The sequence below is a fragment of the Lagenorhynchus albirostris genome, chromosome 11 (assembly GCF_949774975.1).
Source record: "Lagenorhynchus albirostris chromosome 11, mLagAlb1.1, whole genome shotgun sequence".
NCBI lineage: Eukaryota > Metazoa > Chordata > Mammalia > Artiodactyla > Delphinidae > Lagenorhynchus > Lagenorhynchus albirostris.
Window position 1 is genome coordinate 59,986,155 of NC_083105.1, and position 137,278 is coordinate 60,123,432.

At 52.5% G+C, this 137,278-nt stretch overlaps 9 protein-coding genes and 2 long non-coding RNA genes across 18 annotated transcripts; 3 read left to right on the forward strand and 8 right to left on the reverse strand.

The window, feature by feature from the left end:
• Positions 1 to 11,553: 11,553 nt before the first annotated feature.
• Positions 11,554 to 13,775, reverse strand: HOXC5 (homeobox C5). The gene is made up of 2 exons (XM_060164819.1): positions 13,271 to 13,775; positions 11,554 to 12,569 (listed from the first exon to the last, which is right to left on the reverse strand). The coding sequence occupies exons 1-2, from the start codon at positions 13,722 to 13,724 to the stop codon at positions 12,355 to 12,357; spliced, it is 669 nt and encodes a 222-aa protein (XP_060020802.1). The 5' UTR covers positions 13,725 to 13,775; the 3' UTR covers positions 11,554 to 12,354.
• Positions 13,776 to 16,117: 2,342 nt separating this feature from the next.
• HOXC6 (homeobox C6) lies at positions 16,118 to 29,736 on the reverse strand. Of its 6 annotated transcripts, XM_060166015.1 has the most exons (4): positions 27,169 to 27,399; positions 24,283 to 24,356; positions 18,004 to 18,349; positions 16,118 to 17,282 (listed from the first exon to the last, which is right to left on the reverse strand). In XM_060166015.1, the coding sequence occupies exons 3-4, from the start codon at positions 18,155 to 18,157 to the stop codon at positions 16,975 to 16,977; spliced, it is 462 nt and encodes a 153-aa protein (XP_060021998.1). In that variant the 5' UTR covers positions 18,158 to 18,349; positions 24,283 to 24,356; positions 27,169 to 27,399; the 3' UTR covers positions 16,118 to 16,974. The 6 variants fall into 6 exon arrangements, with proteins under 6 accessions (XP_060021998.1, XP_060021999.1, XP_060021997.1 ...); XM_060166016.1 differs by lacking the exons at positions 24,283 to 24,356; positions 27,169 to 27,399 and adding an exon at positions 29,257 to 29,736 and having other exon boundaries at positions 18,004 to 18,229; XM_060166014.1 differs by lacking the exons at positions 24,283 to 24,356; positions 27,169 to 27,399 and adding an exon at positions 29,257 to 29,735.
• A 4,008-nt stretch (positions 29,737 to 33,744) lies between these two features.
• On the reverse strand, positions 33,745 to 37,392 carry HOXC8 (homeobox C8). The gene is made up of 2 exons (XM_060166018.1): positions 36,803 to 37,392; positions 33,745 to 35,437 (listed from the first exon to the last, which is right to left on the reverse strand). Exons 1-2 carry the CDS (start codon positions 37,236 to 37,238, stop codon positions 35,145 to 35,147), a joined length of 729 nt encoding a protein of 242 aa, XP_060022001.1. The 5' UTR covers positions 37,239 to 37,392; the 3' UTR covers positions 33,745 to 35,144.
• Positions 37,393 to 37,480: 88 nt separating this feature from the next.
• On the forward strand, positions 37,481 to 43,717 carry LOC132529481 (uncharacterized). Its single transcript, XM_060166019.1, has 6 exons — positions 37,481 to 37,505; positions 37,985 to 38,043; positions 38,760 to 38,860; positions 40,036 to 40,151; positions 40,748 to 40,947; positions 43,089 to 43,717. The coding sequence occupies exons 3-6, from the start codon at positions 38,781 to 38,783 to the stop codon at positions 43,314 to 43,316; spliced, it is 624 nt and encodes a 207-aa protein (XP_060022002.1). The 5' UTR covers positions 37,481 to 37,505; positions 37,985 to 38,043; positions 38,760 to 38,780; the 3' UTR covers positions 43,317 to 43,717.
• On the reverse strand, positions 43,355 to 47,546 carry HOXC9 (homeobox C9). Its single transcript, XM_060166017.1, has 2 exons — positions 46,050 to 47,546; positions 43,355 to 44,272 (listed from the first exon to the last, which is right to left on the reverse strand). Exons 1-2 carry the CDS (start codon positions 46,585 to 46,587, stop codon positions 44,028 to 44,030), a joined length of 783 nt encoding a protein of 260 aa, XP_060022000.1. The 5' UTR covers positions 46,588 to 47,546; the 3' UTR covers positions 43,355 to 44,027.
• An 8,915-nt stretch (positions 47,547 to 56,461) lies between these two features.
• On the reverse strand, positions 56,462 to 61,563 carry HOXC10 (homeobox C10). Of its 2 annotated transcripts, XM_060164832.1 has the most exons (3): positions 60,744 to 61,563; positions 59,920 to 59,996; positions 57,457 to 57,591 (listed from the first exon to the last, which is right to left on the reverse strand). In XM_060164832.1, exons 1-3 carry the CDS (start codon positions 61,492 to 61,494, stop codon positions 57,583 to 57,585), a joined length of 837 nt encoding a protein of 278 aa, XP_060020815.1. In that variant the 5' UTR covers positions 61,495 to 61,563; the 3' UTR covers positions 57,457 to 57,582. The 2 variants fall into 2 exon arrangements, with proteins under 2 accessions (XP_060020814.1, XP_060020815.1); XM_060164831.1 differs by lacking the exon at positions 59,920 to 59,996 and having other exon boundaries at positions 56,462 to 57,591.
• An 8,831-nt stretch (positions 61,564 to 70,394) lies between these two features.
• On the reverse strand, positions 70,395 to 73,770 carry HOXC11 (homeobox C11). The gene is made up of 2 exons (XM_060164834.1): positions 72,827 to 73,770; positions 70,395 to 71,599 (listed from the first exon to the last, which is right to left on the reverse strand). The coding sequence occupies exons 1-2, from the start codon at positions 73,509 to 73,511 to the stop codon at positions 71,367 to 71,369; spliced, it is 918 nt and encodes a 305-aa protein (XP_060020817.1). The 5' UTR covers positions 73,512 to 73,770; the 3' UTR covers positions 70,395 to 71,366.
• Positions 72,474 to 75,212, forward strand: LOC132528775 (uncharacterized). Its single transcript, XR_009543295.1, has 3 exons — positions 72,474 to 73,696; positions 74,079 to 74,228; positions 74,945 to 75,212. It is a non-coding gene; the product is annotated as an uncharacterized LOC132528775 (long non-coding RNA).
• Positions 75,213 to 90,121: 14,909 nt separating this feature from the next.
• Positions 90,122 to 91,721, reverse strand: HOXC12 (homeobox C12). Its single transcript, XM_060166030.1, has 2 exons — positions 91,121 to 91,721; positions 90,122 to 90,360 (listed from the first exon to the last, which is right to left on the reverse strand). Exons 1-2 carry the CDS (start codon positions 91,719 to 91,721, stop codon positions 90,122 to 90,124), a joined length of 840 nt encoding a protein of 279 aa, XP_060022013.1.
• A 9,392-nt stretch (positions 91,722 to 101,113) lies between these two features.
• HOXC13 (homeobox C13) lies at positions 101,114 to 107,774 on the reverse strand. The gene is made up of 2 exons (XM_060166021.1): positions 107,036 to 107,774; positions 101,114 to 101,398 (listed from the first exon to the last, which is right to left on the reverse strand). The coding sequence occupies exons 1-2, from the start codon at positions 107,772 to 107,774 to the stop codon at positions 101,142 to 101,144; spliced, it is 996 nt and encodes a 331-aa protein (XP_060022004.1). The 3' UTR covers positions 101,114 to 101,141.
• LOC132529485 (uncharacterized) lies at positions 106,829 to 111,495 on the forward strand. Of its 2 annotated transcripts, none has more exons than XR_009543479.1 (3): positions 106,829 to 107,330; positions 109,220 to 109,345; positions 110,400 to 111,495. It is a non-coding gene; the product is annotated as an uncharacterized LOC132529485 (long non-coding RNA). The 2 variants fall into 2 exon arrangements; XR_009543480.1 differs by having other exon boundaries at positions 106,831 to 107,207.
• The last annotated feature ends 25,783 nt before the right edge of the window (positions 111,496 to 137,278 follow it).

Below are 137,278 nucleotides of genomic sequence, written 5' to 3' on the forward strand. Positions count from 1 at the left end.
TTGATTTTCGCTTTGGCCGCGTCGGGACGCCTCCGCCTCCGACTGTTTAAATCTTTCGGCTCCCTGTTTTGCATTTCCGAGTCCTCCTGATGGGCTGTAATTTAGAGACTGGCCCTCGGGCGGCTGGGTCCGGGTCCGGGCTGCGGCCTCGCCCTACACTCCAACGAAATGGTCCTCCCGGGTTGTGCGGCGCGGTCCGCTCTGCAGCCGCTTCACCGCGCGGGGATCTCACACCGTGCTCCTGCCCATCCGCCTTGCTGAATTATTTTGTGCTCCGTTATTCTCTGATAGAAAAATGTTCCGCGTTGGAGTTAGCACTCCATGCCTGGGCTCGGAGCCGGGCCGCTCAGCGTTTTTGTTTTCTCTTCACCCGAATGAGGGGTGTATGTCTGGGAAGGTCTGGATCGAGACCCCGGGAAGCGCGACGCCCGGCTCCAGGCTCGGCGGGGAGCTCCAGCCGCTTCCCCCAAAGACCCGGCCCCGCCGGCGGCCCAGAAGCGCCGGGAGAAGCGAATTCGGCCGCAACTTTCCACCACTTCGGCGCGAGTGGGACCGCAGGGCCGGCGGCCCCCAGCCCGCAGTTGGCCGTTGGGTCTCATTTTGCTCCCCAGCCCCAGATAGAGGCCCCATCACCCGGGCAGCCCCAGCGGGCATCGGAGCAGCCTCTGGGAAGTGGCCGCGGTCCCACACCGGAGGGACCGAAGGTGAGGCGAAGTAAGGGAAGGACGGGAGGCATTTCCACGGACGGGAAGACTAGATGCGGGGTGCGGAGAGGACAGGGAAGACGTGAAATTTTAAAAAGGAGCCCCTTCTCCCACCGTGGCTGACCTCCCCTTTCTCTCCTCCGGAAGAAAAAAAACATCCCTCTTTTTCCTCCCTAAACCGCTGGTCTCCTGCTTAATCTCTCATCTATTTACAACTAATAAACACTTCTCTGATTATTTCCCCATGTCCTGTTCGTTCTTTGATCCTTTTCAATGAGGCGAGCTCTGAGTTACTATTAGCACTATTTTATGATCCTGCTTTTCCCTCAGGGAGAGGAGGGAGTTGGGAATGTCTTTCTCACTGGGGAAGAAGTTCAGTGAAACGTGAGTTGGTCACAACCTTCTCCCTGTCCCCCCCCCCACCTGCAACAGCCGAGCCCCAGCTCCCTCAGCCCCTCTCCCCCCACCCCTTCCCGCAGAAATGTTGCCGGGTAAATAAGAGTCCGCCTGTCTGGCTATTAGGATTCTGGAGACGTTGGCATCTGTAGCAATCATTAGTCAAAGCCGCGCAAGCCAAAGGAGCCGAGGAGTTGGACAGAAAAAATCTTGGAAATGATATACAGGAGCCGCGGAGGCATCAATCCCGGCCGATAAGAGCTCGGCTGCCGGGAGTGAGGCGGCCGCTTAATTGGGCCCTGGGCACCAAGAACAATTGGGGAGGAGGCATCTATGGGTCGGGCAGTGACTCTGGCACCATTTGGGCACCCTACAAAAATAGTGGGGGACTTGAATGCTCTTTTCCCCAAATTTCAAAGGCCCAGTTGGCGTGGGGGGACAACGCCTCCGTCAGCCTCTCCACCCTGGGAGCCAAGAGGAGCGGAGCTAGAGGACTCTTCCCTTCTCTCTCCCTTCTTAGTGACTGTCTTGGGAGGTACTGCAGGTTGGGGAGCCTGGGCTGGGATTTCAGGTCACAGGGACAGCCTGGAGAGGACTGTGGTCCCTAGAGCAGGTTTTCAGGGGCAAATAACTCATTTGGACTCAGCCTTGGAGATAGCAACAGAATCACTCCCTTTAATAAGCAAGACAGCCCAGAGATATTTGTTCCCTATCCCCACTCACCTGATGTCTTTATTGACACAGAGATAGAGAGACAGAGAGATGCAGTAAGTGTCAGTCCTTCTAGAGGGAGATCTATGTCCCTACATATAGATACATGCATTATGGAACCATCTCTAAACATACTTTCAAATATTTAAGTTTGCAGCACAATTGCAAAGACTATAAAGATCTCCAAATATGTAGCTTCAATATGTAGCTATTTTATGAGTTGGGACTTCTGCATAAATCTAGATAAAATTTTCAAAATAGAGATTGAGCAACACACGCAGAGTTCTTTCCAACCGAGGGAAAAAACTCACCAATTATTCATCCAGATATTTAGGGAGAGACATCCCAGCTTATACATCCAGCACTATAGAGAGATTGGTAATGTGTACACAGGAGTTTAACAGAGGACTGTTACGTTCACTGTGTATCTATAAATCTAAATATCTATAAATCTGCATTTAAATGTGGAGTAGAGAGGGATGTAAAACACATCCTGTTATACACAGAGCAATCTATAAATACATTTTCACGTATACAACTATGGGATTGCTCAGCTCTCTGTAAAGATACGTGTATTTGCATCGAATCTTAGGAATGAGGGAGATTCTCTGATGCTTGTGGGTTTGGGATGCCCCAGCCCAGACTTCCCTGGGAAATAAATGAGAGTAAACTGAAGCCTGTGCAAGTAAGTGCTAAGAGGGCCCAGGGACTCATATAATCTATGGCCTTATTTCCAGCATATGGGGCATCTCTCTGGCGATGGATAGGAGCCCTGACAACTGGGCCTGAAAGCATCCTGACTTGATGTAGCCCGAACTGAGACAGAGGTAGAGGACTCTTTACTTCTTTTCCCTTTAGCTCCCTAACCCAAAGCTGGGGGACGGATCCATGGGAAGCTGGGGTGTCTTTAGGAGGGGAAGGCTCATTAACATTACAAAATGGAGCCATTTAGGTAAAATTTGTTTTTGGCAACAGCTCGGTTAGAGGGAGATGTGAGAAGACTGTGGGCTTTCACACACTACCCTGCACCCATCTTAATTACATAAAACCCAGTCACTGACTGCAGAGAGTTTCCTCCATTCATACAATGCTAGATGGGGTCATCTATATGCCCCCCTCCCATCCCCTCTCTTCACGAGCTCTCTCTTACAGACCTGAATTCCCACCCTGTCAAGAAGGGGTTTGGGGCTCAAGAAAGACATCACAGGGAGACAGCGGCCCCAGAAGAGAGTAGAGCCCCCAGGAGTCATGGTATCTACCACCAGGCTCAGAAGCTGATTGCTGTCCACGTTAGTTCCTTTTTAACTAAGGGGTTGGGGGAAGCAAGGTCTGTACGGGCAAAAGAAAATAAAAGATGGCATGATTTTTAAATCTGGAGTTTTGAGGGGGAAAAATCGCCAATGAGCCCTTTTCTTATTGGAGGCAGAGGATTTGGGGAGCCCTGGACTTCCTTTGATTTTTCTGCTCTGGTTTACTGGGGAAAGGGAGGTAAGGAGGGCCCCAGGTGGGCTTGGAGAAGTGCAATCCAATCTAGTTGGCCAGCTTGGGGGAGAGTGATTTACAAAGCAAAAGCTCAAATGCTACTTCCTGAGAAGTCACCAGATCAAAACAGGCTCCTCTAGGCTTTATGACCCCATCTCTACTCCCAACAGGAAAAGCACCTTCAATAAAACCTCAGCCCACGCCCCCATCCTCCACCCAGAGGAGGGGGAGAGACACAGTGTAAAATGAGGGACCTGACCCTTACTCGCTTCATACACACACACACAAACACAAACACACACACACACTCACACACACACTGGGTTTTCCAGCCAGAAAGTTGACTTTTTAAAGAAGTATTTACTAGACAAGAATTTTCTCCACTATCTGAGCAGAGAAGCAGCCCTAAGGTATTTGGAATAGAGCCTGAAGAGCAGATTTGATCAGATAAGGATCTGGCCTCCTAGTCCTACATTGCCTTCCAACCCCCTACAACTCAACAGGCCAACAGGCCACTAAAGGTCACCAAGAGCCTGGCTGCCCCCATCTGTAGGGGCTGCTCCAGGGGGTTGGTTTTCCAGGGAGGCAGAAGGGAAGAAACTTAACAGATGCCTAGGGCTCGAGGGCATGAGTGGGGAGGGGAGGACAAATGGTCTTCAGGCTGGGCTGATGGGAAGAATCATGGGCTACTGGGAAGTTAGTTTAAGGCTGGTTTGCTGTGTCCAGCCTGGCCTTCAGACCTCTTTCATACACACTTGGACACATACATATACTTTGTCTGTTCAGGTGTGGTGATCTGGGCTGGGGGCTGAGAGAACTGGGGATCTTTCAAGGGCAGAACCCAGCCTCCTCTACCTCTCTGAGAGCTGTGTCACATGCAGATCTGAAGGGATCCCAGGGAACTGAGCCCACACATTCCACACCCCCCAATATGGGGCTGCAGATCATGGCACTTGTGTCAAGTGTAGAGAAGTAGCCTCCGTCCTGCAAAGGCTCCCTAGCATGCCCAGAGCCTTCTGGTCAACCTCTCATTCTAGCTTCTAAGGCCTGGTCATCAGAGGCTGAACAAGGTCCTGGATAACCTAGCCCAACTTCCCTAAGTCCCAAATTTCATCTCCCTCCCACCCCCACCCACACACAGTGAATCTTCCCAGGAGTGGGAGAAGAAAATGGATCCCAGGGTTCTTCTGTAGGACTCAAGGACAAAGAGATCTCTATCATCTCAGTTCCTCAGTCCAGACTCCTTGGGCTCCTGGGGCCCCATCAAAGCAGTGAAGGGAGGTATCACTAGAGACACACCATTCTGGGTTACAAAGACCCGACAAAACGGACGTGATTTTCTTGGCCCTCTAACAGCTAGCCTCTTCTTTAAATTGAATTTCAAAAAGCCAGAAAGCCCTAGCTTGGGGTCCTGAATCCAGATTCTGTTCCTTCTCCACCTCTAAGGGCTCCAGGGTCTCCAATCCCACTGAGGAGGAAGCTCAGAGCAGTGCCTGTCTCTCCAGGAAAGGAAAGCACAGAATTAAAGCCCAGGACAATGATGTTTCAGCTCAGGAACTCAGCCCAAAGCAATTACACAAAGAGAGGGAGAGTCAAAGACACGGATAAAGTTGACCTGGATATTAAGAGGGGCTGAGGCAATACAATCTCTCTTCCCAGTGCCTGCTTAGAATGAGCCAACACTCCTGCCCTTTCTTTCCTTGCTTTCCTGGAGTCTGGAAACTCCAGCATGAGATATCCACATAGAGGTGAGGATTGGTCTCGGACAAGACTACCACACCATCTACCAGAGAAAAATAAGTTTGTGTGCTCTAATTCTAATTCATGATAGAGGTTAGTGGAGTGCTGGGATTGAAGGTGACTTGGCAAGTGGGGGCTCAGTGGTTTCTGAGAAGAGCTGCCCTCCCTCTGGCTTCTCATTCTAATCCTTCCCACCTGACCTGTGGCATTGGCCCCAAGTCAGCCCCACCCAGACAAAGCCCAGCTCCATCTGGGCTATCCCTTGACACCCCCAGAGGAGGGCTTAGAGGTCTGGGTGGCACAGCCCATCTTGCTCCTCCGTCAGTTCAAGGAGGGCAGGAGTTCAGGAGGAGGAGAAGGGGAGGGGAGGGGAGGGGAACTCAACCAGAAAATTAACCCTGGAACAAAGCCTTGGAGACTGGGGGATGGGGGTGGGGGGGAGAAATGCCTGGGTCTGGACCTGAAAGTCAAGTGTTCAGGAGACATGAGGACAAGTACTCCTGCCACACATGCACGTTCTCTGTGCCATCAGATGGACTTGCTCAGAAGTAGTTTATCAGCCATTGCTTGTTCTGACCTAACCCATGTGTAAACACAAACACAAAATCCACACCTTCAGCGGCTGTGTCCTTTGGTAACCATTGGCCAGGACAAAGGGCCATCATCATCATCATCATCATATCTTGTTAAAAGAATGGAAAGGAAGGGGACTTAAATCCATCACCTGTTTCGTATGGGGGAAGGGAGGGGGAAGGGTCCTGGTTTTCCGTGCTGATTTCCTTTTCCAGAATGCTTCTTTCAACTGACTTGAAGTTATTCAACAAACTAGGTACCAAATACAACTTTCAAAAAGTCTCCACTTTTGCTCCCTTCCCCAACCATGCCAGAGACACTTCGATAAAGCTAATGGCTTCTGGAGCATTTCCAGAAAGATAAATCAAAAGAGGTCTCTTCTAATCACTCCACCTGTCCCCAAGAGGATAAGAGAATGAAAACGAAAAGGTGTGCGAGGTAAGTGTATAGGGAATAATCATAGTCAGAATTTGAATTCAGGGCTGGAGTTCATATCCACATCTACTGTACAGCCTAATCTAGAGTGTATTACCTATAAAGTCCAGGGAATTGGGTAAGATCACACAGGAGAACATGAGAATAATGCAGAGGATACCCCACAACCTCAGATCCCAGTGCAGTTGAGACTGATCTTGAAGCATAACTTTGTTAGAACTGGAGGACAAAAGCCAAAGACTCCCCAGAGCTGGGTCAGGGACAGAGGAAAAGGGCTAGAATATTCTCAGCATCACTTATCCCCTTCACTTCAGAGACATGGAGGACCCAAGAACTAAAGAGGGTGGTGGGGAGGGAAGAAGAGGAGTCCGGGGAAGGCCGAGACTGAGACCCCAGTACTTTTTGGCTGATTGGTTGCTAAAGGCCATGTGACCCTGCTTAGCGCATTTCTGATTGGTTGCTTGACCTCTTCTAGGGTTAAAGACCTAGGAACAAAATTAAAAGCTTTCCGGGTTAGGTGGGGCACCTTGACACCTGATGGACCGCCCATCCCCCTGTACTCCAGAGAAACCTCAAATTCCAGAATGGGGGAGGGGTGGGAAAGCCAAGAATGTCAAGGCCCGTTTGTGTTTGTACTACTTCCGTTTGTATTAGTCCTACAAAACAGCAAAATAAATAAATGCATGTAAAGAAAACCCCACCACAAAAAAAAAAACAAACAACAAACAACAACGCCGTGGCAAATTATCTGAGAGGAAAGACAATCTGCGATTACTGGGGTGGGAAGAAGGGGGTGATATTTACATGGAACTTTTGAGCCTAAGAAACAGGAAAAGGGGGCAAGGAAGTCATAGAAACCCTCCAAGAGACGCTTGTGTAAGTCTGTAAAACAGAAACACACTCACTCACCCTGCTACACAGAGCTGAAGGGATCGGGACTGAGATCTGGCCAGGAGCTGGGGAAGGCAGCGAGTCTTGCCTGGGTGTGGGACTTGGGCCCTGATTAAATTCTTGATTGAAGACCATTAGATTCGCTCCCCAAGACCCAAGGGAGGCTGGAGGGAGGGGGGGCGTCAAGTTATAGACCAAGGGAAACTCCCATCTCCCTGCTGCTTGGATGGAAAGTTTCCAAAAATCCTCAGAATCAGACTGGGAGGGAGGGGTAGAGTCGGGGAGGGCCCCTAATGAGAAAGGGAGAACAGGAGAGTTAATTCTCCAATGGGTTACTGGGAAGAGTCCGCTGGGGTCCTAACGGCCTCTCCAGAAAATAAAGGAGTGGGAGGCTGGAGGGGGAGGCCGGTGTTGAGGGACTGAGGCCCGGGAGGGAAGGCTTTGGAGAGTTCTCCACCTGGGCGCCCCGGCTCTCCAGCTCCTCTAGCATGCGACAGTCCCCTAGAGCAAGGGACGGGGCTCCAGCTCTGACGGCCGGTGTCCTTGGGTCTCTGTTCCCCATCACCCTGCCAGAGTCTGTCTGGGCCCCCTGCCTCTGCCTGATTCCTGTTTCTTTCTCAGTCTTTTGGGCGACAGGGGCACGGTAACAGCGTCCTCCTCCTGTCCCCAACTGCACCTCTCCATCCAGTGGCGCCCAGAGCCCCTCGCCCCCAAAACATTCCCTCCCCCTCTGCTCTGCCTCACCCCCTCGCTCCCCTCCCCCTTTCCCCTGGCTTAGATGCCTTGCCCTCTAAGGACCCGCTTTCCACCCTGCTTTGGAATCCCTGGCCTCTTCAGAGAACCTGCGTTCCTACGTTGTCATTTTCTTGGTTTAGCCCCCAGTGAAGCACGGGGAGGTGAACACTACGCATCCTCCACACGCAGGTGTGGAGGACACGTCCTGCCTCCGTGTCCAACGCCTCTGCTGTTCCTTCCTAGAAACCTGAAGGGAGTCTCAGCCTGAGATTGGCCCCAGGGCACCATGCCCATTGGGTCCTGAGGGCTCCATCGCCCAGAGGCCACTCTCTCCTCGGGGCCAGGGGACTTTCCTGGCCAGCCTAGTAAAGACAGTGCCTCCACTCCCATGCCCATTTATACTCCATTCACAGCAGGGGCCTCTAGGCCTCCTCAGGCCAACGCTAGGGATGCCAGGAAAGACCCCGACAGTTAGAGGGAGGGGGAGGCATGAAACCACACTGGCCCCAGACAGACTAAGACCCCAGACTGTGGAGACCCGGACAGCCGCCCACCCAGGCCTGGTGATGAAGAGAGAGAATGTTTCGGGACTCCCTGGGCTCCACCCGCCAACTTTAAGATGCTTCCGCCATTTCAGTTCACAGCCTGTGGGCTCAATAGTCCCAAAGGCCTCCTTCCCTGTCTCCCTCCCCAGCTGCCTGCCCCGCCTGGACTCTGGGCCACTGGCCAAGGGCTGAACTGGCCCCTCCCCAGAACAAGGGCCCCAGAGGCCCTTTGCACTTGCGCCTAGAGTTTACACACTCCTAACAAACACCAAACATCCCTGTGTCTGCCGCTGTCTTTCTTCTCAACTGAGAAGGGAGAGGGGGTCAGGGGGACCTGGCAAAGCTCTAAAGGACCCAGGTCTCTCTTTACCCCAGTCGACTTGCAGCTGGAGGGACTGAGGGGCTGGGGGTGGGGAGGGCTGGTCTGGGGAGACAAGCTCCCCATCCTCCTACCTCCCAGCGGCTTCTCTTCTTCTCCCACCCCGGCCTGGGGAGGCCTGGGGAGGCCTTCTTCCCCTCCCTTCATGAGTGGGAACTGCCTCCTCTTTGGCGGGGGGGGGGATTAGGTAAATGGGAGAAAGGGTCAGAGAGAGAGAAAATTAACTTACAGCGTTCGTCTGGGATTCATTTGCGAAGATGTAACCTCTCTCACCATCATCCCCAGCGCCGTAATCCCCTCTAACTGCCAGGCCCTCTGTCCTAGCATTAAACCTCACCAGCAGCTGCGTGGCTGGACAGTTAAGATTATATATGATGTAAATATATTGTGGGTTTGTCAGCTCTCCCTACACCATAAAACTTGGTTTAATGACATCACGTGGTCCCCCAAGAGCCACTCATGGGCTTGCCTTCGGGCCATTCACATAAATAACCTCCAAAAGTTTCAAACTCCTAAATTCACATAGAAGCAGTGCGTGTTTCGCTAATGCTCAGTTACACTAAAAAGCCCTCGTGCTGCTCCCTGGCCTCACCCCATACCCCCCTTGCAGGGTGGGGAGAGGGCAGATCTTTATTTATTTACTTACTTCCATAAGGACCTGTCGCCTTGAGGTCGTGTTGATATTTTTTTTTCCTCCTATTTTTTTTCTCCTCTCTCCTCTAATTGCTCAGAGTGGGCCGTGTCCCCCTCTTCCCACTCCCCCGGGAAGGTAAGTCATGCTTCTTCCCCTTCTTCCTCACTGCCAGAGGGGGTGGGTTCCAGGGCAAAGTGGAGAAGCAGGCTCCATGGTCTCTGTTTGGGACCCAGAAGCCCCTCCACTAACTCCCCAAGAGCAATGCCAAACCCTGGTACTTGAAGATTGTTCCAGGAGGCCGGCTGGTGAAGCAGAAGCCTCTGTTCAGGGAGAAAGCAAGAGTCTGGGCCGCACCCACTCGCAGTGCAAGGGAGCGTGTCCGAGGCCTCTGTCTAGGCTGTGGGCGCTGATGCCACCGAAGCCGAAGCAGAGGCTGGGCCCTGAGCACAGGTCTGCGGGCCATGACACAGGGTGGAAAACTGGCAGGCACGGCTGTGTCTACCCAAGTCTGGCCGACGGGAGTCACTACTCCAGCTCCTCCAGGGAAAGAGGAGACCCAAACCCTGCGGGGAGGAGGCGTCAGTGCACAGTGGGGCTGGTGTAACCTGCCCAGCGGGTCTGAGCCACACTGTCCCCACCCCTGGCCAGGGGCGATGCATCCCCTCACCCCACCCCACTTCAACCCCGGGGAAGAAGCGCAGGGCCTCGGCAGTCAGGGAGGCTGGGGTGGGTGATGGTGGGCACCACGACCTCTTTCTTAGTTAACTGTGACCCACTGGAGACACCAATGCTTCTCCACGCTTCACTGCTCGCCCAATAGTTTTACTCAGCATGGAGAAAAAATTAAAATAACTCCCTGAAGAAAATTACACATTTTATTTGAGAGAAAGGAGACAGATGAGCTGGAGTAGGGCTGGGCTGACTGCTGAGCGCTAGTGGAGGAGAGACATTACAGGCTCCCTCACCTGGCCTGAGTGCAGTGAGAAGGGGAAGGGTGTAGCCATGGGTGCAGTTCAAGAAACATGTGTGGAGACCTCCTACGTGCTAAGCATGGGGTGAGGCAAGGCTCTTGGGTCTTTCAGAAAAAAAAAAAAGACAGACTGGCAGCTTAGGCAGTGGGATGCAGAGGAGTCAGTCCTTATAATAAATCCAAGGAACATCAACGTTAATAATCATAAATATTCCCCTTGCCCCTCCCCAAAGCCGCTCTGCTCCCTTTCCCTCTTGGCTGCTGGAATAGACTTCTAGCCCAGAGCCTGAACTGGCCCCCACCCCCAGTGTGGGGGGCCTAGGCTTGGCTCCAGGAAATCACCCCGTCGTGGGAGGCGGGAGAAGAAATGCAGTAAAGTTTTATGAACCCTTCCCGCATTTGTTTCTCCTATAAAGTACTTCCTCCCCCATCCCATCCCAGAAGCCTGAGGCGGAGCAGATCTTTGGCCTAGGCCAGCCTCAGGCACCACCTGAATTATCTCCTTTTCCCCTTCCCTTTAGCTCCCCCTCCCCCTCCACACAAAATCCCAGAGACTGAGATAAATGATGGCAAACAGACCCAACTCAGGCACTGGTCTATGCAGCTCCTTTCCCAGCTAATTGCCCTGCATAGCCCTAGGCCCTAGGAGGTGGGGAAGACAGTCTGAACATTTCCTGCCTGGGAGGTACAAACTGCAGGTTGCCCCACTGCTTCCCCACCGCCTTAGAGAGCTCACACACCTCCTCCCGCGGCGCCCCTCTACTGAGCAGTACCAACTCTTTCTGAGCATCCTTTTGGGACCAAATAGGCCCCTAGGCTGAGGGCTCAGCCCTTCCTCTATGTCCAGCGAGGCCCGGGGGCCACCACGTAGCCCTGAGAGAGCTCTGCACAGGCCCAGAAGGGCCTGAGTCTGAGCACCGTGGAGCCATGGGTCCCTGGTCCCTGCAGATTAGCTCTGGCATGCTGTGGGGCCGCTGCCAGTCTAGAGGCCTCATATCCACCCAGCCAAAGTGGGAGTGGGTGCGGAGGCCTGAATGCCTGGGACAGCCACAGCATGGGAAAAGCCAGTACAGACGGCTTGGGTGCCCTCCCCTTCCCCAAGAGGTCCTTCTTGGAGCCAGGGATTGGGGAAAAGGCTCAGTTCGACCTTCCTCTTCTCAATACTCCTAGAGGCTCCTAAAAATTCTTTTAAAGGAGAGGCTTAAAGGCTGTGGGCCTCCCCCAACACCCCATAGCCCATTTAGACAATTTTCCCCAATACATGCCCCCCAAACAGAGAGGAGCCGCTGCATCTTTAGTCCTGTTCTCTCTTTGTCTTTATTTGATATGACAAAATATAGTTTCAGGAAAGACCTGGAGTCAATAAATAGTTGGACAACAGCGATGAGAGGAAGGACACCGAACGTCGTGGCAGGGACTACTGGGGCAGCCAGGAGCCTCTAGGACCTTTGCTGGGGTCCAGTAGCAGGGAACCCCAATAGCTGAGCTAGCTAGCGGTCTGAGGCTGGGGGCCTGAGAGGGCATGCAGAGAGCGCAGGCTGGACAAGTTCCCGGGCTTTGGAGTGGGGGACGCAGGTTGGGAGAGCATAGGGCAACCAAGGGGGCCCTAAGCAGACAGTCAGTCATCTTCCCCCTTTCATATGCAAATCATTTTAAAAATGAACATCGAGTTTAGTGGCTACAAGGAAGCACCCCGAGTCTGGTGCCGGACTCCGCCAGGCACAACCATCCTCTTACCGAGCCCGCAGCCGGGAACAAAGGAGAGGGCGAGGCCGGAGGGTCCCGGCGCGGGGCCTGAGGCGCCCGCAGGGCCCACCTGAACCCCGGCGGCCACGCTGGGACAGGAATCCTGAGAGGCAGCCCGGGCCGGGTTCGCTCAGCACCGGCCCCTATGCCACAGCCCTCTGGGGATCCTGCGGAGAGCCTGCCCCGGGACCTCGGTGCTGAGCAGAACCGAGGGGAGTCCGGGCAGCGCGGGCAGCCACGCGGGAACCTGGGGTCGGTGGGGATGCGGAATGCCAAGGGAAAGAGCTTCTGTCTGTGAGGCCGGGGAGCTGATGCTCCCAGCCCCCGCCCTATACCGAGAGAGGAAAACCGAAAAGGAAAGGCGCAGGGACCGAAGCGGGCTCGGGTGCTCTCGGCGGGCCTCTCCGCTACCTCTAGAGAGCCTCTTTGCTTTTCATTTTGGAATCTTTCTTCCACTTCATCCTGCGGTTCTGGAACCAGATCTTGATCTGTCTCTCGTTGAGACACAAGTTGTTGGCGATCTCTATGCGCCTGCGACGAGTGAGGTAGCGGTTAAAGTGGAATTCTTTTTCCAGTTCCAGAGTCTGGTAGCGCGTGTAACTGGTTCGGGACCGCTTGCCGTCAGTCTCTGGAATATAAACCCCCCAAGCCAGGAAGGGGTGAATAGCGTGCAGCGCCCCAGCTTCCCCATCCCAGCCCCAGGCCCCCACCAGCGGCCGGAGGGAGAAGACGCGAGCGGGGCAGGACAGGCCCCGCGGGCCGCAGGCGGGCCCGGCCCAGCCCAGCCTGGCCCCGGGAGAGGCGCCTCCGCCCAGGCAGGAAACTTTCCGCCGTAGCCTTCACTTAGCAGCCGGAGGGGCTGAGGGGGTGGGGGGGAGAGGGAGACCCAGGCTCGGACCGAACAATAAGCACCCTCGAGATCCGAGCACCGGGGACCCCCCTCCCGCCCCTCCCAAGTCGCTGGAATCTTCCGGAGCGGCAAGCGGCGGCCGAGCCGGCTCCGCAGGGGAGGGAGGAGGGACCGCGGGGGGATCCCCGCTCTTGGAGCCCCGCGCTCCTCACCCTTCAGATCCCTCTATTTTTTTAACTCCCTCCCTCTCCCCCCAAAATTGAATATTGCCTTTTATACACGTTTTGTTCCTATGATCCAATTATGTCGTCGTAAATTTGGGCGCACACAGCCTCTAAGCCTTTTAGTGGACAGTTTTACGAGCCATTGATGCCTGGATCGTAAAATTTATGGCCGCAGGTTTTTTTTCTTTATTTGCCCCGCATGGCCTATAAAACCCAGGCGGACCCGAGCGCGCAAAATGAAGTCCTAAAGTTTACCGTGGCTCATGTGCAGTTTGGTCATCCACGGGTAAATCTGTGGCGGGGCCGGTGGCTGGCTCAGTCCGGCGGGCTGCCCTGTCTGCGCCTGCTCCTCTTTGATCTCCCCACTGCTCTTAGCTCGCTCCTCCAGCGCTGGGCGAGCCGCCTTCTGACTGTACATCCCGGGGTTCAGAGGAGCCGCTTCATCTCTGCCCAGAGCGTGTCCCGGAGCGGCCGCGGCGCTGCAGGCGGGGCGGTCGGGGTGAGCCCGGGGGTTGGCAGCCATGTCTACCCCGTGGAGAGAGTTGGAAGGCGCAGGCGGTGGGAAAGTGATGCTTAAGTCCAATCCGCCGTAGCAGTACCTGGATGCCTGCACCTCTGAGGCCGATCCATAGTTCCCACAAGTTTGCATGTTATAGGCAGGGATATTGGGGCTCTGCTTATAGAATGAATTGGCTACGTAGGAGCTCATGGCGGGGAGGGCCCAAAAAAAATTTCTGCACCCTTTTTGATTAAGGGTGATTTGTGACTCTTTGAAGTTGAGGGGTTTTTTGTTCTCCAAAGTGCACAATTTATAGGTGGAGATATCTCTTTCTTTATCCTATGCGCTCTTCCCAAATAAGGGAGCCTTAAATAGAGTCACGTGACTCGAGCGGCCACTCATAAATTTGGCTTGATGACCTCCGGGAGGTTAGTGATGGAAGCCGGCGAAACGCATCTTGATATGTTGGCAAAGCCCAACCAAGGGGGAGAGGGAGTGAGGGAGAGAGAGAAAGAGAGAGAAGGGGGAGAAAAAAAAAAAAAGGTTCTTGGAATTGGGGGGTAGGCGGGACAACGAGCCCACAGCGACACCTGGTGCCTCCTTGGAGGAATTGCAGCCTGGCTCGCTGGCTGGCCTTCAGGACTCTGGATTTTCCACGCTGTAGAGGAGAAGCTGGGTGTTGCTGCAACAAACCACTGAAATGGCCTTTTAAATTGTATTTCATTTTAAGGGGAGATGAGGCTTCACTAGGATGCACAGAGGGTTTGTTCTGTTTTTTGGTTTTTTGTTTTCTGTTTTTTCGGGGTTTTCTTGGGTAACGGATGGCCCCATCCTCCCCAACCCCGGGGCCTTTCAATGTTCAAAAATGGCTGAGGGAAGGGGATTGAGGTAGGAGAGCCCCTACCCAGGCCGGAGGGGGCTTATCTCAGGTTCTCTAAAGCAAGGGTCGAGGTCCCTTTCCTTTGAGGCCCCAGAGCCCTGATACTGCTGAGGAGGTGCCTGTCAGCCTGAGAAAGTGAACCCAGCCTCTGCAGAGGTAGGCAGGATGCCCAGGAGTAGGGGTCCCGAGTGGGCAGAACTAGATAGGGGGCTCACGGGACTGAGAGTGCTGGGGACTCTGGGATGAGCCTGGAGGTGAGGAGCCAGGGGAAGATGAGTAGGCCTCCTCACCATGCCAGGGACCCCAGAGTAGCAACAAGGCAATTTTCAATTGTGTGACTGGGTGGATGGCTAGCTGGGTGGGTAAAGAACCAGACACAATGAACTGGAGGACTGCTCTGCATCCCTGGGTATGACCCTGGTGTGGTACCCATGCCAGGTATTTTGGATGGAAAATAGATGTTAATTGAGGGCATGGAGAAGCAAGATTCAAGCTTCCACAAATATTATATGAGCAGGGCAGAGGAAAAGGCCTGTTTTGTGCCCTTTGGAGGAAAGGCCTCTGGACCAGGCTTTCCAGGGACCTGGGTTCAGAAGGTCCACAGGAGAGCAATTTCTGAGCTATCTGGAGGTGTCCAAAAGGATCCAGCTGGGGGTGGGGGGATGGGGGTAGGCAGGGCAGGCGCCTGGGCCACCTTCACAGCCTGTGACCAGGGGCTCCGCAGCCATTCGGCCCCTTTACATCCCCCCCTCCCCTAGCCCCAAGTCTTATTCTTTCCTGCCTGTCTCTCCCCGGGAAATATCCGCCCCGGCCAGGAGAAGCCCCCCTCCCGCCCCCGCTGGCAGAGGCGCTGGAAGGGGCGCTGGCGGGGGATCTGGAAGGTCTGGAAAACTGGCGGACTTTTTCCCTCTGGGAGACCCCCTCACTACCTCACCCCCTAGGTCCACTCAGGTTTCTCTGGCTGGGCTTAGGAGAGAAGGCCTGAGCTGGGGAAGGGCTAGGGTCTGGCTGCGCTCCTCACCGGCCTAGTTTGAGGGGAGAAGAAAGAGTAAGGAACCAGACTGGGGCTGGCGCTGTAAGGAGGAAGGAATTTGGTCCCGGCCACGTCAGGAGTCCCAGAGCAGGGGAGAGCTCAGTTTCCAGGCTTTCTTTTCCGAGATGTCCTTGAATCGCTCAATCTCTGCCGAAGGGCTCGGGTCCCGCGGTCTCCTCTTTCCCTCGGTTCTCCGCCTCCGCCACGTTTCGCAAGAGTCGGCCTGGCGCGGGCCGGGGGCTGCCCTGCTGGCTTCCGGCGGCGCCTCCCTCCTCGCTCCGGGGAGTGGGCGGGGGTGACCTGGGGCCTGGATAATGCGTCCTTTCTGGCCTTTGGGGCCCGGGGTTCAGAAGCCGAGGACCCCAGACTACCAAAGGCAGGAAGAAAGGCCTGTGTGGGGCCGGAGACCACTCCGACCAACCCGGGCTCCCACTCTACCCCCAGCGAAACCCCGTGCGGCCCTTTTTGCGGGGCGAGGGCGTTGCTCTATGTGGGGAACCCGGAGAGGCCTCCCAGCCACCAGCGCGATCCCCGGGAGAACCGGGAGGCAGGGCTGGCGCCGGGCCGGGCGAGGCGCGTGCAGGGGGCCGGGGGCTCGCAGGCGGCGGGCGGACGCGAGAGCGCAGGGAGCCTGCTCCAAGTTTCACCCCGAGGCCGGAGGGCGAGCGAAGTAACAGAAATCCCGATATAAACTTTTAAAAATAATATCAGTTTTATTAAATATTCGAGAACGGATCCAGAGGTCGGATTTATACAGGAGGGTAACACGACGGGATTTTTAAAATTTATTATTTTTCTCCTACCGGCTAAACAAACGTCATTCACTATTTTTTCTCTCTTTTTGTACTTTTCCCTCTTTTTTTTTTCCTTTTTAAGATGGGATTGGAACACGGACGGTGCTAAACATAAATATAAATACAGAGACCACAAATACAGCTAAAAATATTCACACAGAAATGGTCACAGTTTGTAATATGCCATAATGATCCCCAGGCTTCTTTAAATACAATTCGCCTGGGCTGGGCATTTGCTGGGGCAGAGGGGCCGGGCGGGGGCTGCGGGCAGGCCCTGGGGGTTGCTGTGGGATCACCACGCGCCCTACTTGGGCCTCCCGCCCTCCCCGGCTGCCACGCCGGGCCCTGAGGCCTGGGAGCGGAGGCCCCCGGGCCCAGGAGCCGGCTCTCTGCGCGGGGGCGGGGTTGGGGGGCGCCGAGAGGGTGGGAGGCCAAGTCCTCGTTTGGAGGGAGATCTGTGGAGTCTGAAGCGAGGTTCAGGCACGAGCCCCAAGGCCTGGGCGAGGGAAGGGGCCTGCAGACGAGCCGAGAACGAGCTAGCGAGGGAGCAGGAGAGGAGGAGGCGCCTTGTGAGTCTGTGCGGTGAGGGAGGGGGTCCAGAGCTGACTTTTCAGGTCCATATTTGACTCCCTAATTTTGTCTCAGGAAGTCCAAACATCAATTGTGCCAGTGATAAATACAGAGTGTGTGATTAGGAGGGAGTTGCGGGGAGCGAGGGAGCAGGAGAGAGAGGGGTGGCAGGGACAGTCCTGGTCACTCTTTCTGCTTCTCCTCTTCTGTCTCTTCCCGCTTTTCCTCTTTTCCGCCCAGGCTGTCGACCGCGGCCCCTCCGCCGCCCCCTGAGAGCGTGGACGTGAGATTAGACTCTTTTTTCCACTTCATCCGGCGGTTCTGGAACCAGATTTTGATCTGTCGCTCGGTCAGGCAGAGCGCGTTGGCGATCTCGATGCGCCGGCGCCGCGTTAGGTAGCGGTTGAAGTGAAATTCCTTCTCCAGTTCCAGGGTCTGGTACCGCGAGTAGATCTGGCGACCGCGCCTCCGGTCCGCTCCATAGCCGACCCCTAGAGATCCGGGCACAAAACACACTAAAAACAATCAGCAAGGCATCCTCCGCAGACGATTTAGCCTAGCACAGCCCTGACCCTCCCAACTTGGCCAGCAACTCACGGGCCCCCTCCAGCCTTCTCCTCTCTGCCCTGTCTCCACCCCCACTGGGGGTACTACAGCCAGGATCCCAACTTCATTCAGTCCCCCCCCCGCCAGGTTGGTAGGTGGGTCCCAAAGAAAGGTGGGGGTAGGGTGGGGGACAGAACCAGGCAGAAAGCTGCAAGTCTAAAAGCTGATTTTTGAAAAATCCCAAACATGGGGGATGGGGCCCCATTTCTGAACGACTGGGTTCCCCCATCTCCCCAAGCGCCCTAGCTCCTTGGAAACTTCTCCCCACTTCTCTGTCCCCTCCTCTCCCCCTCCCTTCTCCTCAGCCTGACTCGACTTTGGGGAGCTCCCCCACCCCCTCCCCTCATCCCCTGCCCTGTTCCTGCCCCCTCAGCTCGCCTTGGAGCCCTCCAATCCGTCAGGGGCCGAGGGGGCCAGGCCCCTGCGAGCAAGCGGGAGGCGAGCAGAGGGGGCAGAAGAGGGGGCCCTGTCTCGGCGTCGGCGAGGAGACGAGCGTGATTGTTTTTATGGGGCCATAAAAAACTCTCTCCGCCCGTTCTTCTAGGGAAGCCGGTCATAAAGCCAGTTCAGTTTATTTAATTTATATCTCGGAGCTGTAAAACTCACCACTGTGCGAATTCATTCGCTGCATCCAGGGGTAAATCTGGATACTGGCTTTCTGGTCCTGGGGCGCAGTCCTGCCCTGCTCAGAACTAAAATCCTGAGCGATTGAGGTCTGTGTGTTATGTCCTAAGGTGTTTTGTCTGCAGTTTGAGAGCATGTCTTTCTCCTGGTAAAAGGAATTAGATCCATAGTCATACGGCCCTCGGCTGGAACTGAACACGACATTCTCCTGTGGCGAATAAAAGGGAGTCGAGTAGATCCGGTTCTGGGCAACGGCCGCTCCATAGGTCGAGAAATGCCTCACTGGATCATAGGCGGTGGAATTGAGGGCGACGTTGGGGAGGACGTCCTGGCCCCCGGCGAGGTGGCAGGATAAGGAAGGGTTAGTGAAGTAGGAATTCATCCCTTTGCCTTTACCTGGTCGGGCTATGATTTCTTTAATATTTATTTCTGTCTCCAGTTTGTACTCGGAACTAGATGGTTATAGGGACGGCTCCAATCCAGGACAGACAAAATGACAAAGTCAGCTGACCCCCTCCCAGCCAATCGCAAGCCAGATGTCAAGAAGGGGGAAAAAAATCGCTTCTGCTTCTGTTGATTCCCTAGTTGAGACTAAGTGTGTGCTTTGAAAGTAAGACTTGGATTTCTTTTAAAAATATATACGTAAGGGAACTGATTTGAGGGTGAAGGAAGGGTGAATGTCCCCGAGCAGGGCCTTGGGGCCCAGAAAAGGAGAGCTGCACTCCCAGGAACTCTCTCAGCTCCAGCTAACTTTGCTGTGCTGAAGCCACAGCCAGGACTGGAGAAATCCCTGTATTTTCAATCTGATTTCAGCTTTTATATCTGCCCCCTTCTAAAATTACATCTTGATTTCTCCATGGGAGGAACTCCCTCCCAGCTCAGGGAGATCCCCAGAAATCCTACAGGAAATCCTGGTTTGATACTCCATGGAGCGAGTCTGCATCATTAAACCAGTATACTTTTCCGAATAATTTTTTTAAAAAAATCAAAAGTGGAAAGAAATTGCATAAAACATGGTGCTCAGAGGGAGAAGAGTCTGGGGTGGAGGGAGCATGTGGGGAGTCCCTAAGTCTAAAGAGGGAAAGAGTGAGACATCAGGGTGCAGTGGCAGAGCTGAGGTGTGCAAAGTAGCCATGCATCTGCTTCCTCTTCCTCCTAGGCCCCCCCCCCCGTCTACCTCCTCCTCAGGACCCCTTTTGGGGGAAACTCATAAAGCATTTTTGCCTAAAAGGGAAGATTTATTTTAAAAATAAATAGGAAAGGAAGAGAAAAAGTAAAAGGTGGGAGAGAGAGAAAAAAAGGAAGAAGAAAGAACTCTGAGAGTCTTTCTAGACACATCAACTCCTGTTTATGTTGGTGAGAATTTATGATTTAGAGCCAGCCAGGGCCGTTGGGGTAATTCACATAGGATCCAGCCAGAAGGAGAAGGCCGGCGGGGTTCTGATGGATACTGAGTGTCTTGCAGGCTCAAAGCCCCTGCCCAGGTCAGAAGCCCCTGCCCCCTCGGACTCTCTGTCCTGCCAAGGGAGGTGCCCCTGGACCTGAGCCAAGGTTTCCCGGGGTGCTCTCACCCAAGGGCCGGCCACACCTAGTGGGGCCGGGCCTCTCAGCAGCCCCCTACCTCCATTTTCTTCCCACCTGGGGGCTGAGAATAAGGAAGAGAAGGTTAGGAAAAGGCGGCTGTGTCCGAGGCTTCTGAGGGAGCCGCAGTGGGCAAACAGAAACAGCGGAAGGTGTGCAGATGTTCTTTTTTTTTTCCCCCTGATTAATCCAAACTTATGTTGATAACGTAACATAGGCTGAAAATGCTTTGAGTTGAGAAAGAGGGGGTCAGTGGGGCAAGCGAGGGGAGCAGTGGAAGCTCATATTTTCGCCTCACCATTTTTTGGTGGTGGTGGGGGAAACTGGCTATAACAAGAACCCGGATGTCTCCGGATTTTATGATCTTTTCCTTCTGTGTAACAAAGCGGAGTAATCAATGGGTAGCAATAAAGCCATAAACGGGACTACGCTGGGAAAAAAACTCGTTTATTCATCTGCTGTAACGTTAAGGTTTCCCTGGAGTGTCGCTAGGGGGGAAAAATAAAGTTTCGAACCCAAAAGCAGACTGTGTAGGAGCTGATGGAGACAACATGTTAGTTAATACATGAACCTTGTTACGGGATGGAAGAGTCTTCCTGCGAGACAATTTGTGTTGGCTTTTAAAAATACAGCCCCAGTCCTTCAGAAAGGAGGGAAATGTGTTGGTATTTAGAAGGGCAGGGGGAAGGCCCCTATAGTTATTAAGGTTCCCCCTCTTGGACCATACTTTCCTCTCCCCAAGGAGATGAAGGTGAAGCGTAGAGGAGGATTCTTAAATTAAGGAAGAAATTTTTAGATGAGTTGTCTCATTTTGGGGTGCCATGGCAGGTACACAAACAGACACCAGCGTGAGCTGCTTTTCGCTCTAGAATCCAGCTGTCCTCGAATTGAATTCGTGGCATGCCTGGGCAGTGGTTTCCAACAGCTGGCTGGGGCTCCAGGCCCCCTGGAGGGCAAGAGGGAGAGGGAGAGAGAACTAGGGAAGGGGTGGAAGACCGAGGGGGCTGAACTAAGGAGCAAGTCAGTGCACCCCTGGATACAAGTAGCCGCTCTCAGAGTTCCCATCCTCAATTCTGCCCTAAGGGTAGCAGTGTAACACGTAAAAGAGGCCGGAAGAGAGAGTAAATTCCCTCCCCACCCCCACCTCCTTTTCAGAGAGAGATTGCTAGAGGGATAAATCATGTCAGTGATATTTCCTTCAAGATATTAAATTGTTGCAATGTACAACAAATTGAATGATGGAAGATAGGATGTCTTAATGAGGTTTCGCTTTCAATGAGTGTTGATTTTCTACGTATTTTAAAATCTCTTTCATGGGTGGGTGGGGGAAGGAAGGACCTTGAAAGAAAGAAGGGGCTTCTGGGGAAATGTGCTGCAGCTCCCCAGCAAGGATGCCTGGGTTTCCTTGAGCCCCTCCTAAACAAAGTCTGGAGGGGAAAGGGGCCCCAAAGTTGGGGAGAGTCTCCTTTAGGGCCTAAAAGCGGTGGGCGCGGGAGTGGGCGACCTGAGAAACAGAATGTAAGTCTCAGCCCTGGAAAGTTAAGTGTTTTATTACGTCCCTAAACAGAGGGCAGAGACTGAAAGGTCTCACCGATTTATAATGAACAGGAACCAGCTGCTGGGGGAAAGAGGCAGAAATGCTGGACGGGGGGGGGGGGGAGAAGGGGAAGCAGAAATACAAATAAGATCCCCTACTGCTTAAAGACTTTCGGCAAAATTAATTTCCAACACACTCTTCCCCCATCACCTTTCATTCCTGAGGAATGAAGCCTTTTTCTTTCAGTTGGATCTTTAATTATGCAGCTGAAATTTGCTGGAAGGATTCGCTCCAAGGGGGGAGAGCAGGTCAGATGAGCCGGGTCTTCCCTCCATTGGATTATATTTTCCTTTTTTCATTTCATGATAATTTTAATTTTTTGGCGAAAGAACAACTGTCTATGGGGGGAAAGCTGGGACTTGGGTTTTTCTAAATATATTTATATTTTCCTGTTAAATTTGTCTGAAAACAATTATGGAAACTCATCAGCAGAAGCAAGAACAGATGTTTTATTAAAACTGCAGTTGAGCTCTGTAAATACGCACAAGTCCTGGGAAGGAGGGGCGAGAACTTGTTCTTTGTTTCTATAAAACAAGCCTAGAGAAATCAGAGAACACCCCCCATCAGGCCCATAGGTCTCCGACTTGGTCTGCCCCCTTCGGCCTCCGGAATCAGGCATCGGAGGGGGTTTGGCAGAAAGAGCGGTTCGCTTTCAGAGTTGGAATTAGTGGATTCAAAAACAGAATTCCAAAAACACAGAAAAGGAATAAAGGCGGAAAGTTGCCCGCTCCCTGTTTCAGCCACCCCCCCCATCCAAAACACATGCTTTTCATGAGTGCTAGTTATAGGAGAGAACTTACAGTAGGTGCCCTGGGCCTGAGTGGGGGGCAGTCATTGGTCTGGAGTCCCCAGAGTTGCATTGAAGGCTGGGCACTTGAGGGTTTCCCAGGGCAAGTACAGGGCTCCTACTCCAGCCCTACCCCGCTCCAGGCTGGGGGCTGCGGGCCTGTGTAGCTCTGAACTGGGGAGAGGGTGGCTGGGACTGGACGCTGGCCCTGGAGGGGTTCATGGGCAGGCCTTATCTTGCCCGCCTTTGCTTTCCACTCTGCTCTGGGAAATATATTAATTTCTTGGGTAAGGGTATCTGAAGTGAGAGGGATGAGATCTGGAATTTTTATTTGGGGACAATCTTCTCCAGAGGTCCTGCTTAGTTCGTATTCTGCCAGTCTTCTCTCTCTCCCCAGATCCCCCAACTCTGCACCGATGTCTGTGACTCACCCAGCCTCGCACACAGATACACACACTCCATTCCTGGCTGCCGGCGCCACCAACTACAGCTCGGCGCCTCTGGAGGCTGCTCAGGGACGTGGGCACTGGAGCCGCAGGACTCAGCACTCGGCCTGAGCGCCTGTCTGCCTGGAAACCACTATAGCTGCCGACCCACCCCTTCAATCCTCGACTTCCAGGGCGGGAGAGGAGCTGTTGCCCCACTGGTCCCTTTTGTGCCACTGGGCGAAGGCTGAAATCCCTCTTGCCGAGAAAGCCGAGTTTCAAATTGTTCAGCTCACCTCACAATAGCACTGTTTGGTTAAGGCTTTGCTGTTCTAGAGTGACTGCTCAGTTGGCCCGACTGACTTATGATTGGATTTTTTTTAATTTAAAAATTAAAGAAAATAAATCCTACTCCAAATGCCTAGTGTTTTGTGTACGAGCTCCTTTGATCTCCACAGAATCCGGAGTAAAAGGATTGCAGAGAGAGTTTCCTAGTCTGCCAGATAGCCTGAACACGGGGAACTGTGTCTGCTTGGGGAGACCAAAACAGAGCTGACGCAAGGAGCCCCCAGCTTCTCAAAGATCCAGTGGGGAAATCGTCTGAGCTCATACCTCCCCATACACACACTGCATTGCAAAAAAGAATGCTCTTTCGTCTTGCAAAGTTCAGGCATGGAAACACTTGGAGAAAAGTGAAATTTGACACACCCAACCCGGAAATGGATCCCATTTGGGGGTGCTGATATTCTGGGGACAAGGCCCAGGCTGGCTAGCTGAATGGAGTTGGGGGTCAGCAGGGAGGGGGGAAGGAGGAAAAGGCCAGATGGGGGCATGTCAAGTGCCTGAGAACTGCCCCAAACACCTCAGAGGCCTGGGCTTTTGAGCTGAGCCGTTGAGAGGCTGCCCAAGCTGCTTTTGCTTTATTTACGATTAAACAGAGGAGAAAGGTACCTGGAGGGACGCCGCTAACTCGCGTCATAGTTTCTCTTTTCCCTCTCTCTGTCCAGATTTCTGCCTGACCTTTCCTTATCACCACTCCACTCAATGCTGCTACCATTAGCAGACACAAACTCCCACACCGGCATTTGTTCGGCTTCTCAATTCACTTCTCTGGCTGAAGGTTCCAAAGTAAAATATGTCCTCAGCATCTCTGTCCCATAACACTCAGCCCTGAGCCCCTTTCGGCTCCCTCTGGAAGAAATCATTTTTGGCTTTGGGCGCCTGGCCCCCAAGCCTCCCACCTCTATCCCAAGCAGCTGAGCATCAGCTGAGGCGGGGGCATACAGAGAGACTTCGGACATAGTATCTCATCCCCACCGGGAATGGGGAGGGACCTCAGACCCTGAGTGACATTTCAGGGAGGGAAAGCAAGTAGCCGTGCTTGGCCCAGGAGGGAAAAGGAAAATCCACAATATTTTTGGCCCCCAGAATAAGGGCAAAGGATCCCCAACTTCCTGGCTTCTCTTATACCCCTCCACGCCGAGCACTGTTTGGACCCCTTTTGGAGGTTTATGAAAATTGTAAAGTTCAAGAACAAGGCATTTATGACGTCACAGCGAGTTGTCATGAGGAAATTGTAAATGTCATAAAAGTTATGTACGGCTAGGTTCTGTGTGTGGTTCCCAGCCTCCCCTCACTTTGTCTCTCGCTTTCCCCTTCTTCCCCTGGTCTAAGTTTTCCCACTTGAAAATAAAATGTTATTATGTTCTAGAACAATAAGCCAACAATGAAACATCATCCTCATTTCCCTATAAATAATTTTATCCTTTATTGTTTGCAGACCTAAAAGAACCATTTAATCGGCGCTGGCGCAAAGAGGGAGAGAGATGGGGAGGGGGGAGATTGACTTCAGAAACTAGAATATTACTTACTTCAGTGATACTCTTTCAGATTTGATAGCCAGGAGCAAAATTAGAGGCGAACAGCGGCCTCTCCGACTCTACACCTGGTGGGATTGGAGATTTATAGGATCTTTAGTGAAGGGGCAATTTAATTTTGTAGGATTTGCTTAAATTCACTGCTATTTTGGGGGGCTGAGGAGAAGGGAGGGTGAGGGGAGAGCGACATGCTTTATCTAGCTTTATGAATCCACCAACGTTACCCTGGTTTAAAAACCCAACAACCTATGTCTCAGGGAAAACTCCTGCAGAAAGGAGTGAGGTGAGGGGGACTCAGCTTTCTCCATGAGTGTGGCCCCCTCAACCAAGCAGTTGCCAGGGGGAAGGAAGAAAAGCTGGAGGCTGTTCTGTCTCTCCACCACCGGGACACCCGGAGGTTTATGGTGTCCCCATAATTCCCCCCACCCTATAAACAGCTGCCCTATTTTAGGATGATTTCTGCTTCCTCCCCTCGGAAAGGGAGAGTGAGGGAGGTGGTAATGGCGGGAGCGGGGTGCCGCAAAGGGGAGGGAGTTCGGGATAGCGCTGTACTTTGTTCTCCGGGTGAGTTTGCTGGTTTGGCGGGTTTCTGACGCAGGGTGGCAGCAGACAAAACAAGTAAACAGCTCACAGACACAATAAACAGGGGCGGCTGCGGCGCCTGGCAGAGGCCGGGCGAGGAGCACACTTTGGGGGTAATGTCACCCTGGCACCCGGGGGCCGCCAGGCCTAAAAGCTCAAGGCCGCCCTTGGTGCCGGTGGAGAGAAGGTGGGAGAGAGCTGCACGCCTCTGGACCCGCAGTAAGTCTGGACAGGAGATTCTGGGGAGAAACCTGATCACCTAGGGAGTTGGAAGTGATCTCCCGTCCTTACTTTCTTTCCTGGGCATTTTAATGGACATTTATACTCCCCCCACCCCACTCTGTCTTTCCCTGGGCCCAGAAGAGAGAAAGAAAGCTGGTTAATTCCCAGCCCTGGCCCACACTCAGTGCTTTAAGCCTGCAGGCGGTCAGACCCAGCTTCTTCTGCCCCATCAGCCATCTCCCCGGTTTAGGTAGCAGAGAGGATTAAAATAAAGTCCCACCGGTAACCAGATCTGGGTATTTGGGGAACTTAGAGAGCCCCTAATCTGCCCCACAGATGACACAGGCAAAGCTGGGGCCCCGTGAGCGGCCAGGGCGAGCAGGGGCGGGGGAGAGATGCTCACCACACCCCTACCCGTCTGGCTGGCTTTCCCCGCGGCCTCTCCAGGCACCCTAGCTGGCAGCCGCCCCAGACCACCGCCCAGAGGCCACCTTATTAAGCACTCCAATCCCCTCTGCCACCTCAGCAAGGCTTCAAGCACCAGGGCCCAGCGACTGCTCAGAACTGCTCACAGGCCTACCTCACCCATGAAAGTTTCCCACCGAACTCACTTTCAACACAACCGGGTTCCCCTGCTAAAACAGTCCTGAGCTGGGGAAGATTGCAGGGAGGTGTGGAGAGAAAGCAGAAGGGAGTCAGTCTTTCCCCAGCTCAGCTACTTGGACAGCGAAGGCAATAAGGTCTGAGAAAGCCTTTGCGGCATCCCTTGGTTACTGACACCCACATACTCCGATTCCAGCACGAACACATTTTCAGCAGAGCACGCACAGAGGGCACCCAGTGCCTCCTTGAGCCCATGCCCATCTAGTGAGGGCTAACAAAATTTCGCAGGCACATAAAACGGTGTTTGAGTGAATACAGGTATGGCTATATACGATTAACCATTGAGGAAGTATGAGTCTGTACATATTCATGCGTAAGTCTGCGCCTGTACATTTCAGCCTCTATCTAATAAATGTATAAAGCTACCAAGTCTGGTTTCGGAACACAACAGCCAACCCAACAAGGCCGCCTTCTCCAAACAAGGTCTCATTCTTCGTGGGGATCACAACTGTCAGACCAGGGAGAGAAAGGGTTTGCTTTGCCCATTTCTCCTTAGCTAGGAGCTGGTGCATGAAATATAGCCCGTGGCAGGACTGACAAAGCCCCGTAAGGGGCAGGCCTGAAGTGCCCAAAAGAGTGGGCTCAGAGGAGACTGCTGGGGGCCCTGGGCTCCAGGGAGCGTCACCAGACCCTGACCCACAGACTCAGGGCTTCTGTCCAGCCTTAGTTCTGGGTGTGCAGAGTCCTTGAGCCTGATGCTATTCTCAGCTGCCTAGGCTATTATTAGACAATCACAGCAGTGCTCTCCCTCTCTAAGGACCTTGTCTACAGGGAATCTGGCCTGCAAGGAGGCTGAGGGCTGCCAAGGGTGGCCCCTCTTGTGTTTCAGTTTGAGCACCATCGAGGGAAAGAGAGAAGGGAAAGAAAATCGAAAGTAAGGAGGGAAGGAAGGGGCTGGCATCTGGGGCTGGGTTTTTTCCCTGGCCAGACTAGAACACAGAAAACCAGGGCCAGTCACTGTTGCTATGCTGTCTCTGCATCTCTCTGTGTCCTGAGGAGGAGTCTAGGGGTGAAGGGAGTGAGGGCCTGCGGGACCCTAGCCAGGAAGGGACAGAAAATCAACTGATAAAAATATTATATAAGGACATTTCAGGACGGTGCTGTTAACCCGACAACCACGAACCCTAGCACGCTGAAGTCTCACCAGCCACGTTCGGTTAGATCCCTGTAGGCCGAGGGGAATACCCCAGCCTTGCCCAGGCCCACCCCTCCAAAGGAAGGGGGGCCCTCTAGTATTCCAGGTGAACCCCTACTGGCCTGAGAGGCCTTCTCCAGAAACTGTTGTCCTCAGGGGTGAACAAAGGAGACTTGTCCGTATTCCCACCCCCACCCCGCGTCCCCCAGCAAATCAGTGCGGCCATCTGCAGGGGTGGGGGCAGACAAAATACAGCGAAAGAGAAATAGAGGCCTCACCGATCGGCGGTTCCCACAGTACGCCAGGAGAAAGGCTCCCATTTTCAGGCTTCCGGGGCCCCTCCACTGGCCCACTGTACTCCCCTTGCCTTTTGCAGGTCGCACGGACTCGGGGCCTCGGCGGCCGCAGCCTGGCTCTCCGGGGCGTCAGCCCCTGGGCCGCGCCGAGCGGCGGGAGAGCGCGCGGCCGCCGCAGCAGGCGGCGGGCTGGGCCCATTTGGGAAGAGCCAAAGCGCTTTTCTCGATCGTAAACAAGGAACGCGAAATTAGCCCCTCGGCAGACGCCTCTGCCGACACACACAAGTCCTACTGGGGGTGGGGGGTGGAAGGGGGAGAGAAAATGCCATTTCTTCCCCCGGGAGAATACCTCCTAGGCCTTTATGTCGGCTGCGAAAGGGGAATTTTGGGGGGGCAGGAGAGGAAGGGAAGGGGATTGTGGGGGTAGGGGAGGGAAGATTCACCGTCAACTCGGGCCCAAGGGGGTTGATTTGAATGCAGTCGAATTATATTTTTAAGAATTTGATAAAAACAGGTTATCCACCCCCTCCCCCCCCACCAGGCGACCGGTCGGGGTTTAAACAGGAAATCGAGGAGTGATCCCCTCCCCCACTCGGGCTTGGCGGAGAAGCCCAGTCGCGCGGTTGGAAGAGGATGGGGGTGGGTGCTCTTGGCTCGGACTGGAGGGGACTCTGGCCCCCAGACTCTCGGATCTCTCCAGGAATATGCACCCCCCTCCCCCAGCTCTGGGGTGTGTCTGCCTGGGTGTGTAAGCGATTGTGTGTGCATCACCGCCCTTTATAAACAGAAGCTCACACATATAGGTGCCGCCTCGGACCCAGGCCAGGGAGCAGGGCGGGGTCATGTATCAAGCTGCAACACATTCAGGGCTACGTACATTTGGAAGAAATTAAGCCACTGTGTTATGAAACCATGTGTGTTGGGTTAGGACTATACAACACGCCATTAGCACCAATTATTAAGAAGCTCCCGAGCGCCCGGGACCCTCCAGGCCGCCCAATTCTGACGTCCCTATCCCATGAGCCAGCCGTGCCTTGAGTCCGCACTGTCTCCGCTCACCCAGGAGGCCCCGCCAGCGAGGCCTGGTCCTGTGCCCACCCATCCTTGGGCCTCCCCAATTCCCACCTACGCCCCAGACAGGGCAGATTCCAGCCCAGAGCAGCCAGGCGACGCGGATGAAGCAGCCCAGTGGATATCCTGGGTGGGGTGGCGGCGGCTGGGGGTGGGGGACTCCGGGCCGCGGGGAGAGAAGGCAGATTGGCCCCCTTTCTCCAAGCACAAGATGGCTTTTGAGTACCGAGTACCGAGTCCCCCAGCCCCACCCCCACCCGTCCACCCGCAGTGCAGAGCACCTCCCATCTTTCCATCCGTTCGAGTGGGGGTGGGAGCAGGGGTGGGTGCAGGGGTGGGCAGACGCTCTCCCCTCCGCCGACGCGCACCAGCCACCAGCCTCCCCCCTAATTGCCAATTAACAGGCCCAGCCGCCCGCCTAGCTGCGCTCTCTTCCTGCTCATCTGCCCGGCCCTGGGCCCGCACTGCGCATGTGTGAGCTCTAGCGGTCGCGCTCTCCCGGAGACAGGGAGGAGGCTGCGGAGCAGGGAGGGGGCGCTGGAAAGTTTGTTTGGGGGTTGGGGGGGCAAACTCTGCTCAGGGAGCAATGGTTACAGCCTACAGGTTCTCTCTCCTGCCCTGAAGTTTGAGCTCCGGGCCCCCTCTGTCCCAGTCCCATTAGCCAAGAGGCCGCAGATCTATAAAACGTAGGGACATGGTCCGCGCACTAGACCCAGGCCTTGAGCCCCACCGGTGCAGTCCTGTGCCCCCCGACCCCCAATTTCAGCGTACAGTGACATAAGGACAATACACTTCCCCCACTACCATATTCCAATTTAACCCAATTTCTTCCCCTCCCTCCCCTTCCCCCCCCATAATTGCCCACGCGCCCACCCTCTAACCCTCTCGCCAGCCCCCTCTCCTCTCTAACCAAGACAAGCCGCTGCTGTCCTTATCTTGAAACCGCCACCCAGTTACGGACCATTAGTTACATATTTGAACCAATAAGGAAACACTTACCGGGCGCTGCTGTCACTCTCCCTCTCCCTCTCTCTCTCTCTGCCTCTCTCCCACTCTCTCTTTCTCGTCTTCCCTCATTCTGTGCCGCTGCCGAGACTGCTTCAGCTCCACATACATATATATACTTTATATAAATTTAAAAATAAAAGAGTAGTCCCAATAATCAAAAAGCCAAATAAATTTGAAGCAGAGTTGCGAGAAGGAGGCAGGAGTGAGAGCCTGGGAGAGGGGAGGGGCGGAGGCAGCTGCAGCTCCCTATCTCAACTGCTCCCGCATTCCTCCTGCCCCTTGGGGGGCTAGAGGGTCGGGAAGGGAGAGAGGGGTGTCCTCTACTCCTGCCTCTCCCCCCACCCCCCTCCCCAGGTGCTTCCAGCTTCCAGCAACTCCATCTGGGAGGAAAGAAATTAAATGAGGGGAGAAAATAATTATTAATCAGATTAATTAAAAAAAAATACTGGTAATGAAGGGAGCGCCCAGCGCAGGTTTCCCTGGCAATGGTTAGGCTCTTACAGGGAGGACTGTTCTGCGGAGCGCTCCGAACGGACAAACCACAATAAAAAGTTCACGTTCATGGATGGAATCCACATGACTTCTTGTGGCCAATCCAACTTGTGAGTCGATCGTAAACTTTTATTACTCAGCTGTAAATTTTCTGCAAACAACCGGGAATGCGATGCATTTGTGTAGCGTGTGCAAATGGGCGCCACGGTCGCCATGTTTACCCAATTCTCTCTCAGAGGGAGCATCCTCAGACCCCCACCCCACCCCCACCCACCGTCCACTCTCCACGGGCCGGGCTGCTCCTGGCTAGCGCGGAAAGGGCAAGGGGGGAACTTGACAGGAGAGAAGGAAGGATTCTGGCCGCTGAGTCGGCTGCCTCCCTTTGCCATACCGAATTTTACATATTTTCCTTAATAAATGGGGTATTAAGGCTGGCTCTGGCAGAACCAAAGCTTTGCAAAGGTTTGTGGCATTGGGGCAGTGCCGGCGGCGGCGTGAAGGGACTGAGAAGGGATTCACTCCCTACCCCTGCTCCCTCCCCACCCCTGTTTTTTCTAGGAAGAGAACAACATCCTTCCCAATGGGGCGTCCGGGAAGCCCCCCCCCACTCCACCCCAGATGGGAACGGGAGGGGCAGGCGGCTGGAGGCCTCATACCCAAGCCTGACCTGGCCACGGTCTGAAGAGCAGAGAGGGTTGAGACCGGTCCTGGGCAGTCCTGCGGAGGCAGCAGGAGGGATGGGAAGCGGGGGCAGCCTCTAGAACCCCCAAAGCGCCCGTCATCCCCAGGTTCCTTTCTCAGAGAAAACGAATGACATTTTTTCCCCAAGACCATCCCTAGTGTCAGGTCTCCTCAGTTCCTAGGTTCAGACGGCAGCTTCCTCCTAATCTTTCTAGAATTAAAAATAAAATAAAGGCCCACGATCTTGGCTCCCACTTCTTTTTCCTTTGGGCGCATGGTCATGTGAAGCCTTTTCTGTCTTATCAGGTGGCCCACACCCACCTGCCTTTTTCAGAAAAATTCTGGTGTCTGGGCAGCTGGGACACACCTTGGAGGCTCTGAAAAAGAACCAATTCTTCTCTAAATTCCACCTTCCATGCTAAACACCGAGCACCCGAGACTCCAGACCCCTGATTTTGGCGATGAATCCGGCGTGGGGGAGCCCAGAATAAATTCCCCCACAGAGACTATTTGCCAACCATTCGCAGCCCAGCCACTTTCCCACCAGCTGTAGATCTGAAGGCGTAAAGTTCTTCCCTTGGTCCCAAATTAAGCTGGCATGGGAACTTCCGTGGCTGGGTGCCCCCACCCCAACCAACAGGGGGTCCCTCATCCCCTCCCCAAACTTCCTCCACAGTAAGAGAAGCATTTCCCTCAGCCGGATGCAGAGACCTCGTTCCTTTTACAAACCCACCCATAAATTTTATAACAGGTAGTTAAAAATTACGACAAGGAAGCGCTGGCCCAGCTTCTCACAATGGGCCGAGGGGAGAATGGGGCAGCACTGCGGGCAGTTCACCGGAAATTTTACTTCTAGTCTGTGGCATAACCTGTCCTGAGTTCGCTTTAACTGGGGCGGGGTGACTCTCTCTAGCCAACACGCGGCCACTGGGGCATCTCATTTAGGGAAGCTGAGGCTGGGGAGGGCAATCCATGCTCCCATCTCTGCCAAAGAACCCTTTAGGGCACTCACTACCTCCCTCACCCCCCAGATCCCCTGCGGGCCCGCTACTCCCTTGGCCTCTGCAGTGAAGTGGGGAGGGAGAAAAAATGCCGAGAATTTTCAAAAATGCCAGAGAAACGAATTTGCCCCCCAACTTAATAGCTGCATTACCCCTTCTCTACGGTTGGGGTTAGAATAATAAATGTAGGGCGAAATGAGCGAGCTGCTTCAACTCAGCAGTTTGAAAGATACTATTTTTCACAAATCACAAATAGCTTTCGGAAGCCACTTTGATTGGCTAATAAACAAGTAAAGAATGGGAGAATGTCCTATCTGCTGCAGCCGAATGGTCCTCATTCCGGTAATGGGACGGCGGGAGCATTTGGGAGGACGCGTTTCTAAAGAGAGTGCAACCCGCTTGCAATTAAGTCCCCCCATAAAATGGGTTTTGCCTCCTTTTCTCTCCAAACGAGAAAACAGAGGCGGTGGGCACCAGGGGTGGGGAGTCGGGTGCTGCAAGAGGGGGCGGCTGGAGCTCTCTTGGTCTGGCCCACCCGATGCTTCGCATGTCAAGCGATGCCGGGTGCCAGACGCACCCAGCCCTCCGACGCCGGGCTTGGGGCCACCAGCACTACACGGCCGGGGTTGAATGGGACATTGGGTGTGGCGAAAATTCGGCGAGGTTCTTCGAAGCCACTTAGTGTAGGGTCAACCCACTCGGCTACCGGGCCAGCGATTTGTATTAATAGCAATCAGAAGTCCACATTTAAAAATGAAACGGCCCTCGCCGGCCCTCGGAGTGTGGACGCCTGTGGGAAGGCCTGAGGTCGGAGCGAAATGCTCTCTTTTCAGGCCTCCCCGGCGGGTTGCCGGTGTTTCCCGCAGCAGACGGGGTTACCTGGATGCCCCGCGGCTGGCAGCAGGGACCCCAGGTTCCGAAACATTTCCCCCAGAGCTGCTCAAAGCTGTTCCCGGCTGCCTGCAGCCTGCGCTTCCAATCGGCAGCCTCGCTGGGGCCGCAGGAGTCCCCCGTTAATGACGCCTGATCCAATCCTGTGTTCAGAACCACTTTGAGTGGGAGCCAGGCACCCAGATGCGGGTGAAATTACACAAAACTAGAGTCGACCTGGGCCTAAGTCTGGGAAAATCATTGACCAGGGAACAGAGACAGAGAGAGACAGAGAGAGGGATCTGGCCTCAAAAATATTTCAGTCTTTGGGGGTCTGGTTTTTAAGACCAGAAGATCCCTTCCCCTCCCCTCTCCCCCTCTCATGACTGAATCAGATGACTTGTATCTCTGGAATTTGGTATTATTTGACCAGGATCTTACTGGCATAAACAGATTTCTCTGTCTAGGACCCTCCAGGGAGGAGCGAGAGCCACCTTGCCCCCCCCCCCGAGTCCCTTAGCCTTCGACCCTTTATTTTGGGGAATGAGGAGTCCAACGAAGACTGTCCTTCCCCCGCTGTGGCTAGGGTGGGGGACTGTACACTCAGCAGCAGCCCCCAACCCAGGCCAACTGAGCCACATTATAAGGGCAGGGCGGGCTGCCCCACTGCCAAGGTGAAGCCAGGAGCGGGCTTGAAACAGCCAGAACAGAGGCTGGCGTAAGTGCAAGCGGGCTAGGTGACAGCGACGGCTCTGTGCTGGCCACATTCGCAGTTCAGACTGTGGGCCCATGCTGTTGGCATGCCAGTCCACTCCCCTTCTCCTTCCCTCCTCTCCCCTGGGCGTAAGCTTCCTAGCCCCCCAACACTCAGGCTTCTTCCAGCCAAGCCCTCCAGACTGCCTTGAGCCTCACATCCTTCCCACCCTGTTCATGGTCTAGTGCTGGGTGCTGAGTACCAAGGGTTGGCCATGAGGGGCATGTGGAGATGAGAAAGCACACCATTGCCTCATCCTCATCCTGAGCCCCAGCCCCTGGAAGAAAAAGGCCTAGTTGCCGGAGGGGCACAGGGGCAGAGTTTGGGTCTGGGCCCAGCCCAGGACGAGGAGGAAGAAGAGGGATAAGTGGGGAGAAGACGCCTTCTTCCCATTGGGATCCTGGCATCCAGAAACCCACTTTGTTTGGAGCCAAGGTTCTCCCAAGAGCATCTTCCTCCCCCTCCCCCTCCCCCTCTTCTTCACCTCCCCCCTTTCACCTGCCCTCCCAGTCCAGCCTGCTCCTCTCCACGTGAGTGCCCCCAACCCCAAGTCAAATCAGTGGAGGAAACCTTTACCAGAGTGTTGAAAAAGAAGCAAAAGGAGGGGAGGGGGGTAGAGAATGGGGGGGTGTGCTGGGGAAAAAACAACTCAGTCATTGCAGCTTCAACTATTTTTCTCCTCTTTTTTTTAATTATGACTCACGTATACAATACAAAGTACTTGGACCAGAAACAGGGCTGCTGGGACACAAAATCTACATTCATAGCTGGACATAAAGACAAATGACAAAAAATTATTATTATAGATATATTTTAACGTTTTTTTCCTTTCGAGCACATTGCATAAACAGAGAATTCAAGACAGAGTTTACTATACATTCAGTGCAATTTAGTTCTACTCTACTGGGGTTAGAAGCACAATAAAAGCTCACAGGACCGGCGGGCTAGGCAGTCTCAGTTGTTGGGTTTTTCTTATTGAAAGAAGCAGCAACAAACGACAGCAAAACCGCATTACAAATACTCTCAAAGCGGGATTTCTTCCTATAGGTAGTGATAAAATACGTTGGAGGTTTCTTTCTTTTTTTTTATTTTAAATTTTTTCTCTTTTTTTCTCCCATATTAGGATGTTTTTAAATTTCTCTTTTTTATTTTTTTCAAGATTATTGCAGGTTCCCTTTAGGTAGTATGTTAAAGACTCATTATTATTACCAGTATTATCAGTATTATTATTATTTTCATGATTATGGTGATGTCTGAGTGCTCACTAATGCAGCTCAGAGGAAGCTGGGCCCAACAACAGAAATTAGACAGGAAAGGGGAGGGAGGCATGGGCCCGAGTGACCATGGGATGGCTAGGTAGGATCTTAGTGGGTGACTGCAGGCTCCTATCTACGCCGTGGAAAGGGAGGGGGGAGGGGGAGACCCCATCTGCTTCAGGTTTCCATCAGGTTCCTAGAGAAAGTCAAGGGAGTCTTTCTAAGCCGGGGAGCCCCAGGGAGGGAGAGGGGATATTCCTCGCTATCATTTAAAAAATGTCTTTGAACATCTTCCCTTTCTTTTCCTTCCTTCCTTCAATTTTCTGTCCTTTGGGAAAAAAAAAAGTCAATCTAATACACTAATCCTAGCTTGAAAACAAAGCCGCCACGAGTCTTCTTCTGCAGTTTGAGGGGGTTCCCCTCTAAAATAAATACCAGAGAAGCAGGGAGGTGGCAGGGTGGCAAGACGGGGCCGGGAGAAGGGGCAAAGACGCCAGGTCTCAGACCTTAAAATCCAGGCAGGACTAAGAAGGGTGGGGGGACGGACAAGTGTGTGTGTTGGGGCAATGACTGAGGCAGAGACTCGGAACTTTTCGCTGTGTCTCGGTCTCCCCCCTCCAGTCCCCAAACAAATAAAGATCCGGGGAAGTCCAAAGGTAATAAAACCCGAGCTGCAAGTATCTGACAGGTAGTTGGGGTTTTGAGTGTCATTCTATTCTCTATAAAAGCAAATGACAGTCGTAAACTTCTCAATTTATCCGCTACCATAAAACGAAACTTCAAGGGAGTTGCTAAAGGCGGGGGGGGGGGTCCTCTCTTTTTTGCTCAGTCCTTGTTTTCTTCCTTTTCCTCCTCTTCTTTCTCCTCTTCCTCATTTCCTTCTTCCTCCACCTTCTCCTCATCTCGGGCTCCCGGCAGTTTATCCTTGTTGTTCTCCTTTTTCCACTTCATCCTTCGGTTCTGGAACCAGATCTTCACTTGTCTCTCAGTCAGTCCCAGGGCGTGAGAGACTTCAATCCGGCGCTTTCGTGTCAAATAAGGATTAAAGAGAAACTCCTTTTCTAGTTCCAAGGTCTGATACCGGCTGTAAGTTTGCCTTCCGCTGCGCCGCCCCGGAGCTGGACAGAACAGAAGCCCAGTCTGGTTATGTTTGGGTGGGGGCCTGGCTTTCCCCTGTCACTCTTCCTCCCCTGAAGTCCCCCCTGTGGTCTGCCCAGTTCCCCTCCCTCCTGCAGAAAAGGCAAGAGTGGAAATCAGGCAAGGGCAGGAAAGTTTGGGGGTTTGTTTTGGCTTGGCTCCACCTTGGGAGGTGGGGGGGCAGGGACTGGGGTCTGTCTGGAAAGGAGGGGCTGGCAGAGGCCAGGGGGGCACTGTAGAGTCTCCCCAGGCCTGCAGTCCCAGAAAACTGGCCCTTGCAGCTTTGTTCACAAGTGCAGAGGGGCATTGGGTGAGCAAGGCTGGGGACAGAGTCTGTTTCCAAAAGGAAGGCATAAGGGCTGGGGGTGAAGAAGTGGGGCTCTGTTCACTGCCCTTCCTCGGATCTCTCTGCCTAATGCTTTTCCAGAAGAAAAATAATTGATCTCCTGGAATGTATCACTGCTTGGCCTGACTGCTAACTGGAGACCAGCAAATAAATCACGGGCCATCCCCACTGGAACTTGTCGCCTTCTCGCGTCCCCTTTTACTTCGAAACTGGGCTCTGAGGGGCCACCCTTGGAGGGGCTCATGACCTGACCTGCCCTGAGGGTCTCAGGGAGACCCCGCAAGCCTTTGACTGGGGACAGCTTGGCGAGGGTCCCCCAGACCACAGAGCTCTCTAATCTGCATGGCCTCCATCCTTTCTGGGACTCTTTTTTCTTCTCCTTGACTCTCTCTCTCTTCTCTCCAACTGAGGGAAGTAAAGCAAAGTTGGGGTAGTGGCCCTAAGGCTAGCTCTCTGAGAGAAGGTGGTGGGTGCCCCAGACAGGCAGAGCACCTGTCCTTGGGGTCCCGCCACCCTCTGACCCAGCTAGGGGAGGGAAGCAGGGGTCTCCCTTCACCCCAAGACAGCCTGGCCACTGTCCTGGACTGAGGCTGTCTGCCTTATGGAGAAACTGGCTTGCTCCAAAGGCTGATAACCTCAGGGTCCCCGGCCCCTTCCCAGCCACCTCCCCAACTTTGACTAAAGATGATGAGAGGGAGAGAAAGAGGGGTGGAGGGGAGAGAGAGACAGACAGACTGACAGAAGTGGAGAAAACGTTTTTTTTAACCCTTTGCACCCAGACACCACCTTTTCCCCCACCTTCACCCCAATCCCCCAGGCGAACTCCGTGCCCCACCCCCAGCTGAACCTCCCAACCTCCAGAAACCCACTCACGCCCGGGGATGGGGCCCGAGAGAGCCCCAAGCCAGGAGGTAAAGCGAGGGCAGACAAAAAGGAGGCAAGGGCGGGGGGAGACCCCGGAGCGCGGGAGACCAAGGGGGAAAGAGAAAAGGCTTCTCACCGTGGGGTCTCATCCATGGAAACATGAGGCTGGGAGACGAGTTTTGATTTAAGTGGCCTTGTCCTTCGCTACTGTTAGTGTTGGCGGAGGATTTACAGTCGGGATATTGCACCACGCTCGCCTCTTGCTGAGCCCCATAAAGGGACTGTCTGGGGAGCGCCTCGTAGCCATAGAATTTGGAGGCGTCTCCGTGGCAGCTCAGCGAGCATGGGTTCTGCTGGTAGCCCGAGTTGGAGATGCCCGAGGTGCCGTGGTGGAAGAAGTCTTGGACGTGGTGCGAGGCGTGCTGGAAGCCGGGCGCCGAGCCGCCGGGCCCGTACACCAGCGCATGGCTCCGGCCCACGCTCTGCGGGAAGCGGCAGTCGTAATAGGCCGGCTCCAGGGACTCGCCGCCTTTGTACTTGGAGAACAGGGGGTTGACGAAGTAGGAGCTCATGCTGGGCACATGAAAACCCGCCGCCCTCTCCCCTCTGGCTCCCGACTCCCCCGCCCGGGACCCCGAAACTGCCCTCCCCCCGGGGGCGATCCCTAGGCCGGCCGGCTCCCCGGGGCGGCGGGCCGGGCTGGGCAGGTGGGGGGCGCCTGGGTGCCGGCGGGGCGGCGCAGCTCCCGGGCTGGGCGCGGGCGGCGGCGGCGGCGGCGGCGGCGGCGGCGGCGGCGGCAGCGGCAGCGGCAGCAGCGGCGGCGGCTCTCTTCACTGTCGGTAGGTAGAGCTCGCGCTCTCGCACTTAGCTCTTTCCTTTAACAGCCCGGGCGAATTCCTCAATTCCTCAGACTCCCGGCGGTGGCGGCGCTTACACGCGATTCGCGTTCATCAATCCACGACATGAAGACAGGCGAGAGGGAGAGAGGGAGAGAGGAAGAGAGGAAGAGAGGGAGAGAGGGAGAGAGGGAGAGAGGGAGAGAGAGAGAGAGAGAGAGAGAGAGGGAGAGGGAGAGGGAGAGGGAGAGAGAGAGAGAGAGAGAGAGAGAGAAGAAAGGGAGGGATGGCGGGCGGGTGGTAGAGGGGTTCAGGGCTGGGGGGGACCTGGAAGAAGGGCAGGGGAGGAAGGGGGAGGGATGGGGGTGTGGTATGTCGGGGGGTGGTGAGCCAGCTCTAGCTAATGACTAGGGCCAGCTTTTCCAAGGTGCGCATTCAGATTTGAAGGTGCCTCTCCCCCCTTCTCTTTTCCTTCCTCTCAGAGAGAGACAGAGAGAGAGAGATACCTGAGCCAGCAGGTCAACTCAGGTTACCTCAACAGGTATAAGACCCCCCCGAGGGGTTGAATGCCAACAAGAAAGTTGCTCCCCTAACCCCCAAAGATGGGCTCCCCAGGGGTGTCCTTAAGTCTGGGGACTCTGAGGAAGAACAAGCACATCATATCCCCAAACACTTCAGGCATCAGAACCCTCCATGACTCTTGCCCCTCTCCAGGGTGGGAAGCTGCCCTGTCTTCCCTAGATCCTTTTCTCTTGCCTGCCTGCGTGCTGTGGGTAGTGGAGAGGGCCAGAGGCCGGGGGCACTCCATATACCCAGTCAGGGCTGCACTGACCCTTCAGACACCAGCTCCTGCCTGGGCTTGCCACGAGCTTGCTGGAGAGCAAAGCTGCTGGTGGGGACAGAGAAGGAGAGGGCAGCTGGTGGGTCCCTGGCTTCTGGCTGGGCTGATCCAGGAGGTTTCTTCTTGGGAGACCCCTTGTATCTGGGTTGGAGGAGACTAGAGCAGGCCTCTTAGCTGTCCCCACATACCCTAACCCCATAGGAAATGCCAGTTCAGCTAGGAGGGGCCCCCTGGCTTCACCACACACACACCCCTACACTTCCCCAGGCAGGCTGCCCAGGCCAGGATGTGGATGGGAACTGTCAACAGACACTCTTTAAATATTTACCCACACTTTCTCTGGGGGGCTTCCCCCATCCCCAAGACTGGGTAAATTCAAGTTAATTCTAATGGATAAAGGAACCTTATTCCATCAGCACCCTTTCCTGGCCATAAGCATGTACAATTATGTGGACTTCACCCAGACAGAGAGAAAAGGAAAAAGTCTGAGAGCTGTGGATATGTGCGCTGTGTGCAGGTGAATGAAGAAGAGCAATAAGAATGATTTTTCCGGTCCTCCCCCCTCCACAGTGTGTGAGGTTCTCATACACAGGGCAACGCGGGGCCATACTCGGGATCCACACGTACTGTATGTGCTACCTTCCATTCTGAAAAACATCAAATGCATGCTCACTCAGCTATCACGCATGCCGGGAAGCACCCCTGTCACCTCACAGACACTGTGCACACACACGCACATCCGGGCACATATGAAAATAAGGCCTGATCAACACACATGCAGCTTTAGCCCTTTGCATCATGAAAAAAAATTGCTACCTATTTTCCTTCCACATCCTGGGGTTTCAGGGCTGGATGAGGTAGGAGGCGGTTAGAAAACGAGATCTTTTTCTTCCCCATCCAGAGCCCAGCTCTGGGGATGGAGGAAGAAATGAAAGTGCAGGGGAGGATGGTGTAGAGAGAATGAGCTTCCCCCTTTTGTATCTAAATAATTGCTGAGGAAATGGCCACTCTCAGTCAAATTCCCAAAGGACAGTCACTGGTGGCCCAGCAAGAGACGCTTCCAGGATCCCCTGAATTTGGAAGAAACTAGGGACCGCCCAAACTCTGTGACACCCAGAACTCTGGCCCTGGAGCAGCAGGAGGGGAGGGTCAGCGGAGGGCCGTGCCAGGGCTGCAGGCCTCCCCAGGGTCCAGGGCAGTAGAGGGCATGACAGAGGTCTCCTCCACTACCAGAGCACGCCGCAGCCTTGGTTCTGGCCCTGCCTTTTCTGAGCCTGTTCTGTGGCTACTGAGCTGAACGAGACAGACTCTGGGCTCCCAGCTTCTAGGTCACTGGGGACTGTCATAAATACTTTCTCCTCCCCTCCTGGAAAGAGGAGGCTGGGCAGGCCGGATCCGCTCTGGGGCCTGCGCCTTATCTTTTAGGGGCTGGGAGGATATCTCGACACTTTATGGTCCAGCGAAAACCCTGCCACAGAGCTAGTCTTCCGGGCCTTTGTGTCCTGGAATGCGACTGTCCCGAGTGTGCTGCCAGCACCGTCTGCTCCGAGAGCCCACCAGTCCCGAAATCCCTGGTTGGACTTGGTTTCCCCTTTCGGGATGGAGCGGGGGGCGTCCCTCGCCTTTTCTTTCTTTCGTTCATTTGATTGTTTTTTTTCTTTTATACGTATCTGGTTGATTTCGCTCCGGGAGCCTGGAAATAAAGGAACCGCAAGCAGCCATCCTTGCTGGGGCGTCTCTGTCCCTCGACCCCCATCCTTGCTGGGGCGTCTCTGTCCCTCGCCCCGAGGCCTGCACCGCCCTCCTAGGTACCACGGATTTATGTTCGTTTGTCCGGGTCATTCTGCCTTTTCGTGTTAATTACGCGCTGCCTGCTTCGTGCTTATCTCCTCCGCAAAGCGATTATTTTCGGCGCCCGCCCTCCTGAGATTCCCGAGTCTGCTGCCAGAGCGAGGGCCCACCTCCCGCCGCCACTCTCGATTTATTTACACCTCACAGGTGAGAGGATTGATTTGCTCAGAGCCAGAGAGGCCGGGCTGGGCCGGGGCGCCGGGCCTTCTCGTCGCTGCTCCTCGGGGCCGGGCCTCAAACGTCAGTGCGGCCAGGCCGGCCGGGGTCACCGCCGCCGCCTCTAACATTGAGCAACAGCGCCACCTCGCGTCCACTTACTCCAATGCAGTCCAGCCGGGAAAAAGCCAACAGCTTAGAGCAAGCAGGTCCTCAGGCTTGACCCAAAGGTGGGAGGTGGGAGGAAGGAGTTTCCAAATGGGTGCGCGTGAGAGGGGTCCCCGGAAGGGATTTCCCTCCGGACCGCTGCTCTTTTGTTTTCTAAATTCTCGAAATAAACCTTGTCAAAGGTTTCACACTATTTTCTCTTTCTGTCACCCTCCCTTCTCGCATTAAGAGACACTGTGCAAAGGAACTGCCGCGATTTCCCTCGCGTTCAGGCGCATTTCTGGCCTCGGAACACCTCCGCGCACGCAGATGCACGCCCCGAAGCTCCCGCGACCGCCCGCCCGCGGCGCGCACCCTAAACTCTTCGCTCCTCTTACCCTGCCGCTGGCTCCGCACCGCCTATTCCCCTGCCGCCTGCAGGACTTTGGGGTGGGATTCTGACTTCTCCTGGCTCTTTGCCCCCTGGTTTGTAGCCCATCCCTCTCTCTCACGCGCGCGCTCTCTCCACCTCTCCCTCCCAGCCAGTGAGGTCCTGTTCTCCGTGGACCATAGACAAAACATTCCTATAATCCGATTTCAAAGGAAAGAGTGTCCACCTTATTTAAACCATAAAACAATTAAGCCCAGACGTCTAGCCAGCTCCGCGCTGCTGTTTTGTTCGGCCCCATTCAGAATCCAGCGCAGGGAGACAAACAGCGCCATAAAAGAGGCATTTCGGGGCCGCGGAAATGTACCTATCCTCTGCCTTCCCAAGTGGAACAACATTTAGGGTTTTGTGATTCTGACAAAGGAGCAGAGGAGAGGTGGGAGGAGAAGATTGGGGCAGGGGGGCGTTTGCAAGCCCCTCTTTCCTCCCCAGCTTTCGTTTCTTTCCCCAGATGTGTGTTGTGTTGTTGTGGTTTGAGTTCACAAATGACAATAAATAAAACTAGAATCCAATCCTGACCTGCAGGCTGGAGGCCGAGCTGGTACTGAACAGTGGGCTGGACCGGGTGGGCCTGCTCTGGATCCCACGCTCTGCTCAGGGCCCTCCTTCCTGCCCGGAGCAAGGCCGGCTCAGGCGGGCCGCAGGAAGCAGGCCGCGCTGGCGGACGGACGAGGGGAGGCGACAGGGCCTTGGAGCAGGGGCCGGGTGGAGGCCCGGAAACGCCGCCGAGCTCGGGCCGGAGAGAAGCCTGAGTCCCGGCGGTCAGGACCGAGGGAGACGGGTGCCTTGTCCTCCGCCCGGTGCGGAACTGCGGCCAGGGTCCCAGAACAGTAAAATGGCCCAGAGGAGGAGCGAGGAAGCGAGAAAAGAGAGAAAACTACAGGCAAAGCACCTTCCAAAAGGACCGAGAAAACAATCGCTTCTGGAATTGGGGAGGTCTCTTCTTAAGCGGGGAAAACGAGAGGAAATATTATCAAAACAAAATGTTCACCTCTTCCCACCTTCCTCCAGCCCCCGAAATTGGAGTATTTAGTAGAAGGAGGGGGTAGGAGATTCAAATGATGGGGAAGGGGCTGGTCCCTACAAGTGCCTCACCAGTCCTGTAAGGTGATGCCATGGAGGGAGCTGCACGGGGACTGGGGTCCCCAATTATTTTCTTCTACGGTGGTATTCCCCAAGTATTCAGAGCAACACTCTGCACCCTCGCCAGAATGGGCAGCCCGAGATATTAAAGGGCTATATTTCAAGCAGTCTGAGTTTAATAGTTTCCAGATTGGGGGATTTCCGAGAATGGGGGCGCCGGGCCGAGTCATACCCGGCAGCTTGAGTCTGCTTCTGATTAGCAGATGAAAACTGCCGGTTCTGGGGAAGGCGCTCTGGGGTGCTACGCAGCCAACCAGCCCCATTGGGCTGTTACACACACATCCCCACATCCTTGCCCCTTGGGTCCCACAGCCACCAGAGAACACCCCACTCCTGGCTAATCCCTGACCAGCTTCTTTGGGCCCTAGCTGCGCCATCTCCCAGAAATGCTGCAGCCGCTCAGCATAACCCCGTCACCCCCAGATCAACATTCAAACTAAGCACCAGAGAGAGAGATTGATTAGAAAAGAGAGAACCAGGAGGTGGAGAGAGAGAGAGAGAGAGGAGCTGAGAATACATTGAGAAGTAGAAACTAAATCTAATTCTGATTCTGGTTTTGCCATCTTTATCCTTCCTCCCTGTCTCTCTTCCTTCCTTTTCTTTCTTTCCCTCTTTTTCTTTCTCTTTCCTCCCTCCCTTCCTCCCTCCCTTGCCTCTTTTCCTTCTTTCCTTCCTTCCTCCTTTTCTTCCCTCCCTACTCTCTCTCTGCATCTTCCTTCTTTCACTCTCAATGCCCAGTGCCTGTCCGGCTCCCTGAGGCCTGCTGGGCCTTCTTCCTCCTCACCATTCACCACACACCCTCCCTAGCACTGCTCCCCCCCCTCCCCACAAGCCATCCCTCGAAGCACCGATGCAGCCGGGCAAGAATCCAGCCCGGGCCCTTACCCAGCACCCAACTTTCATCTTTACCTATCTCTTCTCTCCGATCTCATGTACTCATAAATTATTACAATTAATTACAGCCAGGGAAAACCATTCATGCTGTGCCCCCCACCCCCAGGGACTCCATCGAGCTACCAGGAGACTCACAGGCAGCCAGCCTGGGCAGGCACAACTGGACCCGGGCCTCGGCAGCCTCCGCTGCACCCTGGGAGCCCTCAGCCCCATCACACCCTGCCTGGAGAAGCGGCTGGGGACTTGCCCTTCCGAAGCAGAGGGAGCCCCTTGCCTGGCTCCCGCCTCCCCGAAAGGATCTAAGCACTTGCTTCCTCCACGCCAGAAAGCCTGAGAGCCACAGGGAGGAGAAATAACGAGAACTGGATACGGTTGGGTTTCTGGTTTTTTAAGTGACTTCGATATATTAACACAGAGCTGTTCTACCACAACAAACAGAAGCACGTTACAGGACGGACTCTGGGGATGAGTTGACACTGCTATGTACACGCCAGAGGCGCTGGCCTGAGCCGCCGGACCCAGCCTGCGGCATGGTCCCCGGCCCTCGCCCCTCAGCTCCTGGGCTGGGAAGCGTTCTTGTGTATATGTGTGTGTCTTTTTTTTTTTTTTTTGTACAAAATCTGCACTCAGAGCACCCCAGGCCTGGGGAAGGATGGCCCGGACCAAATACAACACAGGAGAAAAAAAAATAGAAATATAGTGATTCAAGTACTGGCTTCTCTGAAGAAAGGAGGAAAAAAATCACATTTGTGTGTGTCATTTATTTCATTTGCGCTGGGAGAAGAGAACGCGGTTTCTCTCCCGGCCTCCTCCTCCTTGCTGGGTAGAACTAACTAAAACACCAATTTCTCAACACTGAACCCTCCCAAATCTCGCAAGAGTTTTCCTTTTCCCTTTCCCTTTTTTTCCTTTTTAAGCCGATTGGCTTTTCTCTATCTTGCTCATTCCTTTTCTTTTTCGTGCTGTCTCCCGCCTGCGTCGGGGTATTTTTGTGGGTTTTTTGTTTTTCCCTTGGCTGTGCCGAGGCAGCAGGCTGCGGCAGGGTTTAGGATTGCTCCTTGTCGGTTTTTTCTTTATTCATCTTTTTCATCTTCATTCTCCGGTTCTGAAACCAGATTTTGACCTGCCGCTCGGTGAGGTTGAGAACCCGGGCCACCTCGTACCGACGGTCCCTGGTTAAATACATATTGAAGAGAAACTCCTTCTCCAGTTCCAGCGTCTGATACTTGGTGTAGGGGCAGCGCTTCTTCCTTGTGGAGCGGGCGTGAATCCAGTTGGCCACGGGGTTGCCTGGAGGGCCAAACACAGGCAGGGGTCAGTGGAGCCCCTTTCCAGTCCAGGACGCCTGGCACCACCACCCCAGCCTCAGCCAGGCTCCCCAAACCCAATAATTGAACCTGAATTTGGGCACATTTTACTTGAGGAATTTCCCCCCTTACTCCTTTTGCGTTCTCCCCCCTCCTCATCTTCCCCCTCCTCGGTTTCCAGCACCTAAAAACGATAGGAAATCGAAGCTATCAAAGCCTCTACAGTCTGGTCCTCAGCTTCAAGAGTAGTAATTCGAGAATATCCCCATAAAAAGTCCAAATTCCCAACCGTTTCATAGGCCCATAAACGCTTCTCTCTCTTGTTTTTTATTTTTATAGCGAGGTCTCTCTCCTCCCCACTTCCCTCCTCCTCTGCCCCCTCCCATCCTCCCAGCCCACGACCAAGTCCTGAAATTTCAGCAGTTCTGCTTCCTGACCCTGAGAGTCCCCAAGCCCCTCACTACCCTCTCCAGCGCCCCATCTCCGCTCTCTCAGAATTCAACCCTGCTGAGGCGAATTCTCAGAGTGATGCTGGGATGGGAAAAGCCTTTCTCCTCTCCCCAGGGAGCTGCTGGCCTTGGAGACAGGCTCCCCTATATCTTAGCTTCCCTGTTTGGCTTCCAGTGCCCCCTCCTCCTGCCAGCCCCAGGACAGGCTCTGCAGGAGCCAAGCCTCCAATTTCAGGTTTATGGGAGTAGCTGAGGGCAAGGAGGGAAGCCTTCAGAGGGGTATAATTAGGCCCTGGCCCCTTATGGGGCTGCAGGAAAGGATTTCCTGCAACCCCCTCCTGGGACTCCCCCAGACACTTCCTCATACCCAGGGGCTGCACCCCTTCCCCTGCTGTTTCCCCTTCTTTCCTCTTTCTCTGGACCTGCAGCTCTCACCTGTCCCCCCACCTCACCTCACCTCACCTACCCCTGCCTTTCTTTGCAATACTCAGAAGGCTCCTGTTTCCCTGATTGGCGTGTGTGTGTGTGTGTGTGTGTGTGTGTGTGTGTGTGTGTGTGTGTTGTGTGTGTGTGTGTGTGGTGTGTGTGTGTACAATTCTCTAATGGGGGAGATACCGCTTCCCGCTCCCCACTCCTCCTCCCTGACCCCCATTCCCATCCCTCTCTCCTGCAGACACTCAGAAGAGGGCTCTCAAGTTTAAGGAGACTGGGACCCCACTTCTCTCCCCCAACTCTGGAAGTCCTGATCTCTCCAAGTTCCTAGGCTGGGAAAGCCCCCAGACCCCTCACCCAGGCTTCCTGGGGGAGAAGCCCATGGACCCTCTGTTTTATGCATCTCTAGTGGAGTGAGGACCCCTACACTGCCTGGGAGGTAAGGGGTGGCTTTTCTCCTTGGGGTTATTTCCTCTCTGCCCCCAGTGTCCTCCCCATCTCTCCCCCATCCCACTCCAAACCATAAAATGAACCTTGCCCCCACCCCATCCCCTGGCCCTGTCTGCATTTCTTCGAAAGTTGCGACTGAGCCAAAAAGCCTGGGCCGGGGTGTGTGGGCGGGGGTCTCATCAAAGCCAGCTCCTGGGAGAGGAGCCCCCTTCAGCCTTCTCCCAACCTGGCTCCCTGGGCGCCCTTCTCAGACCTTCCTGCCCCTGAAAGCTCCCCAAGGTAATTCGCTTTTATTGAGTCCTCACCCCCTCGCCTTCGCCCCTCTCCCGCGCTCCCTGCGCCGCTCGGAGGGGCTGTAATCTGGCTCCCCCCGCCCGGCCTCCCCTCCCCTCCCGCGCGGGTTGTAAAGGAAAATTGCTCCCAACTTACTGGGGTCCAGGTCGGCCTTCTCCTCTTTGTGCTTGCTGCCGGCGAGGGCGTCCGCCTCGGGCGAGGGCAGGGTCTGCGGGGCGCGGTCGCGCAGTTCCCCGGGCGAGCCGTACATGTAGTCCGGGTAGCTGCGGCCGTCGCCCGGGCCGCAGTCGGCGCGGCGCCCGGGGTAGGCGTCCGGCTTGAGGGCGTAGTGACGACCCCCGGCCGGGAAGCTGGGGAAGGAGACGGCGCCGGACAGCGGCTCGAGCCAAGTCCTCATGTAGCGCGTGTCGGCGCCGAGGTGGGGCTGGGGGCCGTACGGGTGGTAGACCACGGACGACTGCGAGGGCACGGGCGCCCACGACGTGCTGAACACGGCCGGCTTGGGCGCGAAGCTACAGGACGGAAAATCGCTACAGTCCGGCACCAAACCGCTGGGTCTGGCGGCGGCGGGGTGAGCCCCCGTGGCCGGAAACCTGGACGCTAGGAGGTCTTCATTGTCGTGAGAGATGAGCGAGTCCACGTAATAGTTACTGATGGGCCCCGTCGCCGACATCGTAACAGGGTTTTACATACATAAGATTATTGTATGAACTGTATATGTACTTTTTATCTGCTCACAGAACAATCAAGGCAGGTAATTATTTTTCCAGCCTTTTCCCCGCAGCTCATTGGCTCCCCGGCCCCCACGTGATCGTATTTACCCAAAAATACGGCGCGGATCAATGCGCAGGGGCTTTTTTTCCTGGCTTTTTTTTTTTTTTTTAACCTTCTCCCACCCTCTTCTCTCTGCTGATCCCCGCGACCTGCGTTTTCCTGGGGGTTCGCAACTCTGGACCCAAGGACCCGGCCACTCCCTCAGGACAACTCGCATGTCAGCAGAGAAGCCCCTGGCTCGTGTCCACCCCTAAGCAGATGGCCTCCGCCCCCACCCCCGGGAAGATTTCTTGATGGGGTGCAAGTGCCACTCCCCGAAGCCAGGGTTTCCGGACCCCCGGGGCCGAGCTGGGTGCGGGAGCCCCGCTGGGGCGGAGAGGCCGGCCGAGGTAGGTGGAGGAACTATTTCTTGACGTAATCCGTCTCTGTCGGCCCCGACGCTCCCGCAGTCTCTGCGCAAGCCGAGATCAGCGATTGTCAGTTCCGAACGTGGCTTTTAAAAATACGTTTTTAAACAGTGTGTATGTATGTATTTCTTTCAGGAGCAGCAGCAGCGAGGGAGGGAGAGTGGGAGGGGACTGGGGAAGCTGGGGTGGAGGGAGGGAAGGAGGGGAAGGGGAGCGTCCTTCTGCCACTGGCCAACTCAGCCCCCCAAATTTGGGGCAGAGGAAGCTTGGGGAAGGTGGTCCGCGGGTGGGAGGGGTAGGACCTCGGGACCTCGTACACCTTTGTCACCAGAAGTCCTCGCTTGGCTTTGGCACAGATACGCAAACGCCTTTATTTTAAATTTATTGTCTGTATCTATCTTTCTTTGCCAGCCTGAAGAAGTGGAGGAGAGACCTACACAACTTCAGTGGGGTATCCCCATCCCGTCTTCCTGCTCGCCCTCCTTTGCCCCCAACTCCACCTCTGAGACATCCTGCCCTCCCCCGCCCCCCAAAAAGAAGTCACGCCAGGGCTCTGTCTGCAGAGAGCCAGGGTGAGAGCGGGCAAGGCGAGAGAGCGACCTCGGTCGTGGGCAAGTAGCTTGTTTTTACGTCCTTCAATAAAAATTTTATGAGGATCATTTGATTGTTCATAAATGTGTCTTTCATTAAATAAAATTGTAGGCTGTTTTTGGAACGGGAAAAAAGCTACAGAGGAATGGGAGAAAGCAATTTCTTTGGAGTCAGACACAGGAATTCTGGAGGGGTAGTGTGATTGTAGGGAAGATCACACAACTTGGATTCCTCCCCCCAATAAGTTGGTCGCTACCCTCCTCCTTGAATCTGGGGTTCATTGCCCAGCCCTCTGCTTTCCATCACACTGTCCCATGGTGGTTTAGCAAAAGTGGGCTTTAGGCAAGCAGGAAATTCTCAGTGTGGGTGCAAGAGAGGGGGCAGGGAAGTTGGCTGGGGGCGGGGGAGGAGAGCAGGTGATGTCCCCAGAGACAGATGTACCCTAGGCAGGGCAGAGTGAGTTTGAAGGAGGGGTACAATTTCAGGGTCAGCAGGGAAGAGTCCAGTTTGCGCTAGGGGAAATAGGCAGGAGCTGAGGCTAAGACACAGGCTCTGAGGCAGCAGGGAAGGATGAGTTTTCCCAGATCCGAGACGCCTGCCCTTCTTTCCCCTCTTGTCCCCAGGAAGGGACCAAATGCCAGGGGTGGGGGGCAGAGGCTGCTTCCCCCCCCACCGCACATCTCTGTCGACCTGTCTCCTCTGGGGAGGAGAAGGGCTAGAGAGAGGTGTCCCAGAGAGTGTAATATGTGTGTTTGGGGTTGGGGGAAGTTGAGGGGGAAGGATAGATCTGCAGCTCGAAGCACTGACCCCAGCCTGCCAGGCCCCCTCCCCAGTCCCTACTTACCCCCACCACCACCCCGGTTATGTCCTTTTCGGTCTAGCAGGGCTGGGATTTCGACGCATGGGGGGCGCGTGACGTGAGAAATACCCGGCTGGGGAGAGATGACCCAGGACCTCAGCCACTTTACCCTCGGCTCTGATTATGCTCTCCTGCCCCGGCCTGGACTGGTCTGGGAAATCCAAATTACACCAAGAAACAGCATACCTCTTTGGCCTTGATGGAGTCGGGTTAGCTGTCAATCAAAAATTCTCCCTCACTAGTTCAAGGAAAAGACAGGAGATTCCCGTTCCCCTGCCGAGGCTTCCTCCAGATCCCCAGCGCCATCAGCACCTCCCCCAGCCCAGGCGGCTGGGGACCCTGCCTGGCTCTGGGGTGACTGCTGGCAATGCTGAGCAGAGCTGTGTAGCCGTCAGAGGGCCTGGGGCCAGACTGCGACCAAGGGGACATCAGAGGACAGAGCCCGAGACAGCCTGAGACAACAAGATTGAAGCCCGGCGCCAGGCCCATAGAGAGGAAGGGAGGAAGGAAGGAGGGAAGGAAAAAAGAAAATGGATTAGGATAAAAGAAAGAAAGAGGGGAGAAATACAGAAAAGAGGGGAGGCAGGATGAAAAGAGGGGGAGAGCAGGGAAAGGAAGGCGTGCAGAGAGCGAGCCGGAGGAAGGGCGGTGACAGGAAGGCAGGACGGGGTAGGGCGCGGGCTGGCCGAGCAGCCGTGGCATTGTGCAGCCCGCTGGCTGGCCGGGCCTTTGCCGCGGGACCCGCTCCGGGCGCGGCGGCCACTTCTGCCTGGACACAAAGGAGGAAGAGGCCTTCTCTCCTGCCTCTCCCGGGCGACCTGCTGAGGTGGGTACACCAGGCCTCTGGGATATAGAACCCTATCTCGGCCCAGGCAGCCGCCCGGGCAGCTGGGAGCTGAGCCACGGACTCGTCAAGGAGCAAAGGAGACATGAGGAAGGAGAAGGTTTCACACCCGCTCCTCCTCTGCGTCTTCGCCAGGGAACAGAGCCCATCTGTCCCAACCTCAGTCTTCTTAGAAGAAAGATGCCCCTACAGCCCCTCTCCTGTGGGCCTCTACTATGTGGGAGAGACCCCAGACATACTGGCTGTAAACAGATGCCCCTTTCTCTGCTACCCACTTCGGTCACCGCCTTCTTTTCAACTCCTGAGCAGCCTGCCCACCCAGCAGAGGCAGCAGCGGTGGGGCAGCCTGGATCAGCAGGCCCACGTACTCTGCTGCCGTCAAATTCCCTGTCAAACTGAGGGGAGATTGTCGCCTTCATTTCGGAGAGTGAACTCAGACCCTCCTCACTCAGGCACAGACACAGCTGTGGATCAGGAAGCAGGCCTCGCCCACAGCCCCCTCCCCACCAATGCCCCATTTTGCCTAGGCCTTGCTGAGAGAGGCAGCCAGGAGGAGGGGGGCTGGAAGAGGCTGGGAGTCCCTGAGTTCACCAGGCCACCAGGCCGAGGTCCCTCGGGTTCCACAACTGCATGTGGGTAGTGCCCCCCTTCTCCGCATTTGGAGATGGGGTGGCAGGTCAGGGCTCCGAAGCAGAACTCCAGGCTCCCCCCAAACCCACGCTTGGAGGTGTCGGGGCACAAAGGATGTGGGATCACCGAGCAGGAGGGGTTTGTCTTCCCAGGTTCAGTTACGCCTGCTGAATCTCCTGCCCGCTTCCCAGCCTCCCTCTCACCCACACCACTCCCTTCAATTTTCCTCATCACCGATGGGGAACCCAAGGGACCGGAGGCCACTGGAAGTCCCTGTTGGGGACGGGCGGGGGGGGCCCAGCTTTAGCTAGCAGTTGTGCATCCACTCTAGTTCTGAGAGCTCTCTTCTGACCCCAGAAGACGGCACTGGGCACAGGAGAGGCCCCTCAGGGGGCGGAGCACTCTTACTGCATCACCTCAGACCTGGACAGCTGGGACCACAATCAAGCTAGCACCACCGTGGGAAGGACAGACAGACAGAAAGACAGGCAGGTTAGCCTCATCCCCTCCCCTTGCCCTGCACCTCCCTTTTAGTGATTTAAATCCCCTCTGGTTCAATCCACACCGCCAAATTCGGATTAAATTTAAAACAGACTTTTCCCGGTCCCCCAGCGGGTCATCCCCGAGCCCAAAGGCAGGGCGCCCGCTCCCGGCTCGTCAGTGCGGAGGAGGCTGTGTGGACTCCATTTGCTTTCATTTTCCTTCTCCCCCTGAAATGGGCTCAGTTCACCTCTCTGCTGCCCTCTCCTCCTCCCCGCCCCCTCCTTGGTTCCCCTCTACTTTCCCCCCTTTTCTCTCCTGATCCCTCTTTGTTGGGAAAAACACACCCACACACACAACTCCTCCTAGCTCAGGCCTGCGCTGGAAGCAGAAACTGAATTCTCCTGGCCTGCGGCGAGGAGACCAGCGTCCTGCACCCACCCCAGGTGGGTACCCGGGATCCCTACACACTAGGAGTCCAGCCGCTAAACCCAGCAGGAGTGAAACCCCCAGGGGCTGTGAACGTGGCCCTCTCAACGCCACGGCCTACATTCCCACCGGCCCCCTGCCCAGCCGCCCCACAGCAAACGGGGCTATTTCCAGCTCCCCCAGCCTGGTCCGGTTTCCCCGCCTGGGGAGTGGCTGGAGGGGGAGCGGCCCCAGAGCTAGGGGTGCTCTGCGCTTGAAGCCCCCGTGGCCTTGGGCGCCTGGTTACCCGATCTTTGTGGGACGTGTGTGTCGCAAGGAAATTTGCAGTGACTTTGGAGCCCAGACTGAGGAAGCCGAGGTGGCGAAAGGAGAGACAATAAGGGTCCGAAGTACAATTAAGGGGCCAGAGCCGCTAGTCTCTCCCCCGCCTTCCCTGCCAGGCTAGGAGCTGTCTGGCCTCAAACCTCAGGGCAAGCCGCGAACCTGGAGCCGGAAACTCAGCCCACGGTGGAGGGAACCAGAGGATCCGGCAGCCAGAAAGCAGGAGGAACGCTCCCTCCAACTTGGGCGCGCACCAAGCAGCTCCGCTGAGTTGCAGAGAATCCAGTGAATGAAAGTGTACATTCCGACGAATTTGCCCGATTTTTTCCAGCCTTTGGAAGGACAGCCTAGGGTTTGGGACGTCTCAGACGGACGGACAGACAGGTAGCCAGGCAAACCGCATCTCCGGAGGCAGACAGACTCACAACATGAGTGTGAGCCTGAAATCAAATACAGGTTCAACATTTCCCAGGCCTCTGTGCCAGGCCGGGTGAGCGCCGATCTCCCTACCTTCTCTCCCCTCCAGGGCGTTGGGCAGAGACCCGGAAGCCTCGGTCCCTCTGGCTTGGTCCAATCCCGCCTCGGGAAGCGCCTTCGTTACCTGCTCCTCGGCTCCCCACGGCCACAGATGCAGGGAAGCCGCCTCCGCCGGGGGAGGGAAGCCCCGGCCACCGCAGCCGCCGCTGCCCGCCCTTCTTCCCTCCCTCCCTCTTCCTCGCCCTCCCTCCCTCTCTCCCTCCCTCGTGCTCTGCCGCTCGCGGGGCCCTCCCGCGGGCAACCTGTTCTGGACCAAATCCAGGTAGCTCCGAAAGAGACAAAAAAGAAAGGACCTCTTACGTGGAAAGGAAAGAAAGAAAGACCTTTAACTGCATTTATTTTTCACGCTCTGACCCTTGGTGGGCCTCAGTTCAGACGTCCTGGGCCCGGCCCTGCAGCTGCAGAGGTGTGCGGGGCCTGCCGCCTCGCCCACGCTGGCCGCCGCGCCCCGCGCGCTGTGCGCTGCACACTCTGGGCCGCCGACCCCGCAGCCCAAACGCCAAACAGACCTCAAGGTCCTTACTACAGACTCAACCTCCGGTTGCCCGCCTCGCCGCTGGCCTCTGCCCAGAAGCCCGCTCCGCTCCGTCTGCGGCCAAAGTTCACACACAATCCACCTTGTTCGTGCTCTCGCGCCCGGCCGGACACCCTTCCTAGCCAAGGCGCCCACTGGCCACCCTCGGGCCGCGGCCTTGCCCGGGGCTGCAAACCTCCTCCCCTGCACGGGACCCACACAAAGCCCAGTGTCCTGACGCTCCCACCTGCAGCCCCCTGTCCCTAGCCCCGCTGCCCTTCACCTGTTCCCAAGAAGGGCTGCATCTCCGAGCGAGCCGAGGCAGGCCGGTGGGCCCGGGCGGAGGGTGCTGGGGAGCCGAGGTCCCAGGGAGGCCACAGAGGCTCGGCCGGCTAAGCCGGAGCCCCCGCAGGCAGGCGAGAGATCTCAGAGACCAAGGCTCTCCTTGGCGAGCTCTTGCCTTTTCCTCCTTCTCCTGCAAGTCTTAAACACTCCGAGAGTTCAGCTCTATAAATCCTGCTCCTCTTTCCCATATCATAATTAAAAAAAAACAGTAGGGGAGGTTTTAACTTTTATTGCGATTTCTGGAGTTGGGCTGCGGAGCATATATTAAGTTTACGCTTATGCACTCTCGGCGGGGAGGGTCCTTTAAGAAATAAAAATCCATCTTAATATCCACAGACGAGAGATAATTTTTTCCCTCCTCTTCACGCTGTTTCTTTTGAAGACTCCCTTCCAGCGAAGAGAATAAATAACCACCATTGCCTTAGCCACGATCCATGGCCCCAGGGCCCCTTGGTGGACTCTGGCCATCAGACTGGCCCTCACCTTGGCCCTGTGACAATGTACCCCATTCCCCAGGATACGGGGGGGCCACCCACCCCATAAGCCCACCAGCTCTGAAACAGATATTGGGGCAGAGAGACCCAAAGCACAGAAGTCGTTCATTGGTGAATTTCGGCCCATCAGGGATGCCGTCTCCAAGCCAGGCCCTCCTGAACACCCAGCCCCTGCCTGGGACTCCCTTCACTCCAGCTGGCCCCGGGCTTCTGACAGCCTGAAAACTCAGAGACTGCTAGGGGCTCCCAAACTGGGGAAGCCCTTGCCTGCCTTGTACCAGGTGGCCTTCCTCTCTGAAAACCTCCCCATTTCCCCGGGAGCCATAGGGCGATTTGAGCACTTCCTTCCAAGGGAAGAGATTTTTTTCCCCTACCAAGGGCTGGGGGACAGACAGAAAGACTGACAGTTTCAGCTGGGGAGAAGGAAGGCCCTATTCCCATTTTCTCCTCTAGTCTCCTTTGGGTCTCTTCGTACACGAGAGAGAGAAAGATACACGAGTGTGCACAAAAATATATACAGGGGACCTGAGAGAGCCTGGAGGAGATAGAGATACAGAAACAGAGACCCACACTCATCCAAGGTTACGTATAAGCCCTCAGCAGGCAACTGCGTGAATACAGAACTCCATGCATATACTGTGTTCCGGGGACATGATTTTGTTCCCTTGTCTGAAAGTCTATAATGTTTTAATAATCATAATAATTCCAAAGTAAGAGAACCGAGAACCTGGCTTTCTCTTTCCCAGTCTCTCTGAGAACGGGGGTGTATCTCCCCATTCCCCCGGGTCCTCCCCAGTTTTCTCTGCAGGCAGCGAAACCTCGCTGGCGAGCCCTCTCTCTAGTAACCAGGACCAGAATTGAGCAACCAGAGGGGCCGAGGAGGGGAAGAAGCTTTGCAAAGTTGCACACTGCTTGGATTCTCCCTAACCCAGACCCTCCCCTCCTCCTCCTGGCATCAGCCGACAACCTCCCCAGCAATATGGTAATGGTGGGCGCTGGCAGCCTCCAGACATTTCCACACAGCGCAAAGACGAGCAACTGCCTGACAGGCACAGACACAACACACCAAGGCCTACGGGCAACAGACAGCTAGAAAGAGACCAGAGCCAGATTCCTGCCCTGATGTTTCCCAGTAGGGTAGGTGTGGGGGGGTTCTACTTGGACTGGATGGCTTTCCTCCAGCCTACTAGCACCCTAAATGTGCCCTTCTCCTGGCGACGGAGATATAGAAGGGGAAGGCGAGGTGGCTGAGCTGCTGATCAGAGTTCCCCAAGTCTTAGGACCCCAGGCACCCCACTTTTCTAAGGAGAAGCTCCAGCCCCAGCCGACTGGAGGCAGATTTTTTTCCTTGGAGGTGGAAGGTAGGAGAAGCTAACTCTTCCAGAGACCCCTTTCTCTTTCTGTGGTCTTTTCTCTTTTAATCGTCCTGCCCCACCCTGCTACCCAACTGAGCTGGCCCGCCAGGCCACCTCTTACTCAAATTCCTGAATTTCCTTGGAATTGGTTAGACCTTCTTTGTCTGTCTGCATCAGCTGGGCCCAGGAAACAATAGCTGCAGGAAAAACTCCTCTCCCTCAATCACGGGGACGGGGACAGGCTGAGGAGTGGAAAGGATAAAGCGGGATTCTCCAGACTTGTGGTGTAGCCCCACTCACAGCTAGCCCGCCTCAGCCTGTACCCACTTTGCCTTATCTAGGAGGGGGGCTGGGGGCAGTCCCACTGGGGAGGGTAGGAGCGGGATAGGTGGGTTGGGGCCCTCGACGATAACCGACTGATGTAACTCAGGCAGTTTCTTGTTGCCGAGTTCAAAACTCAATCCCAACAACATGAAACTACCTAAGCCACAGATCAGCTGAGCGAACAGGGCGGGAGATTCAGCTCTGCATCTATCAGGAGAAGGGAAGGGGGTTGGGGAAGGAAGAAATTCAGCCCCATCCCCCTTTCCGCCCTCACGACCTCCCTAAGGACGAGAGAGTAGACTTTGGGTGGCTGGGTGGGTAGGGGATCTGACTGCCTCATCAGCTGCTAGTCTAAACAAATCGCTCAGAGAGACTCTGGTGAAATGGGACCTCCAGCTGCCAAACCCCCGCCCCGCCCCCAGCACCGCAGCGGAGCTACCCCCCTGCCTCTGGCCCTGGCCCTGGGGGAAGCTGGAGTGTCCTTCCACTCTCCAGCTGGGTCCCCTGTCTTGCCCTTCTGGCTCTCCTGTGCTCTCCTCCTAGATTCCCTCTGATCTTCTCCGTCTCTCAGCTGGACTCCGGCTTCCCTTCGTCTATGTGTGGCCGAACCACTCCAGAGCCTCTTCCGATCAGGCCACTTGCCTGGCAAAGCCCCACGGCCGGGCAGAGTGGGGACCGAGAGCCTGGCTAAGGCTCACATCCAAACCAGCAGAAAGCAGGAAGACCTAAGCTTCAAGCTCCAACACTCTCTAGCCCATCCTCCCTCCGCTTCCCCCAGCAGACGGCCAGAATGAGAGACGTCTAGACCCATGTGTCGAACTCAAGGAGACCCTAAGTGACCGAGTAAAGAAAGAAGCCCAAAACCACCAATTTACCCCTTTGACCGCCGAACCCCACGGCAACGGGGCTGGGGACGGGGAGCTCACGGCCACTGCCCTCCACCGCGAGCCGCCACAAGGCAAGCCTGGGCTCTCAGCAAGCGCGGAAGCACGAAACACCTTCCACCCTGCTCTGCCCACTGCGCGCTGGGCACCTGGGGACGCCGCTCTTCCCCACTCCAGCGCCAAGAGAAGAACAAGAAACCGCTTCTCTTACCTTGTCGCTGCCTCGTCGTCGTCCTCCTCCTCTTGCCGCTGCCCGCGCTTCTGCTGCTGCTGTCGAGGGGGGGGTGGCTGAGCTCCTTGCCCCCCTCCGGCGGTTAAGTTTATTCCTTTCCTCGGATAGGTGGGGGGCTCTTGGGGTTCCCCCGAGCAGCGGTGGGGTGCGCCTGGCCCAGCACCCCAGGCAATCAGATCCGTCTGCTCCTCAAGATTGCAGTTTGCTCTCTGCCTCTTTCCCTCCTCCAGTCACCTTTAAATGCATCTTTTACTGCAGCACCACATTATATTTGCAGATCATAAAATCCACCTCTCGCGCGCACCAAGACCGTCCTGACATTACTGTTTTATGACCTTGACTTATTGTGGTCACCTGGATAATATTTAAATCAACGTTATGGTCTCTCACTTACATTAAACCCGCCAAGAGACGTTCTAGAAAGGCTCTAGGAGATGAGTCAAACACAAAACACACACATCCACACACTCAGCCTCTTTGGGGGGAGGGTGTCGCTAAAAAAAACACTAAAAACAGAAAACCACCCATTTGAGGATCATGATTCTGGAAATTTATTAGGATTTTTTTCTCCATTAAGGAAGCTACATGCAAAAGATACAACGTACAGAATATCTTTAAATAACACAACTCCCAGACAGGGACAGGGCGATATTTGGGGGAGGGGCACTCTGTCTTTGCTTCACTATGTTCTATTTTAAATAAAAAAAATTTTTTTTGCTCCTCTGGATGGAATTTCTGAGATGGCAGTGCATGGGGGATGTGGGGGTGCTGGGAGAATGGGAGAAAAGCAGAAGGCAGTACAAATACGAGACTTCAAGCAGATTCTCAGAACGATTGGGAGGTGAAGACACAGAGAGGGTTTGGTGCAGGCGCTGGACGCTACGACAAACACACAAACACTAGCCGAACTTTCCAAAAACGTCTATTATTCTAAGGAGGAAATGCAGCAAGGAAGGAGCGATTCTGACTGTGCTCTTCGAGATTACAGACCTTCTCTGGTTGATTTTTTTCCCTCTTTTTCCCCCTCTAATCGGGTGGATTCGACCTTAACTTTGCCTGGAGAACGGGATGCTATGTGTGAGTGTGTGGGTGAGTGAGGGGTTGACACACACACCAGCCACACTCCCACCCTCGTCTATGCGGGCACACCACACCCCACAACCCAGCACCCCATTTCTCATGCTTTAGGTGGACACATCTTCGCAGCAAGAACCATAGGTCCCTTGAAAGGAGTGTCTGAGGTCTTTGCCTTTTTTGCAGGCGTGTTGCATTTATACTCAGGGAGGAAAAAATATATATACCACCAGGCACAAAGGGAGGAGGGGCGGGGAAAGGAGGGAACGGGGGGAAGAGGGTGAGTGGGAGGGGAGGCCCCTCGCTCAGGTGAAATTAAAATTGGAGGTCAGTTCCCGGATTCGATTCTCTCGGTTCATTTTCTTGAGTTTCATTCTGCGATTTTGAAACCAGATTTTGACTTGTCTGTCTGTAAGGTTAATGGTCTTGCTAATCTCCAGGCGGCGCTCTCGTGTCAAATACATATTGAACAGAAATTCTTTCTCCAATTCCAGCGTCTGGTGTTTAGTATAGGGACACCTCTTCTTCCTTCCGCTCTTTGCTGTCAGCCAATTTCCTGTGGTGTTTTCTGCCTTTATCTCCTCTGTTAAAAATAACATTATTTACATAAGTATCCCTCGAAGAGGCAACCCTCGCAGCACTGCAGCCTTGGCCAGCTTGCAGTGGGGGCAGCTGAGGGAGCACAGGGGAGCTGTTGTCGCCCCACAGGCCTGGCTGGTGGGGTCCTCCTGGCCTCAAGGCTCTTAGAATTTCTTTGGGGTCTAGAATTACAGGGGAGAAAGACAGAAAGTACTTGCCTCCAACGCGTCTATTAAATTTAATCACCCAATCCACCTTGACCTAGCATGTTCTGAGAACTCCTGCTCTCCCTCGGCTTGCTGACCCTGGTGTGCACTCTAAGCCTCCCCAGACCCCGCCTCCTCTCTGTTCCTTTCCAGCTCTGTAAAAATCCAACCAGAAGGAAAAAGTGTTTTCCAGGCCTCAGACCCGGTGGCAGAGGCCACCTCGCTGCCCAGAGCAATTTCCAGAGAGCTTTGACCCCTTTCAACACAGTGGAGGGATGTCGCCCCAGACTCTGCAGCCAGAGGCCATTGCAGCCGTCTCTGCACCAGATCCCCAGCCCTGGCTCCCACCTGAAGCGTCACAGAGTGACTCTACCCCATTGGATCTCCCATTGCCAGCTTTTCCTATCCCGGCCATTTCCCCCAGGAGTAACTGAGGCAGGGAGCTTGTGCAGGCAGCGGAGGTCAGGGGCAACAGCTATGGGGCATGCTGAGGAGTCCTCAGTCAACTGCCCTGGCCAGAGACCTAAGGTCAAGGGAGAGAGATCCTGAGGAAATGCAGCCTCCTGGAAATCTCCTGCCTAGTCTATGTAGGTACGTATGCATGCATGTTCATATGTATTTCTGCAGAGATACACACTCCTATACATATGTACACACACAGGGATATGTACCCATGTGTCTATTTATATCAGGAGATGCTATAAGTGTGGTGTGTGTTTCCCTTTCCCTTATCTACAGCTTCTCCCCCCCACCCCCCGCACAAATTCTTGCTGAAATGAACCAGCCTTGCTCCTCAAGCAGCAGAAGAGACCTTGGCCATCTTTTCTAGGGAAAAACCCAGAGTCCAGAGACCCGAGAGGGACACCCAGAAAAGGACTCTGCTGATGGCTCTGTGCTCTATCTCCCCTTCTATGCCAAATGAAACTGCCAGGTTCCTGGATCTTAGCTTGATGGGGAGTGGGGTGGGGGCCCTAGGGGAACCAGGAGGCATCAGAAAATGCAAACTTGAGGCTGCAGTTTTAAACACTTTAATGTCCTTAATTCTGTTCCCACCTCTGCACCTGCAGCCTTCTGCCAAATTGTTTAAAGGCTCTCCACATCTAACTCTGTGCCATTTATTTTTTATTGGCGTTGTTGGGGGCTGGGGGAAGGGGAGAAATTACAAGTGGGGAGTCCGGCCCAAAGCCCTCTTGCCTCTGGCCTGGTGGGGGCACCAAAATGAGGGGGGCAGGCAAAAAGGGAGCAGGCAGAGTCAGAGGGATTAGTTGGGGTGGGAGAGTTTAGATGGTATGGGGATGGCAGGGGAGAAAGGGGACCCTACCAGAATGGGGGCAGTTTGAGGTAGGAGGTAGGCTTGTTAAACTTGACTTTGCTTTTGGTGGGGCTAGAACGCAGCTTTTCCTACCCTAAATCTGCACCCCAACCAAGCTCGGGGTATGGGGAGATGGTATAAAATTAAACTTTTGGGCTGCACACGTGCCACCAGTAAGGCTTCGTGGGTATGCGTGCCTCTCTCCCCCTCCCCCTCATGAGCACACCCGTGCCCACCTTCTGGCTAGGGTCTCCATGGGCTGATTTGCCAAGGCCACCTTTGATTTGCAGAGGATACCCAAGAGGACGAGGGTCTGCCCTCACCCGCCAAAAGAGTGCGTGTGCATGTATGAGAGGGCATGCGTGAGTGTGTGTGAGTGTGACACAGGTCGCCTCCGGGCATACGTGTGGACCGCATCCATATACAAACCGCCATAAGACCCAGGCCGCCCCCAGTCTGCTCAGTTTTCAGTGTTTCATCTGCCTCTGCACCCAAAGAGCCCTTCCTACACACAGCCTCCAGTAGCCAGTGCTGTGGGGAGCAGGTTTATCCCCTGCCCGCTCCACCAGTTGGGCCTTTTCTGATGCTTTTTGCTCCAACTTTTCAGGGTAAGTCCCCTCAGCCTCCCTCCACTGCTCCCGTTTCCTCCACATTTTCTCCAGGTGTCAGAGAAGGGTCCTGAGGGCCCCCAGTACCTGCAGCAGAAATGAAGCTTGAACCCCGAGCTTGAACTCTGGCTAGGCTTTCCCTCGCCACCAAAATTACAATAAAATCCAACCAAAGCCTCACTCCCTTTCAGGAGAAAACCGCTTACCATGCACACAGAAATTTCCCAACCACTCATTTGTAAGCTGCTTTTGGAAACCAACGGGAAAAAATTTTTTAACGTAACTATAAAAAAAAGGAAACAAAATTTCAAAGGGGAGACAAAAAACCTACAACATTCCAATGCCCTGTTCCAACGCCATACGCAGCCTGGGCGTCTGGGGGAGGGAGGGACGTGGAGGGCAGCCCTTCACCTCCACCTCTTCCGGCCCCAGCACCGCTGCCAGAGGCCCCCGGCCGAGCCAAAAACCGCAGGAGCCCAAGCCACACGCACAAATCAGACCCACAAACAACAAATCGCGCCTCGCAGGAAACAATTTTCAACTGGGAAAACGCAGTAAAGCGAAATCCCCCTTCTCCCAAGTCTTTCCTAGTCCCTGGCCCAAGATCGCCATTTTAAGCTTTTTGCATGCTTCTGACCTGAGCGGGGGTGGGGGTGGGGGGGTGGGGGAGTAGGGGGGGCATCAGCCTCCCAGGACACGAACGCAGAGCAAGCAAACCAAAGCCAGCACGCGCCCGGGATCGGTCCCCCGCCCTGGGCAACACAAGACGCTGCAGGCTGCCCGCCGTGCGCACCACCCCGGCCTCGGCGCCCACGGCCGCTGCCGCCGGCACCTCCACTTCGCCGCTTACCTTCCCTAGCCAAATGAGGCGCCACCAGCCTGGCGCTCAGCAGGCACGAGTCCCAAGCCGGGGTCGCATTCCCAAGACCGTCCAGGGCCTCCTCGGCCCAACCCTCTCCCTGCCCCCGCCCCGGCCACGAAGACCAAGTGCCCGAGCGTCCCACCCGGGCCACGGCCCAGGCGGCCTTACCTTTCGCTTCGTTATCCGAGGTGTCTGGGCTGGAGTCGGCGGTTTTGGCCCGATCCTTTTCGCTCTCCAAGGGGCTGCCTTTTGGGCCCGCCAGGCTCTGCTCCGTCTTGATCTCACTGGGGCTGGGGGTCTGGCTGTCGGACTTGGGGGTCTCAGGGAAACTCACTTTACCCCGGAGCTGGGGAGACTCCAGATGTTCGGCGCGCGGGTTGAGACTGGCCCGCTGCTCGAAAGGGGCTTCGAAGTCGTTGGCCCCGGCACAGTGGGGCGGCTTGTCCAGCGCGGAGTAGCTCGGGCTGGCGCGGTAGTAGCTGGGCACCGGCACCTCGTGCTCCCCGAGGCAGGACTCCTGCAGGGGGTGGGAGTAGAGAGCTGCCTCGGGGCCACTTTTCGCCCGCTTCTCTGCGCTGTACATGCAGCAGACATTCTCCTCCTTGACACTAGGTGGGTAGGAGCAGGAGGATAGCGGCCTGCCAACAGGTTGTTCCAGACGGTAGGCGGCTTTGGGGTCGCCCCAGGAGTCCAGCTGCGAGAGGTAGGACGGGTAGGTGTTGAGGGCGAGGTTGGGGCTGCTGCCCTCGTCCCTCTTGGAGAGCGAGGGCGCGAGCCCGCAGCCCCTCATCACCCCGCAGTTGAAGTCACTCCCAGATTGCATATACATGCCTGCGCTCCGGCTATAGCGCTCTCCTCCGCCAGGCGCAACCAAGGGCTCCGCGTACGAGTTCGGAGTTACATTGCGAGGGCATGTCATTTTCAGAGAGAGGGGTTTTTAAGGAGCAATACTACTGCGGAGGAGCTGACATCTTTTTTTTTCCCCATCCGGGAGGGGGGGCGGTTGGAGGGGCGGGAGGGAAAGAAGGGGAGGGGGGGAAATATCAGCTCCATAATTATCCGCGCATTCGGCCCTCACCATGTGACGGCTAGACCAATGGGATTTGAAAATGGCCTTGATGATTCAGACGGCCGTGACGTCAGCGGGGTCAAGTTGTCTGCAGGCGGAGCGCGCAGCGTGGAGTAACAGCGCCACCTAGCAGCCGCCTCGAGGTAGGGGCGCTGGAGCCCTTCCCCGCGAACAAAGGAAGGGCCCCCGCGGCGACTGGGGCAGGAGCAGGGTGGAGGGGGATGAGGGGGTTCTAGGGAGGATGGGGTTTGTTTACCCGGGAAGCAGCCTGTAACTCTTGGGGAGAGGGGAGCGGAGAGGGGGGAAAATGCGGGACAGAGTGAGAGAGCGAGGCAACTCGGGGCTCAAAACAGTCACATTCAAACTAAAAGGTCAAGACACGATTCAGGTACTTCTTCCCCTCCTCACCTCCTCTTTTCCTCGCCTTGGCCCCCGCCCCCACTTCTTCCCCTGGGATGGGAGTGGGGTGAGGTTTGGGGGAGGGATCCTGCGGGCAGAGAAAGGGAGAGGAAAAAGTTAAGGAATCCCAAACGGAACTAAAGTTTCTCCTCTCCTGCGTCCTCTTTCGTCGGTCTCGGCCCTTGGGGCTGGGAGCTCAGCTCGGGACCTCCCGTCACGGAAGTTGGTTGAGTTGCAAGTTCCCCGTGGGGATTGACGGGGAATCTCCAGTGTCTGGGGCAGGCCAGGGAGGAGGTCAAGATGACTTCAGGGCTGCTTGGGAGAGGGGGATTCCGAGGGGACTGAGGGGTCGCGGGAGGAGGAAGCCGGCAACCAGAGGCACCGGCTCCCCGACCAGGGAGCGCGGCCTGGACCTGGCTGGGTGGGCGGCTCCTGGGTTATCAACTCAGGGGCAGGAAGGCTTTGGCCTTGGAGCCGGTTCGGCTGCTCTGCTCCAGGCCCTGCCGGCCCTCGCTTTCCAGTTGACCTTGCCTCCACGAAAACAGGCAGCATTCCCAGAGAGAAAGAGGGAACCCTCGGGGCCTCGGGCGGTTTGGGGGAGTCACGTATCAACCGGGAAACCAAGGCAACGGACGCGACAAAATGCGACCCTGAGAAGTGTCCTTCAACAGTGCGATTTTTTTAAGAAAGGGAAGCGAGAAATAAGGGACAGGTATGTTTCAAATAGTTCTTTACGTTTCTTCATCGCCTTTCTCACAAAGCGAACTTAACTCTCCACCCTTTCCTCAGGAAACGGAATCTGGAGTATAACTTGTCTTTCCGGTCGCCCCACATTTTCCCCTGGACCGAGCCATGGGTTTCGACTTTCCGAAGGGCTGGAGCCTGGCCGGGAAAAGACCAGAGCTCCAAGACGCCCTGGCGCGGAGGAGTGAGAAGGCTGGATCGCTTCTGGGGAGGCCCAAGCCCGCGGCTGCTAGAAGACGACTTCGGAAAGAAATCCTCCGAAATCTGTCATCCAGAGGGCGAGAGAAAAGGCGCAGGGGTCCCCGAACCCCGGGAAAACTGGAAGAGAATGTTTAATGTGTGACTTGCTGGCAGGGCCAGCCAGGGGAGATTTGAAATGCTTTCGTGTTTTCATTTACAGAGGTCGCCATGGGCTCGGCACAAGGGGTTGGCCCCGGCAAGGTTAGCCCGTTTAGGCCCCAGATGAGACTTGGGACGGCCCCGGTGGCAGTCAATCCAGGGAGCCATTTGTCCCACCCCGCGGGAAACGCAGACACTTTATGGCCACTCTGTTTGTATTATCTGAGTCTTTCCCCACCAGTTTGATCGAAACTGTTCGCTTTTACGAGGACCCAACGAAAATTCCCCGTCATATTTATCAGCCGAGGATAAAAATTTAGTATGGGAACTGATATTTCCTCATTTATGGGGCGATGAAATTAAAGACCAAAGCAATTGAGAATTATATGGCTTTGGGGGGGTTCCCTCCCCCCTCTTTCACATCTTCTTTATTTTCCTGCCTGGTGTCCCTGTCCCTGGAGTTTGGCATCCCAGTCTCCTGCCCTTGCCCCCCATATTGGGGTCTGCTGGGCCCTCTCCCCCAGACCCAGGTGCCGCTCGACCACCTCAGCTTCTCCTGGTCTTTCTCTCTGTGTTAGTAGCTGGGGGCCGGGACAGCATTCCCTGAGCCTCTCTGCCCAGGCCAGGCTGGGATCGGGTGGGGCTGCGGAAGGTTTCCAAGAGCCTCGAAGTGGAAGGGTCTGGGCCCAGCCTGGGAGGGGGTGAGGGAGGCGGCAGAGTGAAGGAGACAAACTCCAGATAACCTCTCAAAAACGTCAAGCCCCACGGCTTAACCTGGGGAACCAGCGGTAGAGAAGCAGAGTCACTCGGCTTTGAGACCTGTCTCCCCTACCAGCCTGACCCCCATCCCAAACTCACTCCTTACCTCAGCCCTGAGTGGGGATGGAGTCGCTTTCAGAATCCTTGCCATTATTAATGGAAATAATCCCCCTGGGAGAAGGAGCCTCGCGCCTCTACTCCCATCTCCTCACAAGAACGAATAGTGTTTAAAGTTGAAATAATTAGAAGTATGATAAACATGGCCCATTAATGAAAAAAGAAATCAAATTCATCAGCCTAAGTGGGACCCCCGGTGGGACAAATGTTTGCCTTTAATTACGCAGGAAAAACGCAAACCCGGAGCTGTTAAACAAGAACTGGAAGACGCCGACTTGAATAACTTGTTGGGTTTTTGCAAACTTGGGATTCTGCACCAGTGGAGACGAAAGGAAGGAAGCCGTGAGGGTGAGGACGGAGAGAGGGGAGCATTCGTGCGGATTTGGGAAAGTACAGTCAGGTGTGGGTCCCAGCCCTGCCCCCTTGGGCTCCGTCTTTCCCGAGGCCACGAGCAAAGGCTGTTTCCGTCCTATTGTCCGGGCCTGGTGTTCAAAGGCACTCAGGCTGCCACAGCCACCCCACTTGCTGCCTGCCGCCACTGCTGGGCGCCTACCGGCTAAGCCCCACCGGGCCGAGACCCTCAGGCCTGCACCCCAAGGGAACCGGATTGGGGTCCAGAAGAAGTCTGTGTTGCTAAAATCACCCTGTTAAGCCATTTCCCCAACTTTCCAGGAGTGCTGCATCTATGCCTGACTCCCCGGGGCTCCCTCTTCTTGCCTCAACTTGGGGGATGTGAAAATCCAGGGGCTTCAGGCCAGATCGGCTCAGGCTGCACCTACCTTTTGACCAACCCCTCTACCCGAGAGCTCTGGTCCCCGTGCCCTTCTTCCCGGTACCTAGACCCTGGAAGTGCAGCAGGGATGAGCAGCTGGGCCTCCTGCCGCCCGTGGGACTGTGATCAAGGGAGAGGTGAAGGGTGCTCCTCACAGACTTCAGGGTGGTCAGCGGGTTCCAGACGGCAGGCTGAGGACTGGGGTGCTAGGGGTCCCCATGTGAAAACAGAAGAAGGAAAATCTAGTGCTCAGTGAACAGAAAGGAACCTCGGCTGCTTTCCAGGCTCTAGCCCTCAAAGCACCCCAGAGGCTCCCTGATTTCTCCAAGGAAAATTAGTGGAGCTTCCCCACAAGGCTAAGGACGCCATCTAGGAAATTCCAAAGGTGAGGTGAAAAGAAGGAAGAGTGTCTTTCCCTTTGGGATAAAATAATAAAATAATTATACAGAGTGTGTGTGTGTGTGTGTGTGTGTGTGTGTGTGTTGAAATCTCAAGTGAAATGGAAAACAAAATCACACCAGTGGTTAAAATTGCAGGGTTTTCCCCTCTTGTTTTGGAGGCCCAAATAAATCATTCTCTTCTCAAAACTTGAAGGAGAGATTTGCTTTCTTTTTCTTCGCTAACACCGGGCTCTGCTTCGGCTGAATTGGGAGCAGAAAAATCCCAGGCAAAAGACAGAATGCACCGAAGCCCCCCAAACGGATTTTCAAACAGGTACAAGAGGAAAGTGGGAGGCTGAGGACGCTTGGAGGGGCCTCTGGTCTACCCGGGATCTCGCTGCCACCCTGGCGGCAGCCTGGCCATCAGAGTCGCTCTCACATCTGGACGTTGTACACGTCTGCACCCAGATGCTCTGGAGGTTACCGCCTAGACCCGTACCTGACTTGGAGCTCGATTGCATGTACACGGCCACAGATATTAACTTTTACCCAAAAATGTACTCCCTAGGATCCCCGCATCCCGAAGAAGTCTGATAGCCAGCACAGCTGCCTTCTTGCCCTGCCGAAGCCAACCAGTTATTTAACTTTGCCTCCTGAATTGAAACCAGACAGTAAACACATCCAGTAGAAGCTTTGGGAGGAGGACGGGTGGGATGATGTCTTTGGCGGGCGGGACGGGGTGGGGGAAGCCTTGCTCCCCATATTATGGTTTGCGCCCAAGTTGCCCAGTGGGTCGTGTTTCCAGCCGGAGTCAGGGCTGCGGTCTGCCGGCTTACTTCGGAGAAAATCCCACTCCTCCTTTACTGGCTAACTTCCTTTCCGAAGATCTTTGTTTTCCATCTTTGTTTCCCCCCCTCTTTCTTTCTTTTTCCATCTTCCTCCTTTCTCTTTATTTGTTTCTTTCTCTTTTTCTCTGCAATTCATTTGTTTCCTTCTCTTTTTCTGATTCTTTCTTGTGTTCCTTAGTTCTCTCTTCTTTCTTTCTTTGTTACACAATTTATTCTTCACTCTTTTCTTTCCTCTTAAATGCTTTCCTTCCCCTTGACTTTCTCCCCTAGCTCTTCTTGTTTTTCTCTGTTGTGCTGGGCGCCCAGAGGGGGAGAGCACGAGTTTCAGTAGCATCCCTTCCCAGCCCCACCGCTCAAGCTTGGAGTTGACCTTCGCCCGCGCCTTCAGCCTTAACTCCACTCCTCACAAGGCGAAGTGTAGGGCTGTCAGCCGCTGGCGGCCAGGGCTCAGCAGTCACTATCAGAGGGAAGGAAAAGCAGGCGCTGGGGCACATCCTGAACAACTCCGCTGGCTCCCTGAAGTGCCCAGGTCCAGGGCTTAGGTATCCTCAAGTCCATCACCCCGAAGAAGCCTCATCCACCAGGTCTGTCTTTGGAGAAGTTGCTCCATCTTTGTCCTGACTTCCAGAGGTGAACATTAAAATAGTCCCTGTTTGAGCCCACTTGATACCCCAAGGCTGGAGCTAGGGGAAATGAAGGAGTGGGGTTCTGTCCGTCCCAGGTGAGGGGCAGATCCAAGGGGTCACTCGCAGGCTTAGCAGTCCAGGGCCACGTCCCTATACAGGCACCTTTGTCCTTCGAGCTCCTGGATTGCAGCCCGCTGGCCTTCCTTCTCTCTCGGTCCTACAATCACTGCAACCTCTGGGCAGGCATTTCTTGTCGTCTTGAATTCTGTCTTTCATCAAACCCTTTGTGGACTTTGCAGGAGGCAGGGTTGCAGGGCTGTGTGTGCAGAGACTCTTCCCAACTTAACGGTCTGAGTCAAGGTTATGGGTCTCCACTTTGTGCAGTGGATTGAGGGTGTGTACAGGGCTGTGTGTGTGTGTGTGTGTGTGTGTGTGTGTGTGTGTGTGAGAGAGAGAGAGAGAGAGAGAGAGAGAGAGCTGGGGGGGGCGGGGGGGAGAGAAAGAGAGATGCCTACAGGAGAACGAGAGGTTGTGATGGGGAAGACCTGGTCTAATTGACATTGTCCAAACTTTGCGGTTCTGTAAGGGTGTGTCTCAACAGCAGAGTGGCTGGGACTTTCCTAGCAGCCCCCAAAGCTGGATCCAAGGTGGACCTCAGGAAGGATTAATCCCAACCTTTAAGCCTTGTTTTGCCTTAGTCAGAGATACAGCTCCAGACATCCCCCCTCCCACCAGGACCTCAGAACCTCTCTCTCCCCAACCTCCCAGAGACCCTGAGACTTGGTTCCATGGCAAGACCAAAACTTTAAGTTTTTGAAAAAGAGAGGAGGAATCTTGTAAAACTTTTATGCCAAACAAAGTTATAAAAACTTCCCGGGCGTTGCCTTTTCCGAAGGTTTATATGAATAATAAAGAGTGCAGTCGCGTGCACACAGTTCTGGCGGGCTCCAAGCTGGGAGGGTTCAACAAACAGCATTATCCAGCCCTGGGGCAACAGGAAACCCCAGGGGCTGGCCCCTTGAGGGAATATTGGCCCAGAAACGAATTGCCCTACAGATTCCGGAGAGGGGCGGGGAGAGGGAAGGGGTGGCGCCCTTGACTCCCTTGAAGTTCAAAGTTCTTTGTCCTGGTGAGAAAAACCCTCTCTGCCTTCAATCCACTGGAGAAATTATTCCCCAGGTAGTTTCTCCTCCTCCGATTGAGAAACGGCTCCAGGTATCCCCAACTCCATTCACCTTTCAGACACCTAGTCTGTAACTTTCTTCCTTGCCTAAAGCGGAGCTCCCCTTCTTCCCCATCTGGGACACCTAGAACCTGCGGGCTTTCTCTCAGAGGCGCTTGGCTGGGGTCTGTGAACCGTCTTCCAAGGCGCCCTCGCATCACCATCCCCCAGCAACCTGGGGGTCTGCGTGACAAAGAAACATCAAACCCACTGCTCCTTTCAAGTCCCCCAGGTTCCCCCTGCACCCCCAAAGCCCATAGTGGGAGGGGGAGGAGCCCAGAGTGCTCTCTCAGCCCACACCACTTAATACCCTTGTAAACTCCCACGTGCGCTATAAACTTGGATTTTTACAACCAACATTCCTCCTTAGCTCCGGGAAACTTTGAACTCGGCCTCGGGTTTATTTACTGGTGGGGGGTGGGATTGGGGGACTGGGAGCTGAGACAGGCTGGAGGAGAAGAGGCGGGGAAGGAGGTTGCGGGCAAGGGGGTAATGGAGTGGGGGTATGGGGTGTGTTGGGGGAGCCAAGACTGTCCACTGCGGATTTGTTTACTAGTTAGGGCGGAAGCGTTTTCTAACACAGGCCAGATTGGGTCGTTAAGGGCGAAATGAAACTGGGTTTAGAGGCGCGGGGTGGGGTGGGGGCACTTTATGGCGGCGTCTAGACGAGGCTCTTTTGTTCCCGGGCAGCGCCATGGCTGGAGGGGATTACCCAAAGAGGTTGAGCCCGGAGTGCCCCTGACCGCCAAGGGGGGTCGGACATCCCGGGGGCCCGAAGGTGGGTTTGTTGGGGGGACAGAGACCTCTTTTTTCTAATTTTTAGAAGGTCACCGAAGACTGGCAGCTTCCTGGGCTGGGATCATAGAAAGCTTTTGTTTTTCTTTCACCATGACACCCCGCCTTCCTTCAGAAATCCCTTCTAGAGCTGGGGATCTTTTCTGGGCTGCACATTGCAGGGAAAGTGGTAGCTTTGGATATTCAATATTCTTCTCCAAAATCAAGAGCCATTTAGAGATCAGTATTTTGCTTTATAAGCAGGTTCTGTATAGTTATCTCCATCCTATTTTATTGGAAGCACGGCTGGCAGGCCAATAGCCCTTGTTATGACTCGTGGATAAACATCATACCTAGAGATATCTCTCATGCACAAGTGCACGCGCATGCAAACGTGCATGCACACACACACACACACACACAGAGACGATCCTCAGCTGCATTCCTTCTGACACTCACTACACACTGACAGTGGTTACACACCTCAGAGGACACAAGCCCTAGATGTGCATGTGGTCAGTTTTACTCCATACTATAAGCAAAAGAGTACACATAATATTCCTTTTCGTGTGCACCCACAGGCATCCGACAGATATTTGTGTGTGGGCACATGAGGCAATTGTGGGGTTGTATATACACCCCAGTTTGCAAATTTTGTCTCAAGACCTACATTTACAAATGAGAGATTCAGACACCCCGTCATCAAAAACGACGGAACCTAGATGCGATAGTCCATAGTCGTGGTGCTTTTTTCTTTCACTCAACAGAATTATATTGACGAAAACATTTTCTTCGAATTACAGAAGAACCGTTCCAAAGAAAAGGGAACGATGAGAGAATTGGTCCTAAACCTCTGCCCCCAAATAACGAATTTGGAACAGAGATCGCCAGAGTGCCCTCAACGAATGCGCTGAAAGGACTATAGTTATCTTTATCCGGAAGAAACATGCAGCAAATATATATATGGGTGTGGTGACCATCCTCACGGGTCACCTCCTTCCCCAGCGCCCCACCCCAAGCCAACCTCTTACAAAACAGATCTCTGGGGCTTTCCACGCTGGGAGACCAATGTACAAACATCAGGGTGGCCCCAGCCTAGGGTCTTGTTGTGTCTGGAGGAGCCCAGCCATTTGTGCTTGAGGGGAAGGGGCCCAGCCCTACCCTCCCACCCTCAGGGGCTGGCGCGGTGCGGAAAGGGAGGGGGCTGGTTTCTCCCCCTCTCCCTTCCCTCCCTCAAAACTGTATATAAAAATTCCAATACAGTCTTCTCATAGAGGGAAAAAGAAGAAAAGAAAAAACGAAAGCCCTACCCTCAACCCTACACATTTAACTGCCACAGACGGAGACATCTGGTGGGAGGGCGGTGGAGCCAAGAAAATTCCTATAAATTTAAATTCGATGATGGTTACAATTAACTCCACAACAAACGTGTGCTTAAACGGAAAGCGTTGCTGGGCGTTTGGACACAGCTCGAGCTGCACGTGAGAAATGAGAGCTTTAAGAGTCGCAGTGGAAAGTCCTCAACTTGAGAGCGGGAGGAAGCTACCACCACACTCTTGCCCCTGCCCGTGGAGAGAGGGGTGCAGGCCCGCCAGCTCCGGCCTACCTCACCTTCACATGCCTGTCCTCCTCTGCTGGGCTCTGCCCGCCTGCTTCCACCTCCTCCGCCTTGGGAGCATTGAGGGTTTTAAGAGGAGAGGGGCTAATAAAAGGGTCAAATAAAATCATAATATTGAACAGAATGAAATATCTTTATTTGCCACCAAAAAAAAAAATTCACAGCAATCCCTCTGGGACAGGAGCCGGGTGGGGATTGCACACGTACACACGCACTCACGCACAAGGAGATGGGTGATTCAAATCTCATTCCAGGCGAGTCCTCCCCATATCCCCTCCGGGTAGAAAGAAATGCTTGTGAAATTTATTTACAAAAATTCAGGCCTCAGCATGGGGGAGGCGTCCAATCCTGTCTCCCTACTGCCTCTTCCACCCCAATCTTTTTTTTTTTTTTAAAAAGAAGGTAACAAATGCATAGACTATAGCTATAAATTCACGGAGTGGGGCACAGCTTGGAAAAAGGTTAGGAAACCTCAACGCACCAGTTAAGAAATTTCAAAGGAGGGCTCTACACGTTCAAGGGGGAGAACAACTAGGCTTGGGCAGGGCCTGGGCACAGACAGAGGTAGGACACGACTTTGCACACCTAACACCAGGTCAAAGGAACAGAAATTTCACAGCAAGGCGGGATCACATTTAGCTGCTCCCCAGCAGTGGGGAGTGGTGGGGTAGGGACGGGGAGCCCGGGAAGTCTCTCCTCGCAGACACGGTGTCCTAGCAGATCTTCTCACATGGGCAAGGGAAGGCTTGCAGTTCGAGGACTGTAAGGCTCTGGCGCCCACTACTCACGTCCCTCCCCCCACCCAATCCGAGCAGCAAGACATTGTCGCGAGGTGTGTTTTCTTTTAAATAAAGATTCTTGGCCTCGGCGCCAACGGTGTCCACTCGCCGTGGATCAGACACTTTCCTTCACCCCCCTTTCCAGGCCCGGTCCCTGTCCCACACTGAGTCAGACCAAGGTGAAGGAGGTTCCGGAAAGAAGTGCGGGCAACGGCAGTGGGGGCCAGCCCTGGCCACAGTCCAGTTTTCCACCCGCGGAAAGAAGGCGAGTTAGAAAATAAAAATAAAAATAAAATAAAATAATCTCCCCCTTTCCCCCCTCCCCCCAAAGGGCCCGGTCCGCGGTTACAGCAGAGGATTTCCCGAGAAATACTGCAGCCGGTCTCTGCTTAGTTTTTTTTCTTTCATCCTTCTGTTCTGAAACCAAATTTTCACTTGTCGGTCCGTCAGGTTCAGCATCCGCGACAGCTGCAGCCGCTTTTCTTTGTTGATATACACGTTGAAGAAAAACTCTCGCTCCAGTTCCCGGATCTGGAATTTCGAATAAGGGCAGCGCTTCTTGCGGGTGCGGGGGGCGTCTGGAGGGGAGGGGAGGGGAGGGGGCAAGTGCGAGGAGAGGGGAAGAGAGACACGTGAGACCCCGGCGACCCCAGCCCCACTGCCCGGCAGCCCTCCCGCGGGCGCAGCGCTGGGCCGAGCCACGACCCCCTGGCAGGGCGAGCTCGTCCCCATCCCGGGCCACCGTGGGACCCGCGCCCCCTCCCCTCGGACGAGGGCCGGGGCTGGCGGAGTCTGGGGGAGAAGGAAGCCAGCCGGGGCCAAGTGCGTCCCCGCGGACAACGCGCCCCCCCCACACGACTTCTGCTCAGCCGGGCTCCTCTGCCCCTTCCTGCGCTGCCCTCCTAGTGACTCTGAAAACCCACCGCCCCCCCCCCCAGAAATCTGGGGGAACCGCGGAGAACAGGCGCAAAGAAGTGAGACCGGGCGAGAGTCGTGGGGAGGCAGGGAGGAAGGGAGCGAGCAGGCACCAAAGACACCCGAGAGCTGCTTCCGGGGGCCCTGGCGCCCCGGGACGCCCGGCGGGCCGCGCCTTCCCCGCGGCCAGGCTAGGCCGGCGCAGCGGCCGCGGGCCGCAGAGAAACGCTGAGCCCCAGGCCTGGAGCAGAGTGGAGCCCTGAGCCGCCTCGTCCCCACCCCCTGTCGCCGCCGACCCCCGGCTTGCTCCGGGTTCTGCTCAGGGACACGCGAACACAGTTTGAACATTTGGAAAATAGTTTTTGAAAGAAGCAGAGCGGCCCTCGCTGGCCTCCCCGGCCTCAGGTTCTGCTCCATTGCCTCTCTCCCCCACCACTCCCCCTCTCTGAGTTTCTCCCTGTCTTTCCCTTGCCCTCCCCTTTCTCCCCCTCCACCCCTCCCCTCCCTCCCGCCCCCCGGCAGCCGGGCTCCCCATCCTTCCTTAAATGCTCCTCTAAGTTCACGATCAAAGTTAATATAGCCCGCGATGGTGGCGCTTTTAAAAATTTCACAGACCGAGGGAGATAACGGGGAGGGGGTTCACCCAGCTTTTCCAAAGAGCCCTTTTCCCTCCGTCCCCACCCCTTCTCCATCGTAAAAAGTCGAGTCGTTGGGAGAGAGGGCTTTGTAGGTTATAATAAAATCCTTTGAATGCTTATAAAACTCCACATAAAATCGGACTGACCCAAAACACGAGGCCGTCCCCGCTCCCCTCGCCTCCCCCCTACTCTCGCCCTCCCTCTCTGGCTCCCTCCCTCCTGCCCGCCTGTTTCACGGCCGCTGCTACCTACTGGGGGCGGCTCCCTTGGCCGGCTCCTTGGCCGCCGAGTGGGCTGAACCGGACGAGCTGGGATTCGTGTTTTCCTCCTCGGCCTCGGCCGCCTCGGGCCCCGCCTCAGCCCGGGACGCCAGTCCCGAGGCCGGGGGCGCCTCGGGCTCCCCCTTGGCCTCACCCTTGCCCGGGCAGGGGGGCTCGGCGGGCGCGTCGCCGCCACCGCAGTAGGCGTTGTCGAAGAAACGGTCGAAGGCTTGGGGCAGGACGCTGTTCTTGTTGACTGAGGAGTAGAAGCCGGCGGGGGCGGCGTGCGGGGCGCTGGGGTGGTGGTGGCCGCCGTAGGAGCCTTCGTTTTTCATGAGGATCTCGGTGACGGTGGAAGGAGGCAGGCACTCCCGGTGCATGAGCTCGTCGGCCGCCGCATAGCAGGAGGAATAGCTGTTCCGGTGGTGCCACTTGCCGGTGGGCTCCAGGCCGTAGGAGACCTCCCGGACCGGGGGCACTTGGGCCGGGTAGGGATAGGAGATCTGACGAGAGGGGGCCTGGGGCAGGAAGGAGGAGACCGTGGAGAACTCGGGCACGTAGTAAGTGCAACTGGGCAGATAGAGGTTGGAGGCGCAGCTCCCTCGCTCGCCGAAATCAGCGCCCCTCTCCTTGCGCGACGGCGAGCAGAAGTTGCCCAGGTTGACCGAGTTAAACATCGTTCTCTTCTCCTGCCGGCTCCAGATGGAGGTTTTGGACCTGATCTAGCGAGGGGGGAAAATTTGGGAAGGCGAGATGACGCGTTATCCGTCTTAGTCTCTCTCCCCGAGCACGTGATCCAAAGTAGATATTGTCATATATCAGTTCGGAGCACTTCGCAGTCGTAGGAGGGGTTCTCTCTTAGGTAAGATGGGGACGTTCAGGCGATTGGTTTGCAAACACCGCAGAAACATTATGAAAATCAATTGCAGATTTGTATTCGTTTTTCTCTTGACACTCCCCTCCTCTCCATTCCACAGAGCGAGCAAAGGAGGAGAGAGAGAGAGTGTTGGGGTGGGGTGGGCGGTGGGATGGGCGGGGGCGGGGGCTAGGAGGGGGTAATTGTATTTTTTTCTAGCTGCTGCTCTTCCCCCCCCCCAGGATTGGGAGAAGGAGGAGGGTTCTCACGTATGGGGGGGCGTCTTGCCTCCTCCCCGTGATCAGCCCAAGACAGGGCTAGGGATGAGGACCTCTTTCCCCACTGCCTGATTCTGCCAGAGATGTGAATCTTTTCCCCCAACTCTCAGGGACTCTTACGCCACCAACCTGAAGAGGGTCACAGCGCGTGTTTACAAGAGTTTGAAGAAGTCGATTCTTTTCCTGGCCAGGGCTGGCTATCAAGGCTCCCTTTCCCCTTTGGAGAGACTCCCTGGAAGTGTATCTGAAGTTTCTCAAAGGTGAGGCGGCCCAGCAGCAAGCCAGTGTCCCAACTTTGTCTGGCTTGCTGTGCTGCTGGCGGCTAGGGACTTAGATTAGTCATAAACAGTGGTAAGCAGTGAGCCAGCCGCCCAGCCGGTGCCTGGCGAAGTCTGGGAAAAACCTTCTCTAATGTTGTGTTAAATATTTAGTATGAGAGAGTGGCCCTGGGTGAATATTTCATGCCTGACTTTATTGTCAATCAATGCACAGAAAGCTACATCCACTGTGGATTTTTTAAGTCTCAAACCCGCAAGAAAGAGGTTGGAATGAGAGTCCTGTGTCTTCTCTGTCAGGGGCCCTTTGGGTTGGTGGTTCAGTCTCAGCTTCTTCACTGAAAAGAAGCCCAGTGTCGGCTCTAGGAAGGATATGGTGGAGGGACTGGGGTTGGGGCTCCTATCGTTGGACGATTTGGGGGCTGTGAGGTGGATGGTGGGGCCAGGTACAGGTCTCTGGAATAGACCAGCAGGGCAGTGGAAGGGAACTGAGGACCCTGGGTGGGCTGGGCAGGGCCAGGGGCCACTCTCTAGTGGAAAACCCCAGCCCCTCTCCCTGCCCCCCGGGGGGCTGCAGCCAGGCCCTGGTGGGTGCCACTTTCATGTTTCTCAGTCCTGCCCTTCCCTGCCAGCCTCCTGGGTGGCTGTGACCCCAGAGGTGGACTCAGGGGTTCTGAACTTCCTTGCCTTTCTTCCCACAGGACGCGTCTGAGCAGCTGAAAATCAGTTTATTGAAAGGTTCTAGACTGGGTACCAGAGCAACTGCCCACAAGCAGAAAGCAACCTGGCGTCCAAGGAGGAGCCACTAGGGCATCATCTGTTCTGTTCAGATCAGCAGGAGGAACTGAAGCCCCCGGGGACGCAGTCCACCGCACCCTTAGGAAAAGCCAGAAATGGCGCAAACCCTCTTTTAACTCCTAACTCTTGTTTAAAATTGGTTTCCACTGTAAAAATATTATTTGTATTTGATTTTCCTTGTTGAACTTGACAAGGTACTGAGGCCCCGATAGTAGATGGGGAAGACACAGAAAATGGTACCTTGAGCCCAAATACAACCCCTCCCCAAATCATTCTTTCCCAACCCTCCTGTCTCCTCAAATTTGCTTTAGAGCAACCCCTGGGTTGGAACAGCCTTGGCCATGGGTCCCATTCTCAGGGAGGCTCTGGCATACCCACGGATAGGTCTCTGGCATCCCTCTACCCATTCATTGCTGGGCACTGCTTCCCGAGCCCTCCTTTAGTCCTGGCCGGATCTTAACTAAGGGCCAGATCTTAACTAAGGGCAAAAAGGAACTAGATTAGGACTTTGCTAACGAGAAGGCTGCAAGAAAAAAAAAATCTGTTGCTTTTCCTCTTTCCCCTACCTCTTTTTATAGGGTGTACTGGGGCCGGCATTTTTAATTATAATGATGGGGAACTATGGACTATGGCTTTTATGGGGTTTGTGCTCTCCTCATTAAACTCGAGTTTATTGGAGGCAAAATGCTCCCCAAACAGTGATGGGAACTGGTAAGAGGGAGCTGAGAGGTACCCCTTGCAGAGGTGTGGGTGAGCATTCAGAGTCTCCACTCTGGCTTTCCCCACTTCCCCCCAGGGCCCTGGTTCCCCCTCAATCCTGGCCTCCTGGGCCTTGTGGGGCCCAAGCCCCCAAGGCAAATTCTGCACCGCCAGGGCCGACAGTGGGGAGGGGGTTTGCTTCCTGTGAGGAGACAGCTGTGGGCCTGAGCACTTGAATTTGACCACCAAAGTTTATTCCAGGGCCACCATAAAAGTGAGCCAGGCTGCTACAAGGAGCTGCTGGCGGCTCTGTTTCCTTGAAACAAAAAAGAAAGGCAAGAAAGAATGTCAAAGGAGCGGATGTTCAGGAAATTCTAGGGTCTCCCAATAGAGGCTTGTGAACATTAATATTTTTCCCCCTAAAATTAAGGCACAAAGTTCAAAAAAATGTTTTTCTAGTTTTGGTCTGACTTTTAATTTTTTAACAACTTAAAAAAATCCCAACAACTGGAGGTTGCTGCTGGGGTCAAGGAGAGAAGGCCTTGGCTGCTGAAGTCGGGGAGACATTGATTGGCAAAAGTGCCCACAGTGTGGGCGAGTGGCCTCCCTGCCCAGTCCTAGGTCCAGGCCACCCTGAAGCATAGGCTGAGCTGCCTGCCCCAGCCGGCATCCCTGAGCATCCGTGCCTCCCCCGACGTGAGACCCAAAATCAGTCCCCAAGTTGATTCCCAGAAGCCCTGGCAAGCCCCACGCCGCGTGGAGAGGAGGCTGCCTTCCCCCCTCATCTCATGGGTGCCTGTGGCCTCTCCACCTACTGGAGTCCCAGCTTTCACCTGAAATCCTCCTTAGCAGGGCCATCCTGCCCGCCCCACTGACTCTGGGTGGCCTCATTCAGGCAGCTAGCAGGCAGCTGCGGTCTGGGCAGCCGCCTCGGTACTCTGGCCAGGGCCACGACAGACTCTTCCCTTTCACACACAGACACCAGAGGTGGCTTCAGAAGGGGGCAGTATCTCCAGGTCCTAGCCCAGCACCCCACACACAGTACTGGGCCCCCTCAGAGCTTGTCCACCTCCTGCTGCTGCTCTGGAGAGAGCAGACTGCGGTAGGGAAAGGGGCCCACCCCACAGACCAAGAACTGGGAGGAAACCCCAGTTTGGAGAAAGGGGGCCCTTAGAGCTCTCCAGTCTGTAAGTTCAGTTTGTGTGGGGTCAATAAAGAGATAGGCAATCAGCGCATGGACACCCTCAGTGGATCCGAGGCTGGGCCAGCGAGGATTGCATCCTTTTGCACAAAATCTCTCTCCCTTGCAATGCCACTGAGTTTAATAATCCCTTTAATGTGCTTGGGGATTTTCAGGCCTGCACCCCGTGACACCTCCCACCCCCAGCCAGGGAACTAGAAGGGAAAGGGACCGCCAGTTCTCAGATTCCCATCTCTCCTCAGCCCTGGCCATTGCCCCAAGCCCAAGGCCCCAAGTCAGGTCACCTAAGAGGACGCTGCTCCAAGGTTCCTCCGGCCCCTGGACAGGAAAGGAGGAGGGAGAAGGGCAGCCCCTCTGCCCCCACAGCCCCACCCCCTTTCCTCTTCGGAGGAGGGATTGTCCTGGGAGGCTAGCAACGCGACCCCATTTCTCCCAATAAAAGTCCCATTTTACGAGCCAGTTTCACTGGCCCCTCACCAAATGCTCTAAAATCAAGGAAATGTCTTAAAAGCAGTCTGGAAATGGAGCCACTACCATTGGACCTTGGTCTCCAAACTCAGCTGCAACAGCACACACACACACAAAATGCCTTTTCTGGGCAGAACTGCAGTGCTGAGCCACCCAGATCTCCGAACTCTTGGCCCAGTGCAGGCCGGATTGGCCGGAGCCACCATTCCCCGGCTTTAGCGCCTACTTAGGCTCGGACCCAGTCCTCGCAGATCAAAGTGAGCTGGCGGCATTTTTATGAGATCAACTTCAGTGGCTCGTTACTTGTGATCAGATGCCTGGGTTGAAAATGCAAAAGGGAACAGCCCATCAACCCGAAAAGGAAAAGGAGAGAGAGAGAGAGAAGGCGCAGGCATGGGGTGAAAAAATTCAGGTGACACATGGCAAGAAGATTCCAGTCACCCACAAAAAAGACCCTTTGGCTGCAGCAAGAACTGTTTGTGGGTCAGTCCCAGCCTCCAGGCGCTGCCATTTCTCCCCGGTTTCGGGAGCCAGGAAACCTGACTTGCCTGTGTTCTGAAGCCTGATACGAAAGCTTCCACAGTGTGGACCTGCCACGTGGGGCAGAATGTGGCCGCCTGCACTCCCTTGCCCCAGCGGGGAAGTTGCCTTCTGCTCACGATTCAAAAGTCTCTCCCATTTTGCTGCTCTCCTCTCTGAGGTCTCCGTGGTCCTCCGGTCGCTACAGCCAGAAGTTGAGTTACAAGAAGATTCGCCAGAGATTTATCGCCTGGCCCCAAACTTGGAGAGCCTCGTTGTCATAAACAACCGTCTATTGTCTAGACTTTTATCTCCGGGTATGGATCGTGCATTACTGAGGCTTAGGAGACACGGGCCTTGCTCTGTGGGGTGTGCGTGCGGCTGAGTGCTTGCCCCCTTGCCCCCAGGGGTTTCTGTGGGTAGGTTTAGGAGGGGACGCAAGTGTGTGTGTGCCCTTGGAGCTGGGCAGGTATACCTGAGTGTCCAAGGGTGAGGGCTCGAAATGGGGAAGGTCTGTCTGTGCCTGGGAACGTTCTGGTGCATGTACTTGTGTGTTGGGTCAGAATTTGTCACGGTATACTTTGTTTCTCGGGCATTTTAAGTGTTCCTGTCTGGGCTTTTGCGGGTTTTATTAACCTGTATCCGCTTGGCCTGTTATGTCCCTTGGAAGCAGATCATCTGGTGTTTTTCAGTATTGGGCCCATTGTGTGTGTGTGTTTGGCTTCTCTGAGAAAATGGGTTTGGGTGATACCTTTCCAGTCTCTCCCTCAGATTTCTGCACCACCTCAGCCTAAATCACACCTCAGCCTCTGCCTTCACCACAATGTCTTGCCTTGCTTCGCTCACTGCAAGTCCCTGCCTCTCCCAAGTGACTACCAATTTTCTGTCACAGACACAAAATACATTTTTGCAGGATGAGGTCTGGCTATCTTTGCCTTTCCCACACTAGGGGGAAATGTCGCAGCTCGTAGTAAACTCCCTCCCTTCTTGGGGCTCCCCTTCTCTGGGCTGAGGGGGACATCAGAAAGGGCTTCCCCAGTCCACTCTGACCTTTAAAGATACTGTCCAGACAACTCCAGATAATGACAGAGAGGGCCTGCCACTCCCTCCCTGGCGCTTCCCGGCAGCAACTGTCCTCACCCTGGCCACCCCCTCCGCCCCTTGAGCCCAGGCAGTAGGACGTTTGCCCAGATTAAACGTCAGTGGGAGAGACACTTATCACCTTAGATCTCAGGGTCAGAGGCTGTTTTTGAAAGCCAGGCTCCTTTAACACCAGCAGAGATAATCAAATCCTCCCCCTTTGTTTCTCATGATCAGAACACAGGGTGGCAGGGCTCCAGGCATACAGGCCTGGGAGCTCCCTGCCTGCCCCCACCGCTCCTGGCAGCTCCCACCTGGGCCCCAGACCCCACTTCAGGTCCCAGATAGTTCTTAGGCACCCTCAACCAGGTAGGTCAAGTGGGACGGGGCTGATCCCAGACTCCGTCCGGTTTTCCAGTTGAGAAGGGTGTAGGTGACAACCAGCAGGGGTTTGTGGGGCATCAGATTTAACCAGAAGCCCCCCATCAGTGCACCCCTCCCTTCCCTTGCCATTAGAATTCCCATTTCTCTCTCTCTCTCTCTCTCTCTCTCTCTCTCCCCCCCCCCCCCCGCCCTAGTGCTGCTACCCTGGTACCCTGGAGGGAGAGGGCCAATGATTCTACTTCAGGCTCCTTTCTTCGGCCGCCTTCCTTCGCCTGAGTCCGCCGGCTGCCCGCTGCCCGCTGCCCGCTGCCCGCTGCCGGCTTCCCGCAGCCCAGCCCGCCGCCGCCTCCACTCCGGAACTCGCTTTCCCTCCAGCGTGCAGGCTGCGGCGTCGCCTTACTCCGCCTCTCTCCCTGCCTCCCTCCATCCCTGCCTTTCCCCCACGTCTCAGACCAACAGATATCTAATATACTTGTCTAGGCTGAGCCGGCTCAACGCTGGGGGATCGCAGCCGCGTTACAGGGTCCTAGCGCGGCGCGCTTCGCTCCCCGTCCCTCAGCTGCAGCCCCCTACTTTGCTAGTTGCCGGGTTCAACAGCTTCTCTCTCGCTTTGCCGCTTCTTCCCCCTTTCTTTCCGCCTCTGGATATGAGAAATAAATAAATCCACGGCTCCTGCCTCATCAGCCCTCCCCACTCCTGCTGCCTCACTCCCCCTCCTCCTTACCGAGTGTACCGCCTTGTTTTCGAAGAAAATCTTAATAGTCAGACATCTAAGCTGTAAAGGAACATTTTTTTTCTTTGTGACGGCTAATTTTCTCTCCAATTCTTACGTCTTGCTCCGCTTCGCGGTGGAATGGAATGGATTTAGAAGTCTGCGTATGGGAGGGGGTGAGTGGAGAGATGGAGCCCAGAGTTACAGGCGGTGGCGAGAGATACGGAAGACGGAGAGATACGGAGAGAAAAAGAGGCATTGGGGTGGGGAGAGGAGGGAGGGAGAGGGAGGGATGGATGGAGGGAGGGCGGGAGGCAGGGGGCCCCAGCTGGCGGGAGCGGAGCCAGAGAGAGAGAAAAGGAGAGAAAAGTTTCCCGGAGTCTTCATTAGTTGACTTCTCTGTCCACTGCTTCCCCCAGCCGGCCGAGCTCACCCCCAATAAAGGAAGGAGGGGGGGGTCTTTTTTTTTTTTAAGGCCCCAAAGAGTCCAGTGTTTACAAGACCAGAAATGCCACGGCCACGTCCTGGCAGAAAGAAAGGCTGAAATGGAGGACTGACGCCTTCCTTATAAGGTACGATGCTAACTTGACCTTCACTTTGTCAGGGCGCCCCCCGCCCACCCAGACCGCTGCAGGCGGCCAGGCAGAGCCCAGGCGACCCTGGCCTCTGCCTCCCTGCTTCTTTTTCTCTGTCAAATCTCTCCTTTCCTTTTTTTTCACTTCATCTTTTTCTCTTTTGTCCTTTTCTTCACTTTTTCCTACCTTTTCTTTCTTATTCCCTTCCTTCTCTTTTCCCCTGCTTTTCTTCTTTCTGCCCCTTTCCTTTCACTCATTCCTTTTATTCTTGCCCACTGGTTTCATGGTTTCCCTTGATTCTCTCTTGCCCAGCTCTCTATTGCAATCTCTCTCTCTCTCTCTCTCTCTCTCTCTCTCTCTCTCTCTCTCTCCTGATCTTTTGAATCCCGGAAACAAGAATAAATATTTTAAGTACTCTCCCATCCCCACCCCAGCTGACCTCCACAGCCCTAGCCTGGCCTCTGCCCCCATCCAGGTATCCCTGGGGAAGAGGGTCCAGGAAAGAAGGCCGATTTAGGATTATAGGGGCTTCACTCTGGGCCCAGTGCCCACTTGAGGATGGCAGTGAATTTGGTTTTGGTAAGACTCTGTTTTCCTCTCACTGGCCTCACCCGCCAAGTCTCTGTGACCCTAGTCGTCTTGAATGGAGGACGAAGCCCTTGTTGTGACAGTATGGGGAGAGCAGAGACCACTGCTCTTGAGACTAAGGGGGAGACTTAAGGACCAAATTGTTGTTTGCCCTTCTCTCAGCTTCCAGCCCCTAAAATCCTAGAGATTTCACTTAAGACCTTTGGGGAGGGAATTTAGAGAATTAGGGATTTCTGGAGATTCCCACACACATGAAAATAGGAAAGAGATAGATTATCCAGGCCTCTCTGCTTTGCCTCTTGTTGCCTCCCATGCTCCAACAAAGCCTCGGACATTAACTCTAATCATATCTTGTGTGGCTATAAAATAAATGATATTATGGACACCCCTATAATTATCTATTATTCACTTACTTGTGATAATTAAAATACTGGATGAGGCAGATCTATGCAGACAATGTAAAGCCAAGCAAATATCCTGGAAAATGAAAGTGAATCTGTGTCCATTCTTGAGTATGTTCCAGAATCTGTAAGCCTGCTAGGACCTCCTGGATTTAGAAGTAGCCATCTTGTAGGGGATAGGGTCATATTGGGAGACGCTACCACTTCCTTTTCCCCCCTACATCCCACTTCTGCTCCTCCTTTCCACAGACACCAGAGAGGATCAGACAATCAAAGGGAAATTCTTTCTCTCTCCCCCTACAATTATCCAGATAATTGCATGAATTCTTCCTTGAACATTGCTGTGTAGTCAGGGTTGAGATTTCAGCAGGAAGTGCAAGGGACAGGATTCCAAATGGGGGAAGCTGAGAGAGAGTCCTGTGTTCTTACATTCCCATACTTTATAGTTCTGTCTAGTGTTACATTGTTTCTTCAGGCAAAGATCTTTGTTCGCTTTCAGTCATATTTCTCCCTTCCCCCTCCCTTTCTCTCTCTCTCCCTCCTCCCTTTTTCCGGTCCCTTTAAAGGAGACCCAGATCATCCTCTGCTCTTAATAGATGACTATAAAAGTAAAATTAATTCCCCCCTGCCTTTTAATATCAATATCTCTCTGTTAAGTATGCACATTGGTGAGAATAAACAGAATTAAGTGCTGCAACCCAAACCAGTAATTATATCCAAGGGTTTTTTTGGGGGGGAGTGTTCCGTTGTTATTTGTTTTTTTGTTTTCCATTGGGCTTATCTGGGAGTGTTTACTCTGCCGAGAGATAACCAGGGGGTATTTGTATTATTTTTACAAGCTCATTGGGGCCTGAGCCAGTACCAACCTGGTAGAAAAAGCAACCATGAAGCCAGAGAGAGAGCCAAAGGAGGGAAGAGAGCGCCAGATGGAGATGAAAAGGAACCACGCGGAGAAATGCAGGGAAAGAAGGAGGCGGCAGGTCCCGGAACAAACGTGGCAGAGGGCAAGACAGGCACTCAAGGACAGAGGTTTATGTATTTTTATTAAATTTTTTTAAAATTTGGGGCTCAGTGAAGAGAAGGGACGACTCAGGAAAGGGGAGGGGAGAGGGGATTATTCGAGTTACAGCGTGACCACCCCAGAAGGGGAGAACACTGGATACACCAGATCCTCGGTGATCCCCGGTGCTGGTGCTGGAGCAGGAGCTGCACTGGGCTCGCTCTGGTTCCGATTTGCCGCCGTCCCACAGCCCGTCGGGCTGGGCTATCGAAGCCCCCCCCTCGCGGCCACCAGGGCTTCCTCGCTCTCCTTATCATTCCATCTTTATGACGAGGCTTGTTAACAAGACCAGCGAGCTGGCCACGCACATCTATCTCTGCCGCTCGAGCTCAGCCAAGCAGCGGCCGGCGGGGGCGGGGTGGGGAGGGGACTGGCGAGGCACTAATTAATTGATTTCTTTGGACAGTAAAGTATGGCCGCAACTACATGGAACCTATCGACTCATAAACAATATCTCTGTTGGGTGTGAGTGTATTGTCTCTCAAAGAATTTTTCCATAGGCGTGTGTCACGTAGTCCAGGATTTTTAGCTGCTAAAGAAAGACCCAAGTGGGTTTCATTTTTAGGGGGCCAGATCGGAGTTAGCTCAGCTCCAGAAAATACTTTATGACTGCCTCTGAAAAAGCGTTGGGAATGGGTTTTGTTGAGAAAAACTTGGGTTATTGGATAACCTTTCCCAGTTGCTTGGTTAAGGTTAAGGATGGGAACTGGAGTCGAGGAGTTGGGCAGGCCGGAGTCCTCTTCCCGGTTGTCTGGGACGGAGTGGGGCTGCTCTCGGATTTGAGAGGATCATAGAAGACAAGGTCCAGCCTTTACTTCATACTTCCCTGGACTTGAGTTTTTAAAGTAAATTTTTAAAAAGTTAAACAAACCTTAGCTTTCAAGAAGCCCTTGCATGCCCAGCACACAGCCGGAACCTACCTGTTACACACCTCACCTGGTTGCTGCACTTCCTTCTTTCCCCCTTTCCTAACTGGCAGCTCAGAGTAACTATATTTATATTATATCTAGAAGAACACATCCTGAGACAGAAGGGGTAACGTAATTATACAATGCTAATTCCATGCAGGAGTGGTTATGCAGTCAGACCCTTCGGCAAACAGGACCTAGGGCTCTAAATATAGACCCTGACCTCAGACAAGAGAAGCAACAGTTAAATAGAGATAGAAGACCACTCATATAAATAATCCACGTAGACACAGAAGGGGGTTTGTAAAAGACAGAAATAATAGAAATACAGGACAGAAAAGAGGTTCAGCTGATAGAGAATGTCATTGCCAATGCCTGAGCTTCCTCCTGCTACTGTTTTTAAGATTGCCAGAGAAATGTGTATTATAAATACAGTAATATGTGAAATCAAAGTATGTACTTCAATGTATTTGGTACACATACACCATGTATACAAACATAATTCACAGAATATATTTTTCACACACTGGGTTGATAGGCACTTTGTGTATATATAATAACATGATGTATATTTTTCATGCAGTTTTTTAATGTGGATATATTAATATCTGGATGCATTGTCCATGTACTGATTTTATATGCCCTTTGGAGTGTATACATCCATGGAGCTAAATAGATGTAGGACTGTACCTTCCCTGCGCAGGATGTGTGCAAGTGTACTGTTTAATCTATGTAAATGAATTTTTACATGTAATGGGTATACATGCTATATGTAATCTTTTCCCAGGAGGTTGTTTTCCCATACAATAGATGAGTGCCTCCATATGTATATTTTCTAGAGAAATATATTTTCCATGCCCAGAATGTACATGTAATATAGATGGCTGTGCATTTTAGACTGTTTCAGTATATCGGTTATGTCGGCAGTATGGCCAAGCGTGCATTTTGTGGAACGGCTTTTCCATGCTCCAAATGTGGACTGTGCGTCTTTCACAGGGAGCTTTTCTAGCAACAACTGCCGGTGAGTTCCGCACAGACCGGTCGTTGAAGGAAGTTCTTCACTCCGGTTCAGGGAAACTGACAAACGGAAGGCTTATCTCGGAGTCCCCAGGAAGCGGCTCCGGCTCAGAGAGGAGAACTCACCCCCAGGCAACCGGCTGGGTCACAATGGCTAAAGGTCCGCTGCGTTTGGTCTCATCCAAGCCCAGTTCCTCGGCTCCGGTGCCAGGCTCCCTCGGGCGGCACAGCGTTTCGGAGCTTGGGGCAGAGCCGCCGGCGGTGACGAACCCGGCGGGAGGGCGGGCCGCCGCTGTGGGGACGCCGCGTGCCCAGCAGAGGGAGGGCACTTGGGAGAAAGGCCTGGTTCCCGCAGCCCGGCAGCGCCTCGGACTCGGGCTGTTCTTTGAGGTCACCCACAAACCCACGGAGCGTCCCCCCGCCCCCGGGCTGTGGCTCAGGGCCGAGCGGCTGGGCGGGTCCGGGTCTTCGTGGTCTCCGCGGATCTGGCCAGCAGGGGTCATCCGGTCCTTCGCGGGAGCCGGCGGCCCTCGCGCGGCGACCGGAACTGCCGGCTCTGTTCGGGCGGCGGGGCCGGGGCTGGGAGGCGCGCCGGGTTTCCTGACCCCGGGCACACCGGAGCCGGGGCCGGGTCAGGCGGGCGGGGAACTGGACTGAGGCCCCGGAACCCTGTCCGCCGGGCCGGGGCACGGAGCGCTCCGGGCGTGGGGAGGGGAGCGAGCGGCCAGGCGCCCGCGTCGGCCACCAGCGGCCGGCGGGCCTTTGTCTCGGGGCCTCCCCTGAGCGGCGATCGCGAGCTCGGACCCCAGCTGCCGCGGTGCTGCGCGTCCGGTGGCGGAGGGCCCGGGACGCACGCTTCTCCACGGAAAACCGGCAGCTCCGTCTCGACGGAGGCGGATACCGAAGGGCGGCCGCTCGAGCCTAACGCTCTGCTTATACGCGGCTGCGGGATCCCAGGCCTGCAGCCCACCTCGCGCTAAATTACACCGAGACCTTCGGCGCCTCCCTGTGCCCGCCGCGCAGAGAGGGTTGGGGGCTCCGGGGTGCGTTTCCCCCACGGGTCGGGGGCCTAAAAACCGCTCCTACTTTCCTGGTAATGGCGGGGAGGATGGGCGGGAGCTCCGGCCGGTCCGGAACCCAAGGTCCCGGGGGTTTGATTTTTCGAAGATCGGGGCCGGCGGTCCCTGCACCGCTCTGGGTCTGAGCCATCGATCGCACCGGGTTTCCGGCTGCATTAGCATCCACAGAGCCCGGGCTGCCGGGCCCATCTCCCGCCCGCTCGATAGTGGCTTTAAATACCCTAGCTGCGTGTACGCAGCTCAGAGTGGAGTAGAACTGGGTGATAATCAGGACCAAATACACAACTCATTTGAATGGCATAAGCTTACACATACACAACAGTGAAATTATTTTTCTACCTGGATTATCCAGATAACTCTCTCCTTTTCTTGTTCCTCAAGACCCAGTTAGAGACACAGGGTGCCTTGTCTTAAATCAGTGGAGTAAATTGTAGTTTGAGGGCTTAAGCCAGACAAATACTTGCAAAATAGATGCAATCTTTGCCCAGATCCAGAGCTCAGCCAGGTCCTGGGTATTTGGGTTGTGGCTGCAGCCATGACCTTCTCTTTGGCCAGGAGACCCAAGGACTTGTTATTCAGCCGTTGGGAGGAGGTTATAGTGTTTTTCCTTCTCTGACAGCTTCCCCAGTTATTGAGTCTCAGGGCCTGCATAGACAAAACCCAACAAGGAACCTTCTCTCTCAGATCTGCAGTGTCTCTGGGAATAAACCAAGGGAATAAATTAAAGGCCAGTTATTCCTGACCTCTCTAAATTCCCTCTTTCCTATTTAGCCAGAAATGCCTTCACTGTTAACTCTTCCTGTATAGATGTGGCTTAAGAAGAGGGTAGTCTCTTGCCTGGATTCACTGGGATTCAGACCTCCCCCAACCTTTATTCAGACTCAAGGGTAGCCACTCAGTCCCTCCCCTACACCACCAGCTCAAGGCTGCCAGAAGCTATCCAGTCCCCAGCCTGCCCCGAACTCTGTGGGCCCTTTATAGGAGTACTCCTAAAGCTTGGGATCTCCTTCCTGCCTGAATCCTTCAGATGCACACTCAGCAGGGGACTGGGGCAAAGGGAGGATGGGATTTGGTCTAAATCTGCTACTTTTCCTAGTTGCAGGAGTAAAGAAAGGAGGGGAGAAAGAGAAAGAAAGATTTCAGGGCAGGAGGCGTGGCTCGGGAGGCTGGGCTCAGAGGGGGGCTCTTGTTATTCTGGAGCAGGCCCAGGAGGGTGGAGGGGGAATTTGGAGGAGACTCCGTGATTGGAGCCTGGCTGTGAGAAAGGGAAACTCGGGGATCAGAGGCTCACGGGTGGAGGCAGAGGGAGGGCATCCCATCCATAAGGAAGGAGTGGGGTGGAGGTGCAGAGGACTCATGGGCTCAGCTGAGACTGGACTCTGGCCTGGACCTGGGCCTCTCTCTGTCACGGCCTGGAGGGGCCGCAGCTGACAGAGGCGGAGCCTATTTCACCAGCTTCAAGGGGTCTTTAGTACCCTCTTCAGTCATCTTGCAGTGCACAAAATGTGCTCTCAGAGTGAAGCCACAGGGTTAGAACCATCAGGGTGAAGTGTGGACCCACCAACCCCTGCCCCTACCCCATGGCACTCTCACCATCCCAGCTCCAACCAGCTCTTGCCCCTACCCTGGCTTCACTTCTTGGAGATCTTGCAGCTCAGACTTCCTTTTTGTGGTGCTGAAGGTAGTTTCAGCCTCCTCCGGGCTGTCCACATTATTTTTACAACCCCACGACTCCTCAGATATCCCTCTCCTCCCCGCTAATCTACCATCCCCCAATTTTCTCTCTGCTAGTAATTGCTTGGGACTGGAGATGGCAGCTCATCAACAGATCTTGGTTGCTGGTATATTTTTGTTGCCCCTGCAACCGCTCTTCCTTTATTATTATACGTTTATTATTTTTATTATTCACCTGGGCTGGAAAAAGTAAAGTGGGGGAACAGCTAGGAGGCTGGGGATCCCATTCTTTCTGGGCATAGGAGACCGTGTGTATGGAGCCAGTTTAAAATTTTTCTCTCAAAAAAATCACATCATCATACCATCATGTTTTAATTATTATTATTAATATTAATATGATGAAGCAACTCTGTACAAGGACTATATAAAGGGAAAACGTGCTAGAGACAGACGTTTGCATAGGAGGGCACACTACAGAGAACCGGGGAGGGAGGAAAGGAGGGCATCTACCCACAGGGATCACACTAGGTACTAGCAACAGACACAGAGAACAGGACACAGATTGACAGAGAAGCTCACAGAAATCAAGTTTAAAGCGACAGGAAGAGAATATTGCATATCTTTGTCCCCCCACCCTGTTTGGAGTGTTTTGGTCTCCTTTATTAAGCTGGGAGAGTCAGGCTGGAGTGGTGAAACTCAAATCCAGCACCCCAGAGACCAAGAGGTCACAGGAGGGGCTGTATGAAGGGGTACATGGGTGACCAGGCAAAGAGGGGAGTGCCTCATACCCAGCGCCAGCCCACAGGGGAGTGTGCAGACAGCTGGAACGGTGGTGATTTCTGCAAACGTGTACATAGGTTAATGTGGGTGGGGAAGTGTGTCAGGTGCCCAGTGGGGGATGAGGGTATGTGATTGTACGGCTACTCTGCAGGGCTGTATTTGGGGATATGAGGCTGCCTCTTTGCAAGTACAGTCAGGAGAGTGGTGTGGGCCAAGTGCTGTACTGGGCAGCTGTGCCTATATGTTTGCCCATGCCTCTGCACAGTCTTTCACAGGGACTTGAATCTGGTGGGAGAGTGGATTGCCTTTCCAGGGTGTGGAAGGAGAGACTTTCCCCAGGTGGGAAGAACTCCAAGCTGGCGGGCCAGTTTCACACTGTCCAGGCTGGGCTTAACTCCCATCATTCCCCTGCTTCTCGCCCTCTTGATCCTGGCAAGGGTGGGTCAGCAGGTGGGAGGTTGGGGGACTCTCACCAAGGGGAATCAAAACAGAGTGCAAGAAGGCAGGGGGGCTGCTTCACAGCTTCTCTTTCGGAAGCCAGCCTGGGATCTACTGGGCTGGGGCTGGGGCCTGAAGGGGGCTATGAATAAAAGGCCCTCGGCTGGAGAAGCCACTTTCTGGCCTCCAGTGGGTTTTGGGGATGTGCCCTTCCCTCTGCTCTGGTCCTCCTAATCTGCGGCTCCCTGGCCTGGGGGCGGAGACAGCGGATCCTGAGACAAAGGGCGCCGTTGGGGAGCAGGTGGAGTAGGGGTGGGTAAAAGAGAGAAAGGAGTTGGGTGGGGGGCTGCAGTGCCCCCTCCTTCATTGTCACCAGCCAAGGAAACCCGGGTGGAGCGGGGGCCTCCGCGGCCGGTAGCCCCTTTTAGGGGCGGATTCTCTTCCCGCCTCGTAAATTACGCCGGTCCAGCCTCCGGCCGGCCGTGACCGTGAACGCCAGCGGCGAAGGGAGAATCTGCAGCGGCTGCCAGAAACTCTCTCGGCCAATCAATGCCGCGCTTCGCAGCTCCTTTTACAGCTTCCTGGGCTTCCCGGAGGGCCAGGTGGGGGTCCCTGGGGTGGCTACTGAACCTGAGGCTGCGTCCGCTCAGCTCTCAATTCCCCGCTTGCGGCTTCCGGTCCGCAGCCGCCTCAGCGGCAGGAAGAGTGGATGGCAGCACACCTGTGAGCGAATGGGCGCAGGGGGCTCGGGAGAGGGCTGGGGACCAGGAGACGGTTCGGGTGGCCTGCCCTAGAGGGGACAAAAGCCTGATCATCACCTTGTCCACAGCCGGGTCTGCCAAATGCTTATGCCTGGGCCTGCTCTGTGTCCAGGCCTGGAGGACCCAGACCCCAGCGGACCTGGACATTGCTGATCATTCTGTTCTCCCAAACCACACTTCCTCCTAGGTCCCCCCACTTCCTTCTGCCCTCCCAGAGCTACCCTGACCCCTTCCCTGCTCTCTGCCCATCCTCCACTCTTGCTCCCTCCTCGCAGCCTCTCCTAACCCCAATAACTGCAAGTTCTGAGAGCCTTGGTCCCACTGTCCCCACCCTCGCCTACTCCTGCAGGCAGACAGACCTAAGACCACGGAAGGAAAGTGGTGGGAGGGGACGCCTGAGTCACCTTTCCTCCAGATCTTCAGACGGAGGCCCAACGCCCCGGTCCCACGTCAAACTAGCCCCTCCCCAACGCCTCAGCCTTCCCTGCCCCTACCCCCTGCCTGCAGCTGTGGGCTTCCTCTCCCTGGCTGGGTTCTTCCCTTCTCTCTGGGACCTGGCAGGGTCTGCTGGGGGTGTGTGGGAGGGAACCACGAACAAAACAGACAAGAGGACGTCCCAGGAGGACCTGCCAGAGACGCCTGGCGTTCTAAGCGGGGACTGTGTCCCAGGCAGTGCCCCCTCTTGCTCTCTGCCAGAGACAGGCTCAGTCTGGGGCTGGCGCCCGTGTCTTGCCCCCTAAAAGAAGGAGAGAGCTTGCTCCCTCAACAGAAGTCTTTTCTTTTTCATTCTGCGGTTCTGAAACCAGATCTTGACCTGCTGGTCACTAAGATTCAAGCGGTCTGAGAGTTCCCTCCGGCGCTGCCTTGTGATGAACTCGTTCACCAGAAACTCGCCCTCCAGCTCCGCCAGCTGCAACTTCGAATAGGGTTTGCGCTTCTTCCGTGAGCGGCTGTGGATCGGGTACCAGGGCGCGCCTGGGTGGAGACGAACCAGCAGGGTTGGCCAGGGGACCAAGAGGTGACAAGCCCAGTACCGTCGGTCCTTCCCCAGCCCCTTTCACCTTGGCCTAACACCCGACCCCAGGCTCTTCCTCTCCTCTCTTAGGAAGACTCCCATCCCCACCAACTCCTCTGCCTCCATCAATCTCTTTTTCCCCTTTCACTCTTTCTCCTTGCCTCCCCTACTTTTCACTGCAGTATCCCAGAACCTTCCAAATTCCTATCCTCTCACTTCTCCCCAAACCTCTTCTTCTCCAGGATATCCTGGCCCCTTCCTCTCACATCCTCCAGGATGGGGTCCTGATTAGTTAGAACAGACATGAGCGAGTGACAAGAGACAACCACTGGCCTTTCTTTAAAAAAAAAAAAAAAGTAGGTAATGGGGGCCTGTGGGAAGGTGGAAAGAGAGGCCCTGGGAGGGCAGGGACCAGCCTCTGGGTCCCCACCCCCCAAGGCCTGGGGAAGTCTGTCAGAATCCCCTTTCTCCGGAGCTCCCTGCCCCCTCCAGCTGCAGGCCGAGGAAAAAGGGAATCTCTAGTTCTTTTACGGGGATATTTACATGTTTATAGGGCTTGCCCCCCCCAACTCCCTTTTTTAAAAGAAGCGCTTCCTCACCACACAGTCTGTCACCCCAGGAGGCCCTAGCTCAGTCCTACACTGCCCACCACCCCCCCTGCCCCGCCCCGGGTCAGACGTCCCGTCCGAAGTAGCCTCGCGAATGGGCCGGAGTCCTTACCGCTGGCCGCGAGGCCGCCGCCGGGGTTTAAAGGCGATACCAAGCTGCCGGGGTCGCCCGCGCCGGCGCCCTTGTTGCCCTCGTTAAGCAGGGACGAACTGGAGTCGGATTCCAGCGACTGGCACGAGGGCGGGTCGTGCGGGGGTCCCGCGCCACCCTCGCCGCCTGCCGCGTAGTCGTACTTGAAACCGAGAGCAGGCGGCCCCGACGGCTCCAGCTGCAGCAGCGCTGCCCCGGGCCCGACTCCTGGGCCGGGGTCGCGCCCGCGCTCCTCACGCTTCAGGCCCCCGCCGCCGCCCTCGGCGCACGGCTCGCGGTAATAACCCTTGCTGTCCTCCACGCGCGCCAGCTCGCACGTGCGGCCGAAGGGCGGGTTGAGCGACACCGGGCTGCCGAGATAGGGCTGCGGATAGCCATTGCACGGCTCCGCCGACGGCCAGGGCAGCGAGCACACGTTGTCGCGGCGCGGGTAGGACAGCGAAGGCAGCCCGGGCAGCTGCGCCCCGGACGCACGGAAGTTGGGGAAGTAGAAGGTGTCTCCCGTGTGGATGTTCACCAGCGGCCCCACAAACCCGGGATTCAGGAGATTATGCTCGCCCATTTCCGCGGGGCCCGACCGGCAGCTTCTACTTTATTGCTATCTGACATTAAACATAGTTAAACCTGCACCGGCCACCCATTGGCCGTCCAGCTCACGTGGGCGCCGCCGCCAGGGGGATGGGTGGGGACAGAGAATCCCCCCACCCCGCACCAACTCCAACTTCCCCCTTCCCCAATGGGGGGGGGAGGGAACGAACCGCGGGGGCAGATTTATTCTCTGGCTTCTGGTTTTTAAAAAATCATATAAAACCTAACGCGGAGATCGAGGCAATCGCCCGACACGGGGCAAGAGGGAAAAAGCCACACCAAAAATACCCGCACATACACGCTTCTGCACCCTGCACTACCCCCCCAGATGTATTATCTTCTCACCAACAGCTGGCCGAGCCCAGCCCGTCCCTCTTTAATTAGCTCCTTTATTAACTAAAACCGTTGGAATTTACAATATCTCCCCAATAAATTACTATTAGATATTGTGTCATATAAAGTTTACTGGCTGTTTAAGGAGACGGATGAGCCCTTTGGCTCGGGGTTTATTTACAGTAGAGGAGAAGTGGGGGTAAAGACAGGTTTCCCTGCCGCTGTCTCTCCCAGCCCTGCCGCTGCTGTGCTCCTTTTCCTCAGCTCTTTCTCCCCAAGAATTTAGGGAGACACCTGGGGTCCTCTCCTCCAGGAAGGGCTCAGGGAGGATTACTAATGCTGGGTCTTCCCCATTCTCCAGCTGGGAGCCACCCAGCCACACACCTTCACTCACCGTCAGAGGAGAGATGCAGAAGAGAGGCAGAAGCAGCAGAAAAAGGAAGCGCCCAGCTCCATGAGGACTTGCCTGCCTGCTCCTGAAAATCTGGAGGCTGAACTACTCTTCCCCATGACTTCTGTGGGTCAGGGGGGCTTCTGGGGGCGTCTCTTGGAGACTTTGCAGCAAGAGGCTCTGGGCTCCCAGCAGGGCTTGGCTGGCCCAAGAGGCTCCTGATTCCCACTGTGGAGGAGACACTCACACCCCAGAACCAGCCTAGAATACCACTGGGACCATCAGATAACTGTGCCCAGCCCAATAGGTGTGCTGGGACTAAGGGAAAGAATGCCAGAGAATTATCTTGTTAGGGGTTTAAAATTATTTTTATAGTGCTAACCTCAGTAGCTCCTTCCACAGAAGGCTGAGAACCCAACGCTGGCCATAGGCGAAATTAATCGAAATCTGGAAACCACAATCCGGTCTCAACCAAGTCCACAGACACAGCCAAACAGATTAAAATGAAAAAGGAAACAAACCCTCAAAACTAGGTGTATTCTATTGGAGTCCAGTAGACACAATACTCAGATTTCTATGCGATTACTTCGGGCTCCAGCAAAAGCATGGCTTTAAGTAATACCAGGTGAGATCAATAGTTCAGCAAAAGTCTAAATATGACAGAACACCAGAAGATTTGGAGAAAATGAGGGAGACGTGAGTCTGAGAGAATCTGGGAGAAAGAAATCCATGTGGGTGAAAGTTAAATATCTGAGAACGAGCGGAAGCTACAAAAGCAGAGCAAAGCAGAAGATTCTCATCTCCCTCTTTTTCTCTCTTCTGCAGGACATGGCAGAGAGAAACGCAGATTCTTCGAATTCCACAGCTCCCTGGGCGATTTCATATCCCAAACCATAGCTGGGACAGAAATGTGTCCGCGCGGGCTTCGCCCAGCCCGGCACAGCTCGCAGCTCGGCACCCGCCCCTCGCCCCTCTTCCCCTTCCCTGCCCTGGCCGGCCAAGGTCCCTCCCGCCCCCCCCCCCCAGGAGCCCGCCCCGCGCCGGGCCCACTTGCCAGAACCGAAGCCAAGCGGTGGGATCCCAGCCCCGGCGCAGTCACCTTCAGTCAGAACCACGAGAGCCGGGGCGCCGAGGAGCGGGCAGGAGAGAGCCTGAATTGGCCTTTTCGTGCTTAATTGATTAAGGGGCTGCGCGGCTGCACAGAGCATCCCTCGGCTGCAAAATCCACGTCACAGCATCTCCAACATCTTATTTATGCCTCTTTTCAAGATGCATTAATGAGCGTTACTGAATATTTAATTTTAAAAATTTATTTGGGGGTTATTTTTGGTCATAAAGATAAACAGGGTGTGACTTTAATGTCGTTGCTGTTTTCAATCAGAACGTTGCACCGGCGGCGAGGTCTCCAGGCCTCCAGGCCTCGCGCTCAGTCGCTATTGTTGGTGTGGGGGAGGCCGAGTTGAGCTTAGCGAGATAATCGCTAGTCCTTGTGCGGTGGAGGTTTCTCCCCATTCTCTTTTTCCCCTCCCAGATGACTCCAATCTCCCAGAAGGGAGACGCCAGGAGGAAGGTCTTAGCCTTTTTGCATCCCTCGCCAGCTCGAAAATCTCAGGCCCAGAGCTGTGCTCGCTGCCCTCCCGGCCAGGCCGCTGAGCACGCAGAGAGGCGGCCACAGGGCGGCAGATGCAATGCCGGGGAAATGAGGATGGAGTGAGGACTTCCTTCTTCCAGACACGCAGTTTCTCCCGGTCCGATTTGGCCCCATCAAAAAAGACCAGTTTCCCCACGTTTCGGACGCTGGGCACTGGCACACGCACAAACCCCTCTTCCTTCCCCCTCTTCCTTCCGTGCAGCCGACCTGATTCCTCTAGGGGAGAGCTGCCGAGGCCCATCAGCAAAATTCACATCCCCAGTGCCCTGCCACTCGAGGATCACTAGGAACCTAGGGGTTATGAGGACCCCGGCGAGGACCCAGGCAATCTAGGCGCCCAGCCTCCTCGTGTACCACCGCGGTTCTGTGCGCCTTTAAGGCTCGCCGCCGCACACGCAGCTCAGGCGCCCCTTTCTTAACCCTACTCGGACTAACTGGCTGCAGAGCTCCGCTCCCAGCCTGGGTCCCCAGGACCGGCGGGAGGCTCGGGTGCAAAGCTTCAGATCTAAATCCAGCCTCGGCGAGAGCTGCTCTCCAGGAGCCGACGGGGGACTTGGTGAGGAGAATGCTTAGGACTCGCAGCAGCCGAAGGCGCTGGGCAGCGGCTTCTAGCTGGGTTCAATCCGCCGGCACTTCGCAGCTCACATGGAAAACTGTACTGGCCTGGCAAGGCTCTGGACCCGCGGAGCAATCTCTGCGCCCGCTCTTCCGCACATTCATCAAATCACGAGATTAGAAGAGGTGGACTGCCTGCTGGACCCTGGACCACAGGTTCCTGATGCAGCTGGCTTGGCTCAACCATGGCCCGCTCATTAACTCAGGGGTTAACTAAAACTGAAGGCCAGGATGTGGTCCAAGGCTTTCCTTGAAGACCCGCGGCAGCCCTCTTGCTTCCTCGCATCCACCAGCTGGATGCGCCGCCGCCTCTCCCGCACCGACTCTGTCTAAGCCTCCGTCCCTCCTGCATCTTCACGGGCTATGCGCTGGTCCTCGAGTCCCCACCGCCGCCGAGCCAGGCGAAAGGAGTTATTATAAAATCTACGGCCGGCTCTGGTGGCAGGGGCAGAGCAGCTGCGGGAGGCTTAGGCCACCGCGGAGTGGCTGTGAGCCGCAGTGTTCGGGCTCCCCAGGCAAACCGAGGTCGAAATTATACCGCGCGGTGCTGCCTTCTCCCGCAACAGTCGAGAGGCCAAGGCGGCCCAGTTCAAGGTCACTGCCTAGTTTGCACAAAACGGTTCTGCCGCCTATGCACATGAGGCAGGGCCTGGGTCTCTGAAGGGAGGTGAGCAGGAGCTGGGCTGGGCGGGAGAGGCGAGACGGAAAGCGGCGGGTGGGGAAGGTCTGGGCCCCAGCCCGACCCCTCGGCTCTCTATGTGTCACCCCTTTAGGGCATCTTAGGCTTGGGGCAGGATTTTGTCGGGGTCAACCAAGGCTGACGGGTGGAGGTAGGGGCTCAGACTCCTCGTTCTTCGCTTCACCAGCTCATCCAGGGGTCCGAGCCCACCTGGCTCCCAGGCCTCCTTACGGGTGCCTAGGACTTAAGGAGAAGGTGAGGAGGCCCCTTCCCCCGTGCTGCCTTCCAGGGCTCTGCAGCCTGGAGGAGCGGGGTGTGAGAGGGACCTTGGGTGAGGGGGCCCAGTCAGGCTCTCAGGCTCGCACAAGCAGCCTGGGGTCAACAGCGTCCTAACCTCCTCCAAGCATTCAGTGGCTCCACTTGTCCCCCTCCCACCACAAGATCCCAGCCCGATTGCTACTCAGGAAATGGGGAAGGGATAGGGGTGGTCCCAGGCAGGAACATCTGGGAGACCATCCCTCCACCCCTCACCTGAGCATCCCTAAGTGAGCCATCTTCCCCCATTTTCACTGTCCTTTCGGCGCACTAATAGTTAAATAATTTCGGGGTTCTGACATTTTCCCCCTCGCCAGCAGAGGATCTCTTCCACCTAGTGAATTACTGAGTATCAGGAAAGGTGTGGGGACCAAGTTATTTAAAAAAAAAAAAGCACCTTCTCCACAAACACCACACCTACAGTCGCCAGCAAAGTATGGGGAGCCCAGGGCCTGGTCTCCGTGGACCTCGAAGCTCAGTATGGGGTGAGGACTACCCAGAGTGCCCTCTGCCCCACAGCCAGCCGCTCCCTGTGACCATGGCCTCTGACCAGGCCTAGCTCTGGGGAGGGGCTGAGTTCTGCCCGGGGTCTGATCTGCCCAGCTACCCAACTGCTACCCAAATCCAAGCCTCCAGTTCGGGGCGGGGGCGGGTGTGGCGCTGGGCAGGGGCGGATCGGGGTAAGGGCAACGGGCCCGGGAGGCTGGTGGGGGTGGGAGGATGCGCTATCCCCAAGGCTGGCTGGGCTGGAAGAGCGGGGGTCCACTTACCTTTGGAGACGGAAGAGGTTCAGAAGGGTGCGGGGCGGGGGTTCTCGGCCTCTAGAAACCCTCTGGGTGCCCCCTCCCAAGGCGGCCCGCAAGCCCAGCCGAGGTATCTGAGGAGGGCGGGGCGGAGGAGGCGGAGGCTGCGGCCAGCGGTAGGCGCGCGGGAGCCGAGTTGCAGAGCATCTCTGGAGAGGCCGCCTTTTATGGGCGTTATTAGCGCCCCTGTCTAGACTGGAGACGACACCTCTGTGTGTAAACAGAGGCGGCGGGCTCTGGCGGGAAGGGGGATGGCGCGTCAAGGGGGCGAGTGGCCCTCCCCTTCTCTGGCCACCAGAAGATCAAGGCCTTTTCCACCCTCCCCCCTTCCCTGTGCTCCCTGTGATGTCAAGGTCAGAAAGACCTAGTCACGGTCAAGGCTAAAAGAGGAAGAGCCTGGTTGGTTGCGAAAAGGCTCTGGCCCCCTCCTCCTCCCAGAAGCCCCTGGCTCCCCAGGGCCCCTCAATCCTCCACCAGCGCGGGTCTAGATACACATCTGCCTGATCCGGCACTTGGAGTTTTTGAGGAGTGGGCTCCTGACACCATCCAAGTCAGACCCAGGTGGATCCTAGGGTGGGGAGTTCTCTTCTGAACAGAGGGGGCTGCTGCAGGGTCCCCAGCTTCAATCCTCTGGTAGATGGAGAGTGTCCCAGGGGCTGCCCCCGCCTTATACCCACACGGGGCCTGCTGACCGAGCCGCCTGTCGAAAAGCCTCAGGAGCAGATGGTCTGGAGACAGTCCTGGAGGGATCTCCCGAGAACTGCTGGCCTTGCTCCCTCAGGTGGGTTCCTGGCTGTGGGACTGACTACCGGCCAAAAGGCCCATTCTGCTGGCCCTAGGTCTGAGGACTAAGATGTGGGTGGGGAAGGGGTTTTCTCCCCAAGCTCAGGAAAATATCTAACTGAGCCCGCCCTGGCAGCCTGGTATAGAGCCCTCCAGACCGAGAGTCCTGTGAGGCTCCAGCTCACCCGGGTCCCCCCAGCCCTTGCCACGGGGAGCCACAAGGAGCCGGGGATGTTGTCGGATTATGAGAAAGATAGCAGGAACCTCAGTCCCAGAGAAGAGCTGTCCATTTCCCGGGGATGCCTCTATACTCACAATCCTTCAGACATTTTCTATCCCCTTGCCCCCGCATATTTATTGCATCCTCACTCTCACACAGACACTAGAGGACTGGCCTTGGAAAGAAAGGCTTTCTATAGATTTGCATAAAGAAAAGAAAACACACTCTACGCCCTGAGATCAGTGCCGGCTGACAACATTGCTACACGTGCACACACACAGGCAGAAAAGGCTGAGGAAATTCTGCACTGGTCATAGGCTCTACACACACGCATACACACAAACACACGTATACACACACCTTCACAGGAATGTCTCACAGAGTTCCCCAATGAGAATGCCAACTCTCAGAGGAAGGAAAGGTAAGGAACCAACACAATCAGGGAGAGAATCATGCTTTTTCCCAACTTTGGGAAGTGTGTGTCCCCAGAAAGCATACTCACACAATACCTGTCTCACCTAGGACTTTCCATTCTCGTGCTTACTTTTATGGAAGAGGCATCTCCAAAACTGATCCAGGAACATTTGATCCAGTGCATGGGACGCATCTTAAACACCCTGCGGCACACTGGGGCTCACAGGGACTCAGAGGGACCGCAGTGCTTGCTTGGGCCACTGGTGTCCCAGTGCAACCCCAGTGAGCCCGCACAAGCTTTCTTCTCTTTTCCATCGCCCCCTTCTGGGGCCTTAGGGCGTATCCCTCCATGTGGGAAGACTCGCTCATTTGCGCTCATGTGGATTTGTGTGCAGAAGTGGAAGGATGCCTCGGAGAACTATAGAATTCTCTTTCCCCACTGAGTCTCCAGCTTCCACTGACTCTACAGCTGTGTCATGGGACTACCCAATGTACCCCCAAGTCAAGAGGGGTGGGGGTATCAAGGGAGCCCCGGGTCTCTTGTCTACTCAGTTCCTTTTTCTGACCAAACACACACATTTAATTTTCAATTCTTCCCATCTCAGGAGAGACTCAGGGGTTTTGGAGAGAGGTTAAGGTGGTGAGTGGGGAGAGAAAGGAGAGATGGAATTAAGAATGAACATTATTCCTGGGAGATTCATCTATTCCCTCCTAGATCTGTACTGCCCAGCGTGGGATTCTTTGGTGGTTAACCCAGAGTTGAAATGGAGTAGAAAAGGACTGGCAGCAGTATCAGTAGCGGAGCGTCCACAGAGGGTGAATTCCTCAGGCTCTTTGTCTCTCAGATTCGGGGTGTGTGTGTGTGTGTGTGTGTGTGTGTGTGGCACATACACACACCCCTGAAACATTTATTTAAATAAAATTTTAAGAACGTCAGCCATCAGGCAAAGTGAGATCAGAGAACTCTGATTTCCAACCCAATGCCTCCAGTCTTTCTGTGTCTCAGGAACGGAAAAAATATTATATATAAATAAAAATTGCTGCAGTAAAGATTTAATCTGAGATAACATTGTTTTAGGCTATATCGCTTTTTAAAAGTCTCTTAACCTGACAACTTAACGATCTCATTAACTCAGCCAGATAGGGAGATAGGCACAGAGGGACGCGGCAGGGAAAACAAATTAGTGGCAGAGTCTACAGGGCTCCTGATTGCCTGGAAGACTGGGGTTCCCGACAATGCTGGAGAATACAAGTGAGATTGGCTTAGAGGACTGGGGGCCCATGGGGTCCTAGCAGCCCGACCTCTTGCATAGGTTGGTGGAGAGGAAAAGGGAGCAGCTTGGGAATACGGAGCTTGCAGCGGCCTCCCAGCAGGGCAGACTGAGGGGACCCCTTCCCAGCTCCAGCTCTGAACTGTCTGGAGGGATTTGGGACCCTCTGGGGGCAGTAGAGCCTCAGGAGCAAGATTAGCTCCCCACTGCCGCCACGCTGCCACCACCACAGCATCCAGTCGCCAGCTGGGACACCACTTTCTCAGCACAGAGATCCAGCTCTGAGCTCTATTAACTGAAGTGAACCCACTCACTTGCTCCCAGGCCTTTTCAGTCGCTGATCACATCCTTCTCTCCCAAGCGTACTCATCTATTTGGGGCATCAGGATGGGAAAGAGTTTTCTTCTGTCTAGATCGTATCAACAATCTGAAAACCTCACTTAAAAAACTTACGTGGAGCAGAATATAAATTTGGGATCTATCCAGCTGGGGGTGTTCTCTCTACTCTTCCCCCTGCCCATTCTGGCTGAGTCAGGGCAATAGAGCCTACCCCAAGAACCAGTGGATAGAAGGAGTTTCAGAAGGAATCTGAGCGATAAAATCAAGGCAAAAAAAAAAGATTTTATTTTAAAAACAGGTTTGTGGTATTTTTTTCCTTTTTGCATTCAGTACATTGTCATTCAGACATCACAATACTATATACAGATACACAACATTTTTTAAAAGCCTGTTTTGGATGAACATTTCAAAAGAACACGCTTTTGTAATGCACCAGTGGGAAGGGAGAAGGTGAGCCCCCATCCCCCAGCACCAAGTTGGCCTTTGAGGAGGGAAATGTCAGGCAGCGTCTGCGTTAGCTGGCTAACTGGGAGCCAGCTATCTTGGCCTCCTGGAAGAAAAACTGCTGTCCTCAGGACAATGAGTAAAAGTGAAAATGTGAGGCCTTCTCAGCTACCGCCTTGACGGAGAAGCAACTGGAGAGGGAATCTGCCGGGTGACCCGCTCTCCATCCCCTTGGAAGAGAAGCTTGTCCGTTCCCTAGCAAAAAGTTCTGCTCCTGTGCATGGCCTGACCCTCAGTCTTGCCACAGAGAGAGAAGGAGAGAAGACAGATTTAGCAGCATGGTGGGAGTTTCTGTCTTCCCTGGATTTCTGCATGTTGATTGAGAAGCAGAACAGAGGAGGCCACGGGGGCAAAGGTGGCTCCTCAGAAACTCAGTTCCTTGGTCCAGGTGGGGGAGAAGGGTAGGTGTCTCCTCATCCAATTCCAGCTTTTGTTGAAACAGGAAAGAAAAAACCTAAGCGCTGTCTGTACTCCAATCACGATGCCAGGTCCCTAATACTTATCATTAATATTAATGTGACTTTTAAAATATGCACAGAAACATCTTAACTGGGAAATCTTGCCTAACTAAAGAGTGCCAGAGGGACAGGGAACGGGAGGAAGGACTGGACGGAAAGTAGGAGCTCGCCAGGTCCTGCTCGGGGTCGCACCCTTAGGGGGGTCATCTACCTGCCCGGGCAAAGGATGAGGCAAAAATGGGGTCATTCGGGGTTCCCCAGCTCTGCTTTGGCTGGAATGACTGGGCTCTTGGCTGCCACTCGGCGCTCCGGCAAGGCGAGGGGCAACGGCCAGAGGGAGTGGAGGCAGGCTGCCTTCCTCCCACGCCCGCCCGGACCCACCTCCAAAGCCGCTGAGGCGGGGTAGATGCCATCTGCATAGGGGTGAGGGTTGAGGATGGGGTGGGGAGTAGAGGGCGGCAGAGCACACCCTTTGATACCCTCTGCCTCCCAGCGGAGTGGTTCCTCTTTCTGGTTAACATTAAATATTTGTCTGTACCCGAAAAGCGTCCTTCGGTGTGTTCGGATATGGTACAAATCGGCGACATAAATAGACGGGGCGGGCAGCTGGGTGGGCGGTCAGGTAGAGTGAAGATGAGGCGCTTTTGATTTGCTGACCACCTTCTTCTCTTTGACCCGCCGGTTCTGGAACCAGATGGTGACCTGGCGCTCCGAGAGGTTCGTGGTAGCCGAGATGCGCCGGCGCTTCTCTTTGGTGATGAACTTGCTGGCCGCATACTCCTTCTCTAGCTCCTTCAGCTGCACCTTGGTGTAGGGCACGCGTTTCTTGCGCCCGCGGCGGTAGCTGTTGACCTCGGGCTGTAGGGGGACCACGTCTGGGGGGAGAGAGAAGGCGGGCGGCAGGAAGTGAGTCGCATGGTTGGACCCAGGACCCCGCAAGGGACCTCAAGTCCGCGCGGCTGCGGAGGCGCAGGTTCCGGCAGGGACTCAAAGGGAGCTGACGGATTGTCCCCAAATCTTTTGCACCTCTGTTATTAGCAAGGCCTCGACTTAGGTGAGGACCCTGGGGTATTGCCTCTGGCGCAAACTTTAAAGGAGGGGGCGCCCAAACTCAGTAACCAAGATGAATGATATTTTAATGCAATGTTTTAAAATATATAAACGAATGCCCAGGAATCCATGATGAACAAAATATGAAAATTTTAAATAAATACGGGACCAGTATTACTGATTTTTCCTTTTGGCTCAGCTTCCAGTATGGCTCTACACAGCACTCCTTATTAGAATCCCTGTTCCCTTAGAGGAGTCCCTCCAAATTGCAGCCTGGACTGCTAGCCTGCAGGATCGCAGGTATTCAGGAAAATCCCTCTTTCCTGCAGGTAGGTCATTTGGGCATGGGTCAGTTTATACTCTGCCCCATTATCAGAGGAAGGTGTTCTTTTGTATGTTTGAGGGAGGGCATGGTGGGCAGGGAGACAGTTTCAGTGGGCACAGACCCCCAAGTGGGGCCTCTTGCCTTTGGTCACTGGCTCTGCACTAGGAATCTGAGGCCAGCACCGACAGCTAGAGAGAAGAAAAGTGGCCAGGTGAAGCCAGACTGCCTGGGAGCCAATCTCTAGGAGTCCAGTGTTGTGAGCCACTTAGTAACATCCAAGGTGGGAAGTCCTAGCACTGAGATGTAGGGAATCAGGTCCCTAGAAGTGGAGGGTCCACACCCAGGTGTGTGCCCACCAGAGGAGACACCAAGAGAGTCCTTCTTGGGTTGAAACCAGCTGTTCACGTAAGTCTTCTATAAAAAGAAATCAGTGCCCCTCCCTTGCCCCCATAAATGTCCACTCAGCAAAACAGCAAATCCTGCTCCCATGTGCTATCCCTGTCATTCCTCTGAGGCTGAAGGAGACTGTCCCCACCCCATGCGGGAACCCCAATCCTAAATACCTTGTCATCCCACTACTAGTTCAATTTCTTCATGCTCTGAGAATGTCACAGGCAATACTTGTCACTTATATCCCCCCTTCCATTCCACCCTCACCTCTGTCAATAAAAATATCATAGCAACACTTTCAAGGGGAAGTGGGGAACTAGGGAAATTATCTGAGTAACTCACCCTTCAATTTTTAAAAACGTAATTGGCAGACTTCTTCATGCAGGATTTAATGAGTAGGACTGAATATTTGAGATTTCCCCTTCATTCTTACTGCCCTTTGGAAGTGTAGACACAGTCTAGAATAAGGACACAAAGCTCCTTCTGAAATGCTTGTTCTCACTGCCCCCCCACCCCACCCTCATGAAACACCTTCCTTATACCCATTCTCATTGGGTCTGCTCTCTCTCAGGGACCCTTGTCTACACAGGATGGGGAGAGAAGAGGTCACCATCAAATGCAGGGGGCGAATAAAGTACGCAGAAAGAATATGGGAGAGAGGGGGTTCCAATGGCCTGGTTTGGCTGTCTTCATGACGACAATTTTTCAGGAAAATTGTTGGACTTGTCACTTTTCTCTGCCTATGTAGGAACAGGCCAAGTTTTTTTTTTTTTAAATCTGCAAAACAAAACAACTTCACTTTAGCAGAGCAGATCCTTTATGTTAAAAAGGATTTTTTTTTTGCACAAGATAATTTTTAAAAGTCTCACAGCTCTTAAATGTGTCTTACTCTTACAGATGTAACTATGATTTGAGAAACTGATGATTCTGGAATAAGAGTAAAACAGAGAGGGTCAGTAATGATACCGTGAGGCTTTTTTTTTAATCCTCGGAACATTTTTTCCAGTCTTATTTTATTAAACCCATTTTACAAGATAAGGAATCTGAGGCTCAGACTAGGTAAAAGAACTTAAGTGGCAGAGCCAGATTTCAAACCCAGATTTTTGGACTCAACATAATGACACAGTAAGTTCTAAAATGGAAACAGACCGCTTGGTACAATCTAGCTTTAAAATACCTCCTTTTTCCTGGAGAGCAAATGGGATAAACGTGGGTTTGGGTTCCTGAATTAACCAGATAATTGTCCCTGATTTTTTTAAACTTCACTTTCTGGAAATGCTCACAATTATCTACCCAATTTTGGGTCTCCTAAACCCCAACTATAAATTTCCAATGAGGCTTAATCAACAAACCCTAAAAAATCAGTTTAAAAAAAGCAGATAGCTGGTCTAAATTGGTTATTTTTCTCTACAGAATGCCAAGAGTTGATGTGGCCAAGTTTTTCATGGATCAGACCTAACGGCTGGTTGTTTTGGCCAACTGGGGAAATACCTTCAGTCTTGCCTTCTGAAAGAAGCCCCCTTTCATTGTCTGCTGTCTTGTCTGGAAAGGAAGTGGGATCTGCAGATGTGGAAACATCTGGAAGCTTAGGCCTCGAGTTGTGTCTATGCTGCCTAAAGTAAGTAGAGGACTTGGTGATTAATTTTACAATCAACCTCTCCCTAATCTCCCTTCAGAGTGTGTGGGCGTGCGCGCGCGCGCACACACACACACACACACACACACACACACACACACACACACACACACACACACACACACACACACACACACACACACACACACACACACACACACACACACACACCACTTCATACCTGGGAACCTAATAGACACTTTTGAGGAGCAGATAAAAATCAGACCAATGCTCAGCCACAGCTCTCTCTTGGGGTCCTGTGTACATGTTCCTACTGCCCACTGGCTCTTGACCCACCCACTCCCAAAAACAGGGCTCTGGTCCTCCGAAGAGGACCTTGTTCAGCTAGAAATCCTAGCCACTCTTCTCAAGCAAATTCCAAAGACTTGTCAGTACCGACTTCCAGTATGGCCCAAAGAGCCCATTATCTCCTTCTCTCTCTTACTGTCTCCTCCTATCCTATCTGTCTCTGTCTCTCCCTGTCCCCCCCACCCCGCCCCCCTCCTCTCTGCTTCTCTCTTGGAATTTCTGCCTCTCTCTGTCAAAATTAAAAACTGTCTATACGCACTATAGGAAGAAAAAAAAAAGAGCAAAGAAGCAAGGGTCTAGATAATTGGGTGAAGGAAGAAGCCACAACTCAGCTGGGCCCTAATTATCTGGATCTTTCTGAACAATTGCCTTCATCTCCCACACCAGCCCAGACTGCCATAGATGAGGTCTCTCAGAGCCAGAGGCACTGAAAAGAGACAGTAGTGTTTATGCCTAGATGCTGCCGAACAAACCACAATTGCATAGACAGAGTTATCTGGAAATCTCACTACTTTAAGGGAGCTCTGTGTGGGTAGAAAGATGGAGGGTGTCTGAGCATAATTTCTTATTCATCTGCCTTTTGCCTGGACCTCTGCACTCACTGAGATACACCAGCCCGATTCTATTTCCACACCGGGAGTGTGTGAGCACATAGCTGTTGAGATACACTGGGTTTTTATATCCACTTCCATGCCATAATTTGCAAGTGTATTAAATCTCAGTTGGGCTATATATTTTTTTATGTCAAAGATATTTTTCTCTAGGAGGCTGTGATAAAAAAGTGCTTACTTTTAGTTTTTTTTTTTCCTGGGAATCTTTAAGATGTTTATTTTGCTCAAAGATATTTCTGAGCTTCTCTCCAATCTCTCACTCCCACCTTGCTCCACATGCATACACAGCAACGCCAGAGCAGCTCCCTCTCATCCCCTCTTCACACTAAACCCACCGCCCACTGCTCTAGACTTGTGCCTCTGCCCACAGTGGGCTTGGTGGGCATCTGCCCCTCTGCCCTTCAGCCCCTTAGCATGGCCTGTTGGCTACCAGCTACTGATGCTCCAGGAATTCCTGCTAAACCCCCATCTCCTAAGCAGCTTCCCATCTGGGTGGGATGGGAAATTAAAGGGCCATATCTCCACAACACATTATTGTACACCTACATGTGAGTTGCCTATCTTCTAGAAAGGTGTTATTATGTGTTTCATATTAGGTGGTTAATAACAGAAATCATATTATATAAAAATATAGTCAATGCAGAGTAGGTAACGCATGACACCATGTACTAAAATTCTATCAACCTAAATCTTCTGGCAGCCAGAAACTGGGTGTCTAGTGTGGGTCCCACCTTGGTCAGTTGTGTTATATTAAGTCACCTTATAATATTTACAAGAATGTTATTTGCTACACTTTTTAATATCATTCAGTAATTTTTTTTAACCATCTGTCCTTGCCCCAATCCCGGATGCAGAGGAATTTCAGGCCCACCCTTAGGAGGTCTTCAGGTCTATACTTCCCAATGAAAATGTCCCCGGGTCCACATGTAGAGTTGGGGAGGGGGGGGCTCTGGGCAGTGTGGGGAGCCATATATGGCTGGTAGGGGGCCCCCAGGACCCCTGTAGGCATCAGAACGGAGCCAGTCAGCCCTCTCCCACTGAGCTCTGCTCATATATAGCAAGAGCAGACTCAAGCTCTGGATTCACTAGACCCTGAATCCTGATTTCTCAGCACAAAGCTGAATACGAAGCTCCTGATGTGGTTTTGAGAAACCTGGAACTGGTCTTTTCCCCTGTGGAGTGGGGGGGGGGGTTTGCAGGATCCCTTCCTGTTCAGAGATAGCCTCAATTGGAAAGGGAACAGAACACCAGTAAATTCCAATCCCCCACCGCATATGGAGCCAGACAATACAGAGGGGTCCCCTGCCTGGGCCTGGACCTCAGATCCTTCCAAAGCAGGTCTCCCCCCCACCCTCATCCTCACTCCCTCTAAGAGAAAGAGACACTCCCCTGTGTCTAAGGCATGGGGAACTCTCCTTCTCCCCCGCATTTGGGGGAGTTGGTAGTGCGAACACCCACAGGATTTGAGCTCAGAACACCAGAGAGGCAACGAATTTTATAATCCAGGAGAGGGATGTGAATTCCCTCTTCTCCACACCCTCTCTAGAGATTTTAGCTCTCTTGTTCCTTTAACAATCAGGAAATTCGTGGCCAAATTCTTAAAATAAATCAAGAAAAGAAAAAAGAAAACACCCTACATTTCTGTAGATCCCGGCAAATTAGACCCCTATTTAAAAACAACAACAAAAACTGTCCAGTGCCTGCAGTGCCTGAATGATCTTGGACATTCAGGCAAACAAAATGTTTGGGGGTTCTAATTTTTTTCCCCAATTAATCGGTGGGTTGAGCGTTTTGTCCTAGTGGTTTTGGATTCCAAGGAACCCAAGGCCCACCCCACCCCCCCATTCCTGGCCGGAAGCGGGCTTAGGAGGCCAAGAGCCGCGCGTGAGACTGGAGCCCGCTGGGGGAGGAGGAGACAAGCTCCCGACTGGAGCAGAGCCGGCGGCCGGGCGCTCGGGCGCCTGTGATTGCTTCACTCTCCGCCCGGCAGCTCCGGGGAACGTGTCGGAGCAGATTTCTTCCCCGGCGCATTCCTCAGCGCAGCTCGCCCGGCCGGCTCCATCGGCAGCCCAGGAGAGCCGGCGCGCCGGGGCCAGACGGCGGGGGTGGCTGGGGCGCGGAGCCCCGGGGCAGGCGGGGCTGGGACGGGTCCCTGGCGGCGGCGGCGGCGGCGCTCGGGCCCCTTCCTTACCTGGAAAGGGAGACTTCCAGAGGTGGGCGGACTGAGACTGCTCCTTGGAGCAGTACACCTGACTGTCCCAGCCGTTGGAGAGTGCCCAGTGCTGGTAGCCTTCGACGGGGATGAGCGCGTCGTGACGCGGCTCCGGGTGCCCGCTGATCCCAGGCACCACAGACACGTCCAGGTAGCCGGGCATCGCCTGGTAGGAGCTGGCGAAGCTGGGATAGAAGGCGAACTCCTTGGCCCTGGAGGACAGGTCGTCACCCGGCAGGGCGCCCGACGGCTCGGGGTACTTATCGCCCGGGTGGTAGGCGCAAGGCTTTTGCTGCAGGTTCACGTTGTGCGACAGGCGGCAGCCGTAGTAGCTGCCACCGAAAGGGTAGCCGTAGCCCAGGGTGGCGCTGGACGAGGTGGGGGGCGCCGGCGGCGGGGCGCATTGGCGCGCCGCCTCCGGGGCCGGGATGTCCGTGTAGACGGCGCCCTGAGGGGCGCCCAGGGGAGCCGGCGGGCGGCCCAGCACCGGGTGCGGAAGCAGGTCGCGGCAGTGGCTGGCCGGGCAGCTGCTGCCCAGCCCGTCCATGCTCGGGGCTTTGCCGGGGCTCGCTCCGCTGCAGCCACCCCCCGCGCTGCCCGCGCCGCCGCCTCCCCCGCCGCCGCCGCCGCCGCCGCCGCCGCTCTCCGCCGCGCTGTCCTCATAGACGTACATAAGGCTCTCCGGCCAGCGAGTATGCAGGAGCAGCGAAGTCGTCATGACATGATCTGCTCGAGCTTTTTAAAAACTCCACTTGCCAGAGGCTGCGAGCTGGGGAGACACCTCGCTCCCTTTTCCCCTCCCCCATCCCTCCTCCCTTCTCCCTCTACCTCCTCCTCCCCTCCTCCTCCTGGTGCTTCCACCTCCCTCCCTACATGTCCTCTACGCATGCGGGGACATTTCATTAAGAAATCACGGGCTCCCGCCAGCCTCCCCTCGGCAATCCTCCCGCGCCCACGTGACGCCACCCGTGCACGTGATGCCTTGGCCGGGTCTCCTGGGGTTCCCACCCCTAGAGGTGGGGCGGGGCGAAAGGGAAGAGGTCTCTGCTGATTGGCTCTCAGGAGGGGCAAAGAGGAGGGAGCTGGGAGATTTAAAGGGACAGGGCAACGCCCCCTGGCCGGCCTCGGGGAGGGAGAATGAGGAGGGGGAGGCTGAATTTGGCCGACGCAAAGGGGTCTGGCAAGACCAGGACTTTTCCTGGGAGCCTCCCACTAGGCTTAGAAGGCGTGTGGGGGAGACTGATTCCTACCCCAAAAGATCGCTGACTGGATTGGGGCTTGGAGCTAAGGGTCGGGGAGACACCGTATTTTTTTTTTTCTTAATAAATAAAAAAAACTGGAAAGCAGGCGGAAGCGCACCGGCAGGGCGTGGGGAGCCCTGGGTCTGGCCTTGGCTGACTCCCTGGGAGCTCCGGCTGGAAAGAACCCGACACCGAGCAGCAAGACTTTGATGCCGGGATTGTGTTTCCATTTCCGACTTTCAGCCACTTTCCCCAAAGCCCCAGTTGTCTAAGAGGGACCCTCTCTAGGCTCGTTGCCCGCAGGTCTTCCTCCAGCGGAGCAGAGAACGCTAGGAGGATGTAATAGCCCCCAAACACAAACATCATCACACGGAGGGCGGGATGCTCTCAACGAAAAATTGAGATAGAATAAAGAAGAGAAATGGGGCCAATAGAATAGAGGGGTATTTCAACATACAATAGAAATTAAAAGACTCGGAGTGAGATGTTTCAAAGAAAAGGGGGAGGAGGAGCAGGGATTCGGTCTAGGAAAGCTGAAAAGCTCTTCATGCGAACAAGAAGAGCACGCGCTCTCAGATCCGTGTACAAAAGGAAACGTGGGATGAGGGAGAGTCGGCAGCGCTGCCCCTTTGGAGGGACATTTCCCAGGCGCTACTCTGGGAGACCCCAGGAGGCCCGATTCGAGCCCGGCGGATCCGCCTCCGCCCTCGGCCGCCTGGGTTGAGCCGGCCATAGGCTGAGGGGCCAGGCAGAGCCGGGATCAACGCAGTTCCCAGCTGGATAACCCCAACTTTAGCTCCCATAGCATCCCGTCCTTTTAACGTGAAGTGTTTCGATGCTTTGAAACTACCCAATCTTTTCAAAGAAAAAATTAACCAACTTACTAATTTTCTAAAAAAGCCCCCCTCTTCTCTCTTCCCAGTCTCCAGACTTGTCGGGCTTCCTGTGCTCAGTTTGGTGCCTAAGTAGAGGCACCCCTTTCCAGAGAGCATCTCCGTGGGATTGAGCCAAGTTCCCTTTCAGCACAGGGCCTCCCTGAGGAGAAGAGGTAATAAAGAGAGAGAGAAAAAAGGGGAGAGGGGCTACAGCATCTCCCTCTTTCCTGCCTCTGCCAAAGATTTTAAATGCTGGGTGCTCCTGTCCAGACCGCGGCCAGGAAATAGCCTCGGGCTAAGCCGAACCCGCTGGATCCCTTAAACTTGAGAGCAAATGGCCAGGTCTGTACTGAGATCTGGCCCACGGGCTGCCTCCGTTCTACCGGTAGGGGCAAAGTGGTGTTGGACGATGGAGAGCGCCCTGGCGTGGGTGACTTAGGATAAGAGACGCAATCTTTATCAGGGTGCTCTTCATTCGGAAGGGTCACCTCAGAGTTCCAGAAAGCAGGCTTTGGGCTGGGCTGGCAGTAGGAGGAAAAATATATCAGGAAGCTTGGAACATGAGCAGGCTAGCTTGAGTGTGTGTTGAGGGCGATGATGGTGGATGGAGGAGAGAGGAGTGGAGAGGAAGGTGGGTCTTGCTGGGAGCCGGCTCTTGGCTAGGAAACTGGCTTCTCTGCCTCCGGAGTCCCAAGGTCAAGGTAAAAGGAGGAAAGCAAACATGGCCTGGCTAGTCTAGACTGGGTCGTGTGACCTTGGCCCCCCGCGTCTGCCTGCGGCCTGCCTGGTGGGGGTAGGTGGGTGGAGAGGTCTGCCATTTTTTCCCTCCGCAGGTGTAGGGGTGGTGCGGAGGCCCTAGCTTCCCCTCCTGTGCAGTGCGGGGTCCGGTTCCGCGTGGAGAACCCGGGGCGACGTGGACCGGGCTGAGTGGGGCAGCCGGGCGAAACAAAGGGCCTGAAATGGCCACCCCGTTCCTGGGGCTCCCTCCCGGGTCCGGGAATGGTCTAGCTCAACGCCAGATGCGTCTTCACGGGCCAGAACCCAAAGAGGGGTCTCCCAGCCTTTGGGAGTAAGGGGCAGAACAGCAGAAAGGCTCTGGGTGCAGGCGGCCCAGCAATAAATAAAATCAATAGTAGGTTCTTTTCCAGATTTATATAAGGACATTAACTATTCCTATTGCAATGAGATATAGATTTAACCCAGCAATTTTACAATTCCATTTATTAGGGGCTTTATGCGGCCAAAATTTAGCGACGAGCGGAAAGAGAGGGAAAAGTTCCCTTCGTCAAGGAGACCAGCCGAAGAAGATGTAGGCCCCCCAGAGACCTGAGAGAGTGGGAGGCGAAAGTTCAGGACTCAGGGCGTTGAAAGCGCCAGAGAAGGGTCCGCATGCTCTGAACGATTTCCCACTCTTTCGCTGGGTTCCCCAAGACCTTCCGCGCCTGAAACTGCCGACTCCAAGACTGGGGCGCACCCGGAGCAGGGAGGGAGGCGACGAGGCGAGAGCCTGCGGCCGGGCGCCTCAAAGTAGAGCCTTGTTGGTTAATTAACTTTAAGCCTGCGGTCGCTTCTTCCTCCTCCCCCCGAAAAAAAAGATGTGGATCTCGCTGAGACACAAATAAAACCAAATTAAACACTCCAGGAGAATATGCCCTACTGGAAACATAGTAATTACATCGCCGAAGCGATGAGGCGATCCCGCCCTAGAAAGCCAGGCGCTGAAACCCTCGGCTTCGGCGCTCACCCCCCGCCGCTGAGCCACACCTCGCCCCGCCGGGGGCTTCGCGGGTGGGCCGATGGAGCTGGACTGCGGACCTGGTTGAGAGGAAATCAGGAGGAATGAATAGGAATGTGACCCTTCGGTCTCTAGCTGTGATGATGTTGGTGTGTGCGGGAAAGGACGGAGCATTTCATCACACCAAAGGAAAATGGAAAACGGCCCCTCTAGCCCCGTCGAGAAGCCCCGGGCTGCGCTCTCCGCTCTTTTTTCAAAGGGACATTTGTGATGGCGAGGCCACGGGAGCCGCTCTGCCCTCAGCTTCCTCTATGGACTGAGTTCCTCGCTAAGTTCAACTCTGAAATTCTTGTTTTCAAAGACTCCAATATATAAAGGAGATATTCAATGTGCCGTCTCACTGGAAGTGTGTGTGTGTGTGTGTGTGTGTGTGTGTTTGCACGGTATACGTGTGCACACGCCCGGCCTGTGGGTCTGTGATTGTGGGCAGGCTCCATGCACTGTTCCAGCACATGCCCTTGTGGATACGGCCCAAGTGTATTCATGAAAATACCCAGCCCTTGCCGAAATCCTCTCTATGCAAATAAAGATCTCTGCTGGTCTGTTTATTTCTCTGGATACACACTTGATTTATATGCTCATCCTGTTCTCTACTTAGACATCCCCAGGAAAATGAAGAGGCAGATGTCTGTGTCTTTCTAAAGTTGAGGGGTGAAATTCCTGGCCCGCTGTGTTACAGACCAAGTCGGTGGGGTAAGCTAGCAGCATTTGCAGCAGGAGTTGCTCTACACACTCGAGGGCTGGGTGAAGCTTGAATTCCAGGCGAGGGAGAAGGGGATGAGAGAAATGAGGTTGGTGTGCCCCTTATTCAGTGCCCAGATTGCCTTCTTTGGAAAGCAAGCATCAGTTGATTTCCCTTCCTCCCCCTCTTTCCTCTGTTTCCTCCATATTGCCCAGGAAAAAAAAAAAAAAAGAGCTTGAAGCTCTGAAGCTCCTGCCCCCCCCGCCCCCCGCTTTTTCTTTTATGGGAGAAATTCCAGTTTAAAAAAAGGAGGGGGTGGGTTGAGGCTGCAGGAGAACAAAGAGCCTTACCACCATGGGGTCTGGATTCTCGCCCAGACTTGGGGCCTTGGTGGGCGGGCATAGAGTTTGGGGGGCCCTTTCCTGTCCAGGATACGGGCTGCAGGCAGGATGGAAGAGATTTGTGGAGGATTGAGGATGTAGGGCTTGAGCTATCTAGGAAAGAAAGGGATGTTTGGGATAGAGAGGTCACTTACAGGAAGGGTTAGGAGTTCCGGGGTGGGGGGGTGGAACTATGAGAGAGCCCCCTGGGAGTGTGACTGAGCTGGGAGAGCCTTACACACTCAGAGGAGATTAATTCCTGTTGGGTCACAAAGGGTGATACTGGTGGGGAAGGAAAGAAAATTGGCTGATCCTGGGGCTCCCTGGCCCTGCCCAGTCCCCTCCTCGCCTCCTTTCCCTCCACCTCCCTTGGCTCTAAAAGGTTGGGGGTGGCCCAAGGAGTGTGCAGATGCAGATGCCACTCCCAGGCTCCTGGATCCCTCTGGAACCTGCTCCACTTTAATCTCTCCACCCCCACAGTGTGGACTCAGAGGAGAGCCACCCAGGCCTCTCCTCCCGGTCTGAGACTCACCCCCTGGACAGCAGCTACCACCCTGGCATCTTCCACCTATATTGTTCTTCCTCCTTGGGCCCCCAGCTTGAGGAAGATGGGACCAGGATGGGCGGAGGCATCGCTTTGCTCCTGATTTCAGAGTTTTCTGTTCTCAAACCCAAACTTGCCTTCCTCCAGGCCCTATTCACTTCCCTCTCCTAGACATCAGGGAAATCCACTCTCTTCTGCTGTCAGTTTAGGATTGCAGTGTTGGCTGAGGGTTTGGGAAGTCCCATCAAACTTTCCTCTATGGTTCTGCAGGGATCCACTCGAGGGTCGGGGTTTAGGCTGCCATCACCAATCTTTTCCTGGATTCTCCTCCAGCCTGCCCCCAATCACACCTGTGGTGCTCTGTGTTTGAGTGGGGAGATCAGGTAGCTGCTTCCATGGGGAAGTCTCAGGAAGCCTCCTCCAGTGGCCTCCAGTGTCCCTACCTCGGCCCTCATTCTTCCATTGCTTCCATCGCTGTCCTCTCAGCCCTGCAAGCTCCTCACAGAGACCCTTCCCAACCCTCCTCATCCTCTCCTTCCCCAGACCCATCCCCTTTCTAATCCTCATCCCTCCTACTCCCTTTTCTTTTTCAGCAGCATCTCAGCCAGTCACTTGCCCTCCCCCCACCCCAATGACAGAAGTTCCGGAAATAAACACAGAGTTAAGAAATTAACAAAATATATCTCCCGGCTTCTTGCCTCCCCAGAGCCCCTACACTTACCCCATCCCTGCAGTGGGAGAGGGCCCTCTGTTCCCCTCCCCTCACCCCAGACACCTCCTCCTTTTAGGAAGTCCTTCAAAAACAGACAAATAAAATCTCTCCTGGTTTTAGGGCCTGTCTGAGAGGGAAGTCCAAGTTCATTTTCAAGTTAGACAAGGGAGTTAAGGGGGGTTGGGGAAGAGGTGGAGGAGTGTTTGCAGGGGGCTGGATTTGGCTTCCTTTCAGAGATCTAACAACGGGCCCTTTTGGTCAGAAAGCCAACAAACCGAATGCTTGGAAAAGGTATTTATCACTTTCAATCATTTCCTCCATCTTTTAAAGTTTAAGTTTGCGGCTCCTAGAAATGAGACAGATCAATCTCTTCTCTTCTCTTCCTTTCCCTTCCCTTCCCTTCCCTTGCCTTGCTGTCCCTTGCCTTCCCTTCCTTCCTTTCTCTCTCCCTCTCCCTCTCCCTCTCCCTCTCCCTCTCCCTCTCTCTCTCTCTCTTTCTGTGTGTCTCTTTAGGATTTCCAGTTACTTTAAAAGAAGATAATGGAAAATAACATTTTTCTCAGAAGGGGTTGTAGACCTCAATACTGCATTCTTCTGGATCAAAATGGACTGTTTATCTTATATATCCTTTAAAATAAGAATGACTAAATATAAAAGACATAGCTGAAGCACTGGACATTTCATCTCTAACTAGGTGAAATACTGCCCTCAATTCCACCATGATGCTGAGACCTGGAGTTTAGTGGGTCCTAAGAGGCAGATGGTAGAGGACGTAAGTATATTTCATTATGAGGAAGGAGAAAAATTATACCCTAAATGGATTACAGCCTAGTTCTCCCCATGACCAGATACCCTCAGAAGTCACAGCAGAAGATACATTCTAATCATTCTACTTTGAAAATAATTGAGCTTGACACCAGAAATTAAGGGACCTTCAAAAGATGCCTTACCAAAAGAAAGAAAATTTAATTTTCCTATCTCCAAAAAGAGGGAAATGAAAACCTAAGACTCAACTAAAGGGCAAGAACCCCTCTTTGCTAAAATAGCCAATCTTGCTTGGGATCTATGGAGCAAAAATGCAGGAAGGAGCTTGAATGTCTGGGTACTTGGGACGAGATTCCTGCTGGTGGCAACTAATTCCACCTTCCTGAAAAGATATAATTTGGTGAAATATTAGTTCCTGGAGGGAAACTATCCCTATGATATCCTTACGGAGGGGGCTGCTAGATTTTCTCTCCCTCACTGTCTCTTCCCTTTCACCCATATTTATCCTTCTCTAGGGAGTATTTAGAAGAATTTTTTCTCTTGGTTGTGGTGTTGTTTTATACATACGTGAAGCAAAGTTGATGAAATCTAAAGAACTAGAAAGGAAGATGGGGACATCCATGTTCTCTCCTCGCAAAGATTGCTGCACTCACTTGCATAGTCAGAGAAAATTGAACTCAGATAAGAAGAAATCTCTTTCAAGGTATAGAGACCACCTCAGACTTCGTGCACTTGATGGCCTTCAGCATTTCTGGGGAGCATGACTGTTGAGTCCTGGTTTTTGAACACTGCTGGATAGTACACAGGCTGGGGGAACATGTATTGTGATGGGTGTGCATCGTGCTAGCATGGAGACATTTACAGGTTGGTCATGACAGGGGTGCTGGTGAGGGCAGGCTGATGATGGTGAAAGAAAAGGAAATACAGTGAGGATTTGAGCTTGGAGAAGACACCTCCAGCTCTCTGCAGTGGGGGCCTTCTCTCCTTCAGCTGAGCCACTATAAGCAAAATGGGAAAAAAGACCATCCTCACGTTTCTGCAGAGATGCTATTCCTCATGCATTAAGGAAATCTTATGCAATTCCTCTCTTACTCTGAGGCCTTAGGAAAACCTTTTTCTGCTAGAATCTGCATTTGTGATTTGAAGCACTTTAACTCTCTTTTCAGTACTTGGTTTATTAATGAATATCTCTCCGAAGAAGTAATGCAGATTTATTTCTCTCATCTATTATAGACCTATCATCTCTAGACAAATAAGTATATAATATATGCTTTGTTCGGTGTTAAGGGAACTTTAGATAAATATTAACGTAAGATACGTGCCCTCAGATACCCATCTCCATCTAATTAGGTAATCTTTGTAAAAAATTTAAAAATATTTCCCTTGAATATGAAACATAGTCATGTTTAAATTAAAAACAAATGAAAGCCTTTATTGTCTTTATGCCATTGCTGAGATGTGTGTGTGCGGTTTGGTGGACCTATGGTTTTGTGGACAAAGATATATGTTGACACAGACACACAGGTTTGTTAATCCACCTCCACCAGTGTTTCCTCTGATGCAGAAAGCTATTAAGCAGACATGGTATTCAGGCATATGTAAGGCAGAAATTCTTTTTTATTACCGATTTTGTTAAAAATCTTATATTTAAGAGAGAATAAAGACACCACGTCTGAGGATATCCAGGACCGACTTTGCAGTATATAATTCTCAGACCCATTTCCCCTCAGCCATAATTAGCGGAATTACGCGCCTGCCAGAAACCAAATTGCCGTATGGCCAAATCTGGCAGAATCCTGGCGTTGGCACTGTTCTTTCAGCGCAATTCTTTTCTCTGCACAGATTTTTAGGAGATTCGGGTCACTTCCGGAGCCTGGATGGCGAGTCCCCTCAGCCAGAGCAGTCAGCGGCCGCCTGGCTCCGCCGGGAACACGGCGCCAGCATCTAATTCCTTTCTCTTTTCTTTCTGGATTGATCCCAGGACTTCGAGAGTTCTTTCGTTAATTATAACAGGCTGATTTTTAGGGGGGGGGTTTTGGTGGGGTTTTTTTTGGTTTTGGTTTGTTTATTTGTTTATTTGTTTTTCCATGTAGTAATTATTTAGTATTGGATTTCACTAACTTCGACTAAACTGAAGCTTGGCGAAAGCCGCTTGCACGCAGGACAATCAATGGCCGACACGGGAGGACAGCGGGACGAGGGCCCGCGCTGGGAAGCGCCTGCTCCGCTCCTGCGGCGCCCGAGCAGAACCGGCGAGCCAGGCACAATCACACCCGTAATCCTCACTGATGCACTTGCGTGCGCTCTATGGGCACTGATAGCTGAGCACACAGGTGGGTACTTTTCTTTGTGGGGCAGAGCAGACTCTAATGAGATCCCGGAGAGCTCTGGGCATGTGGGAGGCGCGAGCCGGCGCGGGTGCCCGGGCATTCAAGGACATGCTGCTGCGAACCGATCCGGAGGTTTTGCAAGTTAGTACCCTGTGCCTCCGGGGGTTCCGGTGCTTATCTACAGGGACACATCCTAACTGCGGATTTTTTGTTGCTAACCACCACTGCCAAGACCAAGAATCAGCCAGCTTTCCCTTCCTTCTCTGCCTGTCTGCTTGTTCCTGTGGAAAGGGTACCTCTCAAATGGGGAAAGAAACCCTCCCCCTATTTTGTTTCTTATGCCCAGTCTTCGGATAGAGAAGTGGTGTGTGTGTGTGTGTGTGTGTGTGTGTGTGTGTGTGTAATCATACACTGACAAAGATTTCTCAAAAAAAAAAAATAGTTGAGAGAATCTCTGGTTCCAAAAAAAAAGTGCAGAGAAGTGGATGGGTAGATGGGTGGGTGGAAGGGCTGCAGGCCAGAGGCAGGGAAGCCATGAGAACAGACTTCTGTAAAGCTGGCTAAATCTCAGTTGGTGAAAGTATAAAGGAGGAAAGCAAATTATTCAGATGTTAGGGATCTCAGTATTAAATTCTGGGTGGCTATGTTTTTGTTGCCATTTGCTCCTATAGTACATATGAAGTGGCATAGTCATGTTTCATATAGAAACTCATGATGACAATATCCCCATACGGTTGGGTATGCTTCAGTTATACTGCTAAACATGGTGCACTATAGGTCTACCAATTTCCGATATTAAGTTTTTCCTTTAGAATACTTCATACTTTAAATAACAGGGACAGGCTCATAAACAGTGGTGAATTTCTCTTTTCAAACATTGCAAGAAAAGCAGGCTCACTACCTTCTAAAGCTTAGCCCCACCCTTGAAAAAAGAAGTTTCCCAAATGTGATTTGTCCTAGGAAGAAGAAAGCCCAATCCCATCCCTTCTCCCCTCAAGATGACTGCTCACTTAGTCTCGGGGTTCTGGCCTCTGGGTGCAGACAGAAGAGTGCCTCTTGCAAGGTCCAGAGACATCCCTCCTCTCTCCATGTTGGCCTCTCAAGGCTCACTCCTTAGGATCTGAACCCGGCAGGGATCTCTCAGATGCTGAATGTGTCAGTTGAAGTCAAGTGGAGTGACGCCCCAAAGCCACGCTGCAAGTGCATATTCAGCCTAAGAATTATGTGGAAGGGGCTGGTCCTCGCCCAGCTTTGATCATCCAGGAAAAAATACCTGGAGGGCCAGGAAATATGTTTTCCATCGACATAAGGAGAAAACCAGTGTTTTCTTTCTCTCTAGCTCTCTCTCTCTCCATATATATGCATTTTGATAACTATATCTAGTTCTATGCCTTTTATTGCAACAGAAGCAATATCCTTTGAGGAACTGATGCCCCAGAAAGACAGACTCTGTCCTTTTAAACCAGGAAGAATGCACAGAGGACCCGTTCCAACATCTTAGAGCACACTGCACCGGTCTCTATTAGATTTTCCTTTTTTTCCTCTGTCTTTTCCCTTGCCAGGGACGATGAGCCTCCACAAGCAATCAGAATTCTCCTCTTCCTGAATTACACAAATAATCAAAAGTTGAGAGGAAGAGTTGTGGGAATGTTTTCAAAATCTCGCTGTGATGGTGTTTTCTAGTACTGTCCCCCCACTCCCACGGGCAGCCTTCAGGCTGTGACCCGCCCCAAACGGTGAACCTGGAGAATGAGGTCCACGCTATTTGAACAGGAAACCTATCTGTAACAACTTTAAAATCTGCCTTGGTTACAAGGTAACTTCAGTTTCAAGAATCTAAAGCTGCGGGGGAGAGTCCCCCATCTCAAGGCCTAAAAGGTCCCTTTTTCTGCCCTCGGGGACAGAGCCAGCTCGGAGGTACACGCTAATGGGGGGGATTCTCAGCAGAAAATCCAGTGGGGTCATAATCTCGCTCCGGATCTTTATTTTAGACTTCAGTCCAATTATTTAATTTTCTTCTCTCCCAGGGCCGTTCAAATTGCTCGGGAATATTGCCTTCCGATCTGCCCTCGAAAACTGATGACCTTCTCCGGCCGAAATCAGGCGGAGGAAATGGCAGAAGCTGAGCAGGGAGCTCTGGGCTGAGAACTCGCCCTCCCCTTCCCGCCCCGCAGCCGCGTGCTTTGGCCCGCGCTTTCGGGACCGCGACTTCGAGGGGTGCGGGCTGTGATGCTTTGGGTTTTCGTTCCGTCCTAACCCCCCGGTGATCTGGGGTCCAGCGGCCCCGACGCCGCCTCCATGGAACCTGCCGAGGCTTTGGGCGGCTGGGGTAGAGCACGTCCCTCTCCGAAGGAGCCCCAGACGGTTTGCACAGTTCCAGGCAGACGTCAGGTTCTTTTCTCAACCTGAAACAAACGAAATCTTCAGGAGTCACAAGCTCAGTTCCCAGACCAGGTGGCGCCTGCCCGTTCACATCTTTGTTTTTTTGAAGGGAATAGATTTAAAGGAAGAAACAAAACAAAACACCTCGAATGGGGAGAAACTAGCGGAACTTCCCAGAAGCTGGGTCCCGCTGCAACGTCTCCACTTTAGGGGACCGAGTCACTTTCCCGCATTCGCCCTTCCAGGACCGATCGCTCCCCAAAGCCGTTTTTCCAGAAGTTCGGCCCCCTGTCCAGGCAGCGTCGGAGCTTCCGCAGCCTACGGCGGGTACCGGTCTCCCGCCCCCGCGGGGCGCAGCACCAGGGTCACCAGATCTTCGAAGCCTTTGGACTCTGCTTTCGCGTGGATGGGCAAGAAGGAGCGGCGGGAGTGAACTGAGGGATTACTGACTCCCGACGCCTCCAAAGACCGCACTTCGCAGCTTTGGAACCCCCAGAGCTGCCGACGCCAACGTCCTGCTCCTTTATGGCATTGCGGGCATGGGGGAGTAAATTCAACCCCTAAGTGTCTACACTAACGGATTCTTTCCTCCTTAAGTCTCTTTCATTTTACTCAGCAAGCCTCGTCTGCTCTTTGCTTTGGGATTTAACAGACCTTCCCGCTCCCCCAGTGTGTTTTTCCAGCGTGTGTTCCAGATCATCTCAAGAAACCCAGCAGGGAAGGGCGCTTAATGTAAAACTCCAGGGCAACTAGGGGGACAGGAAAACACTCACTTCACACATACATGAATAAGGTAGTGAGTGTCGCTGCAGAATGGTACGTCTGGGGGAGAATGGAGATGCCCTTTTATTTTTAATAGCGGGCTAGAGGCTCGAAATACAGGTAACAGAGGGGATCAAGTTGCTGGAAGCTTCGCCTTCGGTGACGTGTCCTAAAAGCTGCTCCCACCAGGGGTGAGATTTCGAGAGAAGCGAGTGGATTTTGTTTTGTTTTGTTTGTTTTGTTTGTTTTTAATTGTAAATATTCAAACTCTTCTTGAGAGGACCTCGTCCCTGCCAGATGTGTCTTCTGATCCTACCAGAATGGAACACGTAAAAAATGTTAAATCCAGTTTTGGAATTAATCGAGTGTAAAATATGATTTTGTCTAGGGTTGAAAGACCAGGCAAATCTTCTGCTTTCACTGAATTTTTCTGACCTCTGTGTCCAGTGGTAAGTTTTACTAGATTGTTTTCAATAACAAAAAAGATTTTTAGGATTGTGTCCACTTCCAGGCTCCCCAAGACCCGGGGGTTTCAGGCACATCTTCATTACACAAGAGGCCAGAAGTTCCATGGGAGAAGAAACCAGTCTATTGAGAGTGGAAGATCTAGGTAGGCAAGCTACAGGATCTTGTCTGTCTTCGTGGCCACGTGATGGCGGTCACCTCTGTTCTTTCACAGAAGTCCTCTCTTTTCCTCCCCATCTTTTCTCTCTCTCATTCATCAACACAAACCATCTGGAAAAAAGTCTCTTTGGGCAGTGATGATCTTCCTTTTGAAGAAAGAAGTATTCTCACAAAGATGCTCTCTATAGTAGTTGAACCATTGGTTCTTCTCGAGAATTTTCCAGGTTGGTCTCTATAGCAAGTATTTTCCCCAAATCTGGTAGCTCTTCACAGCTGGACTACATTCCCCAGCTTCCTTTGCAGCTTGATGTGGCCATGTGACTAAGTTTTAGTCGATGGAATGTATATGCCGTTTCCTGGCCAAAGCTTTTAGCAAGTGGATGTGTCCCCATCCCCTCTCCCAATGCTTTCTGTCCACTTCCTCCATTTGATGCTGACCTTGAGGCCCTAAGGAATAGTGGAGACTCACATGGGAAGAGCCTGGATCACTGAATCACATGTGGAGGAGAACTGCCCACTGACAGGAATCATTTGCCTAAGACTTTACCCAAGGGAGAAATAACCTTCTTTTGTGTTTGTTTCACTGTACATTTTGGATTTTATTCTTGACTAACAGACGAAATACAACTTGATTTTTGTCTTCCATCATCCCTTATAAGTGTCAATGGATGGTAGGTAATCTTTCTTGGGATTAAAACTCTAAGAGGCTCTAAGACTCTTCTGCCTCTTCTTATGTGACAGTCCGAAAACAGCTTCAAGTCATATACACAATTTCAGATCTGTACTTAGATTGTCCAGTCCAGCGTATCTTCAAGATCCTGAGTTTGATTTAATGTGAAATCTTCTCCTCTCCCTAATTCAGGATTGCTTCAGCCTAGATGCCTGTAGAGGGAAGGAGGGGGTGATTTTGGCTTATTTCTTAACCTTGGGTTTCTTCCCCCCTGCCCATCTTCAGCTGCTGTTTCAGATCAACTAGTGGTTCAAAAGGCGGAGAGAGTGGAGGATTGGTTGGAACAATGTTTAGTGATTTTGAGTTGTGGAGATAAGCTAACTAGACCAGGGCTACTGTAGTGGAAACTGCATAGCACTAAATGAAGCAGAACTTTGGCGATTTGTTACTTAATTTGACATATAGACAAGAGAGTGTAGATCTAGACAATTTAGGATTTTTAAGTAGATTTTCTGAATTATTGGTTTGATATATTTCCAGATCTGAGTAAAGAATCACCGTTCATTCACTAGGTTGTGTAGAAATGGCCCAAACTGGTCCCCTGCAAAAGTGGCTGGTATGAAAGCATTTCTCCAAAGGTAATGAGGATACATTGCCTTGAACTGGTTCACCCAAATTACCCCCATCATCTTCCCTAAGATTGTAGACTAGACTCACTCTCAGGAAATGACTTCCTATTTTTTGGCCCTTTCCAGTACTAGGAACCGGGCCCTCTCCGTCCTGAAGTTCTGTTAGGCATTCCACTTCTCTTATGGAAATCAAAGCCGCTAAGTCAGATAGTTAGAATGCCTGTCAGACTGTCTGGCATTTTTGAGACACTGGCATCCCTCTTTATAACCAGTGCCAAGACATTCAGGACAAACTTGGGGTCACCAGTGGGGGAGAAATCCTGTCCGGCCACAGCCTGCCAAATGCAGAAGTGTTAATAATGCAGTTAACTTTGTGGATAATGCTCGACTATAAGATTTTAGGCCTGTCTACATGCTGATAAAGGAAAAACTTCAATCCTTCATTGGGTTATTTCCAAATATCTAGATATATGGTAGTGAGTGGATCAATTAGCCAGAAGACATCTTCTTCCTGCTTACAAACAGTTGTTGGCATTACACAGACCTAATTCAGTGTGCATGTTATTGAGTGGCATTCTCTGAGCAAAGAGCTATAGCGCAGGATGTGGGTAGAAAAAAAGCATTGAAATCTATGGGTGAGACTCAACTAAACTTGGAAACCTGCTTACCATTGTGAGCCAGGAGGGATTTCAGATGTCCACAGATAACAACCAAATCAGTCTGGAAATTAGCCTGGTCTTTGGAAAGAATGGTAGATTGGGTTAAACATTGAATTATCCCTCCTGGATGATGACTTGATCCACTTTCTGTAGATTGTGTCCAATCTTCTAATTCACTTTTTCAAGTGTACAGTTGGTTATATTCGTCATCATGCACTTTCTGGGAACAGTCAAAGTGGAAAGGGACTTACATTCAAAAGAAGAAGTAGTGGCTCTCTTTAATGAAACATATTATTCTGACAGTGAGGGCTGTTAGACAATGGAGTGGGAATAGAAGAGTGTGATATACAGTTCCCTTGTGTAGCACTTTGAATACTAGATCTTTTCTAATTTACCTGAGCAGAAATGGATGAGTACTAGACTAGAGACAGGGGCATGTCCAAGATGACCTCTCAAGACCCCTTTTTTTCCTTCTTTTTTGCTTTTGGCTTCTATAATTTTCTGATAGCAGCTGTACCTGTAAAATGTGTCAGATTCAGTAGCAGGGTCAGGGGCTGCTGTCACTTGGCAGACTTCAACAACATGACCCTGGCAAAGACTTTGGAATAAAAACATCAGGAAAATGAACACTCAATGCTCCATCGCCAGAGGACCGGCTGGGAGCTGTCAGGTTGAAATACTAGTCTATTTGGGAAGGGAAAGAACAGGAGCAAGGCCTCCAACACTCCTCTCCTCCTAGAAAATACCCCTCAAGCATCAGAACTGATGCCAAACACATCAAATTAATTAAGAAAAGAGATAAGAGAGGTATTAAGGCTAAGCTTCTACCCTAGCCAGTCTGTCAGTCAACACCCCTATCAGGAACAAGGCACTTCCCGCACTGGGAGGGGAGACACCACAAAGCAAGAGGTGAGGCTGTTCCCTGCACACAGGGAGCCTTATTCCATCTGTGCGGGGGATGGAACATAGGCTTAGGACCCAGACAAAAAGATGAGAAGACTGAGAGACAGGAGAGGTGATGGACATCAGTGCAGGGGGAGGAGGAGAGGAAGCTGCAGCTGGAGGAATCAGACAAGAGAGGAATCCCCGGGGAGGGTCGATCCCTCGGAGTTGGGGAGGAGACATGAAAAGGGGCTGAGGGCAGAAGTGGGAAAAGACTTGTGTCCCAGATTGGGCAATGGCTTGTGCAGTGTAGAGACTGGAGAGGACAAGGTATGTGTTGTTGTGGGCAGCACAGGAGCCTGGTTGAGCAGAAATTCTGCAACATGAAGTCACGGGAGAAGAGGCTGGACGCTGTTGAATTATAAATCTGGCAGGATAAGATGAATCAAACATGAATTTCTGGGTAAAGGTGTTTGTGACAATAATGCTGACAAGGGGAGAAGCTTTTGTTCTGGCTACCCTTTTTTTTTTTTTTTTTTTTTTTTTGTGGTACGCGGGCCTCTCACCGCTGTGGCCTCTCCCGCTGCGGAGCACAGGCTCCGGACGCGCAGCCCCAGCGGCCATGGCTCACGGGCCCAGCCGCTCCGCGGCATGTGGGATCCTCCCGGACCGGGGCACGAACCCGTGTCCCCCGCATCGGCAGGCAGACTCCCAACCACTGCGCCACCAGAGAAGCCCCTGGCTACCTTTTAGAAGTAAAATCCAAGCGTATGAGGGGGGATGCAGTCATCTCTTGTCAGAAACATAAGGCCAACAGAAAAAGCACATTGCTTCACCAGTTCCAGCATGAAGTAGCAAAAATATCTTCCAGCTATAGCAGGAGTATCCAGGGAAGAGCCAAGAAATGTGTGGTAGCGTGTGACTCTTTATATGTCTCCATGTGTGTGTTTAAGGTTGCGGGTACATGGGGACTTCCCTGGTGGAGCAGTGGTTAAGAATCCGCCTGCCAGTGCAGGGGACACGGGTTCGAGACCTGGTCCGGGAAGATCCCACATGCCGCGGAGCTACTAAGCCAGTGTGCCACAACTACTGAGCCTGCGCTCTGGAGCCCGCGAGCCACAACTGCTGAGCCCACGTGCCACAACTGCTGAAGCCCGCGCGCCTGAAGTCCGTGCCCTGCAACAGGGGAAGCCACCGCAATGAGAAGCCCGGGCACCGCAAGGAAGAGTGGCCCCCGCTCACCACAACTAGAGAAAGCCTGCATGCAACAAAGACCCAAAGCAGCCAAAAATAAAATTGGTTAACAACAACAACAACAAAAGTATTCTAAAAAAAAAAGGTTGCAGGTACATGTCTTTGTATGTTCTGATTGCGTTTCTTCTTGAACACTTTAGAAAAGTATACAAAAGATGCACCAACAAATAGACTAGTGCATTAAATTAGTAGGTAGATAGATGATAAAGTTTGAGAAATATATATCCATGGAGGAAAATGTAATACTAACCACTCAGTATACATGCACACACACTGGATAACATTCATATATACATTACAAATGCACATATACGAAGATACACCATTTCAGGTCTGTACAGAGACATAAGTGCTATTAACTGCTATCCATTTCACATTCTCAGAGAATAACAGACATTAAATGGTGTTTAAGTCATCCTATCTATTATTTTGTCTATAAGAAAGAATACACCTAACCAACTACTTCAAGCACCATAGTGCCTGTTTAAAGAACTACAAAAAATTAGTCCGATATCTAACCTGCATTAGCATGTATGCTGTAGAGGAAAGTGCACTGAATCCTGTAGGAATCAAAATATATGAATTATCACTTAATACAGAGTATGCTTTGTTTTTCTTATAAGAAAGAGAAATTTTCTTTTTTTTAAAAAAAATATTTATTTATTCGGTTGTGCTGGGTCTTAGTTGCGGCATGCAGGCTCCTTAGTTGAGGTGTGTGAACTCTTAGTTGCAGCGTGCATGCGGGATCTAGTTCCCTGACCAGGGATCTAACCCGGGCCCCCTGCATTGGGAACGTGGAGTCTTAACTATTGCGCCACCAGGGAAGTCCCCAGAGTATCCTTTGGTAAGCCACTTTCTCTCTGACCCTGTTTCTTCATCCATTAAGTGTGAAAGTTGTTTATAAAATCTAAGCTTCCTTCTAACTATAGTCTTAGAATATATTTATATATTTTAGCTATAGTCAGAATATATATATATATATATATATATATATATCACACAATGTTATCCAAGTGCCCAGAAAATTTGGTGGAAAAGAAAATTAGATGACCGTAGTTGTCTACAAATGCCCAAATAATTTTTCAGTTCTGTTTTCTAATGACAAAATTCCAAACATGTTGATATTGCGAGGGCTGAGGGGTTAATGACAGAAATTTTCACCTTTCAAGAGCTGAGTTGGTGTCGTATGGACAACGAAACTGAGAATGAATAGGTCTATAGTCACTTGTTCTACACAAATGTTGGAGATTATGATGGTAGATTACACAATGGAATGCTTTAGATAAGTCAGTGAGAAAATCAGTTACGTTGGCCATTTGGCATTGGGTAGTCAAAACAGCTTTTTTTTTTTTAAATTTTAAGCAGATGGGCTGTTTTTCTGTGTTATGGATGTGTGCCCATTTCCTCCACAATTAGTGCTCGGGCCCTCTTCTCTCTAGATCTCTCTCTACCCTCATCCCAGTACTCAACACAGAGACTTTGCTCTGGTCTCCCAGGGCAGCCACATTCTGAAAACCTGTTAGTATGCCGTAACGTTCCACATATGTATGCATGTTGAACATACAAACCGTCAAATAATAGCATGCTCTTTTTTGAGGGCTCCTAGTAGAGCACTGGCACTTGCCATAATATTCCATTACAAAAAATGAAAAAAAAAGTCTGCAGCTGGCAAACTTCATCCTGAATGTCAACAGGGGTCTGATCCCATAACACAACAGTCTGAGATAACCTGCATCACAAAGCCAAGACTGGCTGTGATTACTTAGCATTTATATAGCACTTTATCTGGGTTCTGTACGTCAGCATCATTAATGGGAGATAACTCACCAGGAGTTACAGCTGAGAAAAAAATTCATGACAAAAGAGGAAGAAAGAAGGGAAAGTTTAAAGGATTTGAGTGATTCCATAGGGGCTTGCGGTTACTCAGTAATGGGGAGAGGGCAAAGATGTTATTTAAAGAGGACAAGGAAAGCTCTTTTGTCTCTCCCCTGTGAACAGGAGTGACTGAAGGTGCAGAAGGAGAGAATGAGTTCAGACAAGGAAGAAAAACCATGCCAGTGAGACTCGCTCAGCCTGAGTTTGACTAAAAGAATTTATAGTTTGTCTTCTATAGCACCTTAGATCCCAGGGAAATTATCATCTAGCAAAGACTGTGATTAATGGTTGGAGGGTGGTTCTGTCTGGAAGCAAGGGGATGGACAAGATACTTTTTAAAATTGGCTTCCAAGCCCAGAAGTCTATTGTCTATTTTAAAAACTAGAATATTAAAAAATTCATCAAAGTTTCATTGTGGCTTATTGTTTTGTTCTACAAATTTTTTTAAATTGAAGTATAGTTGATTTACAATGTTGTGTTAGTTTCTGGTATATAGCAAAGTGATTCAGTTTTTTGTTTTTTGTTTTTTAATAAATGTATTTATTTATTTATTTTTGGCTGCATTGGGCCTTCGTTGCTGCACGCGGGCTTTCTCTAGTTACAGTGAGCAGGGGCTACTCTTTGTTGTGGTGCGCGGGCTTCTCATTGCGGTGGCTTCTCTTGCGGAGCACAGGCTCTAGGTGCACAGGCTTCAGTAGTTGTGACATGCAGGCTCAGCAGTTGTGGTGCACGGGCTTAGTTGCTCCGCGGCATGTGGGATCTTCCCAGACCAGGGCTCGAACCCGTGTCCCCTGCATTGGCAGGAGGATTCTTAGTCCCTGCGCCACCAGGGAAGTCCCAATTCAGTTATATATATATATATACACACACACACACACACACACACACACACACACACACACACACATATACATATATATATTCTTTTTTTTTTCTTTCTTTCTTTTTTGTGGTACGCGGGCCTCTCACTGTTGTGGCCTCTCCCGTTGCGGAGCACAGGCTCTGGACGCACAGGCTCAGCGGCCATGGCTCACGGGCCCAGCCGCTCCGCGGCATGTGGGATCTTCCCAGACCGGGGCACGAACCCGTGTCCCTTGCATCGGCAGGCGGACTCTCAACCACTGCGCCACCAAGGGAAGCCCTCATATATATATTCTTTTTCATATTCTTTTCCATTATGGTTTATTATAAGATACTGAATAGAGTTCCCTATGCTATACAGTAGGACCTTGTTGTTTATCCATTTTATACATAGTAATATGTATCTGCTAATCCCAAACTCCTAATTTATCCCTCCCTCACTGCATTTCCCCTTTGGTAACCATAAGTTTGTTTTCTGTCTGTGAGTCTGTTTCTGTTTTGTAAATAAGTTTATTTGTGCAATATTTTAGATTCCACATATAAGTGATATGGTATTTGTCTTTCTCTTTCTGACTTACTTCACTTGGTATGATAATCTCTAGGTCCATCCATGTTGCTGCAAATGGCATTATTTCAATCTTTTTCATGGTTGAGTACTATTCGGTTGTGTATATGTACAACATCTTCTTTATCCATTCATTTGTCGATGGACATTTAGGTTACTTCCATGTCTTGGCTATTGTAAATAGTGTTGCTATGAACATTGGGGTGAATGCATCTTTTTGAATTAGGTTTTCTCCAGATATATGCCCAGGAGTGGGATTGCTGGATCACATGGCAACTCTATTTTTAGTTTTTTAAGGAACTTCTATACTGTTCTCCATAGTGGCTGCACCAATTTACATTCCCACAAACAGTGTAGGAGGGTTCCCTTTGCTCCACACCCTCTCCAGCATTTGTTATTTGTAGACTTTTTAGTGATGGCCATCCTGACCAGTGTGAGGTGGTACCTTATTGTAGTTTTGATTTGCATTTCTCTAATATCGATAATTAGCGATGTTGAGCATCTTTTCATGTGCCTATTGGCCATCTGTATGTCTTCTTTTGAGAAATGTCTTCTGCCCATTTTTTGATTAGGTTGTTTGGTTTTTTTGATATTGAGTTGTATGAATTATTTATATATTTTGGAAATTAAACCCTGTTGGTTGCATCGTTTGCAAATATTTTCCCCCAGTCCGTAGGTTGTCTTTTCGTTTTGTTGATGGTTTCCTTTGCTGTGAAAAAGCTTATAAGTTTGATTAGGTCCCATTTGTTTATTCTTGCTTTTATTTCTATTGCCTTGGGAAACTAATCTAAGAAAACATTGTTATGACACCTAGAGTGGTGGGATAGCGAGGGTGGGAGGGAGGGAGACGCAAGAGGAAAGAGATATGGGGATATATGTATACATATAGCTGATTCACTTTGTTACGAAGCAGAAACTAACACACCATTGTATGTCAGAGAATGTTGTGCCTATATTCTCTTCTAGGAATTTTCTGGTGTCATGTCTTATACTTAAGTCTTTAAGCCATTTTCAGTTTATTTTTATGTATGGCGTGAGGGTGTGTTTTCACTTCATTGATTTACATACGGCCGAGCAGATTTCCCAATACCACTTACTGAAGCATAGTGGCATTTTTATAAAGTACAAATTAACTCTGTTTTAATACATAAGAATGTAATCATTCAATTAGCTGGAAGTATGGAAATGATCACTGGAGTATCAGCAGATTGAAAATTGCAAGGCTGTCTAGCTGTGGTTCAATGCTCAGAGCGTGGGTTTAAAGACAAAAGATGAGTTTTAAACTTGGTTCCACCACTTGTTACCTGTGTAAACTTCGGGAAATGATTTAATCTCCTTGAGACTTAATGTTCTCATTTATTAAATGGAAATTTTGTAGAACATATTAATAAAATGGGCTTTTGTTTCCAGCATTAGAGCAAGTAAAAATGCTTTACTATAAAACACTTAGAAATATGGGATAAAATATAAAATATTTAAAAATGCATAGCTGAGCTTGTTAGAAAGGAAGAAAAGTCTCCTAAGGGACCAAAAATAAGAAGAGAACTGAAAACTTGAACTGTAAATGAGACAGCTGATCCTGGAGGTTCCCTACGGCATATTTAGGAGTGGTTGCTCATCTTGGTAACCGAAAGGATTGGGTTTTTTTGCCTTGTTTTGTTTTAAAATTAAACACTAATCAGAATGTTAATTTTTAAATATTATAAATACAGGAATACAAACTTTAGATTTATTTGGGCTTATTTACTTCTTCCAATTTGATATGTTTAACTAGATTAAGTAATTTGTATTCCATTTCTCCAGTCAGTACCCACTATTTTTTTAAGGTTTTAATGATCATATCAGATTAGGAATCAAAATTTGGCCCAAAGAAAAAGGAAGAGTAGGAAAAATATCTGCTGCCTGGTAAAGGGAAAGGACAAAGAAGTTTATCTATCTTGGTCTGGGTTCTGGGCTGGAAAAGAATTCCAACATATCAAAACACATTCTCCTATGAGAATTTTTTTTTTTTTTTTGCCTCCCTTCATGCCAGTTTGGAGTTCAATTTTTTTTTATCATGTGCATGGTGTAGGAATTCTTTAGCTGAGAAATTAATATTAAAAGTGATGCCAGGCTTGGAACTTCCCTGGTGGCACAGTGGTTAAGGATCCTCCTGCCAATGCAGGGGAAAATGGGTTCGAGCCCTGGTCCTGGAAGATCCCACATGCTGCAGAGCAACTAAGCCAGTGCGCCACAACTACTGAGCCTGCGCTCCAGAGCCTGTGGACCACAACTACTGAGCCCGTGCGCCACACCTACTGAAGCCCACACGCCTAGAGCCGGTGCTCTGCAACAAGAGAAGCCACCACAATGAGAAGCCCGCGCACCACAACAAAGAGTAGCCCCTGCTCCCCGCAACTAGAGAAAGCCCGCGCGCAGCAATGAAGACCCAATGCAGCCAAAAATTAATAAATAAAAAATAAAATAAATAAACATATCAAAAAAAGTGATCCCAGGCTTGACTGCCTGGCAGGAGCAAACATATAAAACCTCAACCAAGCTATACAGTATTCCTACAGATAAAGTCTTGCTTAAGATAAACTCATAAATCAAAATTGCGAAGGCACAAAGAAACCACCAGAAAGAACAAATGTCAGCAGACACATCAAATAGATTTGGACTCCTAAGAACTTAAGATAATACATCATCAGATCCAGATAATAAAAGAAGCATGTTCATATGATTAATGATACAAAGGAATAATTTTTAATAAGAAAAAAATATCAGAAAGAACAGACTAATTTGAAAAAGAATCTAGTAGAATTTTTAGATATGAAAAATATACCATATTTTATCAGTTCTAAGATGAGCTTTGATCACATTTTAACATTTCTGAAATCAGCGTATTTCCTACAGTTACTGTGGACTAGGCAGCTCTTTTGATGTAGTTGTCACTGCCTGTTCATATGCATCAAAATTTGCAGGAGATATAACAGTGACTTTGAACAAATTCTGGAGGCTATATATATGGAGCACTCTTGTGAAATGCTCTTGGTGTCACAGAGGATGCCATTATATGGACAGGCATGGAATTTAAAAGACATTCAGAAGATATAGACTCTGAATGTGAAGAAGTTCAGGAATGCCCTAACACATTTATTTTCCTTATATTTTCTTTTCTTTTTTTTTCCACACCACATGGCTTGTGGGATCTTAGTTCCCTGACCAGGAATCAAATCCAAGCCCTCGTCAGTGAAAGTTCAGAGTCCTAACCACTGGACCACCAGGGAATTCCCTATTTTCTTTTCTAATGTACACACAAGAGTAATAAATAAATTATAAAACCTATGTCCAAAGTCTGAACTGGCTCTTGAAGTAGCAAAAAATTCTAAGTGTTAAGAAACTATTTGTTGGGACTTGCCTGGTGGCACAGTGGTTAAGAATCTGCCTGCCAATGCAGGGGACACAGGTTCGAGCTCTGGTCCAGGAAGATCCCACATGCCTCGGCGCAACTAAGCCTGTGTGCCACAACTTCTGAGCCTGCGCTTTAGAGCCCATGAGCTACAACTACTGAAGCCTGCCTGCCACAACTACTGAAGCCCACGCACCTAGAGCCCATGCTCCACAAGAGAAGCCACCGCAATGAAAAGCCTGTGTACTGCAAGGAAGAGTAGCTCCTGCTCACTGCAACTAGAGAAAGCCCACACGCAGTAGCAAAGACCCAACACAGCCAAAAATTAATTAATTAATTTAAAAAAAGAAACAATTTGTCTTAGTTTAATTGCAGTAATGGCTTTTTTTAAAAATAAATTTATTTATTTATTTTTGGCTGTGTTGGGTCTTCGTTTCTGTGCAAGGGCTTTCGTCTAGTTGCGGCAAGTGGGGGCCACTCTTCATCATGGTGTGCGGGCCTCTCACTATCGCAGCCTCTCTTGTTGCGGAGCACAGGCTCCAGACGCGCACAGGCTCAGTAGTTGTGGCTCATGGGCCTAGTTGCTTCACGGCATGTGGGATCTTCCCAGACCAGGGCTCGAACCCGTGTCCCCTGCATTGGCAGGCAGATTGTCAATCACTGCGCCACCAGGGAAGCCCAGTAATGGCTTTTTTAATGTCAGTAAAATACTGGTGCTTCTTACCTTTGATATCATCTTAGGCTATGTGAAGTACAATAGTCTTTGTATGAGTCAGGATTCAGGACTGAAAAGAAATCTCTCTAGGTATTTTAAACAGGAAGAAATCAGGGAACTAAATGCTTACAAATCATTGAATGGGCTAGAGGAGTAGAAGCCTGAGTCAATTCATTGTCTTTATCACACCTGCCTTTCACACTGACAAAAATAAAAGCAGCACTAAAAGTAGCAGAAGCGTGAACTCTACTTTGTTTCTGCCTTCTAAATCTCTCATGAATACATCTCTTGGGTGGAACCTAATTTGTATCCAGAACTTGGGAAATGTAGGTAGGTGTTTATATGTTTTGCTTTCTAGATCCTCTTATATGAAAAGATAAAGTAATGAAAATGGATGGTCAGCACAAATAGACCATATCTATGAGGCTAGCTAAATATAAAAACCAAATGAATAGAAGTGTATCATTTAATTAGTAACTATTGAAATTGCTAGTGACAAATTAAGGCCACAATGAGATACTATTATATACCCACCATAGTGGCTCAAATTATTCTCATAATACCAAGTATTGGTGAGGTTGCTAAGCAGTGGGGATACTCATATAGTGCTGATAGGAGCATAATTTAGTACATCTTGAAGAACAGTTTGGCATTACCTGATGAGATTGAAGGTATGTATGCCTTAGGACTCGGCAATTCTAAGTATATAACCTACCAAAATTGCACATCTATATGTACCAGTATACATGAACCATAATGTCCATAGCAACATTGCTCATAATAGCACCAAACTGAAAACAACAAAATGTTCATAGCAGTAGAATGATTAAATATTTGGTATATTAGACAGTGGAGTATTGTATAAACACACACAAAAATGAGTGAGCCATGGATAAACACAATAATATAGGTGGATATTTAATATATAATATTGGTCCAGAGATAAGGACACAAAAATTTATGTACAGTATTATTTTATAAAGTTTCAAAACAAATGAAACTAACCTATATTGTTTAGGAATGCAAACTTAGGTAGTAGAACATTTTTTTAAATACAAGAAAGGGATTACCATGAAAATCAGGATTACGATTACCTCTAGTGGAGAGGAAAACAGTTGTGATTGGGAAGGGGCACATGTAGGGCACCTGAGGTCTGGCAACATTCTATTTCTTGATCTGTAACTACAGTACTTAATTCAACAATACCTTTTTGTGCACTTTTATGTATGTGTGTTACACTTCATATTTTTTTTAAGTTTAAAAATAAAATAAATGGATGAATAAAAAGAAACCTAGGCATAAGGAAAGAGAGAATTATAGAGTTAGAGGAGAGATCTGAGGAAATTGTTCAGAAGATAATACAAGGAGATAAAGAGTTAGAAAGTATTAGAGACTAAAAGATGGGTTGGAGAATGAGAAGGTCCAACTTATATTAGTTCTGGAGGAGAGAATAAAGAGAATTGGAGGAGGCAACATTCAAAGATTATGGCTGAGAATTTACCAGAATTAATAGAAGACATGAATCCTCAGGTTCAGATTACACAAATCTTCAGCAGGATCGATTAAACTAAATCCATACTCATATATGTTGCTATGAATTGAACAATTCCAAGTACAATGAGGAAAGATTAAAAAGCAAACAGAGAGAAAAACACATTACCTTCAAAGTAACAACAATTATATTCACAGCAGACTTTCTGAAAGCAACAACAGAGACAAGATTAACAGTGGATAATGTATTCAAAGTACTGAGTTTTAAAATTTTTTCATCATGAATTCTTTACTCAGCTATACTATCATTCAAGAGTAAGGATGAAATAGATAAATTTCCAGACAAACACAACAGGTTTATTAACACAAACAGACCTCCCACTAAAGACGTTTTCTTTAGGGAATTTCCTAAAGAAAATTTCAACCCAGAAGGATGCAGTGAGATAAAAATAAGAATAGTGAGAATAGTTTTGTTGAGTAAAGAAACTAGAAAACATGTGGGTATTAAGCGTTGACTAGGGAAACAATAGTAAGAGTGACTAATCTGGGGATATAAAAATAAGGTGGTATTATAATACTGGACAACAATAACATATAAAATGAGTGAGATACAATCAGAATTAAGGTATTCCAAAGTTCTTGCATTATTCGGGATGATAATAGGGATATTGTTTAAGCCAGTAAGATTATTTTTAAAAAATTAGAATAATCATGAAAAGAATAGAAATAGAATATACAACTTGCAAATTAGTAAAGGAGAAAAGGAATTTTTTAAAAAACTTTCATCAATTTAATAGAAAGCGGGAAGAGAGATGCATGGAAAAAATATAAGCACAAAATAATGTGGTACATATAAAACAAAAATTATCAGTAAACTCATTAAATATAAATGGACTAAACTTGCCAGTTAACAGATTGAGATTGTCAGACTGGATTTTAAAATTTAGTTATGTGCTGTTATATGTCATAATGACATAGAATGCTTGAAACTAAAAGAATAGAAAAAATACCAAATAAGCTGGTATTACTATATTAAGATGAGACAAGATAAACTTTAAGATACATAGAAAAGTGGTTATTGTGGGCTGGGGGAGAGGATAATAGGAAGTTATTGGTTAATGGGTACAAAGTTGCAGTTTGTGATGGATGATGAAAAAGTTCTGGAGATGGATAGTGGTAATGATTGCACAACAATGTGAATGTACTTAATGCCACTGAACTGTTCACTTAAAAATGGTTAAAATGGTAAATCTTATGGTATTTAGATTTTACCACAGTTAAAAAATTAGACCTTAAGATTTTAAAAATGGAATCACTACGTAATCATAAAAGCAACAGTTTACCAGGAAGATATAGCAATTATTTACTTTTGTGCAGTCACTTCAAGTACATAAAACAAAGCTATAAGAAGAAATTTATAAATTCACCATAATAGTTGGAGATTTAAAAAATTATAACTCTCGGGCTTCCCTGGTGGCGCAGTGGTTGAGAGTCCGCCTGCCGATGCAGGGGACACAGGTTCGTGCCCCGGTCCGGGAAGATCCCACATGCCGCGGAGCGGCTGGGCCCCGTGAGCCATGGCCGCTGAGCCTGCGCGTCCGGAGCCTGTGCTCCGCAACGGGAGAGGCCACAACAGTGAGAGGCCCGCGTAACACCAAAAAAAAAAAAAAAAAAAAAAAAAAAAAATTATAACTCTCTAGTAATTGGTATATTGGTAGACAAAAACTAGTAAAGGCATAGGAGATTTGAATAACACAATTAGCAATCATTCTCTAATGAATATACGTAGAATGCTTTATGCAACTATTAGAGAACACACATTTGTTTTAAGAATATACAGAGCATTTCAAAAACTGACCCAACACTGGGCCACAAAACAAATCTCAACAAATAAAAAGCATCAGGGTTACACAAGACCACATTTCTCTGCACACAAGCAATTAATTTAGATAGCAATAACAAAAAGATTAAATTCCCAGATAGTTGGAAATGTAAGAAAAAATTTTAAAGTGTAACTAATAATGGAAATTAGATAATATTTAGATTGAACAATAAAGAAAATACACAATCAGAATATGTGAGATACAGCTAAAGTAGCATTAGAAAGGGCTTTATAGCCTTCATACATTACAAAAGAAGAAAGAGGAAAAAAAAGCTAAGTTCCAACTCAAGAAATTATCAAAAAAAAAAAAAAAAGACAGTCACAGAACCTCCCTCCAATCAAAGCAGATGGAAAGAAATAATAATTGTAAAAGTAAAAATTAGAAAACAAGGATACAATAGGGATAATCAACAAAACTGCAAATTGGTAAATGCTCACTCACCAAAAGGCACCGTGAGGTCTCAATAATCAGGTAGACAAAATCACCTGGGTCTGTAAATGTCAGTCACTCTCTACTGAACCACTCAGGGCTTGCCAAGAGAGCTCATTAACACAGTAGCTATGAGGACAAGGTTGGAAATTAGGCAACAAATTTTTCTCTCACCAGGGTAGATCTGGCTACGATATACCTCCTGAGGATAATCTGCCAACGGCACAGACCAGTCATGAGCCGTATGATACTGTACCTGAGGGAACCAGCTAAGGCAGGTTGATTACAGTGGATCCCTTCCATCATGCAAGAGGCAGTGTTTTGTCATTGGAATAGATACTTTTTCTGTCTTTGGATTTGCCTTCTCTGCCCACAATGCTTCTGTCAGCCCCATCATCCGAACTTACTAGTGTGTTCTTCACCATTATGATAGCCCACACTGTATCTCTCCATCCAAAAGGAGTGAGGCAGTGGGCTCAGGCTCACAAGATTCAACGGTCTTAACATGTATTCCCATCATTCATAGACAGCAGACTTTATGGAATGGTAGAAGGGCCTAATGAAGACTCTACTACAGAGCCAGATGGGAGAAAATACTTTGTGATTTTGGGGTGCTGTCTAATATGACTGACTGGGAGAGCCATATTTGGAGATATTTCTCCCATAGCCAGAATATATGGGTCTAGGTACCAAGGAATGTATGTAGGGCTGACCTCTCTCACTGTTACACGTAATGACCTACTTAAACATTTTTCTTGCCTCTCATTCCTCTAACTTTGGATTCTGCTGATTTAGAGGTATGAATTTAGAGGTATGAATTTAGAGGTATGTAGGGCTGACCTCTCTCACTGTTACACGTAATGACCTACTTAAACATTTTTCTTGCCTCTCATTCCTCTAACTTTGGATTCTGCTGATTTAGAGGTATGAATTCCTACTTAAACATTTTTCTTGCCTCTCATTCCTCTAACTTTGGATTCTGCTGATTTAGAGGTATGAATTCCTAGGAGACTTTTATGGCTTTCTGGCCATTTTATATTCATGCCACGGAACTAACAGGCAAAGGAGCTCCTCCAACAGCTGGGGTGAAACAGAGTGGTTGCCTTGCAATGAGAGCAGGGAAGAGTGTGCTTAAAACCCAGGGGATCCTCTGGGGTGCCTCACAGTACCTCCATGACCAGGGTAGAGCTAACGGAGGCTTAGAGCACCTCCAATGCAGGCAGAACCACTACAAGCTAGCTTTTTTAGGAATAAAGGTTTGGACCTCTCCACTAGGAACCCGAACCAGCTAGGTGCTGATTGAAGACAAAAGAACATGGAATGGGTAGTTGATTAAGAAAGTTATAAATAGCAACTACAGCTTTGTTCTGAAGCCTTGGGGCATACATGGGTGGTGCTGGCAGCTATGATGGTGGGAGCGGCAGCTTCCTGGCCTCTTGATCACAACCACCGTGGTATGTTCTTCAACTAACAAGTTTAGTGGTACCTTCTGACTCCTGTTCTTTCAGCCCTTCCAACAATTTTGTAAGCCTCGAATTTCTTTAAATCGTTGTAGTAAATTCCTTTCTGCTTAGAATATCTAGAGTTATTTCCGTTCTTGCATTAAGCCCTGACTAAATCAGATAATGATTAAGATAGTGTGGTATTTGCATAGGGATGGTCAGATTGGCCAATTTAAAAGAATAGAGAACCCAGAAACAGACCTGTGCTATTTAAATCTGGTATCTGATATTTCAAACCACTAGAGAAAAGGCTGGACTATGTACTAAATGCTGCTGGGGACAATGGGCACCCTTAGGGGGGAAATTAAATCCTTTTCTCTCACC

Bases quoted from the DNA above. Each gene is read 5' to 3' on its own strand.
- HOXC5 (XM_060164819.1), bottom strand. From the start codon at position 13,724: ATGAGCTCCTACGTAGCCAATTCATTCTATAAGCAGAGCCCCAATATC. The intron at 12,570-13,270 runs GTAAACTTTAGG...TTTATATTCCAG, and splicing joins CAAACTGCACATGAGCCACG to AGACTGACGGCAAGCGGTCC.
- HOXC6 (XM_060166011.1), bottom strand. From the start codon at position 18,403: ATGAATTCCTACTTCACTAACCCTTCCTTATCCTGCCACCTCGCCGGG. The intron at 17,283-18,003 runs GTGAGTTTTACA...CCGGATCTCTAG, and splicing joins GCGAATGAATTCGCACAGTG to GGGTCGGCTATGGAGCGGAC.
- HOXC8 (XM_060166018.1), bottom strand. From the start codon at position 37,238: ATGAGCTCCTACTTCGTCAACCCCCTGTTCTCCAAGTACAAAGGCGGC. The intron at 35,438-36,802 runs GTGAGAAGCCTT...TGTTCTGTCCAG, and splicing joins TCCATGGATGAGACCCCACG to CTCCGGGGCGGCGCAGCGGA.
- LOC132529481 (XM_060166019.1), top strand. From the start codon at position 38,781: ATGTACAATTATGTGGACTTCACCCAGACAGAGAGAAAAGGAAAAAGT. The intron at 38,861-40,035 runs GTGAATGAAGAA...TCGCTCCGGGAG, and splicing joins GATATGTGCGCTGTGTGCAG to CCTGGAAATAAAGGAACCGC. The intron at 40,948-43,088 runs GTGGGATTCTGA...CCCCACCCCCAG, and splicing joins GCCGCCTGCAGGACTTTGGG to GGACTCCATCGAGCTACCAG.
- HOXC9 (XM_060166017.1), bottom strand. From the start codon at position 46,587: ATGTCGGCGACGGGGCCCATCAGTAACTATTACGTGGACTCGCTCATC. The intron at 44,273-46,049 runs GTAAGTTGGGAG...TTGGCCCTCCAG, and splicing joins GAAGGCCGACCTGGACCCCA to GCAACCCCGTGGCCAACTGG.
- HOXC10 (XM_060164831.1), bottom strand. From the start codon at position 61,494: ATGACATGCCCTCGCAATGTAACTCCGAACTCGTACGCGGAGCCCTTG. The intron at 57,592-60,743 runs GTAAGGCCGCCT...TATTTTTAACAG, and splicing joins CTCGGATAACGAAGCGAAAG to AGGAGATAAAGGCAGAAAAC.
- HOXC11 (XM_060164834.1), bottom strand. From the start codon at position 73,511: ATGTTTAACTCGGTCAACCTGGGCAACTTCTGCTCGCCGTCGCGCAAG. The intron at 71,600-72,826 runs GTAGGTAGCAGC...CCTCCCCTCCAG, and splicing joins GGCCAAGGGAGCCGCCCCCA to ACGCCCCCCGCACCCGCAAG.
- HOXC12 (XM_060166030.1), bottom strand. From the start codon at position 91,721: ATGGGCGAGCATAATCTCCTGAATCCCGGGTTTGTGGGGCCGCTGGTG. The intron at 90,361-91,120 runs GTAAGGACTCCG...GTCTCCACCCAG, and splicing joins CGGCGGCCTCGCGGCCAGCG to GCGCGCCCTGGTACCCGATC.
- HOXC13 (XM_060166021.1), bottom strand. From the start codon at position 107,774: ATGACGACTTCGCTGCTCCTGCATACTCGCTGGCCGGAGAGCCTTATG. The intron at 101,399-107,035 runs GTAAGGAAGGGG...CTCTCCCCCCAG, and splicing joins CTGGAAGTCTCCCTTTCCAG to ACGTGGTCCCCCTACAGCCC.